This window comes from Leopardus geoffroyi, chromosome D4 (assembly GCF_018350155.1).
Source record: "Leopardus geoffroyi isolate Oge1 chromosome D4, O.geoffroyi_Oge1_pat1.0, whole genome shotgun sequence".
Lineage (NCBI taxonomy): Eukaryota > Metazoa > Chordata > Mammalia > Carnivora > Felidae > Leopardus > Leopardus geoffroyi.
Genome location: NC_059342.1, coordinates 5,672,241 through 5,809,007, shown reverse-complemented (window position 1 = coordinate 5,809,007; position 136,767 = coordinate 5,672,241). Strand labels below are relative to the sequence as shown.

Here is a 136,767-nt window from a genome sequence, read left to right as displayed (position 1 = left end):
TGCCATTTGCAATGACATGGTTGGACCTAGAATGTATTATCCTAAGTGAAATAAGTCAATCAGAGAAAGACAATTACCATATGATTTCACTTATATGTGCAATTTAAGGAACAAAACAAATGAACATATGGGAAGGGGAGGGAAGAGAGAGAAACAAACCACAAGAGGCTCTTAATGATAGAGAACAAACTGAGGGTTGATGGAGGGAAGTGTGTGGGGGATGGGCTAGATGGGGGATGGGGACTAAGGAGAGCACTTGTTGGGAGGAGCACTGGGTGTTCTATGCATGTGATGAATCGATGAATTCTACTCCTGAAACCAGTATTGCATTGTGTGTTAACTGACTTGAATTAAAAAAAAAATTATTACAGGCAAAAACAAAAAAACAAACAACTAACATAACACAAAAAAACTCTGGGTCGTTATCTAAATATTCAAACCAATTTCATGTTGAAGCACACACTTGACTGCTATTGAGATATTACACGCCTTCATACATTGAAGGACAAAGCTCTCAGAGAATGATGGACCAATGCCACCCTTCTCAATGACAGATCACTTGACATGAAATATTTTCTTATCAGTTGAATGAAGTCTTGCCCCCTTCCTCTGCCAAACTGCATTTCACATATGAATAAGAAATAACCTCTGTTCTTTATCCGCTAAGATTTTTGGAGTTTTGGTGCCATAGCATAAACTTACCTCTCCTCACTGGCATGATTATATATATATGTATGTATATATATATATATATATATATATATATATATATATATATGTTTTTCACAGATCCTGAGACACTTTATCGTCCCGCAGTGTTTGCATGTCTGACTTGCATCTCATACGGGGGGTGGTATAATTAACTGGTGTATACCCCTAAATTAAGTCAGCCACATGAGCAGAACCTTAATAAACCGTTGAATGAAATGAATTTGTTTGGGAATATTTTCCCCCTAACATGTTCAAAATTTCATGAGACTCTGATGTCAACTCAATTTTCACAAATCTCGAACATCAATTTCATCTTCATGAAACAGATGGTGCTTGTTGTCTCTTCACCTGGTTGACTACCACATTTTTCACGCATTTTATTTTTCCCGGCTCTGTATTTTATTTTTCTCTACACAGCTGGAAACTTTTGTGCAAGTCCTGGTTCTCAGTATGAACTTCTTCTCATCCTTATTTTGTTCACCGTAAGGGTCATCAGCCGCTTCCCTTGACCCTGCCTGGTCCATCTTTGTCCTACATGATCCTCGCCAATGGATTCCAACTCTTTTCGTTTTGAATCATTCAGGGAGGACGCGTTGCTGGGTTTCCTCCTGCAAGTGCATTCTCTTGGGAAGTACGGTCTCTCTCCTGCCCTGGATTTTGATCTTAACCTTTGTTAAGGACATTTAGGTTAAGACACACTGTTTTCTCTGTCCTCATCATAGAGCCCACCCTCCTCTTTTTTTTTTTTTAATTTATTTTTGAGGAAGAGAAAGAGACAGAGTATGAGTGGGGGAAGGGCAGGGAGAGAGGGAGACACAAAATCCGAAGCAGGCTTCAGGCTCCGGGCTGTCAGCACAGAGCCTGACACGGGGCTCGAACCCAAAACCGTGAGATCATGACCTGAGCCGAAGTTGGACGCTTAACCGACTGAGCCACCCAGGCGCCCCCTCTTTTTTTAAATTCCATTTATTTAAACTGAAAAATGAGAACAGTTTACCAATTTCTTCCACCTCTCGCCCCCTGATGAATAGTTATGTAGCTTTTAACATATATTTTTGACTTTTAATTACATGGAACTCATTTCATTGATGTTTTATATGAGATTATAGGATATAGGACTTCACATGACCATTTTAAATTAAATTGTGTGCAATTATACAATTTAATGTTTATTGGCTTTTTTCTATATACATCTCAGGAAGAGTTATAGTGAAATTATATTGACATTTTCAGTAACTACTATACAAGCTTAAGAATTATTCTTGAAAGGGAAGAAAGTGTGGCAGCGAATTAATTAGAATCTGTGTTTGACTGCAAGAAATACTATCCCCAAACAATTAAGGTGGTTTTTTTTTTATTATTACTATTAGATGCTTATTTTTTCTTTCACATAAAAGGACACATTGGGGCGGCACATATCACCTCCGTGATATGATTACAGGGCTCTTTCTAACAACGGCTCTACCAGCTGAAAATGAAAACATAACAAAACCCGCTCATATTTGCTGTAATTCTCATATATATCGTTGACCTACAACTACCATACAGCAGGATCCTACTAGCAGTTACATTAAACTGCTGTATCTTATTTTGTTTAGTGCTCCTCCAAATGCATGCCATTTCACATCTTCTCCCAACTTCCATCAAAACTGAACGCACACACATTTGGTTCATGCATGAAACACCATGGATACTGCTCTCACGGAAATAAGGTTTGCAGCAATCTTCGACTTCAGGGATTTCCACCAGTAGTAATGCATATTATCAAGGCTCACTTGGTGCTGACAAGATGGTCCCTGCCCTGTTTGGGATAAAAGAACAGAACTCCGAGTTTGGAAGCAGGTCAGAGCAGTATATGACGTTTCCGGCTGCATTTTGATATGTGTATGCACACGGCCAGGGAATCAAGGAAAGACAGAATATAGAGAACGTGGTCCCCAAAGTTGCTTCTATACCCTTGACCATAAAAAGTTTCTTAAAACTGACTTCGGGGGTTCTGGGGTGGCTCAGTTGGTTAAGTGTCTGACTTCGGCTCAGGTCACGATCTCGTGGTTCGTGAGTTTGAGACCCATGTCTGGCTCTGTGCTGACAGGACAGGGCCTGCTTGGGATTCTGTCTCTCCCTTTCTCTCTGCCCCTTCCCCACTCTCATGCTCACTCTCTCTCTCAAAATAAATAAATACACTTAAAACAAACAAACAAACCCGACTTTGTATTAGAAAACAACCAGCACCACCACATTAACATTAGCAACAGGTAGCACGATAAAATAAGATGGAACCAACAATATTGGAAACATTAAAAAAATTAGCTTCTTATGTCATGAAATGCTGAGAAATTAGTTATTAAAAAAAATTGTTTTAATGTTTATTTATTTTTGAGAGAGAGAGAGAGCATGAGCAGGGGAGGGGCAGAGAGAGAGGGAGACACAGAATCTGAAACACACTCCAGGCTCTGAGCTGTCAGCACAGAGCCCGATGTGGGGCTTGAACTCACTAACTGCGAGATCATGACCTGAGCTGAAGTTGGACTCTTAACTAACTGAGCCACCCAGGTGCCCTAAGAAGGGTCAGTTTAAATCATTGTGTGGATAACACGACTTTAAGTTGAGCCCAATCAGGCTAAATGAACTCGCTCAGAAATCCCAGCAGGAGGAAAAAACCCTAATACCATCTTATATGGGCAAGCTCTGGACAAGGTTTCTGTTTGTTTGTTTGTTGGTTGGTTGGTTTTTTACTAACAGTTTGCTTGAAGTACAATGAAATGTGTAGTCGGTCGAATAGTGTGCCCCAAATTCCTGTCCTCCCAGAGCCTCAGAATGTGACCTTATTGGCAATAAGGTCTTTGCAGATAGATTGAAGGTAAAGATCAAGACGAGATCCCATGAGATTAGCACAGGTGCTAAATTGGGCAAGATTGTCCTAATAAGAGGCAGAAAAAGACACAGAGGCCCAAAGGAGAATGACATGTGAGGACAGAGGCAGAGACTGGAGTGATGCATCTATAGTTAGAGAAGTGCCAATGACAGCTGGCTGCCTCCAGAAGCCAGGAGGGAGGGGTGGAGCAGGTGGCCTTCTCAGAGCCCCCAGAAGGAACGCCCTGCCCTTGCCCCACCAAAGCCTGGATTCTGGACCTCAGGCCGGGTGTTGTTTTAAGCCACCAAGTTTGCAACAATTCGTTATGGCAACACATGAGGAGAGTGGCTTCAAAACTGGGTAAAGACAAAGAGTTTTGAGGCCCATGACAGGAAAGGCCTGATTTTTTTTTTTAATATTTATTTATTTATTTATTTATTTATTTATTTATTTATTTATTTAGAGAGCACAAACAGGGGAGGGGCAGAGAGAGAGGGAGAGAATCCCAAGCAGAGGACTCGGGGCTCGACCCCCACGAACTGTGAGATGATGACCTGAGCTGAAATCAAGAGTTAGTTGGACGCTCCACCCACTGAGCCACCCAGGCGCCCCAAGGCCTGATGGTCTTCATGAGAAGGGAAAAGCATGGATGGTAAGGGCGATTCTGGTGACAACTCGGAAAGAAGCCAGAGGCCCCTGCCGAGAAAGTTTCTCATTGCGAACATTCAGTTGTTCCTGAACAGAATCTTGGCAGAAATACAAATGTTAAAGGTGCTTCGGGTGAGATCTTGGAAAGAAATGAGGAGCATGTTATCGGGAATTGGAGAAAAGGTCATCTTTGTTATAAAGTGGTAGAAAACTTGCCTGAACTGTGTTCTTTTGTTCGGCGCAGAACAGAATTTACAAGTGATAGACTTGGATGTGTAGCTGAGGAGATTTCCGAGCTAAACTCCTTCTGCCTTTAGCACAATGTGTGAGGGAAGAGATAATTTGAGGAGGGGAGTGCTCGATAAAAGGAACTAGCACTCGATTGTTTGGAATGTTCCAGGCCAATCCCGATGACAACGGATGGGAAGATGAGGCCACTTGCTATGGGGAATTGCGCTCCAGAGAGGAGGCCCAGGGGGAGGCTGGACAAGCTTTTGCTGAAGAGATTAGGTGGGGGTCTCCTGGACCCAGTCAACCATCTCAGCGGAGGCAGGAAGAGAGATGGGGTTTTGAAGGAGAGATCTAGTGTCATGGGTCCCCATGACATATACCACGGACCAGCAAGGTTCTTGAGAATGTTGCATCAGAAGAAACACTCTCGGCTTCACCTGAAGGAACAGAGACAGGAAGGCACGAAGGGAAGGCTGTCAGATTCTATAAGCAGGAAATGGCTTTGCAGAGCTACTTGGTGACAAACACGGGCTGTCCTTCAGGAACAAGGAAGAACGATGCCAAAAACACAGATGTGAACGTGAAGGCAGAGGCCAGAGAAGCAGGGTCAGGGCCAGGGACCAATAGGACAGCCCCTTAGAGCCCCAGGGACGGGGCATCAAGTCTAACAGGATGTTCCCAGCCTGGAAACCTAATGGGATTTGCTCTGCTGGGTTTGGACTTGCCTGGTGACCCCTCTCTTCCTTCCTGTTCCCTCTGTGGAAATGGGAATATCTATCCTATACCTGTCCCACCATTCTGTTCTGGAAGGAGATAGCTGTTTTCTAGCTTCACGTGTCCATGGATGGAAAGAAAGTCTTCCTGAGCATGGCCCCTACCCATTGTCACACCCATGCCTGATGTCGATCATTCAGAGGTTGAGATTTGGGACTTACAGGTGATGCTGGGACGAGTTAAGACCTTGGGGGATGTTGGGACGGGATGAAATTATTTGGCACATGGGAGGGAGGTCAATGTTGAGTACCTGGCAGGTAATGTCATTTGCTACTACTCCGTTATTCAGAGTTTTACTAAAGTTTTAAATTTTCCCATGTGAACTTCAGAATTGGCTTGACTAAAGGACCGTACCACTCACTAAAACAAAAAAGGAAAACCAAAAACTGTTGGTGTTTTAATCGGGGTCTCATTAAATGTATAAATGAACTTAGGAATAGCTAATATTTTAATTACACTAAGTCTATCTACTCAAAACTAATGTTCAAGACAGATTACTATCGATTCCTGTTCCCTCTGCCCATATTCCTTGAAATGCCTCTCTGTGTATATATCGAGTCTATTTCTTTGTCATCTCAGTTCTAGGTATTTTAAAAGATACAGTGTAGGATTAGTGATTCTGCTCACAAGCTGTCTATGGTTTCCTAATGAAGATAAGAAGAATGCATTTATAATTCAAATCTGAGAGATAAAGGAGTAAGAATCCAACAAAACCAGAAAACCTTCTTCAGGATCTCAAGAGCCTAGAAGCAAAGGCTTAAAGGTCTCCATTCCCCTTTGTTATTTACTGGCCTATTTATTAGATTAATGTATCAGTGGGCAGTGGAAAGTGGGAAGGATTTGGACTTTGCAACAGGCAGCCCTGGATTCATTGCCCGGGAGCAGGGCTCTGGTAAGGGAACTTGCCTCAAATTTTGGAACCAGCTTTCTTGCTTGCCTAGTGGAAATGTTCATATCTTCTCTTTAGAGTTCTTATGGAGATGAAAAGAAATATTCTTCATAAAACATCTATTAAATAAGGCATGCCCTTTAAGTTGTACTGCCTCTTCTGATACACTTTGGGTCTAAAGTTCAGTGAGTCTCTCACAATGGACACAGCCCACGAAGGGAATATATTTATTAAAATGTACTTTGAGAACTGTATGTCTTTTTTAAAAAAATGTTTATTTAGAGATAGAGAGGAAGAGAGAAAGAGGGCGTGCGAACAGGGGAGGGGCAGAGAGAGAGGGAGACAGAGAATCCCAAGCAGGCTCTGTACTGTCAGCACAGAGCTGGTTCTGGGGTTTCATCTCATGAACCCGTGAACTGTGAGATCGTGGCCTGAGCTGAAATCAAGAGTGGGTTTGAGCCATCCAGGCGCCCTGAGAGCTGTAGGTCTTAACTTCTGTCCTGTTTGTTACAGATGGAAATTGCATATCCTTCTTTAAAGTTAGTAAATATCACTTGAAATTTCAAAGCCATAGGTATCATTACTAAAAATAAATCAAATAAATAGAACAAAAAAGGCTTACCTTGTATCAAACAAGTTTTCCTCATGGAGGTTTTGTACATTACTTTAAAATATTCTTGGGATATCTTCCGATTTTTTGTTATTGATCTTGTTATGTAGATGAGGTGGTTTCTTTCTGTTTCCTCTCAATGGTCGTTGATTACAGATGTATCTTTTTATAGTGCAATTCAGTCTAGAATAGAATTCTGCAAAACATGCAAAAGTGACACAGTTATAAATGCAGATTTTCTTCTGCAACCCAGCCTAAGTTAATGTGTACTATTAATCCATACCTTCTTATCAGAAGTTCATTAAGGGTGCGGATGTCTAGAATATAATTATACTGCATCTCTGTTGATAATTGTAAAACTATTGATCTCCCTTCATTCATCTTTTTTTATCTCCTTAAATTTTTATGGATTTAACCATAAATCCATGGTTCTCCAAAAGATAAGTTATTGCTGATAGTGTCGGGGTGGTGTAGTAACCCTATAATAAAATTGTTCCTAAGAATCACAAAATTCTTGAGACTTGATTTGCTAAAGTGACAGATGGAAAGAGCATCTCCTTTAAATATTAGTTGCTGATGAGAAAAGCAAGACTAAAACTGTAATATCCATTGTGTGTGAAGGGTAGGGGCTTTTTAACAGCTTTATTGAGATGAGAGTCACATACCATAAAATTCACCCATTTAAAGTGCACAGTGTTCTTCAAGCAGAGTAACAGGGCACAAAACCATCATGACAATTAATTTTAGGACATTTTCATTACTCTCCTAAGGAAACTGACACTCACTAGCAGATACTCTGTATCTTCTATGCTCCACCCCACCCCGTGCTTACTATAACTAATTAGCAATGTTACTAAAACACTTTCTGCCTCTAGACATTTGCCTCTTCTGGAATCGTAAGGTAACGGGACCACGGAGCCTATGTGGTCTCTTGTGACTGGATTCTTCTACTTAGTGTAGTATTTTCAAGCGTTCATCCATGTGGAGCATATATCATTACTTCTTACACTGAGTATTTCATTGTTTGGGATACTGTATTTTCTGTATCCCTTCAACAGTTGATGGACATTTGATTGTTTCCACTTTTTGGCTCTTACGAACAATGCTGAACATTCACCCGCAAGTTTTTCGTGGGACCTCTGTTCTCACTTCTCTTGGGGTTATGTTGACGAGTGGAGTTGCTGACCTGAGCCCAAGTTGGGGTGCTTAACTGACTGAGTCACCCAGGAGCCCCTCCCAAACAGTTTTCTAAAGCAGATGCATCATTTTGTATTCCCATCTGCTATGTATGAGATTCTCCATTTCTTCACATCCTCACCAACACCTGCTGTTGGCTGCTTTTTTATTTTGGCTATCCTGGTGTGTATCTTATTATGATTTTGGTTTGCATTTCCCTAACGACCAATGATTTTAAGCATTGTGTGTGTGTGTGGGGGGGGGGGGCTAGTTACCACTTGTATATTTTCTTCGGAGAAATTTCTATATAAATCCTTTACCCATTTTCCCCATTGGGTTAGTTATCTTATTATTGAGTTGTATGAGACCTTTACATATTCTGGATATAAGTCTCTTATGAGATATATATGCTTTGAAAATATTTTCTCCCATTCTGAGCTTTGTCTTTATTTTTCATAGTACTAATTATTTGGTAGAGCACAAAGGTTTTTAATTTTGATGAAGTCCAAATGACCCATTTTTTTTTTCAATTTTTTTGTGTGCCTTCTCTAAGAAGTCATTGCCTTCCCCAATCATGATGATATATTTTTATGTTTTCCTCTAAGATAAAGACGCTGCACTGAATGTGTGCTACTGCATCTAAGACCCACCATGCTGTCCTTGGATGTAAGTTGACAGTGGAGACAGGAGATGCTGGAGAGGAAAGACCCTCAGGGGCAGGAGCAGTGGTGAGCGTGAGAACCAGGAGGGCAGGGGTGCCGTGGCCCCTCCCACGTCGGTGCTCACTGTGGACTCTGCCCACCGGCAGGCATCCTCGCTGTGCTCCGGGAGCCTGACCTTGACCCGGGCGCTCAGCAAGGCAGGGTGGGGGCAGGTGGTCCCCGTAGCCCCCTTAGTTCCTCCAGCTAACAGAGAGGCCCCCCTGAACAAAATCAAATCACCGTTCCCACTTTCCAAATGCTGTCACATTCAGACTTAGGGGGTGTTGATTATAAATTTGTCCAAGGTAGAAAGCTGTGGTAAAATGGTAAAGAAATGAACTTGAAGCCCTTTGGAAGTAAGCATACTAAAACATTAACTCCTCACTTACAGGATTTGGGGTTTTGAAGGATGTGTATATCTGCCTAAATCATTTTGTATTTCCCAAATATTTTCTAATAACCATGAATTCCTTTTATAATTAGAAAAAAAAAATTTTTAATAAGTAGACAAGGACGTTCTATATTATTTCAGATTTCTTGATTTTTTTTTAGCAAAAAGAGAGACTGCCAAGGAGTGCCTGGGTAGCTCTGTCGGTTGAGCCTCTAACTCTTGATTTCAGCTCAGGACATGATCCCAGGGTTGTGGGATCGAGCCCCACCTGCTTAAGATTCTCTCATCTCCTGTTGTCCCTCTCTCTGAAAAAGAGAGAGAGAGAGTGCCAAATTAGACTACTGGGATCAAGTTCCCACCCAGATGCTGAACTAGGTGCCTGTTCCAACGTTTGCAACGTTCCAGTTAGTGGTCCCAGACTCTACAGTGTCCAAGATGCTAGCATTAGTCTCCGGCAGAACTGAAACTTGAACCCCATCTTTCAACTTTGGCTCAGGTCATGATGTACAGTTGGTAAGTTCAAGCCCCACATCGGGCTGTCTGCTGTCAACACAGAGCCCGCTTTGGACACTCTGTACCCCCTCTGTCTGCTTCCTCCCTGCTCATACTCTCTCTCTCTCTCTCTCTCTCTCTCTCTCAAAAATAAACATTAAAAAAAAAAGTGCAGGTGGGGCTTTCCCGTCGCCCACCACACGCAAGCACTTGCGACCACAGGCATTTCTGGGCCAGGAGCAGGTGACAGTCAGGTGGTGCCGGTGTTACACGAAGACTGTAAGGGTGGAAGGGAATTACTCCGCATTGATTGCCCTGCGGGGACACACAGCCCACCAAGCAGTTTGAAATCTGCTTCATGTTTGCTGCGGCTGAAACACGACTCCTTCATTAGCGCCCTGCAGCTGCCTCGATTTCTTCCGACCCGGGGAACGTGCGAGCACCTCACCCGCAGGGCTCCCACCTGCTGCAGTGTTAAATAATGAACACACAAAAGATTTCATTTTCCCACTTGCTAAAGATTTTTTGGTGTTTCTTACAGTAAATATAAAGACATATTTTTTCTATACTTCATCGCATAAAAAATAGGTTAGTGTCGAGTAGACAACTAGATATTGGTATTATTGATCCCGTTTTATTTATGATATTTGCTTTTAACTAAGCAGTTGTCCATGAATCGATGTATAGGATACACAAAATAGATAAAGATATTTTGGCTTAATATTCTCTAGTGCTTTAATAGAGATCATTGGAGCTGTGAGCAGCTCATATCCTACTTCTAATATCCTATTTTTTTCTGACTCGGATAATCCAATTTATGATTCTTTAACTAATTTAGAGAATTTTTTAATGTTATTTTCAAAATGCATTAATAAAGGACTGCTAATCACTTTTTCCATCAACTGTAAACTCCATTAATTGGGGCTTCTGAATCGTATAGTGTCAGCTGAGATTCTGAAAAAAGGCATTCGATACATATTTGTGGTAAGAATAAATAAGCTGATTAATGATCCTGGGGCACTAATAGTGCTGAATAGTCAACTTTTCAAAAATTTTCTCACTGTTAATTTCTTAAAAAAATTTTCTTTACATTTCAGTGTGCATGTTGTGCAATCTGTTTTCCATGTATAGCTGTATATATGCCTATAACTTGCTAAAGTGAACATTTAATTTTTTCCACACTGTCCACTATGCATTGAATCTACTCACTTGAGTAAATACAAACAGAAAAGTCAATACATTTGGGAGCAATTTTCACATTTTAAAATTTCTATGTATTTCTTTTTTTTTTTAAGTTTATTTATTTATTTTGAGAGAGGGAGAGAGAGAGAAAGTGCAAGTGGAAGAGTGTCAGAGAGAGAGGGAGACAGAGACTCTCAAGCAGGCTCCATGCTGTCAGTATAGAGCCCGATGGGGGGCTGAAACCCACTAACTGTGAGACCATGACCTGAGCCAAAATCAAGAGTTGGACGCTCAACCGACTGAGCCACCCAGGCGCCCCAGTTTCTATGTATTTCTCGTAAAATGAAAGCAACTATGCTTTTGTTGTTCACAAGTCATAAGAAAGGTAGCAATAATATACTTATAAAACCGGAATCTGAGGATGAAAAGCTGGTGAGGAGTGTGGTTTGACAGTGGCTTTGAAACCATGTCCGGAAGGAGTTGCTTATGACACTCTCAAACCCCTCTTCTTTCCTGTGGCCAGGACAGAAGTTCTGCAATGGAAGAGAAACACGGGAGGCCGAGGAGGTAAAGCGTTAGGGACCCATTGCAATGAAGACCAATCAAAGTTAAGAATAACCTCAAAAATATTTGAGAACGAGGGAGAGTTTCCTTAGTGTGTTTCAAGGAGATTAGTCGCTACAGATCACTGGAAAAACGTGGAATATTAATATTGGAATCAAAAGACAGATTCTGTGTTTTGATATAAAATTTAGCCCTTCTTGACAATAATTAGGATAGAAATGTATGTCCCTGGGTGAGAGACTTATTCATGGCAGACTAGTGCCCTCACTAACAACAATGAAGAAAACTGGAATAAATTATACAATATTACGTGTTTGATGGCATCTGGTATATGGGGAAACAGCAGGATTGAATGAATGAAAATTTCCAAGAGGGCAAACCTTTCACAGTGAACTGATGATAAGCGGTTGTTATTCTTCCTATTGGCAGAGTTTGACCAAGCAGAGCACCAAGCTGCAAATGGGAAAAAAGAAAACTAACAAAAATGTTAGTAGTCACATGGAGCTAGAATCACAAAATTGGAGACTCTGATGAGACCCCAGAAAGCACTTTCTGATTTCTACGTGAGAGAGTAAAAGGCATATTCCAGAATCTTCTGAAAGGCAGTAAAATCTCCACTAACCTCACAATCTTTAGGAAGCAAGCATCCCCCCACCCCAACCCCCCCTAGTCTGGTGAAGGTGAAGAGGGCCAGACAATAAAACAGACATGAGAAGAAAGTTCTAGAGAGAGCAGTGAGTCGGCACTGAGGAACACAGCTACATTTTACTTGGATATAATTCGTGCGATTATCAGAGAGCATCTGCTGGGGGACAGAGAAATTGGGAGAGATTTTAACACTTAGAAAAATGCATTTAAGATTCAGCCATGCTATTTTGTGAATCAACAACCCACTGTCTCTTGTTTCTGCGTAGAATTCCATTGTACAGGTGTACAGGGTGTTTATCTTTCCATCTGCTCAAGGACATCTTGGCTATTTACAGTCTTTGCCAACTGTGAATGGCAATTATATTCATGTAAAACATTTATTGTTCTCATTTTAGCAATTCTAATTGTGGTATCTCATTGTGTTTTTAACTTGAATTTTCCTAAAGACCAATACTGTGGAGTTCTCTGCTATACTCCATTGATATATGTTTTTTTTTTCCATTGATATTTTTATTCCAAGCTAGTTAGTGTGGTGCTAGGGATGAAGTTTGGGTGATGGCAGAATTTTCTGATTTTCTAATTGAACCTCAGTTTTGGGCAATCACTCTAAACATTGGTCTTAAGACCAAGGTAGTGTTCCTACCCCTCCTCCAGAAATAGAACTTCATTTTCCCCTCCTTCATGTTGAGTGGGTTTCCATTACTGCCCAGCCTGCAGTTTTGTCACTGTTCCCACTGCGGACTGAGGCTTTTATTCACTTGAAAGATAGGGGAGAAGGATCTGGGTAGATTTCAGTGGTGGGCTCCATTCCCTTTCCCCAGGCCCCAGACTATGGTTTAACTGATCTTCCCTCTGTAGATTAAGACTTTTGGTTTTTAGGGAATATAAGGGGGAATGGGTCTGGGTGGAGTTTTGGCAATGGCTGCTGTTCCCTCTGCCAGCCATTACCTTTCTTGGGATTCTCCCCATCTTCCTTGTGGTTGTCTGGTGGGGTTCCTACACGAAAAACCTGCAAGAGGGTGAAATCCCTCCTTTATGTCAGTGGTTTCCAAGGGTTTCACGCTCTCAATAAAGTCCATGCTTAAAAATCCTGTTAAAAATTTCTTGTTTGACTTTTCTACCTGTTCATATGATTTTGACCACTTCTTTTTTTTTTATTAAAATTTTTTTAGTGTTCATTTATTTTTGAGAGAGAGAGAGAGAGACAGAACACGAGCAGGAGAGGGGCAAGGAGAGAGGGAGACACAGAATCTGAAGCAGTCCCCAGGCTCTGAGCTGTCAGCACAGAGCCCGACACGGGGCTTGAACTCACGAACAGCGAGATGGTGACCTGAGCTGAAGTCCCTCCACTGACTAAGCCACCCAGGTGCTCCCAACTTTTAGCCATTTCTGTCTCAGGTAAGCAAATGTTCTGGTGCCATTCTACACACAGGCACCTGTCTCTGTAGCTATGACTTCAGTTCTTTTGTGGTCTCATAAAAATGAGTCAACTTCCAGCTTCATAGCTTTTTCTCACTTTAAGGATGGGAGTCATGCTCTTTCTAACTCTCTATACAACCAATCTAAAAATCAGAATTCTAGTTGTCAAATTCTGAAGCTGTTGGCTGGAAGGCTAAAGAACTAAGCTTTAAAATCCCCAGAGGACAAAAGTGGATCTCTTAAACCCATCTTCTGTGTTTTAATTTTCGATACTGTACTTTTTAATTCCAGAATATCCACTTAAGTCTATGGTATTTGGAAGACCTACCAATTTTTCAGTTAATAGCTTTTGAGGGCCCCACCCTAGAGGAAGGATGAGGGAGAGCTAAACTAAATCTTCAGCAACCTGAAATTTAGTAATTAGATGACAGTTACCAACCACTCATTGTTTCTGCCTGAGAGAAGAGAGAGATAAGTGATGGAAGATACTACCCGGACCCTCAGAGTTTCTTTTGTCCAAAATATGCTACATGCAATTAAAAATTACAAGACATGCAAAGAGGTAATATGGTACGGCTAAAACCAACAAGAAAAAAGCGCAAAATAATAAAGCTCTAAAGAAAGTCTGATAGATGATCCAGAAAATAACCTCTGCAAACCATCATAGTCATTATGATTAATATGCTGAAGAAAATAGAGAAAGACCTAAAAATGAACATATGGATAACTTTTTCCAAAGAATTAGACATCATACTAAAATAGCTTATAACTGAAAAATATGTATGTGGAATTAAGAACAGAATGGATAGGCTTAAGAGCAGATGGGAGGGAATAAGATTACTGAACTGGCCAATAGAAAATGTCCAAAGTATGACACAAGAAAGTAAAGAATAGCAAAATGTAGAAGGGACTTGATGGACTTGTCCAAAGTTCCCAGTATGCATGCAGTTGGAGTCCAAATAGGAGGGAATTCAAATGGAAAAGAAAAAATGTTCCGAGAGATATTTTATCTATAAACATATCATAGCAATGATATCAGCAAAATGACAAGCTAGAAAGTTCCAAGGACTGATTTCTCCACATAACACACACACACACACACACACACACACACACACCAGAAGCTGTATATGAGTCAATTTCTAAGAGTTCTGAAAACAGTAAAAGGTTTATAGAAACCAAGCAAGAGTCATCCTAACCCCATCTCCTGCCTGACTTTACCTGGTGAGAGTCTTGGTCTTAAGCAAGTAGTGACCTGGTTGCCAGCTCTCCCCTCAAATTAGAGAAAGTGCAACACATTAAAAAAAATTTTTTTTTAAGTTATTGTGTACACCTGCTGTGATCTGAGGATACCTGAAAGTCTGATGGAAGGCATTCATTTCTGTCTTGCATAACTTGGAACACAGCAGGAAAAGGAGTGGAAAGTCTGTACACACAGATGCTTGATGCAAGAGATTACAGGTGGAAATATAGAATGGGCCATCTAAGGCCCAGAGAAGCTGGGGTTAGACTCTTGGAAATTAGGATATTCAGAAGCAGCTGCATATATGGGGAGAATTTAGAAAGCCATGTGCGTGCCCAGACAAGATGTATGCTTGGAAAATATCTGAGAGTACATTAAGCTTTCTCCCCGGCTGATGGCTGAACCAAGAGGGTTCACAGCAAACCTAGATAAGTGTTGAAGGAATGCCCCAGCACAGAGCCAACCCTGAATAGCAGGGGAAGGAGGTTGTTCACTTTTGGGGTTTATTTATTTATTTTGTATTTTCTTTGTTTCAAGCTTAAGGCGTTCAAGAAAGTCTGTGATTGTATAGCTAAACGTGAGATAAGGGAACAGACTTCAGCAATCACAATGGCAAGGAAAAGTTTTTGAAAATTAGTTGAGACAAATCTGAAACAAATGGAGTACTATAACCTTTAATAATTAAAATAAAGCAACCCCCAAATCATTCCTGAATCCAGATAGCAGACTTATTAGAGAAAGACTTAAAAAAACTGTTCTAAATATACTCGAACTAAGAGTAAACATGGACAAGTAACTAAGGAAACCAAGAAAAGGAATATAAGAGCAAAATGAGAATTTCAGCAAAGAGATAGAAACTGTAGAAAGGAACCAAACAAAAATTCTGAAGCTAAAAATGTACAATAACTCGAGTGAAAAATTCAGAGAGATTCAGCATCAGGTATGAGCATGCAGAAGAAAGAATCTGTGAACTTGAAGATAAGACAACTAAAATTATGGAGTCTGAGGAGAGAAAAAAATTAGAAAAAAAAAAAAAGAATTAATGATGTATAACACTCTCAAGCAGACCAGCATAAGAATTATGGGAGTCCCAGAAAAAGACAAGAGAGAGAAAGGGATGGAAAAGATATTTGAGGAGATGACATAAAAAAATTTCCAAATAGGATTAAAGACATAAATAATGCAAATCCAAGTTCAACAAATTCCAAGTAGAATTTGAAACACACTGTAATGAAATTATCGAAAAACAAAGACAAAGAGAGAATCTGGAAAGCAGGAAGAAAAAATGAATTACCACATACTGGGGACATTCCATAAGATTATCAGTCAATTTCATACCAGAAACCTTGGAGATTTGAAGGCAGGGGGTTGATATGTTCACATAGCTGAAAGAACAATGTTACCAACTGAGAATTTTATAATAAGCAAAACTGTCCTTCCTTTTTGAGGGAAAAATGAAAGAATTTAGACATTTCCAGATAAATAAAATCTGATAGAATTCTTTACCATAGACCACTTCCATTAGAAATGCTCAAAGAAATCCTTCAGATTGAAATGAAATGACTTCAGGGGCACCTGGGTGGCTCAGTTGGTTAAGTGTCTGATTCTTGATTTTGGCTCAGGTCATGATCTCATGGTTCATGGGTTCAGGTCCTGGGTCAGGCTCTGTGCTGACAGTGTGGAGCCTGCTTGGGATTTTCTCTCTTTCCCTTTCTCTCTGCCCTACTCTGTGCATTCTGTGTGTGTGTGTGTGTGTGTGTGTGTGTGTGTGTGTGTGTGTGTCAAAGTAAATAAACAAACTTAAAAAAATTAAAAGAAAAGAAATGAAATGACTTGATAGTAAATAGAACCCATATGAAGATATAAAGATCTCTGGTAAAGGTAAATACATGAGCAAATATAAAAGCCAATATGTGGAATATCAAGGAAACCTGAAAAGCAAACCTGAAAAGCAAAAGCATCTTGAAAAGAACAAAACTGGAGGGCTCAAACTTCCTGATTTTAAAATTTACTATAAATCCAATAATCAAAACAATATGGTATTGGAATAAAGATGGAAATATAAATTAATGGGATAGGATAGACAGCCCAGAAATAAACTCTTACACATGTGGTCAAATCATTTTCAACAAGGTGCCAAAACATTTTAATGGGGAAAAATAAACAGCTTTTTAAACAAGTGATCCTGGGAAAATTGGATATCCACAGAAGAAAGAATGAGTTTGGGCTCTTACCTTATATTGTATATAGAAATTAATTTAAAAAGTATCAAAGAGGGGTGCCTGGGTGGCTCAGTGGGTTAAGCGTCCTACTTCAGTTCAGGTCATGATCTTGGGATTCGTAGGTTCGAGCCCCAAGTCTGGCTCTGTGCTGACAGCTCAGAGAGTGGAGCCTGCTTCAGATTCTGTGTTTCCTTCTCTCTTTGCCCCTCCCCCACTCCCTCTCCCTCTCTCTCTCTCTCTCAAAAATAAATGAGCATTAAAAAAATGTATCAAAGACCTAAATGTAAAAGCTAAGACTATAAATCTTCATGACATTGGCTTTAGTAGTTACCATGTAAGTAATGACACCAAAAAGATGGGCAACAAGAGAAAAATTAGACTATCAAAATTAAAAACTTCATGTATTAAAAAACATTAGCAAGAGAGCAAAAAAAACCCCTAAATTGGGAGATAATATTTGCAAATTATGTATTTGATATGGGGTTAATATCCAGAATATACAAATACTACATTTCAAGAACAAAAAAAACAAAGAGCTCAAATAAAAAAATGGGCAAAGGACTTGAACAGACACTTCACCAATGAAGATCCCAAATAGCCAAAAGCACACGATAAAGGCTCAATATTACTCATCATTGGAGAAATGTAAGGCAAACTCCAGTGAGATAGCACTTCACACCCTGTAGGATGGCTATTATCAACAAAGCTGAAAACAGCAAGTGTTGGTAAGGGCATGGAGGAATGGAGATTCATGGACATTTGTAAACGGTGTGGCTGTTGTGGAAAATAGTTGGGTGGTTCCTCAAAAAGCTAGATGATATGATCTAGCAATTCCATGTCGAGGTATTTTCTACTCACCACCTCTGCATTTGAAAGCAGTGACTTAAACAGATGCTTGCACACCAACATCCACAGCAGCATTATTCACAACAGCCAAAAGGTGAAAACAACACAAATGTCCATCAACAGATGAATAGATCAACAAACGTGGTATATACATTCAATGGAATATTATTCAGCCTTAAAAAAAGAATAGGATTTGGCACATGCTCCATAGATATGAACCCTAAAAATATTATTACGCTAAGTGTAATGAACCAAACACAAAAGAACAAATATTATATGAATCTGCTTCCGTGATGTACACAGAACAGTCCGATGCATAGAGACAGAAAGTAGACTAGAGGTTGCCTGAGGCTGAGGGAAGGGGGACATGATGAGTTATTGTTTAGTGGGTATAGAGTGTCTTCAGTGATGAGAAAGTCCTGGAAGTGGGTTGTGGTGATTAGCACTGTAAATTTGAATGCTTCTAAAGTGTACAATTAAAAATGTTTAAAATGATAACCATTATGGTAAATGGTAAAATAGTATATGTTTGTTTTTAATAAATAAATACATACATACATAATTTAGAAAAAAATACATGGGATTTATATTTCTACTAAGTCAAGCAAAATTGATATCTGTTATTTTATCTTTTAAGTTTATTCATTTATTTTGAGAGAAAGAGAGAGAACCAGCAGGGAGGGGCAGAGAGAAAAGGGGGCAGAGGGTCCCAAGCAGGCTCTGTGCTGATAGCAGAGAACCCCATCTGGGGTTACTACTTACGAACTTATGAACCATGAACTTACGAACCCTGAGATCATGACCTGAGCCAAAGTCAGGCGCTTAACCGACTGAGCCACCCGGGCGCCCTAGGTATCTACTATTTTATTTTATTTAACTGAATGATTAATCTTGCACAATAGACCAACTAATGCTGGTGTTTGTAATGTTTCTTGAAATTAGCATTCCTATTTTGTGATTATTAAAGCTGTAACAATTTTTTTTTTCTTGAAATGAATCCAGGAGTATTTTTTCTTTTATTAAGCCAAATGATAATCATTTTTAAAAAGTTTGAGATGTCTATCATGAATACACGATGATAATTATATCTAAAATTTTATCCATTTCTTAGTAAATATTGTGATTGAAGTAATCAACAGAACCCCGAATTGGTAGTTATAAGTAAAAATATTATTGAAGAATCATATGCTTGGAAATATTGAAAACAGCAATAATAAAATATAAAAAAATACAGTTGGTGGAAATACTCGACACAAAAACATTGACAACAGGCAAAACTTTACTTGGTAAGATGTTTTATTTGGTAAAATATGGACAGATAATTAAAATATTTTTTACAAAGTTGAAATGTTCAAGATCTTGAATAATTGCATTTAGTTAACAACTGTGTACAAAACAAAATACACATTGACGTAAGATAGACTTAGTAAACTTTGATCAGTAAATCAACTTTTTTTCCCTACAGTATTAATTAAGGAATTGGAACCACTAAAAATACATTTAGTGAAAAAAAACCCTGTAGATATTGATATAGAATATACTATGTTGAACATAGGTTTTATCTATAGTGTCAAGGAAGTGAATTAAGTGAATTAATTGAATATTTTAATGAGACTTTCTTAATTTTGAGATGCTTTTGATTAAAATTTTGTATTCTTTTGATAAATGTGGAAGCAGTCAGGTCAACACACGAACTGCATCAAAATGTCAGTAACAAAACTATGGAATCAAGAAATCTTGTAACATCAATTTTTCTGGTCCTTTGCCTTAAATTTTGAAAGGCTTTCATTCTTCTCTGAGAAGCAAAGAGGCGGACAATACACTTACTTGCTTTTGAGCCCTATACCTGGCGCTGAGGACAGGAGAAACATTTTCTTTCAGAAAAAAGATACACTTTACCAATTTTCTTTCCCTTACCAATCTTTTCTGATTCTAAAAAGACCTATATTATCTTCTATCTTCAATACATTACTGTGGAATGGTTTCAACTTCTAAAGTTCTGTGTATTCCTCTAAGTTTGAAGAACTCTAGGAGTATAATTTTGTATTATAGAAATGACAAGATCAGATTTATTTTAAAAAGTAATTCTAGGGGCTCCTGAGTGACTTAGTTGGTTAAGTGCCTGACTTCAGCGGGTCATGATCTTGTGGTTTGTGAGTTCAAGCCCCGCATCGGGCTCTGTACTGACAGCTCAGAGACTGGAACCTGCTTAGGATTCTGTGTCTCCCTCTCTCTCTGCCCCTCACCCACTTGTTCTCTCTCTCTCTCTCTGTCGCTCTCTCTCTGTCCTTCTCTCTCTTTCAAAAGTAAATAACATTAAAAAAAGTAATTCTATATCTCACAAATGACATGATCTCAATAAATTATTACAACTTTTCTACCTTCTTTTTCGGAACAACTCTTACCTCATACATTTAACGTGAAGATTAAATAGAACGCTATTTGTAAGTCACTTGGCATATCAAATATTATTTGATAAATCATCACTTGTCTTCCTTCCAGTAAGAACTGTGAACCAAAGCCAGTTCATTAATTCCTTATTTAGGTCAGCCTCAATTCAGTTTTGCATCCAAGCATTTTCATATTCATACTCCAAATTCAATATTTAACTGATAGATCTCATTGCTAAGTCACTTAGTATCTTATACAACTGATCTCATTGTTAAGTTATGTAGTACCCTATACATCTAACTCTGATTCAGGCGGGCTGTTTGAAATGGAAGGACTCAAGTTGGCCTTACTACATCAGTGGGCGTTTGTGGTTGGGACCCTGTGCCAAGGAGGGAGGCAAGGTTCATGCCCCGGGATAGGTTGTCCTGCAGAGAGGATCTTTGTTAAACTGGGGAACTGCGGGAATCCAACACAACTTGAAAGGCTAAGGTATCTCACCGGCACCTTTAACTGACACATAGGCATAATAACGAACTTTTAGCATGATTGTTCAATCGAAGGCTATTTATTCAGCATACAACCCATGGTAGACAGTGTGATAGGCTGAAGCAGATTTTTATCTCAGGGTGGGTTTTTTTTTTTTTTTTTTTTTTGGTATATATGTGTTTTTTAAATTCCTAAGCATAAGATACAATGCATATAAGGCTATAGGTGGTGGGAAATAAAATTACCACACCTCTTAGGAAAAGCATTTTCCGGTGAAAGAGGAATCGTGTGGGTTGGGGGCTCTCTTTCTTGAGCGGCAAGGTTCTGGATGTTGTCTAAGAATAGCTTCAACAACATCAGGCCTCAACGAAAATGTGACATTAATGAGAGAACTGCCATGATAAATAATTCTTTTTCCGCTGTCCCAAAAAGTTTTCTGGGGCAGCACAGCACATTCCAAAGGAAGGTATTGTTAACAACACATTATAAATCTGAAATGACAAATTATGGTGATAAAATTTAGGGGAAAGAGCAAGGAAAATTAAATCTGTAGACTGGAGTTTTGTTTTCAGCTATATTATCTTAGGAAAGTCTCTTTAAACATACTGGCTGATTTTTCTCATTTGACTAATAAGGGAATTAGAGTACATTCAGTTTGCAAGCTCAAATAATTTTAAGTTTCAGGCAGGTTAAAATAAATAATTGATAGTTCTTTGACAGCCAAGGTAAATTTTCACAATAATAGAGAAAGCTTATTTCCACATCTAAGCCAGGAGTTGGAAATAGTTGACTGGGTCTTGCCTGGTGCTTGTAAAACCAAAATGAATTTAGAAGTGTGAGTGCGTGTGTGTGTGTGTGTGTGTGTGTGTGTGAGTGTGTGTGTAGCTGATAGGACATAGTATTTTATGATGAAATATTCTTTAGGGTAAATTCAAGGTTTAAAATTCCATGATTTTGTAACTTTTCTTTAACTGAAGCTTCTTTACCAGAGAAGGTTTTAAGCTGACTTCTCCTGTTTCTGGCTTCATAAAGCTTATCGTTTTTACAGTTTTACTTCTTTATTTTTAAAGTTTACTTATTTAGTTTGAGAAAGTATAGAGCATACGAGCAGGGGAGGGGTAGAGAGAGAGGAAGGGAGAGAGAGAATCTCAAGCAGGCTCCGCACTGGGAGTCAGGGCTGGATCCCACGAACCTGACCCAAAATCAAGAGTTGGACACTTAACTGACTGAGCCACCCAGGTGCCCCTAGACCATTTCACCTCTTAAATGAAAAAGATAACAAACAGAAATTAGAGAAATTTTGAAACAGCTGTACCAACCCCCCTCCTCCAATCAGGATCAATGTGAATATGGTTACACCTGGTTTTATTTCATTCTCTAAGAATTACTTTTTAGAAAAAAAATTTTAATGTGTATTTATTTTAGAGAGAGAGAGAGAGAGAGAGAGAGAGAGAGAGAGAGAATGAGTGGGGGAGGGGCAGAGAGCAGGAGACACAGAATCCCAAGCAGGCTCCAGGCTCTGAGCTGTCAGCACAGACCCTGATGTGGGGCTCAAACTCGTGAACTGTGAGATCATGACCTGAGCTGAAGGTGGACGCTTAATGGCCTGAGCCACCCAGGTGCCCCTCTCTAAGAATTATTTTTTAACCATTTTGCTGGGATATAATTCACATATTATAAAATTCTCCCATATAAAGTGCACATTTAATGTTTTTAGTGTATTAGCAGAGTTGTGCATTGATAACAATTATATAATTTTGGAATATTTTCATCACACCAAAAAGAAGCTCCATATAAAAGAGCCATCACTCCGTATCTCCCACCACTAGCATCACCCAGTGTTCAGCAAACACTAATCTACTTTCTGTTTCTGGAAATTTGCTTGTTCTGGAAATTTCAGTAAATGGAATCGTACAATACATGGTGTTTTGTTTTCCTTTGGTCTAGCATCTTTCATTGAGCACAATGTTTGCAAGGTTCATCCATATTGTAACCTATATCAGTACTTTATTCCTTTTTATTGTAGAATAATATTCCTCTGTATGGGCATACCACATTTTACTTATTCATTCATCAGTTTATGGCCATTTGGGTCATTTCCACTTCTTAGCTATGTGGATAATCCTGTTTTGAATTTGGGGAGATCAATGTATAGGGATTTCTTGAGTTTCTACTATGTATTAAGCATGACAAATAAAACAGTGAGCAACCTCATGTGTCTATAAGCTAGAGCTAACAAGTAAGTGAAAAAGGACTATACATATACACAAACAAAAAATTATGACCCTCAGAGTGCTTCAAAAGGAACAAACAAGGTTTGGAAGAGAATAATTAAAGGATCCCCCTTTATTTATTTATTTTTATTTGAGAGAGAGAGAGAGAGAGTGCATGAGTGGGGGAGAGGGGCAGAGGGATAGAGAGAGAATCTCAAGCAGGCTCCACACTCAGCACAGAGCCCAACATGGGGCTCAATCCCATCACCCTGGTATCATGACTTGACCCAAAATCAAGAGTTGGATACTCAACCAACTGAGCCACCCAGGTGCCATGAAGGATCCCACTTTAATGAGATCCAAGAGGGAGCCAAGTCAGGCAAAGGCTGAGGGAAGAACATTCTGGATAGTGTGCGTGAATGGTAATGGAAAGATGCATCATCGGGAAGAGTCTGATTTCTCTGCAAGATTAAAAAATGGCATCTGTGACGACAACAGAGGGAGAGGAAGATGTAAATAACACGGTAAATGGAAACCAAACGACAAGGGTGTTTTAGCCCAAGGAAGGCTCTGTATCACACTCTTCATTAAATGATAAATCTTTGAAGGGTTCTTGGCAAGGAATGAAACCACCTTGTTTACATTTTAAATAATCTATCTGTAGTCCTTGGAAAACCTATGAGGAGACTATGAAAGAAAAACTAGACAGACAAGTTAGGAGTCTACTGCGATTTCTTAGTGAGAGACAAGAGTGACTCGGGTCCTGGGGGAGCCAATGGGTGTGGAAAGTGCAGAAGGATTTCGATCTGTGTTGGATTTGGAGAAAGAGTGTCACCCCAACGGTCCCCAAGGATGCCTCACCTCTCATCTACACTCTTACGTGATCCCTCTCAATGACTCGACTTGGCTGGCTGACATGTTTTGACCAACAAGACACTAGCAAGTGTGGTACAAAGAAGAATTTGAAATGTGCCTTCACCATGGCGTTTGTCCTTTCTTGCTGCCCTTAGACCACCACGTGAAGAAGCCTTGGCCGGCTTCACAGCCAATTAGACCCTCTGTAGCAGATACAGGTGGTCACAGCTGAGGCCTCCAAGCCACCAGGCTCCGGCCAACCCACCAGCTAACGCTGCCACTTGAGTGCATTCAGTAAGACCAAGAGAAGAGCCGTACATTTGTATCTAGCCCAAATCGCTGACCAGCAGAACTGTGAGATAATAAAGTGTTTGTTTTTTTAAGCTACTAAGTTTTGGGTCATTTTTTACACAGCTAGGTAACTGATACTGAGACAGAATTAGCTGAAAGCGTGGAGACATCTGGGAAAATAATGAGCCAAATGTGTTACAGAAGTTTTTGCTTGAGTGGCTGAGTTGATGGTTTTAACATCTGGAAATGTGAGTCGGCACAGGACCAGAGGGATCAAAGGTGTGGATTTAGACGTGTTAATTCTTACAGAGTTCCAACTTACAGCTATAAATTAGGGAAGTTGCAGGATAAAGTTGGCAGAGTAAAGTCTGAAAAACAAGCTTATTTTGCAGACTTTATGTTTTCGTAAGCCAATATATTTAAAAATGCACTTTAGAAGACAAATTTTACTGTTCTTGTCTTTTTTATTTATGGGATACCTATTAGTTTCTTGGGAACAGCAATGTTTGGTTTGAAAAATGCTGAACAGTCCAATCGCTTTATTCTACCAAGGATTACCCATGCCGGAGGAGGGAAGCAACTCATCTGAGGTCACAGAGCGCATCACCGTAGGTCCTGATGCACAAGCCTGAGTCTCCTGACTTAATCATTGCCCACGGCCCCTTCTTCATGGTACACCCTCTTATTTAAGATAGGCTCTGCATCAGACACTCATATTACTCCCAGGTGGGAGACAGGTAACATCAGTGAGAGAATGCAGATGGTAAATATAACAAAGATGCCCGACCTCCGCATTGGCTGCACAGTGAGGGGGAGGGGAGGGATGTGGCAGGGTGGAGAATCTCATACTTCAGCCTACAGATGCAGCCATTTTCCACTCTTAGCCAGCTGCTTGCTGCTAAGCTTCGCAGATCTTAATTTTTTAATTTTGTATTAAAAAAAATTTTTTAAACATCCATTTATTTTGGATAAAGAGAGAGAGAGAAAGAGAGAGAGAGCATGCAAGTGGGGGAGGGGCAGAGAGAGAGAGGGAGACACAGCATCCCAAGCAGGCTCCAGGCTCTGAGCTGTCAGCACAGAGCCTGATGCGGGGCTCGAACTCACAAAGTGAAAGATCATGAACTGAGCCAAAGTCGGATGCTTAACAGGCTGAGCCACCCAAGCGCCCCCGTTTTTAACTTCTTTAAATAAGAAGTTGCCAATCTACATTTTAAAAAAGCTTTGATTTAAATTCCAATCAGTTAACATGCAGTGTGATATTAGTTTCAGGGGTGCAATATAGTGATTCAACACTTCTGTACAACACCCGGTGCTCATCACAACAAATGCACTCCTTAATCCCCATCACCTACTTCACCCATCCCCCCACCCACCTCCCCTCTGGTGTTGGGAGAACTGGACAGTTACATGCAAAAGAATGAAACTGGACCACTTTCTTACACAAAACACAAAAATAAATTCAAAATGGATTAGAGACCTCAAACCATAAAAATCCTAGAGGATAACATAGGCAGTAACTGCTTTAGCACTGATTGTAGCAACATCTTTCTAGATATGTCTCCCGAGGCAAGGGAAACAAAAACAAAAATGAACTATTGGGACCTCATCAAAATAAAAAGCTTCTGCACCGCGAAGGAAACAATCAACAAAACTAAAAGTCACCTTGCGGAATAGGGGAAGATATTTGCAAATGACGTATCTCATAAGGGGTTAGTATCTAAAAAATATAAAGAACTTATAAAACTCAATACCCCCGAATTGAATAATTCAATTAAAAATGGGCAAAAGACATGAATAGACATTTTTCCAAAGAAGACATCCAGATGGCAAACAGACACATGAAAAGACGCTCAACATCACTCATCATCAGGGAAATGCAGATCAGAACCACAATGAGATACCACCTCAGACCTGTCAGAATGGCTAAAATCAACAACATAAGCAAGAAGAGGTGTTGGCGAGGATGCGGAGAAAGGGGAACCCTCTTGCACCGTTGGTGGGAATGCAAACTGGTGCAGCCACTCTAGAGAACAGCATGGAGGTTCCTCAAGATATTAAAAAGAGAACTACCCCACAGTTCAGCAATTGCACTCTTACGGATTTACCCAAAGGATAAAAAAATACTAATTCAAAGGGATACAACACACTCCAATGTTTGTAACAGCATTATTTACAATAGCCAAATTATGGAAGTTAGCCATCTACATTTTTATTAAAAATTTCATTTTTATTATTTATTTATTTTTTAAGGTTTATTTGTTTTTGAGAGAGAGGGCGGGGGTGGGGCAGGGAGAGAAGGAGACACAGAATCTGAAGCAGGCTCCAGGCTCCCGGCCATCAGCACAGAGCCTGACGTGGGGCTTGAACTCACAGACTGCGAGATCCTGACCTGAGCTGAAGTCGGATGCTCAACCGACTGAGCTACCCAGGCGCCCCCAAAATTTTAGTTTTAAATGCAGACAGCAAGTTCATTGTGAAGAACGAGAACAAAACAAAACGTGGAATGGATTCGGTCTCTGGGCCACCAAACGTCAAGCGTGGGAGTGATGCAGGCCTAAGAGCGTTTGGTTCCAGCGGAGAATGGAGAGCACTGAACCATGGTGGGTCTGTCCATGTGAGGACCCCCCAGGGACCTGTGTCAGTCCCTGCAGGTTATGCTGGAGGCTCTGAGCTACTTCTGCGTCCTGAGGATACTCCACTTTCTAAAACGCAGAGGTCCTGACACTCACCCCTTTTAGGAGTCTGTATTCTTAGAATCCCTAAACTGGAGACTCCCAAGTTCTTGGACGTTAATGATTCCTCGAGAAGTAAATACCTTTCTTTTTCCAAAACCACCTATGTTATCTAACTGAAGTGTGTCCGTTAAGCGTCCTCTAAGGTTCAAAACAAATCCACTTAGGCTCCGAACTTCTAAAGCCTAATCACCTTATGCTCTTTTGTGCCGTGAGGTCTGCAAGATGTTGATGTTTGGGGTTCGCGAGAGCATTTTGATCACTTTGTGATGTCTCGTGGATAAAGTGTACCCGATCAGATGAGTTTTGAGGCTGTGATTTAGGGTATTATGTATGTAAACCGAAGCACTTTCCAACTCACCGAGTGCTAACTGTGCATGAGACATTGCAATATGTTGTCAGAACAGCTCAGTCCCACTTGTCACATCCAACGTGGTAGATTGAAAATGAATAGATTCCTTGCACTATACTGTATCGCCAAGTTGGTTAAAAGTCTGTCTCCATCATGTTAAGAAGTTCTTCATCACCACAGTGGTTCTTAGTGACAGCAAAGGGCCGAAGCATCCATTATTAGAAAACTTGAAATTTCAAAGGATCCGTGAATGCTCTAGAATGTCAGAAAGCTGTTAGAAGTAATGCAGCACCAGAAATAAGGTTAAAAACCACCACGTTGATGAGAAAGGATGAAAGAGAATGCAATCAGTGGCAAAACACAATGCTATTTTGCACACAAAGCACACGCACGATGTTAGGAATCATGGAAGGAAAGATATAAGTGGGCGGAAGGAGAAGTGTCTATGCTTTGCAGGGTAATTAGGATTGGAGTGATTACAATGGGGGGCTGGGAACGTTGAGGAAAAACAATGAAAACAGAACAAGGGACACTCCTGCACAGGCCACAGGGGTTCTTCAGGCCACGAAGTGGGGGTGCACTTGTCCCCCCTCGGGCACCGTCACTACTAACTTCCCGTGGTTGCATCTTATGTAGATGGTATTTGGGGGAGGTTGTGTCAGACCCTAACACAGTTCTATCCCTCCCTGAAAGTCCTGGGCCTCAGAGACTCCCAACGTCCCACTTCTGCCAGTCGGGGAGCTTAGTCTCAGGGCTTTGCCTCCTGGCCTCACCTCAGAACCTCCTTGCTGGCTTCTGATTTGCCTGGTTTGTCTTCCGTTGCCCCTTCTCTCATGCCAGCCTCCTGTGGGATGTCTCAGGAGGGCAGTCTGGCTGGACTTTCGTCTGCAGGACCCGGTTCTCGCCACTGACTCTGTTGTCTCCCATCTTCCGGAGCACAGACATCAATACGTGGGCCAACCCCACTCGCCTGGGACTGGAAAAAAATCAGCCTGCCGTGTCCCAGGGCCCCAGGCACCTGCACTACAAATCTGATGAGGAAGGCACTTGATGAGGGAACAGGCTTGAAGTCATATAAGGCATCGCATCACTGGCAGTGAAACGTGTTGCTGGAGACCGTTGTACCCACGTCAACTAATGGCACAGGAGAGCAGACAGGTGTGCATTCTAATGTAGTTAGTGCCAGCTCTGCTGAGAAGCGGAACCAGAGTGCAAGACTGCTCATCAATGGGGCAGACCTGTCAAATATGTCCATTGCCAAAGTGGGTTGGGTCTAGGAGCTCTGAGAGACGCAAGTAAGCGACAGTAGCAGTCTCAGCCATCGGGAACTTCTTACAGAGGGAGGAAAACCACCATTTAGAAGACAGGACTACAGTCAGGTTCTGGGACGTCCTCAGAACCCAAGGGGGTGGACAAGAGGCCAGGTCTGAAGAGGTGAACTGCAGGGTGTGATGAGCATTGCCGTATGACAAAAGACCTGATAAAGTAAGGCAAAGAGGCTTGCGGACTCGGAAGAAAAGCAGAGGGCAGGGTGGTCCAAGCAGGAAGTGAGGGTTGGTATCTGGGAGATGAAGTTACAAGGATCGAGGATCTAGAAAGAACATAGGAAATTGAAGGTCAAGGTCAGAATCAGGGACAGACCTGGCGTGACTGCCCAGAGGGCAGGCAGGGGGATAGGGAGTCTCCTCCAGCCTAGGGCTACTGCACAAGTTCACAGGCTGGTCATGGGGTGAACCACACTGGAGGGAAGAGGACAGGGTATTCCGAGGGACCAACTGGGGGCACGGGCATCCTTAGATTATTGAATTATGGCCACAGTCATGGCTACAAATATATAACCAGGCATAGAGTCTAATTCTTTTAGCCAGGAACTGGATTTGGGTTTGGGGAAAATCAGAGAAAACCTCTGCTTTCTCCCTGAACAGCTATATCTGTTGATTGGCAAGTCTCGGTGCTATTAACCCTCAGTGTCTTTGACCTTCTAGATCAAACCCCTGCTTCCAGCCCACATTGCCTCTTTTCCTTGGATTATTTTCCTTCGATGTTCATCACTTTTACAAAATTTTTTAAAGAATTACTAAATCCATAGTTTAAAAATAACTATGGAGTGTTTGTTCCGGGGGGTGGGGGGAAGATACTGCAAATGTCTCACATTTTTCTGTTGGACCCACTCAGAATCGTACTGGATAAAATAGAGAGCCTTTGAAAGCCATAAAACTTAGAGCAATTGTACTTTTCATTTACTTGTTTCTAAAGGTTGTTCACTGAACTGAGTCTGCAAGTGACATTTCAGTTCATCGGCCATCCACACGTATATTTTAGGATGTGCTCTTTCCCAGAATTTGAGAAGGTTAAAGCTAACGCAGGCCATCAATCTGTTATGTGTTTGCCAGAAAGCCAAGTGCAGTTGAAGTTCATGTGATCAAAGAAAAACAGCGGAGCGATAACTCGGGGACTTGCAGACACTTAAACACTGAACGAGAGTTTTTCAAATGGAAAAAAAAAGTATGCACTTTTTCAAATCTCATCCTGTTAAGATAAAAATAAACAGGATTTTGTGTGTGAAGGGGATTTTTTTTGACTCTACATCACAGGTAAGTATATTTTAATTTATTGTTCCGTAGGGTATAGAGTCTTGATTTGTCTCCCAGGTCTTTCGTTCAGAACCAATTCTGAGAGCTTAATAAATGCTTCCTCGTACCACGGGGTCTTTGCATGTGCTGTTCCCTTTCCCTGAAATGCCCTTCCCTCCTCTCCTTCATTAACAAGAGCAGTTCTCAAGCTGCTGTCATCCCCTTGTAAGTGCCTCTGTTGGGCATTTTTTGAGCTCTAAGCTTTCATTTCAATTGTCACAGAGTATAAAGAGAGATTTTATTTTGTAGTGACTTGTCATCGCCCTCTCTTGACCATAAGCTCCATCAGGGCAATGACCCCTTTTTGCTCATTATGGTATTCGTCACATCTGGTTCAGCAACTGTTTGCTGAAAGAACGAGCGTGTGTAATGTGCATGCCTGTGTATGTGTGTGCATTCTGCACACAGCTCTGTGGGCATGTGTGAGCAGTGCGCATGTCTGTGTGTGTGTGTGGGGGTGTCGGTATTCTTTCCAGAATGATCCACAGAAAGCCAGAACACTGAGGGAAGAATGGAAGGGCACGATCTCTGTAGGAAAGAACTCAAAGGGGACCCAAAGCAGAGTGCCAGGGCCTTCCTTGGACTTACCTGCTAGGCCTGGGCAGTTCAGCCCTCAGTTGCCCTGCAAAAGCACAGCTCTGGGACAACGTCATTGATTTATTTAATTTAGTTTTTAAATGTTTATTTATTTTGAGAGAGCGTGTGTGAGCTGGGGAGGGGCAGTGAGAGAGGGAGAAAGAGAATCCCAAGCAGGCTCTGCAGCGTAGAACCCCATGTGGGGCTCGATCTCACCAGTGGTGAGATCATGACCTGGGCAGAAATCAAGACTCGGATTCTTAACCAACTGAGCCTCGCTGGTGGCCCTGGGACAGTTTTAGAGTGAAAGTCTCAGACTGCAGGATGGCAAGGATGGAGAATTAATGTGTCAAGTGGATGGTCATTGTTGAAGCAAGATGTATATTCTTGGCTTAGAGCAATGCCCATGGGAAGAGGTTTGGGTTTTCATAAAGGTAAGTTTGACTCTCAGAGGCAGGAAATCGGTGAATCTCCAGGAAGAAGAGCCAGATTGGCTTTTGGAGACCATGGGAAGGTCATGTTTCTTCACTTGAGATCTCGACACAGGCAAGTTTATATCCGGTTTCAAGCTTTGTTGGGCCACATCACAAGTCCCCTTGGATATCTAGCCCCACACCATCAAGGACGTGAGTTACAATCACTCTTCCTTATGTCAGTAGTTCTTTGAGAAACTGAGGGCCTGTAAAGGCACTGGTCTGAGGAAGCAATGGTCCTGAATTTCGTGACTGCAGAATAAGGTGAAAAGACACCAAAGGGTGAGCTGTAAGTGAAGAAAACAAACAGCATCTACAAAGCAGGTGAAAAGAGAAGCTGATGGGAAAGAAGTCTCTATTTTTGCAAAGCTATAGGAAGACTGATCTCAGAAGAGCAAGGGGAGAGGGTAGACCCTTGGTAAGGGATGGAAAACTGGGGAACAGAGGGAAAGACGACAAGATTCGGGGATCTACAGGAAGACACGGGACCCCATTGATAAGCAGGCCTGGCCTTGGCAGGAAGAAGTGGGGCCTGGGGAGTCTCCAGAGATTTCCAAGTGCAGTGCAATCAGATCTGCGGTCCAGAACGACAATTCAGCTGTCCCTGTGCAACATGAAGGCGAGGAGGAAATTGTATGAGGATGAGACCAGCTGGAATGATCAGAACATCAGCCTATTAAAAAGAAAAAAAAAACTTTTCTGTGACCTATTAAAAACTGACTGTACATCTTATCGAAAAAAGGGGGGAAGGCTCCACTTAGATATGCCAGGAAGGGGAGGAGGTGACTCGACATCAATTACCACAGGACACTGACACCAGTCAGCTCAGGCTCGTGTGACTGCAGCATGTGGAAACCCTCCCATGACCACATCACGCGGGACGGGAAATGTGAAAATGATTTTGGTAGTGCGTTCAGTGAACGTGTCTTTGAACTGTTAGAGAAGGAACAAATAAATTAAGGAAAATATATACGCATCGATTGTAATCTATTTTCTGTACCGGACTCATCCTCATACTTGGCAGGTATGGAATCTGTAAACTGCAAAGCCAATTTTATGACTGGAGAGATCATCCTGATAATAGCTCTGGCAGAATTAAATGCTAGATCAGCAAGCTTCTAGGGCACTAAATGGAGTTGGGTCGTATGACAGATTATATGTACTTTGCATTACATAAGATCCATAAATTTAGGAAACAGGATAATTTTGTCCTGCAAGTGGATTAATTGCTTTAATATTTTCCAACTTTGCTGTGATCTTTAGTATGTGGCATAATTGATTTCATCTCATCTTTCCACTTAATGTTAAATATAAAGAAAACGGAGTAACCACGAACTGCTAATTTCTCTGATAGATTTTTAGACACACGGTGATGGAACTCCTGATACTTAGAGATTTTTAGTATTTTGATTTGGTCATTATTTTTAGATATACTTGTACCTGCAGATGTGATCTCTAATAGGTGAAGTTGAGTAAATACTATGTCATGTTGCTCTTAAGCCCCCAAAGCCTTCGTCTAGAGAAAATATAGAAAATCAATGCAAAGTGTCGAGGGTTTCGGGAGGTAAGGCTTGAAACTATGCTCCTTACAGAGATTAGGTACATTTAACGTCCTAATGAGCCCGCTAGAAACTGGCAGAACCAGACTTGAATTCAGGTCCATCTGACCTTCAACCCCCATATTTTTAACCACCTGCCACACTGCCTCTTTCCAAAAACACAGCAATGCAATATTTAGGCACTTTTTCCTTCATTTGTTCAGAGGGGATTTAGTTAAGCAATCTCTAGTATGACCTGTGTCGAATACAAGAAATACAAAGATAAGAAAAAACCGGAGGCGTTTGTCGAAATGGATTTTGTGTCTCTATACTGTGACATTAAATTAAAGATTAAACTGTACACAAATATGTCTTTAGGATGTCTTTTTTTTTCCCCCACCATTTATTCGCCAGCCAATGGCATTAGTGCAAAAGACATAGGACGCCATTAAATAAGATTTTTTTAAAAAGGGGATTGAAGAATATTAGAAAGCAGTTACTTTTTTACGCACACATCACTTACTATTTCCAAGTCTACATAAGAGGCTTAGGAAAGCTGGTTACTCAAAATGGCTCCAAGTCAGTGGCTCTAAATGTACAATCCCTTTGTCCGATTAAGAGCAACAGTCCGGGGTCGCCTGGGTGGCTCAGTCGGTGAGCGTCCGGCTTTGGCTCAGGTCGTGATCTCACAGTTCGTGGGTTCAAGCCCCATGTCTGGCTCTGTGCTGACAGCTCAGAGCCTGGAGCCTGCTTCAGATTCTGTGTCTCCCTCTCTCTCTGCTCCTCCCCCACTCGTGCTCTATCTCTGTCTCTCTCTCAAAAATAAACATTTTTTAAAAATTAAAAAAAAAAGCAATATTCTGAACATTGGGTGATATTTGGATTTAGCCATCAAAAGCCTATTCAATTCATAATGCGCAGAATGGCTAAAAAGTAATTACAAAGTCGTGCAAGTCTGCAGTGGTGGACTTTGCCAATTTCGGACACTGAGTCACGGCTCTGTCCCCGGCGCTCCCTCTGCTTGTTCCGACTTTGTCCTCATGGTCCCGCTTGGTCCCTCGTGGTCCCTTGTGGTCCCTCGTGGTCAAGAGCAGTGGAACAGCCCTAAGCTGCACAGCCATACACTAGACCAGACACGGAGAAAAGGAGCATCGTTTTACTCACACAGTAAATAAACTCCTAGTTGTTACTCTGACTGAACCTCTTTAGCCTGCACACCTGTTCACGATCAATTCACCGGGACAATGGTGATGACAGTCAAGCCTATGTGAAAGGGACTCCGAAGCTACCAATAGTGCCAATTCCACAAAATCCTCATAGGTTGTGACATGGGAGTGATGCCTCCTACAATACGCTATGACAACACAAACTACATTTATGGCTTTAGATAATTTCGAAACAACACCCAACAAATTATGGATTTCTCATAGTGTCTCCTATTTAATCCAGTGCTATTGATTTGGAAGACCTTTGAGTGTAATTTATTTATTTATTTATTTATTTATTTAATTTATTAAAAAAAATTTTTTTAATGTTTATTTTTAAGAGAGAGACAGAGAGACAGAGCTCAAGCAGGGGAGGGGCAGATGGAGAGGGAGATTCAGATTCCAAAGCAGGCTCACAGGCTCTCAACTGTCAGCACAGAGCCCGACGCGGGGCTCTCGTGAATCAGGTGATCATGACCTGAGCCGAAGTCCGATGCTCAACCGACTGAGCCACTCAGGTGCCTCTTTGGGTAAAATTCAAACGATCCTACCTGCTCGCAGTGAAATTACATCTACTTATTAAACAATTTTTATTTTTATTTTTAAAAATTTTTTTTTCAACGTTTATTTATTTTTGGGACAGAGAGAGACAGAGCATGAACGGGGGAGGGGCAGAGAGAAAGGGAGACACAGAATCGGAAACAGGCTCCAGGCTCTGAGCCATCAGCCCAGAGCCTGATGCGGGGCTCGAACTCCTGGACCACAAGATCGTGACCTGGCTGAAGTCGGACACTTAACCGACTGCGCCACCCAGGCGCCCCAAATTAAACAATTTTTAAATGTTTAGTTATTATAAAGCACTTCTGTGTTCTACTATTGAATTCTCCTAAGTTATCTCTTTGAAAGAAGCTTCCATTTCATAAAGTAAAACAAAGATAATTTGTGATTTATTTCAGTTAAACTTGTCTTTTTTTTTTTTTGGATGGAAAGGATCCTTAAGATTAAAAGAAAAGTGTGATCGCTGTAGTCCGAAGGTGTGTATCTTCTTAGTTGATTATTTTCTGGGGAAGCTGAAAGTGGCTCTTACTTGTTTTGTGAATTTGGGCGCAACTCTACATGTCCCGTCTTCAACTTGGTGCCGAGTCTTCCCAACAAAATGCACAATAAAAATAAAGCCACGAGGTCCATTCTTCCACCAAAAAATTCATTGATTTCTTATTAAAACTAATTGCACATGAACACCAGTGGAAGAGAAGATATCCAATTTGTTGAGTTACTTTATCAATCATCCTTTTAAAATATGAGATTTTAGACAAATATCACTAACATTATTATCGGAGACTGAGGTATTCAAAAGACAACTTAAAACAGGGAATCGGCCTTTTACCTCATTTGTAAAATAGGGTCATAAATGAAGATTTTTACTGAAAGACTGACATCTTAACAAAACAGATTTAATGGGAGTTTAGAAATACTGAATTGAAAACCACTCAACACTTTTATATAGCACAATTTGAAATTGTGTCTTTGGTAAATCGAACGAGTTTAATCATAGATTGACTAATAAATCTAGCAACAGAACCAAGGACTGCTAAGATACTTGCTGTCATCTTTTCTTAAAACTTTTACCAATTGTGGGGCGCCTGGGTGGCGCAGTCGGTTAAGCGTCCGACTTCAGCCAGGTCACGATCTCGCGATCCGTGAGTTCGAGCCCCGCGTCAGGCTCTGGGCTGATGGCTCAGAGCCTGGAGCCTGTTTCGGATTCTGTGTCTCCCTCTCTCTCTCTGCCCCTCCCCCGTTCATGCTCTGTCTCTCTCTGTCCCAAATAAACGTTGAAAAAAAAAATTAAAAAAAAAAAAAAACTTTTACCAATTGAAATACTTTAGTAGAGCTCTGATGACAGAGAAAGACCCATGTCCAAGAACCCGAATGATTCAATGAAGATTAGGAGAGTTTTGCTGAACAAAGGAAGGCAGTGATTCAATGATGCATCGGATTCATAGAACAAATAAGAGTTTAGAGATGTCAAAGCCATGCATAATGCTGAGTAAGGACCCTGAAAAACACAGGGACTCACTCACTTGTCCAAGGTCATACAGGTTGAAATGGACCAATGGTCCTCAATCCCACCTCTCTGCCATGACATCAAATGAAGGCTGAATTTCAAGCCCCTATCCATGTCCTCTCTCTTCCCAGAGTCCCTTCTTAGAAAATATTGTAAGCATTTTATCCACATTCTGATCTTGGTGCCCGCGTTAAACACAAAGCATTTCTCGTGGTGACGTACTTGATGACATAGGCTGGGTACAGTCCTTATTCCTTAATAATAGGTACTCCATAAATGCTTACTAGTTTTAATAGATTTCAACACATTTTAAAATACTTTAAGCTGTATTCTAAAATTATATAATTGGAGCCATCCCAGATATATATTTTCCGAGCACAAAACACGTCTACAAGAGAAAGACGCTAAAGTCAGAGAGCGTTGCTGTCTTCCGATAGAACAGATTTAGTGAGCCTTGTTACTCTAAGAAATATTTTCATAAAGACATGAGAGTGTTCTCTCTTTTTCTTTTTATTACTTTCATATTGTTGAATATATGGCATCAGAAATATGCATAATTGTATTTAGAGAAGTTCCCTTTAGGAATGCCATCTCTAGTCACATTCTAAATCTTGGAGTCATAACAACATCTCTTGCAATGCGGTATATGTACTCAGTAAATGCAAAGATTTCTCAACTTGGTATATTTGAGAGGACACACAGGCTTCATTGAGCATATTCATGGAATGTTTTTACTTAAAGGAAAAGGATAGAAGGTAGCAAGATAAAGATGGGGAAGCAGGAGGGGGTCCAAGCTCCGAAGCTCCCCAGGGCTCTTAGTCACACATACAGACTGCCTTCTGGATTGAACCACCACATCTGCATGAGGAATCTTGACTTTGAAAGCCCAAAGCAGACATTCTCGGCGGGCTTTTATGCCCCTTTGGTCCTGAAGTTAAGCTGGGCGTCTATCTAGCTATGCCAGACGACAACCATATTTATTCAGTATGCTGTAATTTAAAACACTAGAAATACTTAAACTTAAAGTGTCTCATTTCCTTGTAAAATACTTAGCAAGAGTATTTTGGACTGTGCCTGCCTTCTTTTCAGCACACAACTGACAAGATGGAGTGGCCATCTTTTCTGTGCCATGGAAGAATTATCCCACAACTTTCTTGGGATCAGTTTCCAACATCTTATCTTTTACGCTTTTCAGTGTTGGGAAACATTTTTGAGAATTGCTGTCATGTGAGTTTATTTTCTTATGCACAGCAAAAGAGAAAGGGTTTCGACAGCAGAACTCTTAGCAAGTCATATGCCCAGGAAACAGCGGGTCCATCACTTCTGAGAGAAGACACAAGTGTGGGGTGTCTGGGGGCCTCTTCTTTGTTTAAAATGTTTTTTAATGTTTACTTATTTTTGACACAGAGAGAGACAGAGCATGAGAAGGGGAGGTGCAGAGAGAGAGGGAGACACAGAATCCGAAGCAGGCTCCAGGCTTCGAGCTGTCAGCACAGGGCCCAACGTGGGGGCCCTACTCCGGACTCAATGCAGGGCTTGAGCTCACCAACTGTGAGATCATGACCTGAGCCGAAGTCGGACGCTCAACTGACTGAGCCACCCAGGCGCCCCTGGGACCCTCTTCTCATAGTAATCACCTCATATATTCAGGGAATGTCTGCCCTCTAGAGTGTCAAGCAGTTAATCTAAGTCCTATTCCTTTACGTTCAATTCATGTTTTTATGATTTCTTTCTGTAGTTATGAGAAGTCGTGTCTTATGGACTGGAGAACTGTTACTTTCTTAAATTAGATGCATGTACACAGTCCCACAGGTGTTTTTATTCTATTAGCAAAAATCTTAACCATTTCTTCCCGCTGTTTCTATTTTTCTCCTTTTATTGTTTCTATAAAAAGATGCTGGTGGCTGGTCCCCACTTATGTCAAATAAATACCAGTGGCTGCAGATTGATTTTAGAGAGAGAATAGAGGTCACAGCTGTGGCCATCCAGGGAGGGCACGGGAGCTCTCATTGGGTGACCAGCTATGTCCTGATGTTCAGCGACAGCAGGAGGAATTGGAAGCATTATCGGTGAGATGGAAGCATCTGGTATGTTTCTTTATTTAAAGGCCCACGTGTTATTTTAACCTACATTGAGTAGAGAAACCAAATCTACCAACTTATTTTGAAAATATTTCCTGAGAGACAGTAAGGTCCATATTGCACTTTAAATGCATTGCACTTGATGAATTCCTAGTAACTGATGAATGGATAAAGAAGATGTGATTTATACATACAATGGAATACTACTTGGCAATGAGAAAGAATGAAATCCTGCCATTTGCAACAATGTGCATGGAACTGGAGGGTATTCTGCTAAGTGAAATAAGTCAGTCAGAGAAAGACAGATAGCGTATGTTTTCACTCCTATGTGGAACTTGAGAAACTTAACAGAAGACCATGGGGGAGGGGAAGAGGAAGGGGGAAAAATAGTTTCAAATAGAGAGGGAGGTAAATCATAAGAGACTCTTAAATACAGAGAACAAACTGATGGTTGAGGGGGGGTGGGAGAGAGGGGACAATGGGTGATGGGCATTGAGGAGGGCACTTGTTGGGATGGGTGTTGTATATAAGCGATGAATCACAGGACTCTACCCCCAAAACTAAGAGCATACTGTATATACTGTATGTTAGCTAACTTGACGATAAATTAAATTAAAAAAATAAATGTATTGCACTTGTATAAGTTGGGTGGGGGGAAAGGTAAAGCATTTTCTGAATGGGAATGTGGTGTGGGTGTCTAAGAAACCAACAGTTTTTATAATCTATTTTTGTGTTGTTTAATTATGTAGCCTTTGGCCTGGCCTCTGCATTTTTTCACATTAGTAAAAGTTACTTATTTTTTTCACTTTCTGATTTAATCTGGAAATTCTAAAAGACAGTGGACATTTGAATGTGGAATAAATGAACAGGTGTGTTGAGGGACACAGCACTTCCCTGGCAGGAATTCATGGCACCGGGTGGCCCCCTGTTATTGGGTCGTGGAACCCACAGGCTGCAGGAGACTCTTGATATTATCCTATATTTGTAAATGGCTTTAGTATTTGTCCGTCTGGGTCTATCCACTAGCCACATTAATGTTCACTATTGATAAAGGTCCACATCCCTTATCAGCAATTCTGAATTACAAAACAATCCAAAAGAAACAAGGACTGTCATGAAGTCAAAACCTGGCTGAACCTGAACTCATAAGCAGTAAAGCCTAACCTGACTGATGACATTTATAAAGTCTTTATCTTCTTTAATATACATATAAGGGTTTTTTTGGTTGCAGAAATCATAATGCATACAATTTTGCAGAATGCATAATGCATTTTTTTTTTTTGCAAAATCATGATGCATATGATTATCAGTATATGGCACAGACACAGTGTGACCTTTCCAACACGTGAAAAAGCCTGAATTCTGAATCATCTTTGGATGAGTTCTCACCATCCACCATCTCACCAAGGACTTGAGATCAGGGACTGGGTAATAACCTACCAGTCCCCGAATGTCGGTTGTTCAAATGGTTTATATTTTAGCCTCCATCACTTATTAAAAAATGCTTTATATTAACGGCTATTAAAAGGGTTAATAAAGTCTCTAGTTATGAATGCTATTTTCAAAAGAGATACCCTTGTATTAAGCAAGTGTGTGTGTGTGTGTGTGTGTGTGTGTGTGTGTGTTTTCGTAATTACTTAAGAAGTTTCACTATCTGTTACACTTTAGGCAACAGCATTACCTTCAGGCAATACCTTATTTTTGCGACACATGCATAGTAAATAACCTGAGTTAAGCATCAGTCATGCCATTATTCGAACAGGATGGAATGACTGTGAATGCTAAGGAAAATGGCAGATGTGTGGGAGATGTGGGCAATTGTGTTTCTGCTTGCTGCTTGCTTGTCTAAGGAACCACTTGCCTAATAAGACCAAATGCTCAGAAGCCGTGTCAGGATAAAAGATTAGTCAGAAATCCAGCCTAACAGTGCCTTGTGAACATTCTGGAGGCAGGCTAAGGGATTATTATGTGATGACATTCTACTGACCAAAGCAGTAGACTGATGATAGCGGACAAGTCCGTCACTTTCCCTGATGTCTCGTTCCTGCTTCTTTCTGTGAGAATTAAGAACCAGAATCTCAAAAGAAATATACGACTTGCGATTCATTGTGAAAATTTCTCGAGGCTGCCCTGTAAACCAGCAGATCTGAAGCTAAGCTCATTACTTTCCATTTTGAAAGGAACTATTGTGAGCTCTGGTCTGAGCTCCCCCTGCAGAGCCTTAGAACTGTCATCAGATAGCATATCTGCCCTGCTAAGAAGTCTGGCAGCTGCCAAAACAGGTTGGCAGAAGGCTTTGGCTTTCAGCGGCTGTAGAGACACCTGTCGGGCCACGTATTGACAGCGTCCTGAGGACGGCAGACTCCTCCAGTCCCTGCGTGTCCTCCTTAGCACCTGTTTTTCTCATGGTGCTGGGAGCTGTTGCAGTGTTTACTGGTTAGGGTCTGCACCCTCTGAACTGCTTTCCCTTCCTCCCCAGAATCAGCGAGCTGACAACCAAAGACCCATCTGCAGGGAGGCCGTGTTGGTGGCTTCCGTTGTACTGAGGCTCCATCTACCCTGGGGACTGTCTTCTAATGACCCTTGGTCATCTTTTCTTGTCATTTATTTATTTGTTTGTGTATTCGTTTATTTATTGAGAGAACTAGTGAGGGAGGGGCAGAGAGAGAGAAAAAGAGGGAATGCCAAGCAGGTTCCACGCGGTCAGCACAGAGCCTGATGCAGGGCTCGAACTCACACACTGTGAGATCATGACCTGAGCTGAAATCAAGTCAGACGCTTAACTGACTGAGCCACCAAGATGCCCCTCTTCTCTTTTAACTTGCATTCACTCTCTTCTTTATATGGCTCTCTCCATCACTTGCTGTGCTAGATACATATTGCTGCATGACAATGTTGCCACAAACTTAGCAGCTTGGACCAAAACACATTTATTATCTCACTGTTCCTGTGAGTTGGGAGGACAGGCGTGGTTAGTTGGGTTCTGTACAAGGGCACACTCAAGGTATCTAGCAGGGCTGGATTCTCACGTGGATGCTGGACTGGGGAAGAGTCCACTTCCAGGCTCACTCATTTGGTTGGCAGAATTCTTTCCTCACCGTTGGAGAACCGAGGGCTTTGGCTTTGGGTTGTTCATCAGCCAGAGGCTATCTTTGGGTCCTAGAGGCTGCTTACAGTTCCTCACCAGGTAGCCACCCCCCCCCCCCACCCAAATAGCTGCATGCTTTATCACTGCCTGCAAGAGAGAGTCTCCAGCAAGACAGGTAGCCATGTTATGCAACTTAATTCTGCATACACAGTTACCTATGTCTATCACCTTTGATGGATTATATAGATTAGAAGCAAGTCACAGGTCCTGTCCATGCTCAAAAGGAAGGAGCTATGTAAGGGCACACCAGGGGACAGAAATCATGGGGACGTCCTTACCAGATGACCAGAGTCATGGCAGCTCCCAATGATTCATGCCCTTCCTAAATGTAAAATACATTCATCCATCCCAAGGTCTCCAAGAGCCTCACCCCATGATAGCATCTGCTCAAAGTCCAGAATCTCCTCATTTAAGTCAGTTCCTGGTGTGAATGAGACTCTTGTGTGAAGCTCGTCTTGACTGGTTGATCTGCATGTAAATCTCTAGGACCAGCGTCCAGCTTTAATTAAAGTTACCTGTATCCTCCTCCTGCCTCCCACGCGCAGTGGTGGGATAGACATCGATAACAGGTGTGGATATCCCCAGTCTAAAAAGGAGAAACAGAAAAGAACAAAAGGGGTGCTGGTCCATAATAGTTCTGAAGCCCAGCCAGCCAGCTGTTGGGAGTTTCTTGATTAGGTTTCCAAGAATGAGAATAACCTTCCATAGCTCTTGTTTCCAGCCTATGGATTCTTGCCTTAGCCATATGACTTGTCTTTCCTTCTTCATGGGGGTAGTATGTATTTGCAGTTGAGGGGTTTCATTACTCTGCCTTCTGACAACACAATTTTAGGATTTTGGTAACCCCCTTTCCTTCTGTACTCTATCTCCTTCAGTCCAAGCTGGTGAGGTTTTTACTGACATAATTTTATCAAGAACCTGTGGGTCTCCCATGCATTTCCTGGAGGGGGGCTCACGTTTCTAGACAAAAGCCCCCAACGTCTTTTCTGGATAAGGCCTTTCTACCTGGGGTTCCTGCTGTGAAGGCTGAGGGACAACACTGTTCAGCTTCTTCTTTTCATCTTCTTCTTTAAAAATTTTTATTTACTAGAGTGAGAGAGAGAGAGAAAGACAGAGCTGGGGACGGGCAGAGAGAGGGAAAGAGAGAATCCCAACCAAGCTCTGCACGGCCAGTGTGGTGCCTGGTGAGGAGCCTTCACGAACTATGAGATCATGACCTGAGCTGGAACCCAGAGTCAGACGCTTAACTGGTTGAGCCACCCAGGTGCCCCTCTTAAGAAGCCCCAGCTTCTCAAAGGCCCTCAAAGGTTCTGTGAGAACATCCTTGATCATTTGAAAGACCTTTTGAATACTCTGGTCATTTGATGTTTCTGAAGCTTAACAAAATTCACACGGTCACACTCTTGGCTTTTTCTGTCTGCCATGTGGATAGACTGTTGGAAAATTTCAAAACAATCAAAACCTGGATTCTGTTTTTCAAACAGTGCCCCCCACCCCCCAGTTTCTCTCTCTCTTCTTGCATTTTCTCTAAGTAGCAAGTTTACTATGTGCAGTACTTGACTATAAATACTATGAGCCAGAAGGCACCTGTATCTTTCCTTGGAAATCTTTTTAGTTACAAGACCAAGGTCGTCACTTACAAGTCCTGCTGCTTCTCAAGCAACCGCAGGAGTGGATTTCTGCAAACTCTTCTTATTACATCACAAAGATCTCCCTTCTTTCAGCTTCCGATAACGTGCTTCTCATTTCCTTTAGGGCTCTCACCGTCAGCAGCCTCAATACCCAAATTTCTACCAACAATCTGCAGTTCTAGCCACAAAGGCAGCACCATGACATCAAGTGCTCTTTCTCTCTCTTTCTCTTTTCCTGTCCCTGCCTCTCTTCTCTTCTGTGTTTTCCTCCCTCAAATCCATTATCTTTCTTTTCCTCCCTCTTCTCTCTTCTACAACAGAACACATATAGACTACCAAAAACATTTAAATCTCATTCTGCACCGATAAGTCTCCCTGTTTCTGCCTGGAATCCTAAGAATGATGCTGTCTGCTTTCGGAAGTCCATCTGTCAGCCCAAGCACAGGACTCTCACTGCAGTTGACCTGAAGAACCTTCCCACAGCAGTGCTCTTATGAGGGGTGGCAGCCGGGGCACGTGTCTGCCTGGTAGGCATTGGTCTGGAACACAGGGCTGGGAGAAATCAATAAATAACAACCAGATGTTGGAGAGTTTAGAGGGCCATCATTTAATCCTTAATCTGTACGCTCTGCAATAATTAGGGCTTTGTCATTTTCATTAAAAACTCATCAGAACTCTAATTTAAAAGGTTATTATAGCTCTTACGAATTCAAGATGAGACTTATTATTCTGAATACATTGACAGCTTAAAATTTAAGTGGGTTTTCTTATCATGTAGTCTCTATATGTAAGAAAAAGTTTCCTTTTCTAAGAACAGGTTGGAGAAATATTCTTGAAAATAAAGAAATTATTTTAAATACGTTTAAGTTTTAATACAAAAAGTGTTTCATTTAAAGATTTTCCTTAATTTAAAGGAGTTCATTACCACTAAACCTGCCTCACAAGAAATGTTAAAGGGAATTCTTTGAGTGGAAAGAAAAGGCCACGACTAGGAGAAAGAAATTATGAAAGGAAAAAAATTAACAAGTAAAAGCAAACATGTAATAAAAATAGTAGACTAATAAAGCCAGTTTACTGGCTACTAATAAGTAGACTATAAAACGAGTATGGAGGTAAAAACACAAACATACTAAAATTAATTATATCTACAAAAATCAGCCGAGGAATATACAAAATAAAAAGGTATAAAATATGACATCATATACATAAAACTTGGAAAGGGGAGTAAAAAACGTAGTTTATTTAGAATGCATTCCAACTTAAGTGGCTATCAACTTACTACGGAATGTTATCTGCATAAGATGTTATATATGTACCTAATGGTAACTACAAATCAAAAATGTAAATAGATACACGAAAAGTAAAGAGAAAGGGATCCAAGCATAACGTTAAAGAAAGTCATTAAACCATAAGGGAAAAGAACAAGAAGAGAAGAAAGGAATAGAGAGAAACTACAAAAACAACCAAAAAACAATTAACAAAATAGCAATAAGCACATACCGATGAACAATTACTTCAAATGTAAATGGACTAAATGCTCCAATCAACAGACAGAGGGTGACAGAAGGAATAAGAAAACAAGATCCATCTATATGTTGCCTAAAAGAGATTCATTTCAAATCTAAAGACACATACAGATTGAAAGTGAAAAGATAGAAAAATGTGTATCATGCAAATGGAAGCGGAAAAAGAAAAAAGCCAGGGTGACAACACCCATATCAGATAAAATCGACTTTAAAACAAAGACTGTAGCAAGACACAAAGAAAGGCATTAATTACAATAAAGGGAGCAATTTGACAAGAGGATATAGCAATTATAAATATATAATGTACCCAACATAGAAGCAACTAAATATATGAAGCAACTGTTAACAGGCATAATGGGAAAAATCGACACCAATACAAACATAATACGTGACTTTAACAACCCACTTACGTAATGGATAGATCACCCAGACAGAAACTCCACAATGCAACAGTGGCTTTGAATGACACATTAGACCATATAGACTCAATATATATATATATATATATATATATATATATATATATATATAACATTCTATTCAAAAACAACAGAACGCACATTGTTTTCAGGTGCACGTGGAACATTCTCCAGGACAGATCACACGTTAGGTCACAAAATGAGTCTCAATAAATTTAAGAAGACTAAACTCATATCAAGCATCTTTCCTGAGTACAACGGTATGAAACTAGAAACCAATTACAAGAAAAAGTCTGGAAAGAACACAAAAACCAGGAGGCTAAACAACATGCTCTGAAACAATGAATGGGTCAACCAAGAAATCAGAGGAAATAAATACATGGAAACAAATGAAGATGAAAACACAAGAATCCAAAATCTTTGGGATGCAGCAAAGGCTGTATAGCAATACAGGCCTACATCAAGAAACAAGCAAAATCTCAAATAAACAACCTAACCTTACATCTAAAAGAGCTAGGGAAAAAAAAAAGCCCAAAACTAGTACAAGGGAAGAAATAATAAAGATTAGAGCAGAAATAAATGACATCGATGCTAAAAAAATAGAAAAGATTGATGAAGGGGCACCTGGGTGTCTCAGCCGGTTGAGCTTCCGACTTTGGCTTAGGTGATGATCTCGCGGTCCCCATGTCGGGCTCTGTGCTGACGGCTCCGAGCCTGGAGCTTGCTTCAGATTCTGTGTTTCCGTCTCCCTCTCTCTGCCCCTCCCCCACTCATGCGCTCCTCACCACCCCCCCCCCCCACCCCCGGCCCGCCGCTAATAAATAAACATTAAAAAACATTTTTAAAAAGAACTTTTTAAAAAAAGATCGATGAAACCATGAGCTGGATTTTTGTAAAGATAAACCAAATTGATAAACCTTTAGTCAGAGTCATTAAGAAGAAAAGAGAGAGGACTCAAGTAAATAAAAATAGAAATGAAGGGGAAGAAATAACAACCAACACCATGGAAATACAAAGGATTATAAGAAAATATTATGAAAAACTCTATGACAGCAAGTTAAGAAACCTAAAAGAAATGAATAAATTCCTATAAACATAAATTCCTATAAACAAATCTTCCAAAACTGGATTAGGAAGAATTAAGAAATCTGAACAGACTGATTACTAGTAATGAAATTTAATTGATAATCAAAAAAACCTTTCAACAAACAAAAGTCCACAACCAGATGAATTCACTGGTGAATTCTACCAAACACTTAAAGAAGAGTTAATACCTATGCTTCTCAAACTATTCCAAAACACAAAACAGAAAGGAAAACTTCCAAATTCATTCTATGAGACCAGCATTACCCTGATACCAAAACCACACAAAGACACTACAAAAAAAAAAACCACAGACCAATGTCTCTGATGAACATAGTTGCAAAAACTCTCAACAGAATATTAACAAAACAAATGCAATAATACATTAAAAAATCATTCACTATGATCAAGTACAATTTATTCCAGGAAGGTAAGTGTGGTTCAATATTCACAAGTCAATCAGTGTAATATACCACATTAACACGAGAAAGGATAAAAACCATATGATCATCTCAATAGACACAGAAAAACCACTTGACATAATACAACACCCATTCATGATAAAAACTCTCAACAAAGTAGGTGTAGAAGGAACTTACTTCAACATAAAAAAGGCCCTATAGATATATTTAAAAAAAAAAACAACCCACAGTTAGCATTTTCAATAATGAAAAACTGAGAGCTTCTCCCCTAAGATCAGGAACAAAACAAGGATGTCCCCTCTCACCACTGTTATTCAACATAGTACTGAAAGTCCTGGGTACAGCAATCAGACAAGGAAAAGAAATGACAGATGTCCAAATTGGTAAGGAAGAAGTAAACTTGCCACTGTTTGCAGATGGCATGATACTATAAATAAAAAACCCTAAAGCCTCCGCTAAAAAAACCAAAAAACTTATTAGAACTGATTAATGAATTCAGTAAAGTTGCAGGACACAAAATTAATATACAGAAATCTGTTGTATTTCTATACACTAATGATAAGGTAGCAGAAAGAGAAATTAAGAAAAGAATCCCATTTACCATCACATCAAAAATAATAAAATACCTAGGAAGAAACTTAACCAAGGAGGTGACAGACCTGTACTCTGAAAATTGTAAAACATTGATGAAAGATGACACAAACAAATGGAAAGATATTCCATGCTCATGAATTGGAAGAACCAATATTGTTAAAATGTCCAAAGCAACCCACAGATTCAGTGCAATCCCCATCAAAATATCAACAGCATTTTTCACAGAGCTAGAACAAAATAATCATACAGCTGGTCTGGAACCACAAAAGACCCTGAAGAGCCGAAGCGATCTTGAGAAAGACAAACAAAGCTGAGGTATCATAATCCCAGATTTCAAGACCTTATTACAAAGCTGTAGTAATCAAAGCAGTATGGTGCTGACACAAAAACAGACACATAGATCAAGAGAAGAGAATAGAGACCTCAGAAATAAACCCACATGTATATGGTCAACACACAAGAGAATAAAACTGGGCCACTTTCTTATACCATACACAAAAATAGACTCAAGATGGATTAAAGACCTAAATGTGGGACCTAAAACCATAAAATTCCTAGGAGAAAACATAAGTAGTAATTTCGTGATATCAGCCTTCACAACAGTTTTCTAGGTATGTTTCCTGAGACAAGGGAAATGAAAACAAAAATAAACTATCGGAACTACACCAAACTAAAAAGCTTTGGCACAGTGAAGGAATCCATCACCAAAATGAAAATGGAACCCACTGCATGGGAGAAGACATTTGCAAATGCTATGTCTGATAGGAGTTAATACCCAGAATATAGAAATAACTTATAGAACTCAACACCAAAGAACCAATCTGATTGAAAAATGGGCAGAATACTCAGAATACCCAGAATAGACATTTTTCTAAAGAAGACCTACAGATGCCAAGAGACACATGAGAAGATGCCCAACATCGCTCATCACCAGGGAAAAGCAAATCAAAACCACAGTGAACCATCCAGAATGGCTAGAATCAAAAAGACAAGAAATAACAAGTGTTGGGGAGGATGTGGAGAAGAAGGAACCCTTGTGCACTGTCGGTGGGAATGTAAATTGGTGCAGCCGCTGTGGAAAACAGTATGGAGGTTCCTCAAAAAATTAAAAAGAGAATTACCATATGATCCGGCAATTCCGCTGCAGGGTATTTATCCAAAGAAAACAAGAACACTACTTTGAAAAGATACATGGGCTCCTATGTTTATTGCAGCATTATGTACAATAGTTAAGATATAAAAGCAAGTGTCCACTGATAGATGGATAAAGAAGATGTGATACACACACACACACACACACACACACACACACACAATGGAATATCAGCCATAAAAAGGAGTGAAAATTCCATTTGTGACAACATGGGTGGACCTAGAGGGCATTATGTGAACTGAAAAAAGTCAGACAGAGAAAGACAAATGCCATACGATTTTACTTATATGTGGAATCTAAACAAAACAGAACAAAACAAACAGACTCTTCAATACAGAGAACAAACTGGTCATTACCAGAGGGAAGGGAGCTGGGGGATGGGCTAGACGGGTAAAGAGGATTAAGTTACTTTCCGTTATAAACTTCCAGTTATAAAATAAATAAGTCACAGAGATTCAAAACACGGCAGAGGGAACTTCGTCAGTAACATAATAAGTTTGTGTGGTGACCGATGGTGACTACATTTGTCGTGGGGAGCATTTCATAATGTATATAAATCTCAAATCACTATGTTGTACACCTGACATTAATATAACGTTTTATGTTAACTACGCTTCAATTAAAAAGAAAAGGATATTGGTTACGTGAAAGCATGTGACTCACTATTACTGGTCTAAGCAGCCACAGGAGCCCCGTGGATTTGCATGTGACTTCTAGTTAAGTCCCACTGTGAGTTGCAGTAATAAAGGGACTCTCGTCTGGACTATCGTCTGACAACCTCTCTCCCACCTCTCTCCCTGTCACCGGCTGAAAAAAAGCACCCCCAGTGGAAAGAGATGTTTTCTCCAGTGGAAAGAGATCCTTCTGAACACATCTCCTCCGGGTACCTGGGCCTCTCAGTTTGTTCTTTCAGACTCACGCCTGACTGGTGTTTCCCAGGCCCCAGAAGTGGCACAGTCACTGTCATGCATCACGACAATCCCATCCTGATGCATCAGGGCTCCATCCACGGCAGGCTTTTCAGGAAGAACGCGGCCTTAGGAAGAGGCAGAGCCCGGAAGCTGGCCGTGTGCACCTGCCTTCGGGCAACGAGCTCTAGGATTCTGATGTCAGCTTGCATCTAAAACATTTCTGAGTGAACATCCTACATGAAAGGTACGAGATGCTTGAGTTTCTTAGAGAAGGCTCCCTGAAGGATCGTTTTCTCTTTCAGATAGAAATGCTCTGTGTACATCCACGGAGAATGCCCCCGTGGGCACGCCATACATTTCCTTTGATTAGATTATGCCACTTTTTAATCTTTACTGAGTGTTTTATTTAAGTTAATCTTTTAACAGCTTGCATTTATTGATGGGTTTTTAAAAAAAATAATTTGATTTGGGACCAATATTTGTGATTTCCTAAGTATCATTGAGAAGTAAATGAACAGTGTTTTTGGACTAAATTAGTGCCTGGGCTGGGATTTTAGAGTCGTACAGAACTGGCTTTGAAAATAACAAGTCATAAAGTGTGGATTTGGGCAATTAAGCTTTTGCAAACTTAATTTTTGTGGGGATTAGATGAGAAAATCCATTTAGATCACCGTGCTCAGCGCTCGGCACACAGGAAGTTTTCAGTGCTTTTGTTGTGCCTCTTTTAATCATATTATTATGATTGATTAATTTATGAATTTTATTAATATTTAATCAGATTAATAAAAAATATCTCCTTCACTGTTGACACTGGTATGCTACTGAAACACGGGCACGTTTTCCTATCAAGCAGTTGGTCTATATTATCTCTATCCAGTTTTGTTTGTATGTATACAATTCCATAACGTAAACGGACACATCATGCAATGAAACTAACGTAAATGGTTGACTTGCCTCATTTTCGCCAAATCTATAAGTCTTGAAAAAGCAAATTAATGGGGCGCCTGGGTGGCGCAGTCGGTTAAGCGTCCGACTTCAGCCAGGTCACGATCTCGCGGTCCGGGAGTTCGAGCCCCGCGTCAGGCTCTGGGCTGATGGCTCAGAGCCTGGAGCCTGTTTCCGATTCTGTGTCTCCCTCTCTCTCTGCCCCTCCCCCGTTCATGCTCTGTCTCTCTCTGTCCCAAAAAATAAATAAACGTTGAAAAAAAAAAAAAAAGAAAGAAAAAGCAAATTAAAAAGGAGCGGACAGAGGGAAAAGTCAAAGTAAACATGAAATTATGTTTGACACCTTCCAATGAATATATACACAGCAAGCGATCCGATGCTGTTCATCATTCAGAGATGATAAAATGTCTTAAAACTTCTGTCACATAATAATAGCAATGTAATGCTTCATAGGCTTTATGCTTCATTCCTTCATGCGTCTCTAAGGTCCTAGACATCTTTTTCTGACTTTTCTCACAACTATGCTCCCAGAGAGCATAAATTTGGGAGTTTCGTTTATTTTGGCGGCAATAACTTCCTTTTTAAACCCTTATTTCAATATTTCAAACCTCCCTCCTAGGTCTCTAGTCTTACCTTCCTCAGTTGTCAGGCACAATCAGCAAAAAAGGGAGTAAAACCAAGAAGCGTAAGCATTAGAGATAAAATAAAATTGTCATTATTTGCTTCTTGGAAACAAGGCAGCATCCTGAAAGACAATAATAAACTGTAAGAAAATTCAGAAGCTCTCTCTGTATGAAAGTAATTTCAAAAATCAAGGACTTTTCTCACACATATAAAATAAGGAAAAATCGACCCCAATTTTAATGGAATCTGAAATAAAAAATTAACAAGAAATGTTCCAACATCTCTATGAATAAGTATTCAGAACACCACTGAAGGGCATAATAGAAGATGGAAATAAACCCCTGTGCTTGGATACCAGGACTTGAGGCTATGAAGACATTAGTCCTTGCTAAATTAATTGCTAAGGAAAATAGATCGTTCCATTTTTTTACTTTGAAATATCACATGCAAGAACAGTGAAGGCAATTAGTAAAAAGAGTAGGAATAGGAATTAGTTCTCCAAGTATAGGGTAACAACATTACAAAGCTTGACTCTAGCTCTTAGATACTAGCATATTAATACACGTATTAATGAAGAAACGTAATAGGGTCTGATAATAGATATACAGATTTAATCATTAACACAGCAAATTTAGCGAACTTGAATTTAGCAAAGGAGTGTGGCAATTCAGTTCAGTGAGGAAAACTGAATTATTCAATAAATGTTACTGGTGCAAACAGCCATCTAGACATACATAAATCAAGTCAGGTGCATCCTTCACACCTTACATTTTTAAAAAAAAATTTTTTTAATGTTTATTCATCTTTCAGAGACAGAGAGAGACAGAGCATGAGCGGGGAAGGGGCAGAGAGAGGGAGACACAAAATCCGAAGCAGGCTTCAGGCTCCGAGCTGTCAGCACAGAGCCCAATGAGGGGCTCGAACCCACGAACTGCAAGATCATGACCTGAGCCGAAGTCGGACACTCAACCGACTGAGCCACCCAGGCACCCCTTCACACCTTACATTTAAACAGATCTGTGATGGAATGAAGGTTCAGAGTAAAACAGACCCAGAGAAAGGATGAGACAAAGTCAGGGGAGAATGTGCATGTAGTGTGGGAGGGGGCATATAGTTCTAAGCAAGCCCCAAATTCAGGTGCCACAGAAGAAAAAACTGATCAATTAGATCAACTGAAGGAAGCTGGATGAAAAAAAAAAAAAAAAACCACTCTCAGAATACTTTTCAAACAGGAACAGGAAGAAATTGGTAGTACATGTGACAAAGAACTAATCTCTTACATTCATAAAACCCTCTTACAAACTGATGGATAAAGACCAAAACTTCATATAGAATCAGGCAAAAAATAAATAAATAAATAAATAAATAGCCAGTTTACAAAAAGAAAATAAAATGATAGATGACCATAGGAGAAACGCTCAACATCACTTATATTTGAAGAAATGAATATCATAACATCTACGTGATACTACTTTAACCTATTTGATTTGAACCGCTCGAGGCATTTCTAATAATGCTCTTTCTCAGGACAGTAACTTTCCCAATTGTGGCAGAATATTACCCTTATTTCTTCGATTTTATAGTTACGTATATACTATCTTGTAGCCTAAAATGTAGATAGCGCACCAGATCTATATCATTGCACATCACTTAGCATAAAACTAAGTTTAAAAATAGAACAGATTTAGGGACGCCTGGGTGGCTCAGTCGGTCAAGCGTCCAACTTCAGTCAGGTCATGATCTCGCGGTTTGTGGGTTCGAGCCCCACGTCGGGCTCTGTGCTGACAACTCGGAGCCTGGAGCCTGTTTCAGATTCAGTGTCTCTCTCTCTGCCCTCCCCCTGGTCACATGCTCGCTCTCTCTCTCTCTCAAAACTAAATAAACATTAAAAAAAACCAGAACAGATTTAAAGACAAATATTAAACCAATAAAAAGAGCTCATCTGAGCTGAGTGCTCAGTTAAGTGCAAACATGACCTCACTTCTTCATACATGTTTATTCAACACATCCTCCCATCCACAGATAAGGAAACTGAGGCATGAGGAGCTTAAGTTCGCCACCCCCACATGACAGGGCTAGTTATGATGTTGCAGGACTGGAACCCAGGTGGGCTGGCTGCAGGACCCACACAAACCAGCTCGCCACAGTCTAGGGGACTCAGGTCTGAGAGGAAGTGTTACAGATAAAACCCAAAAGAAGGAGAAGACTGCTTCCCGCGGGGGTGGGAAGCAGGAACACAAACCCTCAGAGGGCAATTTCCATAAAATTAAATAAAATTGTCTAAAAGACCTGCTATTCAGAGCTCTGAAGATGACAACCTAAAAAAATGCAGCCCCTGAAGTCCCCTCAATGTACCGTCTACACCAAGTAGAAACTCCACTTCTGGGAATGAATCCCACAGGGACATTCGGAAGTGCGCAGTTCTCTGCCAGTAGGTGAGCACGTGGGTAAATTATGATGCCTCCGTGTTATGGAATAATCTCGTACTGCCTAGAACGCATTTAAGAGGCAGTCTTTTGCTAAGGCAAAGTAATAACAATATGCACATCCTGCTCCCCTTTGAGATCCCTGAAATGAATACACACGTCTGTGAATGGAATATTTCTGGAAGGATATACAGGAAACCATTAATAGCATTTTTGCCCTCTGGGTAAGGGGCGAGGGCCTAAAATTATTAAATGAAAGCGATTTTTAAACCACATGTATGAATTACTTTTCAATTAAGTTTTGGTTTTGCGAGAATTGAACAAACAACCAACAACAGCTAAGTAGTGCTTTATTTGGTTCCCCACTCTCTGAAATACCCTCCAGATTTGTAAGGAGAACCAATCTGCCATGGACCCTGTGCGAGCCTGCATCTTCTTGCGAGGTGGGCCAAGAATGCAAGGCTTGGCTGGACTTTATCTACGCCAGATATGTTTGCAGCAGCCATTCTGAGAGATGAGGTACTTCCTCCCCCCCGAAAAAGAGCAGACTTGTTTCCGCTCACTGTGCAAGCCATGAATCCCCATATCCCGCCCTTGCTCTTCTCCAGGAATGTAGCCCACCGCATGCACCAGGATGCATTCTGGACCCTTAGCCTGGCCCCATGGGAATGATGGGACTCGTGGTGAGCCTGCACAAACCAGCATCAAGCTCTGCAACTCTTCGCTGTGAGTAAGAAAGTTACTGGTCTCTGATCCAGGAGTCTCGTGTCTTCTAGCAGCATCCAGAAACAGTCGCAAGGTAGCTTGCTAATTTGTAAGTAGGACAAAATCTTGGGTCCTTCACACATTCTGCATCGTTCCTGACAGGATGGTGGCCAGTTGGCAAACTTGGCACTAAAGAACATGGGCCACTGTCCTAGACAAGGAGTGAGTGGTCTCCAAGAGGGAGGGAGAGAGTAGGGGCTAGTGGGCGAGACATCACTGAATTTCAGTTGAAGGAGGTTTTCAGTGGAAAACCTTATGGCTTCCATAAGGTTTCAAGGTGGGGCAAAAGAGGGATGGGAGGAGGGGGTAAGAGGATAGGGTGAGGCTGGCAGAGCAGATGGATGGGGCACGCTCCAGTCCTTCAGTTTTTATAAAAATAGATCGACAGGCATCTTGCGGAGGTCACGTGTCATTCTCACTTTTGCAGTACTTTGAGGTATAAGCCCAGGGTGATATGTATCAGTAGGAGACATCAAATCGTATTTTCAATATTCAGTGTCTTGGTAATTTAAGAATGAATAACCATCTTCTTCTATTTGTTTAATCATTTCTCACACTCGTCCTTGTCCTGGGTCTACGGTCACCTTATGGTGTGGTGGGAAGAGTCACTGGCTAAGGCACAAGTGGACCTTGTTCTCAAGTTGCCTCCCGATAAGTCATGTGACCGTGCGTAAGGTGGTTCATACCTGTGAGCTTCCTTTTTCCCCCTTGATTTTTTTTTTTTTAATTTTTTTTCAACGTTTATTTTTGGGACAGAGAGAGACAGAGCATGAACAGGGGAGGGGCAGAGAGAGAGGGAGACACAGAATCCGAAGCAGGTTCCAGGCTCTAAGCCATCAACCCAGAGCCTGACGCGGGGCTCGAACTCACGGACCGCGAGATCGTGACCTGGCTGAAGTCGGACGCTTAACCGACTGCGCCACCCAGGCACCCCGATCCCCCTTGATTTTAAAAGGAAAGGGTGGAAGTGGGATCCAAGGTTGTCTGTAGGTTGAACCCTATGAGATCACCACCATCCAACCAACTTGACTTATACAATGGTCATTTGCTAAGGTTCCCTGTAATAGGTGATCCCTAATTCTTTAATGTATAGTAAGATTCATTATCGGTCACTTTGTTATTTTAAAAAAAAGTTTTTTTTTAATGTTTATTCATTTTTGAGACACAGAGAGAGAGAGATGGAGTGTGAGTGGGGGAGAAGCAGACAGAGGGGGAGACACAGAATCTGAGGCAGGCTCCAGGCTCTGAGCTGTCAGCACAGAGCCCGACGTGGGGCTCGAACCCACCAACTGAGAGATCATGACCTGAGTCGAAGTCGGATCCTTAACCGACTGAGCCACCCAGGCACCCCACTTTGTTATTTTTTTTTTAATTCACGTATTAAGATCTTTGCCTTGTGCTGATATTGCATGAGAATAAGAATAACATAGTGAAAGCCAAAGACTATTGCTAAATATCTTGAAGGAAGAATATAAAAAGAAGCTTGCACAGAGGGTGAAGGCCTCCGTAGGGGGCCTTTTTTAGTTGATAACACACAGATAGGATGCTTGTGCAGGGATCCCTTGGCGAGTATGGAAGAGCTAAATTTTGGAAGAAAGGTTCAAGGGTCAGGAAAGTTGCCCGGAAAAAGCCGAGAGCATAAAAGAAGAACAAGAGGGTGAAAATACGAGGACAAAACCTCAGTGTCTATAAAACAGAAAGAGAAGTTCAGAAGCGCCTGAATTGATCTGCATCGTGCCAAGGAAAGTTTCATTTGGGTTTGAACTCCTGTCTTCCCTTTTCTGGTCTTTAATATCCTTATTAATCATTCAAACTGCCCAGCTTATCTTCCGCCTGGCACTTCAAACTCAATATCATTTTTTTCAAAGAGGGGGAAAAAAAATTCCTGAGCAGCGGGAAGAGATCCTCAGAGAGTTTTCATGCTACTCTGCAGCAATATTTTTCTTACTGAAGTTCCTACGGAGGGAAAATTTAGATACAGGAAAAGACTCATACATGCAAGTCCGAGGAGAGCTGAAAAAAAAAAAAAAAAATCCTCCGATAATAATGAGCAAAATGATAAGCCCCACTTCCAAAGGAAGGAGGGACAGCTCACCTCTCCGCTCTCAGGCTGGGGAGGGTGGGGACTCAGGATAACGGACTCTCTCAAGGCACTAGCCCTCCTCCCGGGGAGCCCTGGACGAGCAGTGTATGCACAAGGAGGTGGGGGCCCTGCTTCCTACGCCCCCCACTGGCCAGCGTGACCATTCCTGGCACTCTGCCCTGACCCTGATTTCCCTGCAGCGGGGTTAGAAAAGAAGGGCAAACCCACCAAATCAAAAGCAAGCCTGACTGTGCACCAGGAGATAGACAGGCTTGGCTCGAGCCCTGGTCTGATTCCCAAAGAGATGGTCTCCGTTTTAACTCACTCCCGATGATGACCGAATATCTCCACTGCAGACACAGTCTGTTAAAAATAGAGTCCTCGTCTAGGTTCTGACACAGCCACCCCCTCCCCGGCTCCGGGCCCTGCAGGGTGGTCATCACCCGAGCAGGCGGGCGTCTGTGCCCCAAAGCCTCCCTGGGTGCCCCTCGCCCGGGGCCCACGGTCGCCCTTCCTGGCCTGGACACTCAGCGCGCCTCACAGGTGAGGCACATACTATTTATGTATTATTTATGTACTATTCTATTTTTATGTTTCTATTTTTCCAAGATTGAGTTATCATATAGAAAGTACCACCAGGCTGTATAGAACAATGTCCTCTCCCATAATTCTCTGCCTCTGGGACTATAGAAATGTTTCTGTCCGTACACCACATCTCCAAAGTAACATTCTCAGGTTACTACTATAAATAAATAAATAAATAAATAAATACACACAACTATAAATACACACGCATATACATACACACATATATTCTTATATATTATAAATATATACATATTTATTTTGCTTAAATGTGTTGTTCAGGTCTCCTTTCTTTTTAAAAATTTATTTTCTAAAAATGTTTATTTATTTTTGAGAGGCAGAGAGAGAGTGCAAACAGGGAAGGGACAGAGAGAGAAGAAGAAGAAGAAAGAATCCCAAGCAGGCTCTGCACTGTCAGCCCAGAGTCCGACCTGGGGCTCACACCCATGAACTGTGAGATCATGACCTGAGCAGAAATCAAGAGTGGGATGCTTAAGCGACGGCCCCCCCCCCCGGACACCCCCCCAAGGTCTCCCTTCTCATGCATCTTCCACAATATAATTTTGAAGTATATAGTCTTTTAGTTCACGGAAAGTTAAAGGGAGAAAAATGGCATGTTCTGTCCCTGGTATTGGTGAACGGTGACTGAGCATTTTCAGAGTGTGGCATTTTGCTGAGATTTCCACGGTGTGTATAGACATATGGGAGGTCTGTCCACAATACACCCAGTACTTTTCACCTTTAAAACTCCTGGACACATCTATTAGAATGCAAAAAATAATAATGCAAGATTTTTTTTCCTTCCTCATCTTTCTTCTTTCTTTCTACCTTGCCTCCTTGTGAGTCAATTGGAGGAGAAAATCATTTGTGGTCTCAGGGAGCATTGTGTTACAGAAATATGTGTATTCTCTTAGATAAAGGACTTGGAACCGTCCTCGCTATCTCCATTATCAATGAAATAGAAGTCCAAAGACATTAAGTGGATTTTTCCTGGAGTTGGAAGTGACAGGGCAGAAATTCTGAGCTAGAAGTTTCAACTAAAAAACAATTAATTCCCCCCCTCCCCCCGCCGCCACCCTAGGATCTCCTGCTGCTTCCTAAGCGAATGCGTAAATCAAAATTGGGCAGAAGTGTCCTAAAACCTCACCATCTGAGAGTCACTTGGGCCAAACCACTCTGCGGTTCCCAGGGCACTGTCATGGAAAAGAAGCATGGGGCAGTGAACCGTACAGCGGATAAAAGAGTCTGGGAATTCTCTTCACCTCGGCTGCCTCTACGACTAAGCATGCAGGGGTCATAAGACTCCTGGGAACGGCTCAGGGGCTATCAGCGCTCCTGGAATAGGTCCAGCTCAGAAACCAGGAATCACAAAGGTTCACCCATGGTCTGTAAACTTTCTGTGAATGTCCAAGCCCTGCAACAGAGGGCCTGAATGGAATTTCTGTTCTTAATGGAATTTTGAGGTACAGTGTGGAGCTGAAAATGTCCTCCCAGTTTCAGAACTTTCTAGATCAGTTCGGGTTGCGAAGAAGAAACAGTTTCTTAAACATAATTAAGACGTTTCAGATAAATCCGGAACTCAAAATTTGCAAGAGAAAAAGCTCTTTAGGTAGCAGGGGAACAGCACAGGAATTCTCCTCCGATACTTCAGCTCTGCGTGGAGTATTTAATGTTGAAAAACAGCAAAAGCTATTTCAGTGTTTTCATTTGGAGTTACTGCTTACACAGCTGTACAATTTTTAAGAAAAATAGTCTTATGCAGAAACAACTAGAAGAGAGATGATACACCCCCTTGAATCAATCTGACGCCTAACGGGCTCACCATGAACAGTGTGAGATGGCTCAAACCTCAGGAGTGTAATTGTAGATCTTACAGATCTATAGAATGATAAGATCTTATAGATCAAAATGCCCTTCTGATCACACTGCCTGCTCCAGATTTGTCTCTGAAATGTGCTGGAAGCAGACAGTTATACAATAAAGTTGACAGAGTGAGCCATAACACTATCTTAGAAATGCTCACTCTATGAGCCATTTACTTTGGCACGGTCTTTACACATATTTTATGTTCTACAGGACCAATTTGAGACAAAAATAGTGAAGTGGGCAAAATTAGTCTTTTGCAATTTCTCTCTTCCTTTTTCCCTTTTCCCCTCCCCCCTGCATTTTTTAAAAACTCAGTGTGGTACGTATTGCTCTCAATTAGGAGCCAGTGAGGCTAAAATTGTAGGCTCCCCAAGGACAGAAACTGTGTCTCATCTTTTGCATAATCTGCTTTGCAGAGCTGAACATGGTGCTTGAGAAGATTCACTGTGAAAGACATCTGTGATTTTATTTTATTAATTAATTTATTTAATTTATTAATTAATTTTTTTGAAAGAGAGAGAGTGCAAGTGAGGAGGGGGTAGAGACAGAGGGAGCGAGAGGGAATCAGGGCTCACCTGAAGAGGGGCTCGTGCTCACGGATGCGGGACTCGAACTCACCCAAAGTGAGACTCGAGCTCTCCCGATGTGGGGCTCGAGCTCGCGAACCGCGAGAGCGTGACCTGAGCTGAAGTTATGCTTAACCGACCGAGCCACCCAGGCGCCCCAAGGCGTCTGCATTTTTAGTAAGAAACTCTATGAACCTGGAAAACGTTTGAGCCCCCAGATCATAAGTGCTTAGATCATCTTGGTGGGCAGGCTGGAGGTGACGATGGCCTCTTTTTTTTCCCTCCGTGACGGGGTCTGTGTGCCATGATACCCGCACCCCATACACGCGTATCACCCAGAATTCCAGCCAGAGGTTTGTTTCACATGATAAGTAGAACATATTGGAGAAACTAATTTGGAAAATCGTAGTTAACATGAATAAGCCAAATTGTCAGTTACAACCGAATGCGGCTTAACTTAATTAAGTACTTCCTGAGTGCTCACCGCATAACGGTCACTGTGCTAGGTTAGGCATTCAGTGGGCAGCAGGCAGGCCACACCGGCAGGAGGTGGTCAGTAAACAGGAGGACAAATACAGCGTATGGTCACACTGCACAGGGAATGGCCCAATCCCAGCGACCAGGAGTGACGGCGTGGCTGTTGGGGTGGTGACAGAGTGTTAGACGGGGATCAGGGAGGATCACACAGGCGGAGGTGCCATGTGATATAGACCTGAGCAGTGAAAGAAGCCAGTCAGGGAACATCTGGGGACGAACTTTATGAGCAAGAACGAAGGCTTAAGTCTAAATGCCAGGACACAGGGACAAGCACAACGTCGTTAAGGCAGAAAAAGGAAGGTCATCCCCGGCAGGGATAAGCAACTGAGCCAGAAGGTCACGGGAGTGGAATGGCTGGGGAGAGACAGGGCCAGGCAGAGTCTCGGGGGTCACATTGACGGAGGGGATGCCCGAGGGCTGGGGAGTCACAAAGGTGCAAGCGGAGGAGAATTGCCAAGAGCCCGTAACTGTTCGTGAGACACCTGCTTGGTGCTCACGCGTCTCAGAAAACCCGAACGTAATGGATCGGATGTTGACAGCCTCTGCATATGTGGAGGACGCCTATTTTTGTTTGTTTGTTTGTTTGTTTTAAATCGGTGCTTTATTCTACGTGGCGATGGAACGCAAAGCGGATCACAAGTTCTGAGGCTCACTAGGAATGGACTGGCGAAGGTTCTGGTATCAGTGAAAGCAGTACCAATTGTAAGTAACATATTCCGGAAAGAATCGGAAACGCTGGCATTCGCTGGAGAACTTTGTAAGACTGCCGCTGAGTTCACAGCTTAGGAGAAAGTGCATTGAAGCCGAACTTAGCCTCCATGAAAGCCATGCTTGTAGTAGAAATGAGGACACGTGAACTGAAAGAAACGCTCCTGGGTTTCTGATGTTTAACAGGTGTCTGGTTAGTTGCAAAGCAGTTAATATTATCTTTGGATTTAAATAATTCAAATGTTATAATATGTGTTCCCTAAGGGCTTCTTGATGATAGATGAACGACACGTTCTTTTAAAATTGTCTTCACTAAATCAAACTGGAAAACTGCAGTTTTGGGGGAAAAAAAAGTCAACAGTACAAAGGGGTGTTTTTTAATGGGAAAATTGGTTCTTCTGTATCTCCAAATGTTGCCGTCTATAACTGTCTTTTTTTAAAAAACAACAGCGACAACAAAACCAAAATATTTTTTACTTAGCAAAACGCCCACATTTCGGGTGTCCCCTGGCCACATATGGCTGGTGGCTGCCGTGTTGGATGTTGGGAGAGAGCACTTCTCAATCTCCAAGTGCTGTTCTGCAGGGCAGCAATTTTCTGGCACTTTCCAGGCATGTGTGTATTTATGAGACCCTTTTTTCTTTGGTCTTGTGTTGATTATTAATCACCATGAACACATAACTTCAAAATAAATGATCACAGACGATGTAGTTCTTTGTGGAACCGCTCCCGATATAGGCCAGAAAATTCTTTCCTTAGACCAAAGTTGCGTTGTCTCTTCCGGAAATCATTCACAATGATGCTTGATATGGCTTAGTACTTATATCCTACTGTGAGACCCTTTATTTTTAAACAGTGATACTTCTTGTGGATCAACCCCTATCACAGGCTGTTATAATTCTCTCCCTGAAGACGGACCCAAATGAGATCATTTATCTTTCGAAGTGCCAGGTCTGAGGATGGGTTTCGGGGTAAGACCGGTACAAGCAAAGCTCTGGACCATGAACTAACAGCTTATATTTTGGGCAAATGATTCAACACAATGGATTTTTTAAAGGTTACAGAGTTGAATGGCAGAAAGATAGCTGTGGCTGAGAATCTCCGTTATCTGTGATCAGATAAAAGAAGTCCTTGGGGCGCCTGGGTGGCTCAGTCGGTTAAGCGGCCGACTTCGGCTCAGGTCATGATCTCGCGGTCCGTGAGTTCGAGCCCCGCATCGGGCTCTGTGCTGACAGCTCAGAGCCTGGAGCCTGTTTCAGATTCTGTGTCTCCCTCTCTCTGACCCTCCCCCGTTCATGCTCTGTCTCTCTCTGTCTGTCTCAAAAATAAATAAACGTTAAAAAAAATTAAAAAAAAAAAAAAAGTCCTGCCCCAGGGGATACACAAAAGCGGCTGGGGGTCCAGTATCCTGTGGCTGCCTCGCCCTGGGATGTGGTTCAGAGTCACCATCAGCTTTGATTCTACTGCTTTACATGAAATATTAGAGGGAAAGGTCTCTACTAATGAGGGTTGAGAACACACTTAGAATTGCAGGCTCCAGTTTTGCATTCTGGAAGTGAATTGTCATACACCTGACCAGGAGGTGACAAAGGTAAGAACGGAAGGGAGCTACAGGCATCCCCGGGAGGCTTGCTCACCAGGCCCTGCTAGGGGGCTGACCACTTACCACAACGGAGGGACTGGCCATTAAGTATCCCAGCCCACACAGAGAAAGAGGGACTCGGCCAAGTCCTCTCCCGATGGCTCGTGGGACGGACAAGGTGGCAGTTACACCACAGCTGTCAGCCCGACTGTCTGCCCCCCACCCCGGTTTCCTGGAGCGCCCCCTGTGTTCGCCCCTCAGCACCACGCTGCCCCGCCGTCCCCACACTCTGGCTCAGACGGAAGGTGGGAGGATGGCCACGGCTGGCCCTGCGCAGAGCCACGTGAGCACTTCTGGGTGAGAAGGGCTGAGATGACCCCGCCGAGGCTGAGGGGCTCCATGGGGCCTGATGCGTGTACTCCACACACGGCCGACACGCGGTCCTGTACCCACTAAGCTCTGTCCACACGCATTCTGGGGAATCCTGGGCCAGAGGGGACATGCGTGGAGGGCACCAGATGTTGAAAATCTCACTGTTCTCCACCACAACGGGGAGACGTAAAAGGAGGAAGGATGGAACCGTCCGGGGAAGACATCTATAACATTTATACGTTTATACATTGACAGCAGAGGCACTTCCTGCAGGAACTCAGTGGCAGAAAAAGGCCACCGAGTTTGGATAGCTCGGCACCTGCGCTGAAACTTAAAAAAGGAAAGAAGACGCAGACAAGTCCTACGTTTCTCTGGCCAACAGGAGCGGTTCAGCCAAATGTAAGACAAAGGGTGAGAAAAGGTCTTCTCAAGGGAGCCAGAGTCCTTGAAAAGGCACCCAGGACCCCAGGGGTGAGGTCGGCTGCCACACACAGCCCCACAGGGGCTGTGTCCTCAACCTGAAGGAAAACATGGCTGCAGGGAGAAGGGATAAGTGGGCACAATGAGAACATTCGAGAAGAATGTGCAACTGAAGAAGAAAAGAATTGCTCGCCAATGTTTTAGGTCATCGTAAACTTAGGGAAAATATAGATTTAATGAGTAACGGGCACAAAGGTGAGCTGATAAAATCAATGAGATGAAGACAGGCAGTTGCGGAATTTTCAGGTAAGACCAGACAGCTGAAAACCACCAGAAAACCAATAAATTATATAATAAAGAACGAACACATAGATGCAGTGGAAAAAAAATATTACCGGCAAAGACAGAAGTGTTGAGATGGAGGCAGCAAATGCAGAGGAAAAAGACAATCACATTAAACATTTAGGAACAGTGAAAATGGGAGTGGGGAAAGGGACAGGTTCCACGTCTTGAGGACTATTCCATGCTATTTAAATTTTTCTCCCCCAGCATGCCAACGTACTAATGTATTGTTTGTACGTTTTTATGTATCAACAGTTTTCTAACTAGGGAGACACCGGCCGACGCTTTGCTGTTTTCCTTTTTTCTTTTCTATTCGGGAACAGATGAACAACGTAACATAACATTTTAATTTTTTAAAGGTTTTTTTTTTTTTTTAATTTATTTTTGAGAGGGAGAACACACATGCTAGCAGGGGAGGGGCAGAGACAGAGACAGAATCCCGAGCAGGCTCCGCGATGTCAGCACAGAGCCTGACGCAGGGCTCGAACTCATCAACAGTGAGATCACGGCCTGAGCCGAAGTCAAGAGTCAGACTGAGCCACCCAGGCGCCCCTACGTAACACTTTTGTAAAGGAAGCAGAGTGAGTCTTGAAAAACCTCACTAATAATCATGCACTAATGAAAGCAAACAAAAGAGCAGATCGCATACCTATGTTGTCAAGTCACGTGGCAGCTGCTGGGGGCTTGCCATCAGCTTTATACTTTGGTGGAAGATGTTTCCTCCCGCTCCGTGCAGTTCTCATTTCCAGATTTGATAGAACCAGACAGGGGTGGGCCTTTGTGTTATTGTTTCACTGTTGCGGTAGACAAGGTCTACACGCTCACGTCTGCTCCAGAAACACTCAGAGCAGCATCGAATAAACTGAATAATAGATCACACCATTATTTTTAAAGGGAAACATCATTCTGGTGAAAACCACAAGGCCATTCGAGCAGCAACTCCTAAATACCACGTCAGTGAAATCCTCCTTGCCAGAACTGATTCCATTTAACTTCTGTACCTTTGAGGAACGAAGGCACAGGTTGTTTAGACAGAGGTACGCTGATATTCAAATATGTAAATGTATTTGAGATCACATGGAATGAATGTTTTATTTTATTTTTTTGTTGTTATTTTAGAGAGAGAGAGAGCATGAGTGGGGGAGAGGGGCAGAGTGGGGGGGGCGAGAGAGAGAGAGAGAGAGAGAGAGAGAGAGAGAGAGAGAGAGAATCTTAAGCAGGCTCCATGGCCAGTGCAGAGCCAGACGCAAGTGCGATCTCACGACCCTGGGATCATGACCTGAGCCGAAATCAGGAGTCGGATGTTCAGCTTTCTGAGCCACCCAGATGCCCTTGAATGTTTTATTTTCTACACAGATCGCAGAAGGTTTCTACATGTTGAGTAACTATTGTTTCGTATTTATCGAAAAATGACCACGTTCAGCTAAACTAGTTATAGCTTAAAAATCATATACAGATATATATGTATAAATGTTGGGGCGCCCGGGTGGCTCAGTCGGTTGAGCGTCCGACTTCGGCTCAGGTCATGACCTCCGAGACTTCGGCTCAGGTCATGACCTCCGAGTCCGTGGGTTCGAGCCCCGTGTCAGGCTCTGTGCTGACAGCTCAGGGTCTGGAGCCTGCTTGGGATTCTGTGTCTCCCTCTCTCTCTGTTCCTCCCCTGTCTACACTCTGTCTCTCTCTCAAAAATAAACATTAAAAAATTTTTTTTTAAATGTGATTTTCTCCAAGAAAATCCTTTGCTTATGTGAACTGTATTTCTTTAGCATAAATAATTTTCTCATATGAGTGTATCCTGTGGATTCGTATTACGAGATATCGATGGAAAGATGAGGGGTGCGTAAAGTCACAATTCACCTCCTAACCTTCAACCTTGGCTTCTGGGCACACACCTTTGCTGCATTCATTTGTCACCCCCACACCGAATCCAGAAGCCCAGGACTTTCCTTCGAGATGGGAAAGGCATCAGGAAGGCTGTCTGCAGGCTCACAGGGCAGGGCCGCAGAACTCAGCTGTCCTTGGACTAAGGGGAGATTTTGGTCTATTTGCACCAGGAGTGACTCGAGCTGTCGTCTCAGCTGCTGATTTTACCTGCTTGGACATCACTTTGATTTTGGACTTCATTTCTTGTCAGTTCACTCACAAAATATGATTTCTTCACAATATTTTTGCCATCAGATTATAGCATAAAGCTGTATGTAAAAAAAAAATTTTTTTTGACATTTATTCATTTTTGAGAGTGAGAGAGACAGAGCTTGAGCGGAGGAGGGGAAGAGAGAGAGAGGGAGACACAGAATCCGAAGCAGGCTCCAGGCTCTGAAGTGTCAGCACAGGGCCTGACGTGGGGCTCGAACTCACAGACTGTGAGATCATGACCTGAGCCAAAGGCGGAGGCTCAACCGACTGATCCACCCAGGTGCCCCAAAGCTGTATTTTTAATATAACAAATCTGTATTGACTACTTTGTTCATGGAGCTCTTATTAAAGTGATAGAAAAAGGATTACCATTAAAAAAAATAGAAATATATATTTCAGTACCAAGCCTAAAATGGATTTTCAGAGATATTTACCAGTTGAGGGACAGACCTGGATATTAAGTGATTTATTTATTTACTTTTTGAACAAAAGTGTCAGCTAATGAAAAATAGCCACAGGCCTTTGGATGGCAGACAGACTTGAAAAAAAGTGGCTCGCTTATTTATTTATTTATTTATTTAAGCTTATTTATTTATTTGGAGAGAGACAGAGACAACACGAGTGGAGGAGGGGCAGAGAGAGAGCGGGAGACACAGAATCCAAAGCAGGCTCCGGGCCCTGAGCGGCCAGCACAGAGCCCGACCCGGGGCTCGAACCCACAAACCATGAGATCCTGAATGGAGCTGGAATCAAGAGTCAGAGGCTTAACAGACTGAGCCACCCAGGTGCCCCCAGGCTCTAGGGTTTTATTTGCTTTTTGTTTTTTGTTTTTGTTTTTGTTTCTTTTTCTGGATCATAAGGTAGTTCTACTTTTAATTTTTTTTTAATATGAAATTTATTGTCAAGTTGGTTTCCATACAACACCCAGTGCTCATCCCAAAAGGTGCCCTCCTCAATGCCCCTCCCCCACCCTCCGCTCCCTCCCACCCCCCATCAACCCAGGCTCTAGGTTTTAAACCTCACATGACCAAGCTCTCCAGGGGCTCTCAGGGTTCACAGGGAGGCAGTGCGCATCTGCCCCGGCAGGAAGGCGCTTGCCCCACGTGTGGGTCGGGTGGGGACGCTGATGCCCAATGTCCACCACCTCACTCCCTCACCTGCACTGACTCCCTTGTCCCCAACAACATCTGGTACTATATTTAAAGGTCTTAAAAAAATAAGTTCACAGTGTACCTAAGTGACGATAATCATAAACGCTCCACAAATTCTTAAAAACACCTTCCTAAGACATTTTAGGTAAAAATAAACCGTCCCCTTGTTATCATGTAAGGATTGCTCAACATATTTGAAAAAATACACGGACTCGAGTATGATCTGAAAGATTTTAACGGTGTAACAAGAAGAACAGTCTCTTTTGTGAAAAAAAAATGATAAGGGGCTGGGCCCTCCTGCAGACCAGGTGGCCCCCCTTCTCGGTCTTCCCCCCCTTCCCTCTCGCTGACGGTCCCTGCCCCCGTGAGCCCGCAGCCCACACACCTTACCACACCTTGGTCCTTTGGATATTTGAACAGTTGTGATCTTGGGTACCTGCTACCTTCCTACTTCTTGACTTCAATACCTGTCACAACCCCTGCTGCTGTGCCCTCACTCAATGCCTTTAATCGAAGCCTTCCTCGAATGCACAAGTGTCTCTCTCAAGGTGCGCGTGGGGCCACAGCTCCTTGATGAGGACTCTGTGCTTTTCTGAATGTGGACCCAGCCCACATCACCCTGTGTGTGGATCCAAGACTTCTGGTTGAGGTTCCTGTAGGGCCTGATGATGGTGGGGTGTTAGGGTCTGGGCAGGCCAGGGAAGGTTCTGGATCCTTGTCTCTTCCCCAAGGAAGTCCCAGATGGGTGAAGGTAGGCCCTTGGAGCCTCCTGTCGGCCCTCATTTTGCCAGCTCCCTTCCTGGGCCTTGGCCTCCACTCATGCTCAGTATGATCAGATTAAGGAAATCATTCTAACTGCGTGGTTCCAGATTTTCTGGAGTGGAGAGAGAGGACACTACGGATAAAGTTATTGGTTTAAGGGGTCTCATCTCACACTTCCCCTCGCTGTCCCCTTCGGTCGGCAGAGGTGAGGGTGATGCCCAGGCATATATACCCTTGTATGGTGTTTATGCAGACCCTGGTCACAAGGAGGGTCCTGCTGTAAGTATAACACATCCCAGTTCTTCCTACTCTGATTGCCTCTTTGTTCTGGTTTTATTGCCTGTGCGTGGATATGAGTCTGTGTATTTGCGGTCGCGTGGATGAGCAAAAGTATAGTTGCTTCTTGTTATCCAAGTATAGTTGATATCTCATTATATCCACTGTGTAACATCACTTCAAGGAGCAAATTAGTGTATGCAGAACCACAGCTCCTCAGGAATGTAGGTACATATGTCACATAGACTATCCTCTAGAACTTTAAAAAAATCGTTCATCTTGGTTCATTTTTTTTTTTTTTTAATTTTACAACAGAGAAAACTGTTCACGAAACTCATCTGAGGCCGCTCCACGAAGCAGGTGCCAGAGTGGGATTCGAACTCCCTCCACCTGGCCCCAACCGGAGCTTCCTGCTCTCACCGTACTGTCCCCTTCTGCCTCCATCCCGTCACCTCTGCGTGAGAGGCCGCACAAGACAGAACACTGTGTCATTCGGCTGAGGCACTTGAATTTTTTGCCGCTCTGCGCACATCCACAAGTGACACTAGAATGTTGCGAGTGTTGATTTGCATGTTACAAACAGGCTTTAGAATGAGTGGCTTCAGGCATATGAAATCCCCCAGCACGACGATCAGCTGTATTTTCGCAGCCAAGTAATTTTCAGTGTATTTGTCATCCCCTTGTTTCTTAGGAGTGGTCCAACAGCTTCCAAGGTTGAATACGTAGTGTCGAATAGAATTCAATGAGAAGATAGGAGGCAAAGCTTCCCCAGAGATGCCAATGCAGCCCTAAGCACAGCCCAGTCCTGTGCTTGCAGCATCACCTAGAGCATAGCTGTGCTGAGGAGTATTCTGGTCTTCGAAGGCCTTTGACACTTTACCGACCTGTAATCTACTATTAGAAGCATGTGGCCGGTGCACCTGCCTGGCTCGGTTGGTACATTACACGACTCTTGATCTCAGGGTTGTAAGTTCAGGACCCATGTCGGGTGTAAAGAGAAGTTAAAACCAAAAAAAAAAAAAAAAAAAGCACATGCAGAAGGCCTGCAATCCCTATGGTTTTCTATTTGTTTTTGTTTGTTTGTTTACATTTTGTCTCTTTTTTTTTTTTCCATATTGGCGCTTCTGAGCAGGCACAACCCTGCCTCCCAGCTCTCTCCCAGGACCCTGGGTCTTTAGGGAAAGGAGTTCTTTCAAAGTCGTCACCACCTCACACCTGTATGCCATGGGGAGAAGGCAGGGTGCAGATTGCTGCACCCCGCTTTGTGCTCGCGTGGGCTGGGCCTGGGGGCCTGCGGGGGGTTGGCAGAGGAGGCCGTGAAGCCCAAGGACCAGGCAGAGGAGAGAGTCAGGGGGCCCCACCCAATCCACCAGGGAGACGACGCGCACCTGCCCCTCTCCTGTCCACACTCGGCAGGATTTTGCGTGCCACAGGGGCTGCCTTTGCGGAAACTCCTTCTAGGAGCCTGGTAGCCTCGAAGGCCGGGGGCTGACGACACGCCCGGGTCTTGGAGCAGGTGCAGGGACGGAAGCTCTCCCGCCTCTCCCTCCGCCACCGCCCCTCAGAGCGTCAGACATCCTCGCTGGTGGGTTATGCACGCTACAGCGTGATCAGAAGCTGCTATTAAAATGACAAGTCTGAAAACATTTAGAAAAGTAAAAAGACTATTTCCACTATGCCTCGCAATTGGATCCAAAAGAGGTAAAGTAAATAGATGTGAAATTTTGCCAAACGACAGTAACCGACGGGGAGGCAGGTGAGCCTGGCAGATCTGGGGACAGTAGGACCCATATAGCTTTAGACATTTGTGCAAATGATGTATTGTCCATTGTTATGTAAAAACGCGAACAATCCGTGAAAGCAAAGCCCCATCCTCAGTCCTTGTTCCAGTCGAATCCCAGACCCATCCGCTGTGATCCTTATCCAGACATTTTCATTATTTCTTTTTTTTTTAACTTATTACTTTTGAGAGAGAGAGAGAGATTGAGCAGGAGTGGGAGAGGGGCAGAGAGAGAGGGAGAGAGAGAATCCCAGGCAGGCTCTGCAATGAAAGTACCCCAACGTGGGGCTCGATCCCACCAATTGTGAGATCAGGACTTGAGCTGAAATTGACAGTCGGATGCTTAGCCGACTGAGAAACCCAAGAACCCCAATAGCCAGACATTTTCTTTTTTTTTTAGATAATTTTTTTAATGTTTATTTATTTTTGAGAGAGAGAGAGAGTGTGAGTGAGTGGGGGAGGGGCAGGGAGAGAGGGAGACAGAATCTGAAGCAGGCTCCAGGCTCTGAGCCGTCAGCCCTGAGCCCAACACGGGGCTTGAACCTGTGGACCGCGAGATCATGACCTGAGCCAAAGTCAGACACTCAACCAACCGAGCCACCCAGGCGCCCCTAAACTACTATAATAAAGTGAGTGTAAACTCATCCTTAGGTAATATTAGACATACATCTCTCCCTCCCTCCCAATATGTGGCCCCTGATTCTGAACGAGCTCATCCTCCCCGCTCGCTGTTTCTCTAGCTGTTATTCACTTCAGCCCTATTGGTGTGGACGAGAGGAAAGAGAGACCAGGAAATGTCTGGTCATTTGGGCTGTTCCATATAGACACGTGCTTCCTCTGTTTTTGAATTTCAATTACATTGAATTGAATTCTCATTTGTAGAACATCTATGGAAGACAGTTTTTAAACCAACTTTAAATTTTTTCACAAGGAAGAGACACTGGTTTGCAAAATAATGTTCCTCGTTTAAAAAAATTATTTGCGACGTCGCTTTAAGCAAGCTAGAAGGATAATTAGTGCATCGTTTAAAAATCGATCATAGCACAAATGTTTAGGTAGTAACAGACCGTTTAGGGAGATTGAACTAATGTCCTTCAGACAGTCTGTCACCGTGATGCAATAGAGTCAGAATTTCTTATTTAATTTTGGGGTTTGGGTGTGAGTTCCAGACACCATGGCTTTGAAAAGCGTCTCACAATTGTCTTGCAGGTAAGATTCAGATCTATTGGTTTTTCAGTGGTATCTCTTGAGATTTACTCCACCCTTTAGAGTTCTCTTCTCCCGCCCTAATTTGGAAGAAAGAATGAGTAGTTATGGAGAAAGTATAAGGACTTTGCAAAATGACATCCACTAGCAAAATTATTTATAGTATGCTTGTCGCACACCTTCATTCATATTTAAACACTGAATATTGTTTCCTCCTTCCTCATACTGTAAACATACAGCAAATTTTAATTTTGAATGGGCAATGTCATACCACTGTGGTAATAAAATAAATTTTCCTTAGTAAAAAAACAAAACACACACACACACACACACACACACACAAAAACCCTCTTTTTTCCCCTCTCATCCAGATCAAATCTAATTTCAGGCATGTTAATGAAAAAAATTATGATTGATACGTGTCACAGAGTAGCAATTCAACGGAATCTTTTCAGGTCCTAATTAATAAAAATATTAAAGGGTTCATTCTATTCCATTCTGTTTACGATGAGCTGGGTTCATTGGCAGCTCTGGGTGAGCGTCAGAGAGGCCCAAAGTACAGCTGAAACCCTTTGAGCTTTCCTCTAAGTGGCCCCCTGGGTCGTTTCCTGGGTATTGCAACATTACAGGGATTGTAACGGCATTCATATTTCTATATACCCTTTTCATGCACGACATCATAATAAACCAGGCAGAAGAGTCACCCATTTGCACCCTTGTTAGATGTGCCTTTTGATAGTTGTATAATTCTTGAGTAGAGGTGTCACACACGATCTTCAAAACATAGTCCAATGGTAATAATCCAAAATTAAGTTATTATTTGCTATGCATGTGTTAGCTTTGGGCAGCATCTCATACAATCCTTTCCTTAATAATCTGAAAGAAAACGTTTCACTGCATTTCCTTGATCAGATCAGATCATAACTGTGGAAGTCTTAGGATAATGATATTATCACCTAAAACAAAGAAACGATGCTTCTTTAGTGGAACTGTTTCTGTGTTTACTGGCAGTTTAAAAATAGCAGTTTTCTCCTACAGTGGCAGTGGTCAGATAGCATATTAATTTTTTAAAAAGTTGGCACACCCGAGGGGCTCATTTAAGCATCTGACTCCTGATGTCAGTGCGTGTCATGACCTCACGGTTCGTGGGTTCAAGCCCCACACTGGGCTCCACACTGACAGTGCAGAGCCTGCTTGGGATTCTGTCGGTCTCTCTCTCTCTCCCTCTCTCTCTCTGTTTTTCTCCCACTGGTGTGCTCTCTCTCTCTCTCTCAAAATAAATAAATAAACTTAAACATGAAAAATAAGTAAAAATTTCAAAAAATGTTTTACTTCGCCAACCCCTGAGGACAAGTTCAGAAGAAATTGTAGGCATCCTGCCAGATCTCTTTGGGGGCCCAGATAGGAAGGTGGTTTCCCCCTCAAAAGAAACTTCCATGGCGAGTTACGATTGGAGTTAGTGAGTACTTTAGAAATCGTCAGGGAGATTATTTCCTTATAATCTCTTCCTTACGCCGTGTACGGCTAAGCACGTCTGAGGGAGTCAATGAGAGTCTGTCGGAAGTGATCCAGTGAAAGTGATAGGTGACGCCCTAGATCTCAGGGTGTCGCCATCGTCAGTAGGGATCCCTGGCTGGGACTTTGACAAGCATTTTGTCATTAACACTGAGAAAAACTTTACAGTGTGATGACGTCAACTCTCTTTTAGATTGAGGATCAGAAAGAAAGCTGAGGATTGAAACCATAGGTTTCCTATAGAAAATCTTCAGTTTCGATGGAAGATCTCTCATCTTTAATCTATTCACAAAGCTCCATGGTGCTCACCCGTTCTGCTGTCTTGCACCTGTAGCTGGGTTGGAGACAACGGCTTGACCGAGGACTCAGAAAATGGCCCTAGGCATTTCGGTGACGTGTTTTTCTTTTTATGACTTGGATTCCTAATTATCCCCACAGTTTAGGGCATTCTGTGGTGTTTTCGAGTGTCCACTTGGGTTAGTCTCGGGTTGGAGGGATTCCTTCCAGTCTGACACCACACACGATGCAGTCACGATACAGGATGTCACGTATTAAAAAAATCCTTAGTCAACAGAAAATTGGACACTGACATCGATTGTTCATTGGGCAAGCGTTTGGAGTCTTCAGCTCTTTTATGTACGATTTCTGATCAGGTATTGACACTGACAACGGAGAACTTTCCAGAGCCTGAGATCTTGGGAAACAGCAGGCGTGAAGTTCCTGTGCTTTGAGTTGTGAAAAGAGCTCATGGCAAAGACCCCTCCTTCCCCTTAGGGCTTAGACGGAACTCACTTGCAGATGTCCCCTTGTTTACCTGTGACAGGGTCACACAGGGACCCTCCAAGTTCCCATTCTTTGTTTCATAAATAATTGGCTGAACTGCTTGTCCCCACTGACCAGTCAGAACAAAAGGCTAACTCATCAAACTTGGTGACACTATTCTTCCCCCAGGCTCTGAACGACCTCTCCTGCGCGTTCGCTGGCCTCGGCATGAAATGCATACCATCTGGGCTGCTGTCTGATCACAGCACTCTTGACCCCACTGCCCATACCTGTCTCTCCCTGGCCTGTTCTTTCCCCGCTATGTAAGAAAACTCTTTTTTTTGGGAGGAGGATCCTACCCCCAGAGGAGATGTTTTCAGATCTTCTGGCCGGAGGTTCCACCTGCTTGGATAGTCTATTGTCATTATCGCAGTAGCTTCTTTCCTCGAAAGCAATGATCCTTTTGAATGAAAGTTCTCTGTGTTAAGTTCTGATTTTTTTTTTTTATTTGATAATAGCAAGGTCAAGTTTACAAAGACATTTCCTCCAAAAACAAAGAGTAGCCGCAAGCTGACTGTTTGCAGGAATGGCCCCAATTTTTTTTAAGTGTTTGGTGAAGCGTGGTATGTGAACACGTGGTCTAGGCTTGACCATGGCCGTCGGGCCGTGCTTATTCGATAGAGAACCCTTGGAACGTACAGCTACCTCAGAGACCCTTTATTTTGCACTTCCTTATGTAGAAATATAATACTTTGTTAGATTAACCAATGTGTGCTTTATCCCCTGTTCTCTGGTTGCCTACTAAATTCTCTCCCATTCAGGCTATACCTTGGCATGTAGTCACTCCTTCAAAGTGGGAGTTGTTAGGGACACCTGGGGGACTCGGTCAGTTGAGGGTCTGGCTTCGGCCCAGGTCATGATCTCGCAGTTGATGAGTTTGAGCCCCGCATCAGGCTCTGAGCTGACAGCGTGGAGCCTGCTTGGGATGCTCTCTCTCCCTCTCTTTCTGTCCCTCCCCCGTGCTCTCTCTGTCTCTGTCTGTCTCTTTCCCTCTCTAAATAAACTTTAAAAAAGTGGGGGTTGTCTTAGCAGAAATGCAAACAGAAAGAGGAGTAGATGGTCGTGTTCTGAGCTTTAAAAAGTCGGGAAAATGCCCAATGACATAAGAATGAGTTTTTCCCATCGCAGAGCACAGGAGGAGTTTCAGAGTAGCATTGTTGACGTCATGTACACGTGCGTTCTGTGGCCTTGAATGGGGCGGCTGAGGGTGCTGCGGGTACCTTCCCGGACGGACAAGAAGAAACTTCCACGTTCCAGTCACAGACGACCTTCCCACAGCAACTGACGTCATTCAGCAAAAACTTACACAACGCTTACAGGATAGGCAGGCCCTTTTCTAGGCACCAGGCGTGGGGCCATCAACAAAGGCATAAGAAAGAAAATCCTGTCCTCATGAAGCTTGCTGTTCAGTGTGGAAACCACAAAGGTCACCAATAAGTAAAACTGGAGAAGAGCAGAAGTCATTGAAGATTATGGAGCAAAATAAAGACAAGGGGCCAGGGAATGTGGAGATGGGCTGCTGGGCTCCGATCTTAATGAGGAGGTGAAAAGGGAGTCATGTATTGAGACCGTCGCATTCGATCAGACACGGAGGAGTGGAGACCTCACGAGGATCATTTGCTCAGCGTAGACACATAGGCAACCCAGTGCCTCTGAGACCTTGGGCAGAGACCGGAAAGGCTTTGGTAAGATGCTGAGACTATGATCATTAAAGACAAAAAAGCCTGCCCAGGGAAATGCTCAGGTGGCATTTACACCAGCTCTTATGTGTGTATTTTAGCTCGGTTCCCATTGGAATTTTTAATTTGAAATAGGGGAGAGGAATTGGACATCTTGCCTAACTCAGTTGATACGCTTCAAACAATCGTATGACAAGATTGTTCAATAATCTTTGGGGATCTTCACCCACCCACGTGACAAAGTTAGCGAATTCTGTAAATTCGGCTGAGCTCCTTTTCCCAGGACTCAGTTTACTCATCTGTATGCAAGAGGGTTTGTCTAGATAAAACATAGGCTCTAATCAATGCGCATGTCTCTTTCAGGATCGTAAACGTGGGGAGACAATCTGATATGGGGCTAAATTCTCAGAGTCCTGGCTTCATGCATCCAAGAATGGATGTCTGTGTTTTCATGAGTCTGTCTTATTCCTCATCAGGCATACACTAGATATCAAGACATAAAATGCGACAGTATAAATCATCTCTGTGTATTTCCTCCTCCATTCCCTCATGAGTTATATCTCCTTTTCCCATCAGAATCAATTTTCTACATTTCTTAAAGGAGAGTCTTTTGACAAAAATGTGAATTATTTATAGGCAGCTGAGAGAAAGGGGATTCTGCCCTCACTTTGCTGGAGACACATTTACAAATCATGAACGACAGACCCCATAGTGGCAACAGTTTTCTTGACATGGTCTTTATTTTTGTTTTTCCTCTTGGGCACATGAGAACCAGCACAGCAGATGTGTTTCTGATTTTTTTTTTTTTTTTTACCTTATGTGAAAAATCAAGGTCTGTTTTCTTTCCCATGAAAACTTTTTTTTTTTTTCCCTCTCACATGAGAGATGGGTTGTCAAAGAGTCGCTGTGGACTCAAGAAATACTTTTGTAAAGTATAAATAAATGTTGCAGAATTGAAAAATGGATATAATTTCACAAAAAAAAACTAGAGGGATTTTTAGACTATTGTGAGTCAGTTTTATTATTTGCATCCTGCTAACCCAATCAGATCGGGAAGTTAAATTAGTTTAATTTCCCGAACTGTGCGGACTGAGCTTTCGAAGGCACGCGAGGGTCAACTAAGAATTACCCTCCTCGTGGGCTAATGACACAGGCTCCAGTGAGTCAGAGTAAACAAATTCTGAGAGTCTAACTCAGTTGCACCATAGAAACCTTGCCCACACTTAGCCATTGTTATCATTAATCTCCCCACACGTGGTCCATGACTCAAAGGACGGTGAACATCAAACACGCTCTTTTCCACTGTGCAGGTCGCTTAAAGTTCTTTAGGGACCTATGTTTTCACCAACAAAACATAAAGGATGGGGGTGACATTCGTGGTCCACTCCAGCTTGTCAATTTCCTCCCCGACTGTGGAAAGCACCTGTTATGTGCCTAGGAGGACATAACGTGGTTCCACCCTGGCTTGGCTCTTTCAGATAATATGATAAAAGGAATGATTTCAATGGAAAGAAAAAAATCTCATACTCTACTTTCTAGTCTAACGCTTCAGAAAAGCAGCCGTATGGACACGATGTCACTCAGCCCTTCCCTTCTCTTTCCTTGAGGAAGATTTCCGGGATCCCTTTTCCACTATGAGTGACCCCGAATTTAATGCAGTGATGACCCCCCCCCCCCACCACCAATGGTAAGAAATGTACGGAGGCACCAGCTTTCTGTCACTGTCCTGCAACCCAGGGACAGAACGACACCAAACGACACCTGCCTGATGAACTTCAAGGCCTAATTTAGTATTCTAGAAAGTCTCTTTACACTTGATTCATATGATAGGCAACACCCTTAGCAAGAAAGTAAGAGTAATGTGCAAAAAAATGACCGGTCCGTTGTTAGAAATTTCCCACGAAAATTTTAAAGTGTAAAATGCCCGAAGAGAACATGATTAAAAGGGCAGGAAATATGAATAGGAATTCAAAGTACTGGAGGAAAACTCACAGACCCTCTTTGTGAGCACAGTGAGCTAATGCCCTAACAAGACTACTTTGTTCTTCCCCGAATTTCAAATTGCACTCAGTACTTTGATCTTATTATATTATAATCTTCACAGGCAGCATGAGTCAGAATTATTTCAATAGCTTCAATCGCATTGGTTCCTTTCTTACCTTCTCCCCACCCCCCCCCCCACCCACGCCCCCCAGTCTCTGCTTTTGTGGTTGTTGTTATTTGTTTTTGCTTTTTTTTGGTTTTGTCAGGTTAGGAGTATTGGGAAGTTAGTAAGGTTGTCAAATTTGTCTTATGAACATTTAGCAGAGAAGCCATTAAAAAACTCCCAGGCTATGGGCACCTACCTGGCTGGCTGGGCACTAGAAGCTGATACAGCATTAGATAATTTTAATTAAAAAGAGTTCATTCCTATTTTATTACATCATGAGTCTATGGGCACATAATCTCAAAAGGTATCTTTTATAATGTATTTGACTGTGAGGGAAATCAACACACGCACGGACGAAAAGTACAGCTGAAACGAAAACATATAGGTGATAAATGTTGGATATCATTCGTATGGTAACATGAAAAGAATTTAAGAGGAAGTCATCGCTTACATTATATAATTTTTTTCAATTTTTAAAATTGTGGTAACATGCACATAACACTAAATTATCATCTTAACCATTTTTTGTGGCAGAGTGCATTGGCATTAAGTTCCTTCATATTGTTGTGCAATCATCCCCACCATTCATCTCCAGGACTCTTTTCATCTTGCAAAACAGAAAATTTACATTCATTAAACACTAGCCTTCTGCTCCTCTCTCCTCCCAACCCCTGACAACCGCCATTACACTTTTCTGTCTCTGGGAATTTGGCTGCCCCAATATTCTCTTTCCTTCCTTCCTTCCCTTCCTTTCCTTCCTTCCTTCCTCCCTCCCTCCCTCTTTCCTTCCTTCCTTCCTTCCTTCTTTCCTTCCTTCCCTCCCTCTTTCCTTTCTTCCTCCCTTCCTTCCTTCCCTCCCTCCCTCCTTCCCCCCTCCCTCTCTCACTCCCCCCTCCCTCTCTCCTTCCTTCCTTCCTTCCTTCCTTCCTTCCTTCCTTCCTTCTTTCCTTCCTTCCCTCCCTCTTTCCTTTCTTCCTCCCTTCCTTCCTTCCCTCCCTCCCTCCTTCCCCCCTCCCTCTCTCACTCCCCCCCTCCCTCTCTCCTTCCTTCCTTCCTTTCTTCCTTCCTTCCTTCCTTCTTTCCTTCCTTCCCTCCCTCTTTCCTTTCTTCCTCCCTTCCTTCCTTCCCTCCCTCCCTCCTTCCCCCCTCCCTCTCTCACTCCCCCCTCCCTCTCTCCCTCCTTCCTTCCTTCCTTCCTTCCTTCCTTCCTTCCGTCCTTCCCTCCTCCCTTCTCTCTCTCCCTCTCTCCTTTTCCTTCCCACCAGGAATACGTTGGTCCCCTTAATGTTGTCTCCCAGGTCCCACAGTTTGCTGGCTTTGTTTTGCGGTTTGTTTTTAGAGCCCCACAGGCTGCCTCTGTGTTGAGGATGGGGCTGAGGTGTAAACTTACGGTCTCCGCGAATCTCTTCTGAGCCTGCACTTCCTTGGCCATGTGCGGGGACTTCCTGACTCTCCCTGTATATGCACTTGCCTTTGAATGCCCCACTCTTCAACATCGGTCTCTCAAAGGAGGAAAAAGAGGAAAGACAAAGAAGGGGCGTGGAGGCCACCATCCCTTTTAATCCCACAAGAGTCACCTCACCCAGCGGGGAGAGGGCTCGCGGTACTTTGGGGAGGCGCTGCAATAGTGACAGTCTATCTCTTTGTCTGCCCTCTGTGATGGGAAGCCGTGATCGGCCGTAACAGCACAGAGCCTCAGTATTTGGAAAACAAGGTCCTTTATGCCTCCGTGGCTCCTGCGAGCTGTGTGCAAACGGCTCTAGGAACGCGCCCACAGCTGCCTGCCCCGGTGCTGAGGGGTAGAATATCGGTACCTCCTGAACTAAATGTCATCGTAATTCACAGCACGTTCTCCCAGCAGATTTTCTCATAGACTGGGGCCCAAGGACCCTGAGATACCACTTTAAAGCAGAACATGATTGCAAAGACATTAATGCAAACCTCCATCGGAAAAAAAAGTCAGTTTATTATGACTAGAACATTCTGAGGATTTGGTATTGATCTCACACCTCAAAGGGGTTAGATGGGTAGAAAAAAGCAAAGATGCTCCCACTTTGTGCCGTTGTGCCGACCTCTGCAGCCTTGCAGGCGTGTCTGTTCCCAAGATGCTGTGTGGCCCAGCGTCCGGCACGGCAGACCTCACATGGTCACAGAGTCTCCTCGCTGGGGTCACCCTCACTCAGCATCCATCGCCAACGGGGCCAGCCTGGGGACAGTTGGCACAGACGTCTCAGAGCTGTGAGCAGCGGCTGGCCAGAGGGCCAAGCTTTCCGACCTTCAAGGGAAGGGTCACGGGCCTCCCCCCGCACAGTCCCTGCCATTTCTTCTGTCCCGCAACCTGGCATTCAAGGTCAAGAGATGCATTTCCGGGGAGAAAAGGCCAAGTTCATTTACGCCAAGTTTAGTTCAAAGCTCTGCCCACCTTCTCTGTGTCTTCCCAGACTTCATTGGAGAACAGAGCGATAAAGACCCCTTTCCTGATTGTTCATAAATGATTTCGCTAATAACATTCTGCTTTTGTTTTCTAAAAGCGACCCTGGGTGGGGTTCTTTTCGTGGACTGTTCACAATCAGGAGAGAGCAAGCACTCAGCGTGGGTTGGGTCTAACCCAATTCTTCCTGGAGATGAGAGTGGGAGCCAGGAATGCCTACTTACTCTTTTCAAAATCAACAAAGTAGGGGCCCCTGGGTGGCCCAGTCGGTTAAGCGTCCGACTTCAGCTCAGCTCAGGATCTCATGGCTCGTGAGTTCGAGCCCCACATTGGGCTGTGAGCTGACAGCTCAGAGCCTGGAGCCTGCTTCGGATTCTGTGTCTCCCTCTTTCTCTCCACCCCTCCCCCACTCACACTTTGTCTCTCTCTCAAAAATAAAAATAAACATAAAAAAAAAATTTTTAGGGCCACCTGGGTGGCTCAGTCGGTTGAGCGTCTGACTTCGGCTCAGGTCATGATCTCATGGTTTGTGGGTTCGAGCCCCGTGTTGGGCTCTGTGCTGACAGCTCAGAGCCTGGAGCCTGCTTTGGATTCTGTGTCTCCCTCTCTCTCTGCCCCTCCCCTGCTCCCTCTCTGTCTCTCTCAAAAATAAATAAACATTAAATAATTAAAAAAAAAATCAAAATCAACAAAGCATTTCAGTTTCCTGAATGTGTTGTTTATTCCCAACCCCACCTTTGCTCCACTTTGGCTTAGACCTTAAATATTTATTGAAATTACTATGAAAGCTTTCAGACGTTTTACAGATTGATAATGATCCAAAATCTCAACCTTCAAAGGTAGAGATAATCCCTATGAAACAGCTTCTATGAAACCCTGTCCTGGTTCAGAAGCTCTAATGCCTTGGGGTGTTTCTTGGGTCAAGGGCAGAACTGTCTGCTTGAGTTCCAGGACCTCCCAGGGTCTGTGTCCCCTGCAGAGCCCAGAGCCACAGGGGGACTCTCTGGGGACTTGAGGCTCAAGAAATGACACAGAAGCCTAGTTAAGAGCAACTAAAAGAAGTTCTTAAATCAGAAATGAGATGACAACAGAATTAAAGCTGTAGTATCAGGAGTGAAAAAGAAAAATCAAAAGAATAAAAATGCAACCAAGTACAGTATAAATACCCTTTGTCTCAAAATTTTCTAAGTTGTGTTTGACGATCGAAGCCAAAAATGACTGCCTCGTGTAATGCAGTCTTCAGCGTATGTAGATGAAACATTTAAAACAAATTATCAAGTGGAGAGAGTAATTTTCTTCCACTTTACAAAGCAAAATGTGGACACTGAAAGTCTGTAATGAGTTGTATAGGTAAAATGTAATACCCAAAGTAACAACTAAAAGATCTATACAAAGTGATACATTAAAAAACAGGATAGGTGAGCCAAAATAGATTTTAAAAAAATGTTACCTTCTCTTACCTAAGGTGGAGCCTGTGTTCTTGAAAACAGAATCAGCCAGACCAAAACCTATGGCATCCATTGGCTCAGGTGGCCATGCCCAGAAATCCCAGTGATCAACTGCACCCAAACAAGCTTGTGTCTGTGGGGATCCACTGGGGTTGTATACGTCCCCAGTGGAATGAGAAACCCTACTCTTACAACACAAGCTTTAGTCCACATGAATGTTTTACTAGTGTGCGTATTTTCTAAATCAGTAAGAGTAGATATAAATTAATGTCTATGTTAGTCGTCTTCAACTGATAATGGAAGGTTCTTTGTTTCGGGTTATTTTGGGTTATTTTTATGTATATATTTGCCTTATCATAGGTTTGGCATTTGAGTTTTTCAATACAATCCTTTGAATAAATACTTTTCTGTGGAGTAGCTGATAGCTCTCAACCCACTGAAACACGGAATCACCTAATTCTGTGAAGTGTAACTATTGGGGAAACAGGGTCAAGGTTGCAGGGGCTTCTCTGTACTATCTTTGCAACTTTCGGAACAGCTACATTTTTTTTTAAGATGCTTAAAACAAGGAACTAAGAAATAATTATGCAAGATGTTACCATTGGGGGCAACTGGGCAGATGCACACATGGGACATCTGTGGTGTTTTTCAAGAAGCTGCATATGAATCTATAATTATTTCAAAAGAAAATGTTTAAATAAAAAATTAGTTGCGCACCTAGGTGGCTCAGTCGGTTAAGCGTCCGACTCTCGGTTTCAGCTCAGGTCATGACCTCACAGTTCGAGCCCCACATCCCAGCTCTGTGCCAACAGCACAGACCTTGTGTGAGATTCTCTCTCTCTCCCTCTCGCTCTGCCCCTCCCCCCTTTTTCTCTCAATAAATAGAAATAAATTAAATTAAAAAAAATAGGGGGCACCTGGATGGCTCAGTCGGGTAAGCGTCCGACTTCAGCTCAGGTCACTATCTCACGGTTCGTGAGTTCGAGCCCCGCGTCGGGCTCTGTGCCGACAGCTCAGAGCCTGGAGCCTGCTTCCAGTTCTGTGTCTCCCTCTCTCTCTGTCCCTCCCCCGTTCATGCTCTGTCTCTTTCTCTCAAAAATAAATAAATGTTAAAAAATTTTTTTAAAAATTTGAATTTCCCGGAAAGAGTTCTAAAATGCTGATGCCTAGACCCCTGCCTATAGATTCTGTTTTACTGGACAATGTGCAGCCAGACTTGAGAACCTGCAGAGTCAATGGCATCAGTATGTTAGAACATTTACAACTGCAGATTTCAATCATTCTGTGCTCCTTATACATGACCATGGTAAATATTCCTTCAATATTTTGGCAATAGGTATTGATAATCTTCATGTTGCATAATTATATTTTCAAAGGCTGTCATAAGTTTTTTTTAAAGAAATGTATTAAAATGGATACACTTTTATTTCCATATTAATAGCATTTAAGCACTCTACGATGGTGCTAAATAATGCTTTTCAAATAATTTAAGCCTGCCTTCTTATTAACTTGAAATATGTGCACAGTCTTAGAGATAAGGGTATGTTGCATTTCATTCTGAAGATACGAGTAGAATTCCGACCATAATGTTCTTTTATCGTCTTCAATTTATGATATAAGCAATTAAAATTGTTTTTGCTTCTTTTTGCACATGTATTTGTATCGGCATAGATTTGGAACTCATCTTTTCTTTTACTTTTAATATAACCCCTTGAACAGAAGGATCCTCTAGGGAAAGTTACATGAAACTGCTGTAATTGGAGACTGAAGGAACCCAGAAGTGAATGGTTTCATAACACCACTTGCCTTCCAAATTCCTGACATTTTCTTGGTTCCAATTTATGATATAGTAGATGCTTGGTTTATATAGAAAATAATTTTTACCTGGCTTATTAAGCAATGATGTCTGCACAGTTTCTATTTGGGTCAAGATGTATCATTTATATTCTTTGGCTTTTTCCTTTCTCTTTGTTTACTGCTGTGATGGCAGTTACAATATTTATCTTGCTCTATGTAACTGTCAGAGCGATAAGCATTTACCAATACATCAATTTATACAAAGAATTGTTAAAAAATGAAGATAGTGCCAAGACCCGTATGAAAAGTAAGCTTGGGGCGCCTGGGTGGCTCAGTCGGGTAAGCGTCCGACTTCGGCTCAGGTCGTGATCTCACGGTTTGTGAGTTCGAGCCCCGTGTCGGGCTCTGTGCGGAGACCTCCGAGCCCGGGACCTGCTTCAGATTCTGTGTCTCCCTCTCTCGCCGCCCCTCTGCAGCTTGTGCTCTGTCTCTCTCTGTCTCTCAAAAATAAATAAATGTAAAAAAAAAATTAGAGAAGTAAGCTCAATATGTAAAACACAGTCAGTAAACATCAAGGAGTGTATTTCTTCCGATCGTCAGCTTTGGTTTGCTTATTACTGTGACAGTGTGAATTTCTTGCTAAGCCAGGGGTTCTAGCAGATGAGATCCGTGCTCTTGTCCTCCTCATAAGGCCATGGGGTCTGCAGGGCTGCAGCTTGCCCACTCCCAGCCTCAGGGAAGGAGCTGCTGGAAACTCCACTCAGTGCCTCACGTTTGCTCCATGTGACTTAGGGTGCGCTCATTAATCAGTTTGTCAGTTACTGTATTCCAACCTGATCTCCTAAAACTGAATATAATTTTCATGACTGTAGGCTTTAAATAAGACCAAGGCTTCGACGAGAGATCCTTGTCTCTTAAAAATGTGACACAGGTTTTGTTGCAGAGGACTTGAGGGCTTTGCTTTATGAGGAAGCCCATGTCGTGGTCTCTACACTGATGCTTTGGTGGCATTTGCAAAAATAAGTCCAGGATATATCTGTAAAAGGGACAGCTATGGGGAAAGGAGACGTGTAGGAATAAAAAGGGAATATAGGTAGTAACTTGTAGGAGGGACATAAAGCAAAATTGTTGTTGAAAGATTTTTTTGTTTGTTCTTAAAAAGCCAGAAACCACATAAGCTTGTTCTTGACCTAGCTGTGGTTCGGTGTCGAATTGACAGGAAAGCACGTGATGTCAATATTCGTTGAGAACGATGGTATGGACGTGAAATGTATCCGAGAGCAGAAGTCGAACAACGGACATCTCAATGAACTTACCCAAGTTGACTGGGTTTGGTTTTTGTTAGTGACTCGAACAGGTTCTAAAGACCTGTGATTGAGAGATGTTTGTGGGATTTTATCCGCCGTGGTCTCACTCGTCAGTCCCATTCTCTTCCCGTGTTTCCAGTTACATGTCGTTCAAAGTAAACTCAGGGATCGTGCAGCAGCCGGCTTTCACCTCCACTTTAAACAAAATTCACCTGACATTTGTTTTTGTTGTTTTTTTTTTTTTTAATTTTTTTTTTTCAACGTTTATTTATTTTTGGGACAGAGAGAGACAGAGCATGAACGGGGGAGGGGCAGAGAGAGAGGGAGACACAGAATCGGAAACAGGCTCCAGGCTCTGAGCCATCAGCCCAGAGCCCGACGCGGGGCTCGAACTCACGGACCGCGAGATCGTGACCTGGCTGAAGTCGGACGCTTAACCGACTGCGCCACCCAGGCGCCCCTAAAATTCACCTGACATTTGTGCACGTGCTTTTTGTTCACTGCGAAATGAAACATTCAGTACAAGTTGAATGTATTAGAAGAGAGCATACGTGTCGGGTTCCTCTAATTTCCAGGAAACTAAACACAGGAAAGACGAATATAAATCTAAAAAAAACCTATGCTACAGTAGAACATCATTTTCCTTTAAGCAAAAGGCTAAAGGCCAAGTTCCAAGGTATTTTCCAATTCTCAATATTTCGAATTAGAATCGATATTGCTTCTAATTTACCTCTCAGTAGATTATCCAGAGCCAATCTACACTATGATCTCTAAGTGGTGGATGCTATTAAATTTTAGAATTGAAGGGAAATAAAACATGAGTACACATGCATAGAATTAAAAATACACTTACAAAATGTAAATGATGCTTATTATGAGATGAAATGATTGATTTTTTGACAGGGTGCCAAAACAATTCAGTGGAAAAGGGTAGTTTTTCAATAAATCATGCTGGGAAAATTGTATATGATGATGCGAAAAAAAAATGAACTTTAACCCTTACTGTATAACACACTTAAAAATTAACCACAAATGGATGGTAGACTTAAATTTGTTTAAAAAATTTTTTCATGTTTGATTTATTTTTGACAGAGAGAGAGAGACAGACAGACAGAGCATGAGCGGGGGAGGGGCAGAGAGAGAGGTAGACGCAGAATCCAAAGCAGGCTCCAGGCTCCGAGCTGTCAGCACAGAGCCCGACGCGGGGCTTGAACTCACAGACTACGAGATCACGACCTGAGCCGAAGTTGGATGCTCAACTGACTGCGCCACCCAGGCGCCCCTTAAATTTGTAGGAACTAAAACCGTACAGCTTTTGTAAGAAAACTTGGGAGAAAATCATCTTGAGCTTGGGCTGGGCAGTGAGCAAAGAGACACATAGGCAAAAGCATAATTCATAAAAGAAAAAAAATTGACAAGTAGGAATTCATCAAATTTAAAGTGTCTGTGTGTCCAACATAAATGAAGTTGTATACGTGTGCAAAGGCTTGCTCCCAAATGTGCACAGCAGCATTCCTGGCAATAGCCAAGCACTAGAAACGATGCAGTGGCCATCAGCAGGTGGACAGAGAAACAAACTATGGTGGAAATAAAATATGGAATCCTGCTCAGCCATGCCAAAACCTGAAATACTTACACCGGCGTTTCTCGACCTCCGCACCATCGACGTGTTGAGTTAGCCAGTTCCTTGTTGTGGGGGCCGTCCCGTGCACTGGAAGCTGTTTATTAGCATTCCTGGCTTTTACCCACCAGGTTCCGGTACCACCTTCCTGTCCCTGACCGACAATTGTGGCAATTAAAAAATGTCCCTAAGGAGCCCATGGGTGGCTCAGTCGGTGAAGCGTCCAACTCTTGATGTCAGCTCAGGTCATGATCTCGTGGTTCATGAGTTTGAGCTCCACGTCGGGCTCTCTCCTGACGGTGCCGACCCTGCTTAGAACTCTCTGTCTCCCCCTCTGTCTCTGTCCTCCTCTCTCTCTCTCTCTTTCAAAATAAATAAATACATACATAAACTTAAAAACTTAAAAAAGGGTCTCTTAGACATTGCCAAATGTCCCCTGTGGGGCCAAATCGCGCCTGTTTGATAATTACACGTGTATGCCTTGTCCCAGTAGACTTTCCTGACTACATGGTTTGTCCCTCAGAAAATAAATAAATAAGTAACTAAACACATACATGCAAGGCTTTATGATCAAGTGGAATAAAAATGCAAGTATACATATTGAGAATCGAAGAACAACCCTTGCAAGTTAATCTTTAAAAAGATTTTTTTTTAATATGCCTTCTTTAATAAAGTTTTGGAATATCCTTGGTAGGCCCCCAAAAGATTCGATTTTATCACTTTGCTTAAGGGAAGGCATTGGTCCTGTTTTTTCAGAACCTATATACTTATTTGCGGTAGGTCTGTAAGTATTTGTTGTACAGTTGGAAGCAATTTAATCTTTTTAGATTTTGGCATATCTCTAAACATGTCCATACAGGGTTTTATTTTTGTGCATTCATTAGTTACGCGATGGTGCTTAGGTTTGCAAGTCCTTGTGATGTTATGTACCTGAAGTTATTACCAGCTGCCCATAGAAATCAATATTGTTGTTTCCTATGAATGTGATTAAATTAGAACAAGACCTGGGGGCAGAATGTGATATAGGATTTTTCTACACACTTGATTTCAAAACTCCATGGAGGAGACACGGCTGTTTTAATCGATCCTGTTGTCCTCCGTGAAGGGCACTATGTAAACGTTTTCTAGGAGGCATTCAGAATAGGGCTCACAACCTGAGAACACCAGCGTGAGGGTCTTCTGGGCTTTGTGGTCCCTGAATAGGGAGAAAGATATCTTTTTAAAATAAGGAAACAAGTTATGAAACATGGCAAGAGATAGGTAACTGCTCCAGAACTAGCCACTGTCCCTTATAAAAGATAAACTAGATTTACTATTGAAATAATTATCATGTGGCCTTTTAATTTCTCATCTGAAGACTTCTTGATTTAAGTACTGATATATATATATATATATATATATATATATATATATACACACACACACAAACACACATATATCTTTATCTATATCTTGCATAGCTTAAATTGTGGACTTCTGTCATAGTAGTAAAACCAACACACAAACAAACAGAAAAAAAAAAAAAACCCAAATACCAGTATAACGTTTGCAGAAAGCCTTCTGGGAGCCGGGCAGGAAGAGGTGTTGATTATGTTCAGAGCACAAAAGAAATTAACACGGAAGGAAAGGTGGTTTTTCCTTCTGAAATATCAGAGAAGAAAATGTGATCAGTCCTTCAGAGTGAAGCCCAAAGTGAGGTTGGTCATCGTCTCTTAGGAAATTAAAAAATATCACCAGACGACAACAAAATCACAGCTGGTATTTGAATGAGTAGTTTAAAAATTCTTAAATCTACTCTTCAACCCCATTTCATCCTTAAATCTGAACTAACGCCTGTGTAAATTCCGCCTCAGCAGGCCTGCCTTTTAGGTTCTTGGAGCTACACAAAATAACACGGTGGTGATCAAAATTCTCCCAGAATTTCACAGACGATGGAGAGAAGGATTTCAGGAACCAATTTCTACCTCTGTTATAAAACCTGCCAAAATGTTTTCTATCTGTGCCACATATAACACCAACTTCTCGTTAAGAGTGGTTTTCCTCGATTACAATGCCACTGTTATTCTTTGGTGAAGAAAGAAGGTTTGAAACATACGAGGGGTGCCTGGGTGGCTCAGACGGTTGAGCATCTACTTCAGCTCAGGTCATGATCTCGCGGTCTGTGAGTTCGAGCCCCACGTCGGGCTCTGTGCTGACAGTTCAGAGCCCGGAGCCTGCTTCGGATCCTGTGTCTCCCTCTCTCTCTGTCCCTCCCCCACTCACATTCTGTCTCTCTCTCTCTCTCTCTCTCTCTCTCAAAAGTACAATAAACATAAAAAATTTAAAAAAAAAGATATATATGAGAAGGCTCTCCCTATTCAAGAAAAATATGTCTTCAAGATCCACCTGCATTGAAAAATATGTGAGTGGGATACAGGATACAGTGACCTGTTGGTAGGTTAAAAAAAAAACCCTACACATAACTTACGCTTTGAAAATTGGGAAATGATTGTACAGAGTAACTTATGCACAGAATGGTCCATATGTATAATTTGTATTGACTGTGGGAGGACCCAGAGTCAAATTCCCGACTGCCATTATTAATCTGTTCAAGGTTTTATGCCACGCGATTCTCTATACCGACTACTTCTGGCCTCATCTTCCTGTGAGATTGGCAGGAGAGGAGCCCGTGGAAGTGATGCTGATATGAGTGGAGGTGTGAGGTAGGGGTCTGTTCTCCTTTGATGGCTTCCATTTTCTCCATGAAGTAGGGGCAGGGTCATCGATGTGGGAGGAGGTGCTGGGTTGAGGAAGGAGGAGACGGTGTGGGGTATTCATGTAGGAAAAGTGGGGGGCTCAGCGGACCCGAGGAGCACGGGGCGATTGCAACTCCAAGCGGTCCTGACTGGCAGGGGACCCATCACAGGGATTGTGTGGGTGTTCTCCAGCCATGTCTGGTTTCCCGCATGCAATAAAGGCCCAATAAAGGGAGAGCGTTAGGCCTAACGAAGTCTGCGGTCAGCCTTTTGTTGACGCTGACGTTGGTGACCTGGGAACCCCACTTTCAGTGGGGATAAGGTCTGGCTGTGGGAACAGGAGGCTGGGCTGTGGAGACAGGGCCACTGGAGAACCCAAGAGAATCCGACAGGGCTTGGAAGACCGCATGTATGTGTATCGAAACTCCCCAGATTAAGCTGTGAGCAGCCCCAGGACACAGCGTGTCAGTGGACTCCGAGCTGAAGTTCAGAAATGTGGGGCGGTGGCCCACGTGGAGGCCACGGCAGTGAGGGACAGCAGGTGACTGAGTCTGGCGATACGAGATTCGAGGCTGAGTTTTAGGCGAGTGGGTGGGGGCATGGTCGAAAAGCAGCCACAGAGGGGCGCCTGGGTGGCTCAGTCTGTTAAGCTTCTGACTCTGGGTTTGGGCTCAGGTCATGATCTTGTGGTCATGAGATTGGGTTTGGGCTCAGGTCATGATCTCGTGGTCATAGATGGAGCCCCACATTGGGATCTGCGCTAATAACTCCAAGCCTGCTGGGGATCCTTTCTCTCCCTCTCTCTGTTCTTCCCTCTCACACACACTCTCTCAAAATAAATAAATAAACTTAAAAAAAATAAAATTAAAATAAAAACAGTCACAGAGGCCCAGCAGACGTAACCATGCCCCCAAGCTCGGGGTGCCAGGGCTCCGGCAGAAAGAATCATTCTTGAGGGTCCCGGGAGAGTGACTACGACAAGGGGGTGAAGGGGGGGAAGAATGAGGTTTTTGCCGATCGATTCCAGGGCATTTAGGGTTTCATGAGGGAAAAGACAAGGGGACAGAGTCACTGAGAAAAGTACAGAATGTTGAGGTGGTGGCCAGGGGTCTGGAGCTCCTTGGGGTGGGTGACTGACAAGGGGAAGGCTGGGCTGAGTTCTGGGTTCGAGGAGACAGAGGTGGTGGTCTGTGAGTGTGGGAGATCAGGACGAGGGGCAAAGGAGGTAAGGTTGAGCCTGTCAGTGGGGCTGGGAAGGGCCGGGAGAAGGGACCCCCGAGCCGTCAGCACAGAGCCCGACACGGGGCGCGAACCCACGAACCGTGAGATTGTGACCTGAGCCGAAGTCGGACACGTAACTGAGCCACCCAGGCGCCCCAAGACATTTTTAAAATGCTTTGGTGAAATGCACGTATGGTGCGAAATTTGAGACTATATTTGTCCCATGGTCACTACATCACTTCAAAATGAGGCCGTGCCCCTTTGCCAGGATGCCGCAGATAGTGGTCTTTAGTCTTTACCGCCGCCTGACTGAAGGGCTGGGTCCCAGGAAGGCAACGTCGTCTGACAGGGCAAGACTCCAGAAGCGGCTGGGGCAGGTCGGCCCCTTCCAGAACCCTCAGGCTCCTCGCTGGGCTTGAGCCGAGCTCAGCTCAGCGCGGAAGCCGTCAGTCGTCGGGGCCCGCACGGAGGATTCTGAGGTGGACTGCGGAAAAACAGCGCACGGCTCACAGGCCCGGCCCTGGCACGCTTTCACGGAATTGCGCATTTCAGCCTTTCTCCACTCTGGCGGTGAGTGCGTCCTGGGCTCCGGGGACCACCAGGGACAAACACTCCTATAGGTGAGCAAGTGGGGATGACCACTCACCGGGGGATCGGGAGCTGCGGGGCCTCTCGGCAGGAGGGTGGCTGCTATAGGACTTGGGCAGGAGTTCGCTCCGGAGCAAGTGCTGTCAGAAAGGGGGGCAAACGGTTGGGTTTCTCAGCAGATCCCACCTGCAGAGACAGCAGACTGGAGTCGGGGGTCGGGAAGTCATCGCAGAGAAGCCAGCAGACGGGTCGCTTTTGCTCTTGTGTGGCTGGTCCGGGGGCTTGGTTTCGCCCTGTGTTTGTGTCCTTGTTTTGCGTCACTTGGCGACAGTCTCGGGGTGACCTCTGATGTCCGCGTTTGTGAGATGGTGTCCAGCAGGGGACCCCAAGGTGCCTGGGATGGACAGACCCCCTGCTAAGTTCCCAGATGTCAGAGGCTGTCATTGTCAGACGGCGGTGGTGGCCCCGAAGGACAGATGCTCTGTGCAGGCTGGGCTGCCTCCACACCGCCCGTTGGGAGAGAAGCCTGGATTCTGAGAATTCTCAGTCTGCACCCGGCCGTCCAGGTGCTGGGGCGGTGTGTTTGTGTAAGGGGGAGATTCAATTACACTGGTTCCGATTGTGACGTTCCAGTGTTTTTGGACCTTTAGCACGTGAGTCTCCATCCGTCCTCTTGTGTCCGGCCACACGGGTGTTGGGGATGAGGCACAGGGTGGCACATCCTACCTGAAGATACTGAGCTTCACAGAGGCCAGGGTCCTGGTGAGCCTGGGCACACAGCCCACTTGAACCACCAGCTTCAACACCGCCTCAGAGGCAGCTCTGGGGGAGGAGTTGAGGCCATGAGAATCGATTTAGCAGTGGAAACACCCAGGGAGGCTCCTCAGGTTGGCAGGGGGTATTCCCTGGGGCACGTCACCCAGGAAGCCAGCTAGGAGGACGGACTAGGGGTCAAATCCCCCGGGGTGGGGGTGTGCCTGCTGGCAAACTGAGGCTGGGAGATGCGGAGCCAGGAGAGGACACAGAAGCCAAGGTCTTGTCTCTGGATTCTGGAAAATGGGCTCAACATTAGAGGGTCTTCTAGTATTTCAAGCATTGCTGAAAATATATTCTGCTTATTTCTAAATGCTGGTAGTTAAGTGACTTTTCAAATATTAATGTATGTGTGGTTCTAACCAAGTAAGACGTGTCCGTGGCCTGGGTCTGGTCAACGGCCCCGGTTGGCAACTTGGAGAAGGAAGACCCAGTTTAGCGGGTTCAGGCAGCAGAGCGAGGTCACAGCCACACCCTCGTGGAGGGGCCAGAAGACAGCCAGCATCTGAGCAGGGCTGTGGACACACGGACAGCCGCGTCGCCACCCTTGACCCCCAGATGAAGCTCTTTCCCAGCCCGGGGGGGGTTGAACTGGAGGGGGGCTGAGCCCAGAGATGGGGCAGGAGACTGGGAACGCTGGGGGCTGGGTGGGGGTGGGTGGGGGGTGGGCAGCGCTCTGGTGTTTGCAGGCTCCATGGGAAGCCAAGGTCACCTAAAGACCTGGCCGTCCCAGCAACTCCCAGGACTGGCCTCTTCGGTTTGAGTTCATCCAGCCTCGCGTGCCCGTGTCTGACCACATCAGCATCGCTGTTTAAATCGTATCAGAGTAGGGGGCGCCTGGTGGCTCCTGAGGTTAAGCTTCTGACTTCTGCTCAGGTCACGATGTCACAGTTTGTGAGTTTGATCCCTTAGGCAGATTCTGTGCTGACATTGCGGAGCCTGCTTGGGATTCTGTGTGTGTGTGTGTGTGTGTGTGTGTGTGTGTGTGTTCCTCCTCCAGTCATGCTCTTTCTCTCAAAAATCAACACACATTTAAATCATATCAGAGGAAAGTGACTGAAATTATTTTAATGACCCCCTTAGGGAAAATGTCCGATTTACTTGTAGGCAGGAGGACGAGCTGTAAGTGTTACAGGGGTCTTTGCAACAAGGTTTGGAAACGCCTTCCTTTGTAAGTTTGGGCGGAAGACCGAGCCCACCCCGGGCTCTGACCCCACAAGGCCCGACTCTCCCTGGGCAGCCCTTTCCTGCCTGCCCAGGGGCATGGGCCCCAGGCTCCTTCACTCCCGGAGCAGGTGACACGCACGGCAGGACACAGGTTGTGGGCAGCTGCCTGGGTGGCGGCGCTGTCCTCGTGGGCAAGCTGTTTGCCCACCACCTGGGGACACTGGTCCCCACGGCCTCCGGGAACAGTTCATCTGGTTAATTCAACTTCTGTTTCTTAATCACCCTTGACAAAAACAATTCTCTTAAATCCAACTCCATTGTTTATTAAGTTTATTTTTATCTTGAAGCTCAGACTCCAAATTTACCTGAAATGGTGAGGTTAATTAACTTGGACTCTGTAGTTGGATTCGTAACGTATTTGTTCTTATCTCTGCGTTGTCATTGGATTCCTTCGGCCCCTCCAGGGTTCTGGTTTAGCGTCTCCCACGGGGAGGTCTATGCAGTCAACAAGGTAGGTGTTCAGAGTTTGGTACTATCTTCCTTATCTATAGCACTTGGCTCCTCTCCCGAGAAAAAAACTTAAAACAAAATGTTTATTTGTTTATTTTGAGAGAGAGAGAGAGCGAGCTGGGGAGGGGCAGAGAGAGAAAGAGAGAGAATTTCAAGCAGGCTCTGCACCGTCATTATAGAGCCCAACGCGGGGCTCAAACCCACGAACTGTGAGATCATGACCTGAGCGGAAACCAAGAGTCAGAGGCTTCGCCGGCTGACCCCCCGGGCGCCCCCTGAGAAAAAGACTTCCTGCTCCACCACTCTCTTGCCTTCTTCCTCGGGCTGCACCCCTGTGTCCCCTGGGAGCCCCAGCCCTCTCTCCTTCCAGCTGTCAATACCTGTCCAGGCTTGGCGCTCAGCCCCATTTCCTCAATAAATTCCTCGTGCTTTAGTGCCGGCACCATTGATCACCGCCTTCTCTGTAACGTTTATTGTATTTGTAGCTTACACAGTGTCAAAGGAATATCGAACGTCTGGATTACCGTTTCTGGGGGGGACGTTTGATAGCGTTGTCTGTAGAACTGTAGGTTCCATTTCAGCACTAGGAAATTCAGCATTGCATCCAAGAAAGCGCTTCTCCCTTTGCAGAGCGTAGAGGGTTTGAGTGGCGGTCAAGAGGAAGCAGCACCGTAAAGACGAGGCGGCAGGAACCGCCTCCCGGCCATGAACAGGGCTGGTCGGCGGGTCAAGAGCACACAGAGAAACTGACAGATGATTATCGCAACTGAGACAGACCTGATACCTGAAGTCCGTATTTTGAACAAAAGTGTAGCAACACAAGTGCTCTCTGTGGTTATAATATTGGCCATAAAGTAGAGACACCTGCCTGGCAGAGGGTGGCAGGTCAGGTCTTTGACGATCGTGGTGGGAAGGAAGCCCCATAACATGCCTTCCTGGGTTAACAGCTAAGGCTTCCAGAGAGAAGCAGGGAACGGACAAAGAGCACCTGATCCATCCAGATGATGGCATCGTACACGGTTCTCGAATGAATATCACAGATCTGTATTTATCAGCATTGGTAGATCTTGAATAGATAATGTTGGGGGGAGGGATAAAGTATGTTGCATAATATTGCACCCAGTGTGATTTCATTTAAAACCAAAAACAGGGCGCCTGGGTGGCTCAGTCGGTTAAGCGTCTGACTTTGGCTCAGGTCACGAACTCACCGTTCATGAGTTCGAGCCCCACGTTGGGCTCTGTGCTGACAGCTCAGAGCCCGGAGCCGGCCTCAGATTCTGTGCCTCCCTCTCTTTCTGCCCCTTCCCCACTCACACTCTGTCTCTCTCTCAGAAATAAACATTAAAAAAAAAATTAAAACCAAAACCAGAATTACAAACCAGTACTGTAGATGGGTATGTGTACATACGGAACTGTTGAGGACCATGAACTAGGGGATTACCTACTACACTCACATCTCCAAAATAAGGGGTGCCTGGGTGGCTCAGTCAATTAAGCATCTGACTCTTGGTTTTGGCTCAGGTCACGATCTCATGGTTTGTGAGTTCTAGCACCGTGTCAGGCTCTGTGCTGGCAGTGTGGAGCCTGCTTGGGATCCTCTCTTTCCCTCTCTCTCTCTCTCTCTGTCCCTCCCCTGCTAGCACACTCTCTCTCTCTCTCTCTCTCTCTCTCCCTCTCTCTCAAAATACATAAATAAAATAAAAAACTAAAGGCGTATAAAGAGGATTTCAACTTCATCAGTGATACTTTATGTCTATAATTTAAAAAATGGAAGCAAATATTACAAAATAACATTCTTTTCCTTCTGGGTAAAAAGCACATTTTATTAATCTCTGCACTTTTATGAATACTAATTTTTTTCATGGAATGATTCTTAGAATCCCATTTCATTTCTCAGAGTGATTTTTTTTTTTTTTTAAGTAATTAGACCAGAGCCTCTTGAGCATTCGGCACGGAGCTCTAGCCCACAGAGCTGTGATCTTGAGACAAATGGAAATCAAGACTTCATAGTGAAGTGGGGTAGAAAGGCAGACCCCATCTGGATGAGGACCCCCGAGGACAGGGATTAATGAGCACATTTACCTTGTGTCACTGCAAGTTTCTGAGGACATTAGCAGTCCACCTATAACCACTGCTAGGAGTTACTTCAAGGAAGTTTCTTGGAGGTCAGAGATCTCATTCTCTGGTGAGGGGATAGATTTGAATAAGTGAAAAAACACTAAATATGCTTTACGTAGATAATTGAAAAGTTTAAAAATTAGGGTGTTTTAAAAAATAGTAAATGATGAGATTTCCCTTGTAAATGAAGTACCACATTCCTCCCTTCTCCCATAGGCAGTGTTGCAGAACATGAAAAATAGAGTAAAATAGGGGCGGCTGGGTGGCTCCGTGGGTTTAGTGTCTGACTTCGGCTCAGCGTGTGATCTCGTGGTTCATGAGTTCGAGCCCTGTGTCGGGCTCTGTGCTGACAGCTCGGAGCCTGGAGACTGTTCCGGATTCTGTGTCTCCCTCTTTCTCTGCCCCTCCCCCATTTGCACTCTCTCTCTCAAAAATAAATAAAAACATTTTTAAAAATAGAATAAAATAAGCCTTTCACATCTAACTATTGATTAGATTGGTTCCCTGTGCTCCTACTAACAGTTTGGGATGGGCTTTGCCTCTCCCAGGGTGCTGGGACCTGAAATAGAAGACATAAGGTGAAGGTTGTTCCCAGGGGTCGGGACGAGGAAAGGGAAGCAGGAAGGAGAAGTAAACAAAGAGTGCCCCACGCTGCTTTCTGGTGTCAGATTTCATGGTGGCCTCGGTGGGAAAGGCCAGACACCGTGCTAAAGATGGCTGACTTCATGCCACGGGAGCTCCAACTGGGTGTTGGATCTATCTATCTCCAGTTCTTCCCTCCCATCCGCACCTTGGATGACTTCCATCTGTTTTCTGTTCCCTTTTCACAGAAACTACTCTGCCCGAGAGGACTGACGGCCTCCCTGAAGCTTAATCCAATAGATAGTTTTGTTTTATGACCTTCAGGTTGCATTTAATAGCACTGACCGTTACCTTCTAGAATCCTCTCTGCTTTAAGCTTCCATGGACTACACATCCCATTGGTGTTACTGTGACCTCTACGGTCCCATATACTCTGTTATTTCCTAAGCGTCTGTCCTCAGCCTGGACCCTCCCCCTGAGCTGTAAAGCCCTGCAGACCATGTGCTGGGCAGGCCCACAGGGTTCACCAGGGGAGAGAGCTGTGTCCCCACCTTCTCCCGAGGCACAGGATGACCTTTGGACTGGGAGCCAAGGAGGAAGCTGGTGGCCACTGATCTCAGATACTCTGAATGCATGGAAGTGATCAGACGGGAGAAGCCCCCTGCCATCTCTCTGCACAAGGTGGCTGGGAGGGCCACCAGATCCTGAACTTCCTTATTGAAAGGGAAACAGTCCAATAAGGTTTAGAAACAAAAAGCACAACGTGGTAAGATGCTCTTTATAGGAATCACACGTAGAACAGACAGAGTAACATTGGAATTAAATGGAAAGATAAAGACTTACTATCTAACAGGAAATGAAAAAGTACAGCATACAGTGTTAACGTTTGCTGAAGGAAGATTGGTCTGATGAACTGAGACGTATAATAGGAAGAGTCACAATCAACAAAGACGATGTATCAAAATATGATGAACTAAACAATGGAGAAGATAGAGTGCGAGTATTTCCTGCGCGCAAGATTGAGAAAAATAAGAATAATTAAAACACGCAAAGTTAACACGGTTTTTCAGAAATGCGCTAATAGGAGGAAAAATAAGCGTCCATGTTGAGGATTCAACTCATTTAATCAACAAGTCATATTTAATGAAGATATAATGGGTATACTACCCTTTAACAGAGAATACACATTCTTTGAATGTCCACAGAGAATTTATAAAAATTCATCATTTATCTTGATACAAAGGAAAATCTTCTTTTGAGAGAGAGAGAGAGAGCGAGCAAGAGCGAGAGAGTAAGCAGGAAAGAGGGGCAGAGGAAGAGAGAGAGAGAGAGAGAGAGAGTCTTAAGCAGGCTCTGCCACCAGCTCAGAGCCGGACACAGGCTTGATCTCACAACTGTGGGATCATGACCTGAGCTGAAATTAAGAGTCAGGTGCTCAACTGACTGAGCCACCCAGGCGCCCCACGGAAAAATCTTATTAAAAGGAGATAAGAGGAGGATATAAATACATGCAAAAGCTGAAACTGGAATAAAAATGGAATAATTATAACCAAAATATGGATTTCTGAAAATATCTAGCAAGTAAATAAAACTGATTTTGTTAGTGAATAAAACATGATGAGAGGAAAATATTTTTAAAAATTAATAAGAATAAGAAATGGGACAGAAATGAAACAATTAAGACTATTTTGTGGCAATAAAATATAATTTTTAGAGACATGTAATGGCCTCGTAATATATGAACACACGTAATAAACATTACCCAGAGGAGGAAATTTGAATAGGTCAATACTGTTAGAATACATTATAAAGATAAGTAGATACCTGCAAGGCTTAATTGCCTGTTTAACAGAGTAAGAAAACTGTGGTGACTCACAGAAGTCCACACTCACAATTCTGTCCGACTTCGCCAGGTTCTTGGGATGACCCCTCCCAAGTTGGATCTTCCTTCGCTAGCATAGCTAACAGTTGTTTGGTGTTTTTCCTTTCTCTGCTTTATAATTTTTCATTAAAGCAAACAAAATGGTCCCAAAGGGTGGAATCAGACAGGGATTCAGAATCTATTTGTATGAAATGAGACAGGATATGATTCCTTTGCGTTCCTGATCTAAAGTTTTAGGAAACCCTCAAAATACCAAAAAAATCACCAATGCAGTCTGGAAGGCACGCTCCAGATCATGCTGATATTATTCTTTCGGGCTTCCTAATCTCCTCAGGAAACCACAAAGGCACCGGGAATCCTGGTAAATTATACCAAAGGCAAGTATGATGACTTCCTACGTAGCATAGAACGCTGTTTGGCAGAGAAGGGCTAACTATACCATCTGAAGTGTCGAGTGAAGGCACGAGTGAAATCTTCCCTACACTTATCTCTATCAGCAATGCCAGTTTCGGTAACCCTTTCTGATTACATATAAATTTGAGATGGATTTTTCCATTTACTTTGGCACATCTATCCATCTAGCTAAAGGCCCCGCAGGACAGAGTTTTTGTGCTACTCTTCGTAATTTAGGTCCCTAGGCATACATTTTTCTGCCAAGGAAAGAGGAAAGTTAACTGTGACCTTGAGAGCATGCTCCCTCAATCTCATTTATGAAACAGGGATAACAATACGCAGTTTTCAGAATTGGAGATAAAGAAAGTAAAGCATCCAACACATAGACGCAATTCAATAAATGACCAATTCATTTATGAATGAATGAATGATCCTAACTTAGTAAATCTTTGTAACTGGAATCTCTTAGATAACAGCTTGTCTATCAGTCATTCTGATGTGTGCCTTCTACATGTTATTTTAAATGGTAGAGCATTTCCTCATTACTTTTAGCCAAAAATAAATCTGTGTTTTCGCCAATATTTAAAAATCATACCTTCTCGTAAAATGTTGAATATATTTAAAACACTGGGATTAAATGTGTTCCCTTTATTGATTTATTTTTTTAAAGTTTATTTATTTATTTTTGAGAGAAGGCGAGCAGGGGAGGGGCAGAGAGGGAGAGAGAGAGAGAGAATCCCAAGCAGGCTCTGCACTGTCAGCATGGAGCCCGATGCAGGGCTCAAATTCATGAACCGTGAGATCACGACTTGAGCTGAAAACAAGAGTTGGACTCTTAACCGACTGAGCCACCCAGGCACCCCAAATGTGTTCCCTTTAAGTAGGGAGCAAAATGTGTTATCCAAAAGTTTGAGTCACTTTTTCGTTTATTTTATACCACCCAAATATGAAAGATATTTTACTTCATTTTTTTTAAATGTTTTTTTTTTTAACATTTATTTATTTTTGAGACAGAGAGAGACAGAGCATGAATGGGGGAGGGTCGGAGAAAGGGAGACACAGAATTGAAACAGGCTCCAGGCTCTGAGCCGTCAGCACAGAGCCTGACGCGGGGCTCGAACTCACAGACCACGAGATCATGACCTGAGCCGAGGTTGGCTGCTTAACCGACTGAGCCACCCAGGTGCCCCGACTTCATTTTTATCAACATATGTGCATTTGGTGCTGCTGGGGTTTTGAGTTCCTATTTTAGCTTTCCTGGGGTGTAACTGGCAAATAAAGTTATAATATATTTAAGGTATAAAATGTGATGATTTGGTATACATATACATTGTGAAAAGATTGCCACCATCAAGTGAATTAACACATTCATCATCTATCTATCTATCATCTAGCTTGCATTTATTTATTTATTATTTATTTATTTAGGTGAGAACACTTAAGTTCTACTCTCTTTTCAAGTTTCAATTGTGTAATAAAGTATTATCAACGACAGTCACCATGTTATAATTAGATCTTCAGACCCTGTTCATTTTCTACAGATCTCCCTCAACTTAGCATGGGCTTACGCCCCAATGAACTCATCAGAAGTTGAAAACACTGGGGCGCCTGGGTGGCTCAGTTGGTTAAGCGTCTGGCTCTTGCTTTCGGCTCAGGTCACGATCTCACAGCTCATGAGATTGAACCCCTCATCGGGCTTTGTGCAGACAGCACAGAACCTGCTTCCGATTCTCCCTCTCCCTCTGCCCCTCCTCCCTGCTTGTGCTCTGTCTCCCCTCTGTCTCTCAAAAATAAATGAATAAACATTAAAAAAAGAAGTTGAAAATATCATAGGTCAAACATCCATTTTATACACCTAATTTGCCAAACATCACAGCTTAGTCTAGCCTACCTCAAAGGTGCCCAGAACCCTTACATTAGTGATACAGTTGGGCAAAGTCATCTCACATAGAGCCTGTCTTATAAAGGAGTGCTGACTGGTTCATGTAATGTATTGCGTACTATACTGAAAGCGAAAAGCAGAATGGCTGTGTGGGTACAGACGGGTGTCAGGGTATCGGCTGTTCACCCTTGACCTGTGGCTGACTGGCGGCTGCTGCCCTCTGACATTGTCCAGCGATCTGTCTTCACTAGGGAGGATCATCAGGCACGTCACGAGACCGGGAAAAGAATCCAATTCAGAATCTGAAGTATAGTTTCCACTGAACGCGTATCACTGTCACACCATCATAAAGTCAACAAGATCAGAAGTCACAAATTGGGGACCATCTATAACGGAAAGTTTGTACCCTTTTACCAACCTGTCTCTATTTCCCCCACCCCCTGGCAATCACCGTTTTACTCCCTGTTTCTATGAGTTTGACCTTCTTTTGTTTTTTTTTTTAATTCCACAGATAAGTGATACCATGAAGAAAATGGATGTTTTCACTTAGCATGTTATAATTTATTTAGGTTTTATTGAGGTTGTTGCAAATGACAGCATTTCCTTCCTTTTTTAAGGCTGAATATATTCCATTGTATGTGTGCATACATATTTTATATATTCCATTGTGTGTGTGTATGTATATTTATATATATATTTATACACACACACACACATACACACACATTTTATCTATCTGTTCATCCATCAGTGGTCACTTAGGTTGTTTCCATGTCTTGGCTGTGTATCTGTGAATAATGCTGCAGTCAACACAACTGTACAGATATCTCTTCAAAATAGTAAGGTTTTTTTTTTTGGATACATAGCGAGAAGTTAGATTGCTGGATCATATGGCAGTTCTATTATTAACTTCTTGAGGAACCACCCTATTATTTTCCAAAGTGACTATACAATTTACAGTTCCACCAAATGTGCCAAAGGTTTCCTTTTCTCCACATCCCTACTAACACTGGCTATCTCTTTCTACACTATCTCTTTAACACTGGCTATTGTCTTTCTAACAGGTATGAAGTGGTAGGTTATTGTGGTTTGATTTGCATTTCTCTGATTCATATTGAGCTTATTTTCATGTACCTGTTGGTCATTTGTACGTATTCTTTGAAAAAAAAAATCTATTCAGATCCTTTGCCCATTTTTTTTAAAGTAGGCTACATGTCCAGCATGCAGCCCCAACATGGGACTCGAACTCATGACCCTAAGGTTGAGTTGGACACTCAACCAACTGAGCCACCCAGGAGACACCTGTTTCCTTTGTTCACTTTAATTCTGTTGTGTTTTGATATGGAGTTGTATGAGTTCTGTATATATATTTTTACATTAACCTCTTATCATATATGTGATTTGCAAATATTTTCTTCCACTTCTTAGGATGCCTTTTCATTTCGTTGATGATGTGTAGATGCTTTTTGTTTGATGTAGTCCCACTTTATTATTATTTTTTTTGCTCTTGTTGTCTTTGCTTTAGATTTTTTTAATGTTTATTTACTTTTGAGGGAGAGAGAGAAAGAGAGAGAATGAGGGGGGTGGGGCAGAGAGAGAAGGAGACACAGAACTGGAAGCGGGCTCCAGGCTCCGAGCTGTCAGCACAGAGCCCCATGCGGAGCTCGAACTCACGAACCGTGAGATCATGACCTGAGCCAAAGTTGGATGCTTAACCAGCTGAGCCACCCAGGTGCCCTGCCTCTTGCCTTTTTAAATCCAAAACATAATTGCCAAGACGGATGTCAAGGAGCTTACCTCTTATGTTTTCTTCTAGGAGTTATACGATTTTCATTAAGTTCCAGTCTTTAATCAATTCTGAGTTGCTTTTTGTGAGTTGGTGGGAGATAGGACTCCAGTTCCATCCTTTTGCATGTGGCTGTCCACTTTTCCCAACACCATTTATGGAAGAGACTGTCCTTCTAGGTTTTCATTTCTTATACTTCAGTGGATGTGATTTCGAACACACGAACACATTTGATGTCAAAACTTCGTGTGGATTTAACCTCAACAACAGCGTAAAAAGGTGTGGGTCAAGAGAAGGACCCGGCATCACCCTTCTACTTTCCCTCTTTCATGGATGGCAGCTAACACTACTTTGCACCCAGTAGCTGTGGGTCAGCTGTGGGCTTTGCATGACAGCTCACCTCAGGAGTAGGGCCCCTGGAGGGACAGCCTGGGCTCTGGCTGCCAGCGAGTTTTCCATTCTTGTGCACTTGCTGTTGAAAATGCACCGTGGGCTATGGTCTTGTGTTACCCCAACCTAATGCATTTTAATCAGACATTCCTTCCGTCTCCAGAAATCCTTTCTGTTGCCTTATTACATGGTGCAATCTTTTCTTCTAACACCTTCAGAGAAAATGTTATCTTCTATGGAATTAAAACAAAACAAGAATCTCAGCCATCTTAACTCTTCCAAAATATTTGTCTTTTGTTTCGCAATCATAATCTAAGTGGATTTGAATTAAGCCTTTTAAGGACTTCAAAAGCCTGAAGCAGTTTGCGAGGAAAGTGCCAGTTAAACAACTTGAAATCTGAGATCCTATTTCCGATAAAGCTTATGAATCATGATCTAAATGTGCCTTTAGTAGTTCCTAGAAAGAACCACCATAATTTTTGAGGTTCTCACTATAGGTATATGGTTTCATCGCATGCGTCTGATAAAACAACAATAACAATAATTGGGAAAGAAAAGGAAAAGAAACATGCTAAGACCAATATAATAATAAAATTTTTATCAGTTGGCTTGATCCTGCCCACCTTTCTAATTTTCACTTTTCAACTATGGAGCCCTGTCAGTGGCTTATTGAAACTGAATCACAACAGGAACAGATTTCTACACTGTTCTATTGTGTGCCAATTATATCCCCTTTAAACCGCTTTTTCTTGGAGTACCTGGTTAAGAAAGCCTCCGCGAGCAAAACAGATAAACTGACAAATGTCATATAACTTATTTCTAACCCCTAATATAAATATATATATCCTTCTCTATTTGTTACATCAAGAAACATGGGTGTGTTTTCTTCTCGGTGACTGCATTGACATTTTGTAATTGAAATCATTCAATGAAGGATTTCGCAGCAACCCGTTGTATTTCCAGCGTCCTTTGCTGTTCAGTAAAAAGGAAAGAAACAAAATGAATGTGCTAGTGAAACTTTAATTCCTAACCACTAGAAAGAAATCTTAAGACTTTTTTTTTTCCTTTGAAAAGTAAGTAGAACTGGTGAAGACACAAAATTTGGTAGTTGTTTAAAAGAGCATACTGATTCGTTTTTGCTTCTGTTTTGTCTTACAATGAAACGGGCACAGACTGAAATGTAATATGCCAAGACTGTTTTATTCACTTTTTCAAGATTGTCTCATTAAGTCAACCCAACTATTTTATTTTAGGAAAGTCTGCTTGCTCTGGAAATGCCATTTTCTTACCCACTTCATATTTCCCTTTGTCAGCATATCTGGGAAAACTTTTTAGGAACTCGGGCTAATTTCGTTCTCCGGTTCAATTAAACTGGTATGGTCACAGAGCTAACAAGGGCCACCTGCAGCGTCAATAAAAAACAGTTTTAAAAGTAGCTGGTGTTGCTGTCACTAATAGTGGGATGTGACCTGAGAGCAGATGTGGATAGTATTTTATGGAGATTAGTTAAGCCTTACAGTTGCCATCAATATGCCTCGTGGCAAGAATTATTGTGCCTTAATTGCAGACTGGAAAAATAAGATGATCGAGCACTCCGTCTCATGGCATCTTCTCATAATCAGCTGATAAGATCATGTAATGTGCATGGATTGATTGTGACCTGAAGATAATTAAATTGCATTTGATTGGATCATTATTTTAGCTAGAAAATGAACTACTGGATCTGGAGGCCATCGTTTGCCTAGTGAGTGAAAATTCCTGAAATCTCAGGTCTATACGCATCCGTTTTTTGGAGAATGAAGTTTCGCACCTACCTAGATAGATCTGGGCTGCCTGAATATTTAAGAGTACCACATTGTCCGCCTTACCAATGTCCAAGGTAAGCCCCTGATTAAATTATAAAAGGGTTGTTACTGTTTACTCAAGGAAAATCACATGATTGTTAAGATACAATTATTGAAATTAGAGTTTTGACTTCTAGTGTTTGACTTTACAGTTTGTTCTAGATCAACTGTGGCGTCAACCTCATATGGGAAATATATTTCCGTGACTATTTATTATGAATGCTTTATCAAGGAGCCCGCACTTTACGCAACAGACTTTTAAAACTTGTGTCTTTTCTGAGAATGGTTGCTACCTTTTGAAATATATACATGTGGCTCTTTTGAAAACCTTTATAGAGTTTAACATTAAAAGTTTCATTATTAGGGGGCGCCTGGGTGGCGCAGTCGGTTAAGCGTCCGACTTCAGCCAGGTCACGATCTCGCAGTCCGTGAGTTCTAGCCCCGCGTCGGGCTCTGGGCTGATGGCTCAGAGCCTGGAGCCTGTTTCCAATTCTGTGTCTCCTTCTCTCTCTGCCCCTCCCCCGTTCATGCTCTGTCTCTCTCTGTCCCAAAAATAAATAAACGTTGAAAAAAAAAAAAATTTAAAAAAAAAAAAAAGTTTCATTATTGTTTGGGGTGCCTGGGTGGCTCAGTTGGTTAGGCGACTGACTTCGGCTTAGGTCATGATCTCACAGATCGTGAGTTCGAGCCCTGCGTGTGGCTCTGTGCTGACAGCTCAGAGCCTGGAGCCTACTTCAGATCCTGTGTCTCCCCCTCTCTCTACCCCTCCTCTGCTCACACTCTGTGTCTCTCTGTCTCTCAATAATAAATGTTTAAAAAAATTTTTTTAAGTTTCATTATTGCTGAAAATACTTTAAATATCTTGGAAAGGTAAATGGAGTATTAATGCATAAATAATTCAAAATCTGTTTTAATTAGAGACAGTTTTAAAAGCTGAAAAAAACCCACATCATATTAGTACTTTACTGATTGGGGAAAAGAAAAAAGAATCTCTTGCTCAATGTCAAATTGTAGACAATTACATACCAATAGCAATTACATTGAACTGCTTCCAATACAATGTAGATCTCTAAAGGTGGAGAGAGGCAGTATTCAGGACATGTACTTTGAAATATAATTCCACATGATCTACCTATTGAAAATATAAGCCATGATACAGGTTAGTTATAGGTTTAGATGCTTTGTGTTGCAGAGAAGTCATGACCTAGGGGATATACCATGGAGCAGAGGACATTGGCTCTTACATGTATGTTTGCAAGAAGGCAACTTAACGAGAGATAGAGATTCAAAAAAATAATGCAGCTTTGTTTGTATCTATCACTTTATGATCTATTAAAACATAGAGATATACACAGAGACACGTGCATAAACGTTTATCTCCTGACTCATAAATTTAAATATAATATATACAATAAGAAATTATGGTTACACCAAAATATTATTAGCAATTGGAAAAACAGCACAGATGCAGTAAAACCTTGGATTGCGAGTAACTTGTTCTGAGAGTGTTCCTCAAATTGAGCAAACATTTATAACAAATTCTAACTTGATAAACGAGCGATGTCTTGCGATACGAGTCGTACGTGACACCGAAGGTCACATGATCACAATTAAGCCAATGGTTCTTGAGATTCGCTTTGATATACGAGTGCTTTGGATCGCAGGCATGTTTCTGGAATGAATCATGCTCACAAACCAAGGTTTTACTGTATTTAATTTACACTCCTACTCCCCAGCCAGCGTTTTGGTGGAAGACGTGAATAATCTGGGCCTAACGTATTGTTTTCTCATGTCAAATTGTAATTTTATCTATTATGTTTAATCAACTACAATAGGATTCATTTGAAGAAATAGGATTCATCTGAAGACTCTTATGTTATTTACCATAAGCAAGAAAACATGCTGCCAATTAACTTCTAGCATGCCATCGATTTAAGGGCAATCTGATTTCACTGACGATAAAATGTGATAAAAATGTGCTTCTGTGACGTGAAGAAATACAATGCCTGTTACACGTTTGGTTCCATGAGAAGCGGACCCCGGGTTGCTAATCCCTGCCTCGGGGTCCGCTTCTCATGGAACCAAATCCATGTGTGCAATCTGTGTGCGCTCATGGGATCTACACCTGTGTGGGACTGAGGGAGGCAGGACTGATTGGGAGGAGGGAGACCCTGAATGGTGCAGGGAGCTCTGGGGTTGGGGAAGAAGGGGGCCCTCAGAGTTTTCCTCAGTGGGAAGAGAGCATGGCCTCCAGCATGGCTGCTCTCTCCAGCCTCAGACTACGGGTAATGGAGCAGACATTTGGTAAAGTCTAGAGACATTTTTGGTTCTCCCAGTTGGGGTGGGCACGCTGCTGGCCTCTAAGGGGCAAAGGCCAACGATGCTCCTAGACACCGTGCCCTTCACAGGACAGCCCCCCGCACAACCATTCAGCCCAAGATGGCAATAGTGCTAAGGGTAGAAATCATGCTTGGGCAGTGGAGGGGCTGGGAAGGGGGGCGGGCAGATCTCTGCACCACAACACAGCGTGCATTACGCTGTCCGCTCTTCCAAATCAGATATAGGCTGCAAATCAGGAAACTAAAAGGGGGGTGTTTCTAAATTTCGAAAGCAGTACTAATATAGAAATACTGTCATTTTTATTGCAGGGGAAGGCTGCTAGGGATAATGTAAAAAGAACGTCTTTCTGTATGGATTACTTGTTGCTTCAGTGTCAGTTGGAGGCAGGTTTTCCACCTTGAGCCGAAACTAACAGCGATTCTGCGGCACTTGGTTGACAAGTAGCGTGCAATATATCTTGCCAGGAGCCCTTTGATGATAGTTTTTGATTAATCAAGATCTTAGGAAGGGGGTTCCGTTGCCTTGTTAGAGATTCCATCTTGCATGACAACTACCAGCCTTTTCCTTCCATCTGTGACCTTCATCAGAACGCATTTCCAAATGTTATATACTCGTATTCCACACGGCCTTGTGTGTGCCGAATTTCAGATTGTCACCAATCAGCTGTCATGAATGTCTTGTTGGGCTTCCCGGGCAAGGAGTTCATTTGGCAGACTCAACATTACTGAATTGTCGTTTCCAATAATTGCACAGATAATCCTATAGAGTGAAAGATCATGGTTTATTGGTTTATTAAAAATACGTGGGATCGGGGCGCATGGGTGGCTCAGTTGGTTGGGCGGCTGACTTCGGTTCAGGTCATGATCTCGCTGTCCCTGAGTCCGAGCCCCGCGTCGGGCTCTGTGCTGACAGCTCGGAGCCTGGAGCCTGCTTCGGATTCTGTGTCTCCCTCTCTCTCTCTGCCCCTCCCCCGCTCACACTCTGTGTCTCTCTCTATGTCAAAAATAAACATTAAAAAAAATTTAAGTATGTGGGCTACGCACATTGAGAGCATTTATGCTGGCGATCAAGACAGAGTCTTCACAGACTGAAAATAATGAAGATGAAGAATTAGTTAAGTTACAGAGGACAAATCCTTGGCCTTATTCAGAAACTGATCCTAAGCCAGTCACCCATGGATTTAATGATAAAGAAAAGAAAACCAGAACAAGAAATGTAAATAGTTATCATAGTAGGAAAATGGTTTTTAAAATTTGACGTTTGTTATCAAAGAATGCTTGACATACAATGTAATATTACCTTCAGGTGTATAACATGTTGATTCAGTAAGCCTAGACGTTATACCCTGCCCACCATACAACACTATCACAGTAAAATTGACTGCATTTTATCGCATGACTTACTCATCTCATAACTGGAAGTCTGTGTCTCCCACTCCCCCTCACCCATTGAGCCCTTCCCCTTATCCCCTGCCCCTCTGGCAACCATCATCTTGTTCTCTGTATTCATGGGTTTGTTTCTAGTTTAGGTTTGTTATCTATTTGTTTGGGTTTTTTTTTTTTTTTTGCATTCCACATGTAAGTGAAATCACAGGGTATTTTTGTCTGACTTCTCTCACGTGGCATAATCCCCTCTAGGTCCATCCATGTTGTTGCCAATGGCAAGATTGTACCCTTTTCTATGGCTGAGTTATAGATGTGTACATTCTCTAACTTCTTTATCCATTCACCTATCCACGGGTGCTAGGTTGCTTCCAGACCTTGGCTCTTGCGAATAATGCTGCAATAAACATAGGAGTACATTTATCTTTTCAAACCAGTGTTTTTGTGTTCTTTGGATAAATACCTAGTAGTGCAATCGCTGAGTCGTAGGGTAGTTGTCTTTTTAATTTTTTGAGGAACCTCCATACTGTTTCCCACAGCGGCTGCACCAGTTTGCGTTCCCACCGACAGTGCACGAGGCTTTCTTTTCTCCACATCCTCACCGACACTTGTTACTTCTTGTCCTTTTGATTGTAGCCCTTCTGACAGGTGTGAAGTGATACTTCATTGTGGTTTTGATTCGCGTTTTCCTGACGATCGGTGATGCTGAACATCTTTTAACGCGTCTGTTGGCCACCTGTAGGTCTTCTTTTAAAAAATATCCATTCAAGGGGCGCCTGGGTGGCTCAGTCGGTTAGGCGGCCGACCTTGGCTCAGGTCATGATCTCATGGTTCATGGGTTCGGGCCCCGCGTCGGGCTCTGTGCTGACAGCTCGGAGCCTGGAGCCTGCTTCGGAATCTGTGATTACCCCTCTCTCTCTGTCCACTTCCCAGCTCATGCTCTGTCTCTGTCTCTCAAAAAATAAGTAAACGTTGGGGCGCCTGGGTGGCTCAGTCGGTAGGGTAGCCGACTTCGGCTCAGGTCATGATCTCGCGGTCTGTGAGTTCGAGCCCCGCGTCGGGCTCTGTGCTGACGGCTCAGAGCCTGGAGCCTGTTTCCGATTCTGTGTCTCCCTCTCTCTCTGCCCCTCCCCCGTTCATGCTCTGTCTCTCTCTGTCTCAAAAATAAATAAACGTTGAAAAAAAAAATAAGTAAACGTTAAAAAAAATTTTTTTTGAAATATCCATTCAGGTCCTCTGCCCATTTTTAATCGGATTATTTACTTTTTTGGTGTGGAGTTGTGTCAGTTCTTTATATATTTTAGATAATAATCCCTTATTAAATATCATTTGTGAATACCTTTTCACATTTAGTAGGTTGTCTTTTCTTTTGTCGATGGTTTCCTTCAGTGTGCAAAAGCCTTTTATTTTAATGTAGTCCCATTAGTTTATGTTTTCTTTTGTTTCCTTTGCCTGAGCGTACAGGTCCGGAAAACTGTTACTAAGGTAGATGTCGAAGAGATCGCTGTTTATGTTCCCCTTCCCCCTCCCCGAGAGGCTTATGGTTTCAGGTCTCACATTTAGCTCTTTCGTCCATTTCGAGGAAAATACTTTGGTGCGAATTCCTAAACGTTTCAGGTTTATTTTCAAACTCCATAATGTATTTTTTTGCTAAGACTAAATAAAGTCTCCCGAAAACATAAGCAGCGAGCACGGCTGGCCGCCTGGATAAGCAGCCTGACTTGGAGCAGGGATTACCAGCGAGAGGGACTCTTGCACAGGCCGTGGCAGCGGTCAGTGCAGGGGAGGCATGCCAGCATCTAGCGGCATCCTTTGTAGGACTGGGGAAAGGAACTACGACCCTGAGGGCGGAGCACTTTTCAGCAGAGCACCAGCCCCTGCCGGGGTCATGGCAGGCGTACCAGCCCTGGAGTCCAGCGGGATGAACTATAGCAGGTCCTGACCAGGGCGCACCTGCCTATTCAGCTCTCCGTGAGGACTGATTGCCTGTAAGCCCTGGCCCGTTTTCAAGAAACAGATCCGTCTCCAAAAGGCTGTGTCCTGAAGGAGGACAGCTTCTCTCCAGGCCGTACTGCCATGGGTCAACCTCCCCTCACCTCCCGCGAGGCTCTCTTTTTCCACCCTTGACTTTGTTTATCAAAGTACAGTCTGCCCTTGCGGATTCTGTTAGTGACCCTGAAAACGTCTCGTCTTCAAAATACCTTAACCCTTTTATTTACCCAAGGACACTTAGACCGTGGGGAATCACACATGTGTTGGTTACAAAAGGCATTTTATAGTGTCTTCCAAGGTTTTTGATTTATGAAGTGTTTTCGTGTGTTGGTGGTGGTGTGGTTTCCACTTGATCAGTATTAGCTTGATTTTTCAGCTCTTTTTTAAAAAATTGCAATATTTGTGGGTGCACACTGAGCCCAGCGAATGAATTTAAATGTTCTGGACTTTTATACCATATCTGGAGTGTTGGTAACCGTGGTCTCATGCATTCTCCTCGGCGGGATTATAAAACACATGAGACATTTCGGAATCGCAAGCCGGCTTCCATTGTGCTCTAATGTATTCTACGTTCTTCTTTACTCACGTGACTTCTTCTGGGCATATGCGTATTCAGGGCACGATAAAGCCATGTCCATACTGTTTTCCAAACGACTTAATGTCTATTTGTTATTTATTATAATTCCATCTTACTTATTTCTATTCCTTTCTGGACATTAAAACCAATCATTTAAGGGAACCAGGTGGCTCATTCAGTTAAGTGACTGACTCCAGATTTCAGCTCAGATCATGATCCCATGGCTCGTGAGTTCCAGTCCTGAGTCCGGCTCTGTGCTGACAGTGTGGAGCCTGTTTGGGATTCTCTCTGTCCCTTTCCCTGCCGCTTCCTAATTCAAGTACATGTATACACTCTCTCTCTCTCTCTCTCAACATAAATAAATAAACATTAAAAAACGCAATCATTTATGTCAATTCATTCCATTGGTATTTTTTATTTTATTTAATTAAAAAATGTTTTTTTACCTTTATTTATTTTTGAGAGACGAGTGGAGGAGAGGCAGAGAGAGAGTGAGAGAGACACAGAATCTGAAGCAGGCTCCAGGCTCAGAGATGTCAGCACAGAGCCCAATGTGGCTGTGAGATCATGACCTGACCGAAGTTGGACGCTCAACCCACTGAGCCACCCGGGTGCCCCTCAACTGGTCCTTTTCAAAAGACACATACTATAAAAGTATTTCTACATCAGCAAAACTATTTCTACATTCTTATACAACGGCATAACTCATGAAATGTTGGCCAGACTCTTCTGTGAACATTTTCTCAAAAACCTTCATTCTTGTGCGTGCAATTATAAGGAGATACTTGTTTTGTTTAAACAAAGAAACATCGCCGTTTGGTGCGAAGAGATTATTCCTCGTTGGCAGGATTGTTTCCAAGTCTCCGTGGGACCAGCACGTCTCTGAGATGCTGTGAAGACTGCAGCCATCTCTAAAAGGAGCAGGATTTTCTGTGATGAGACAGAGGAGGAGGCCCGCCATCCTGGGGGGAGCAGCTCGGGCTGCAAAGGTGAACTGTCAATGTGGTCAGAGGAGGCTTCAACCTCCAGCATCACGCGCACACGCGCTGACCTTCCAGCCCTCCGGACAGATGCTTTCACCCTAAGAAACCTGTGCGTTCAGTTCCCCAGAGCAGATGTAGCTGTCCACCCCCCTGGGCCCCAGAGTCATGATGTGAACTGGGATGCCACCTGAATTCCAATGTGCCGATTCCCGTTGATGGGAAAAAAATGGGCATATAATCCCTTTTGATAAATTTCTAATGCTTTAGGAACTAAGCAAAACTAAGTCTTCCCCCAAAGGGTTGATGCGATTCCCTCTGAAAGTCAATTAGAACCAGGCTTTAAACTCTCCAGTCGTCCCAAGAGTTTAACATATTGCTTTACTTTGTTTAAACCTTGTTTTTACTTCTTCATAATTGATTTTTATTTATTTACTTTTAAACGTTTGTTTTCAGCGAGAGAGCACGTGCGTGCACACAAGGTGGGGAGGGGCCGAGAGAGGGGGGAGAGAGAGAGAGAGAGAGAGAGAGAGTCCTAAGGAGGCTCCGCACTCAGTGCAGAGCACAATGCAGGGCTCGATCTCACGACCGCAAGATCATGACCTGAGCCGATGGCAAGAGTTGGATGCTTAACCAACCAAGCCACCCAGGCGCCGCCTAATTAATTTTCAGATAGCCACATTATTTTAAATAGTTTCTATGTATTTGTCTTTTGTGTCTAGTGTCTTAGACTCTATTTTTTTTTTTTTTTTTTTTTTTGCAAGAGATGAAGGGTAAGTAAAGCCTTGAAGCAGTGTTCTCTGTACCCCAGTGGCTACCGTGCGCTGGCCGTGGGGAGCGGCTCTCCTGTGGCCGTGCCAGCTTCTGTGCCAGAAGACAGCACATAGACATGAGATCCCAGGAGCAACCAGATGGCACAACCCAGGAGCACACACGCTTGTATTTCCCAAAGACACATCTGTTCACAGCTGCCTCCACCCTGACCCCGGGGACCGCAGCTACCTGTCCTTTCCCAGGATCTTGGGAAGACAGTTGGTGTCCGGGACCGAAGGGCTGTTATTGTCCTAACTGCACGTGTTTGTTTGGGTTTTTTTTACAATTTTTACAGCTTGAGAATTTAGGACTTCCCCCGGTTTATATGGCCCTCGTGTCTTTTCTTCGGCTGATGTGGAGATGTGAGGCAGGGAAGGGAAAAAGTCAAGACACTGGTTCTGACTCCCTCTTGTCTCCATTCTTGTCCGCGGTCATGGGGGTGGGTGGGTCAGGGAGTTGAGAGGGGGTCACGGAGCTGGCCAGGGTTCATTTTCCAGACCTGAGGACCTGGCTGGTGTCTCCGCAGTCTCTGTCCTCTTTTCCAGAGAATGGGGCCTTGGAAAATACAGAACACCTGAGACTAACCTCAGGGCTTGATCCAAGGCAGAATGTTGAACTCTGTTGCAAAAACTCTATGATGACAAGTAAATTTTTAATAAGATGGAACCTGTGGTTTTTTGTAAGCAACACTTGACAGTAAACAAAAACAACAATTTTTAATAAACATTGCTCTAGTTTGGCTGCATAATTCCTAACTATGTGAAACTTCAAAGGGAATGAATGGTTTCAAAATGTGCGTCCATATCACATATATTTTTTTTCCATACCATCATCCCATAATATATATTTACATTCTAATAAAATAGAGCAGATTATACTAAAACCGTAATGTAGAAGAATAGAGCAACTTATAATATCACCCTATTGCGTTTTTTAGGTTAAAAAAATGTGTGCCAATGGTAAAAAGTTGTAGAGTATGAATGGATAAGCAGTATTTTGCTTAAAGCAGTCACTTTCTGTGGGACATTGTTTTCTGGGTTATACGCTTTTTTATTTTTATTTATATATTTATTATTTGTTTATTTTTTTAATGTTTATTTATTTATGAGAGAGAGACAGAGCAAGTGGAGGGGAAGGGCCAAGAGAAGGAGACACAGAATCTGAAGCAGGCTCCGGGCTCTGAGCTGTCAGCACAGAGTCCGACTTGGGGCTCGAACTCTTGAACCGTGAGATCAGGACCTGAGCCAAAGTCAGAGACTCAACGGACTGAGCCACCCAGGTGCCCCTTTTCTAGAGTTATATTCTTTTTAAACATGTTTATTTATTTATTTTGTGTGTGTGTGTGTGTGAGAGAGAGAGAGAGAGAGAGAGAGAGACTGCGTGAGTAGAGGAGGGACAGAGAGAGAAAGAGAGAGAGAGAGAATCCCTAACAGGCTCCATGCTGTCAGTGCAGAGCCTGATGTGGGGCTTGATCTCCCAAACCATGAACTAATGAGACAAAATCCAGAGTCCCACGTGTAAATTAAATTAAATCTACTGTAGTGGGCATTCTTATGCATATATATGAACGTTCTTTTGCAGGATAAAATCCTCGCCATGAAATGCCTGCCTCATCGGGTACATTCTTTTTGGCAACGTCCTTCCAAATTCCCTTCTCCAGAGATCACGTCAGCGGACGCACTCACTATACGTGTGATAGAAGTGGCTGTATACCCACCTTTAAATTTTCACTCAGACTGTCTCAAGGGGCCCTTTTTGCCCACGCTTCAAGGTCAAAGCAGCATCTTTTTCCCCTTCGTTGCCTGTGTTCATCGAGAGTCTTCATCGCCTATCTCGACTCTTTGCTTAAAATACATTAATGCGGACAATTTATCCTCTAGGAAATTATATAGCACAAACCGTATCAGAGCAATTCAAGCCATATTTCTCAGTGTTGTGGTTTCGTTAAATTACTTTGTTAATTTAAGTAGAGCCCTGAGTGGGGTGTTGGACCATAGTTCAACAAAACCACAGGGGAGATGTTGACTGGTCACAGGTCCCGGAGGAGTTCTGCGGCACGTTTGGAAGGGCCGCCTGGGGAAGTCACGGCAGGGCTGCAGGCAGAGAGCCCAGCAGATGTGGGGCCCAAGTCTGAGGGTGCAGCGCTTTGGGGCTGCCAGGGCTAAGGCCAGACTGGTCAATTCAAATCCAAAAGAGGAGGGTTTGGGTAAGTTCTGCAAGAGTGGGCATTTTGTCAAGGGGGCTCACCGGGAAGGAGCTGGAAGTCTGCGCCAGTCAGTTATCACCCAGGGTGTTGGGGAAGTCCTATCAGGAAATCAGGAACTTCACACTTATTTGTGACTCTGTGAGCTGTTACCTAACCCATGTGTGAGGCTCCAGAGAGGGCTAGTGTCGGCTCAGGGCCCCTGCCTGCCGCTTAGCCACACAAAATAGACGCCGAGGCAGGAATACAGTGCAAGAATTTACCTAAAATCTCAGCACTCAACTTATACCTTTGCAATGAGTCACAAGGCAAGAGCCCCAAACCTTCTTGGATGGACGGGCTTATCGTTTCCTCATGATCCTCACAGGAGGAACGTGTTAAAAGCCACTAATGCTTTTCTTTTGGGGAAGAGTGAGGACCACAAAAATTTTTTCACCAAGAAACAGAGCCAGCGGCAGCTGCTAAGTGAGACGAATCTGAATGGCTTTACCCACTGAATTCTTTAGGTAAATGATGAGAATATTTTTGGACTTTTGCCTGGCACCACTTAAAACTCTAACTCTAGAAAAATGATGCAAAGCTGAGATATTATAATGTTGGCAAGCAATCCCTACAATCCGCATAACATGCAGAGTTCTCTGCAGGATGTCTGGGGAGCTTTACAGTAAATAGAATATCAGCATAAAACATTTAAAAAGACAGAGGTGAGGTGAAAGGGATTCAGAGGCACAATCTTCCAGTTAGAAAATAAGTAAGTCACAGGGATGAAACGTTCAGCACAGGGGATGCCATCAATAATATTGTGACAACGTGGGGTGACACAACAGTAGTAAGACTTATTGTGGGGGCCATTTCATAATGTGCTTACGCATCTAACCGCTATGTTGTACATCTGACACTAATACGATATTGCACACAAATAAAAATTTAAAGATAAAAAAATGAAAAGACGGAAGGGGAGCAAAGAACAGGATTATGTGAAGGTCGGTAAGTCAGTACAGAATTGATGACCAACTTTGTCATACTCAAAGGTCATGAGAGTTGATGCAAGAATAGAAGTCAGGACATTCGGTTCAGGCAAGCTACGCGTAGCGACCCATTTGGAAGCATTATTTTAAAACGAAGGCCAATAGGAGTTGATGGTGTTCTGGAAAAGTGTTCTAGGAATGTGGGGGGGGGGTGCAGATGAAGGCACACCATGGGGGGTGGGGGGCAGCCTGGGTCCTGCCCGTTGTGAGGGTAGGTGGTGCCGAGGGTCTACGGATAGCTGGGTTTGCAGCCTAGATGAACAGAACAGAAGAATTATTTTCTAACTGGAGGAAGAATCAGAGAAGGATTGTGGCACATTATACCCCGAGTTTTAAGAATCTGTATACAATACGGTACGGGAGCAGGGTACAAGCATCCTGAGAAATGCAAACTTCAGAATTTGCTTCTTACCAAAGCAGAAATGGAAATAATACTTCCGTGTTCCCTAGGAAACGTCTCCGGGATCACTCAAGCATTAGGGAGGCTACAGCCACCGGTTCTTTCGGTGAAACTTTCTCTTTTGGGATGCTCTAAATCTCTCCTTCCTCTTTCCAATTCTCCTATAATTGCTTGACTGCCCTTAAGCCCAGGATTAGATGCTCTGCTTTGATTTGAGAGGCCCTTGGGACACATAATGGAACTGAGAATCACAGTTTATGACATTGACATCACACCTATGGGATAATATTCTAAGAACTTTTTTTTTAATAAATCGGAGAAGATAGGAAAGTGGATGGGACTTTGGGGCATTTACCAGTATCATTCATGTTACTGCTCAATGGTGCATGGACACGTGGGTGGGGACGAAAGGAAGGGTACAGCTGAGAACAGACCTTGCTGGGAGAAATAGCAGGATTTGAGCCCTCTTGGATGCCAAGAGAGCTGAGATGGTGTCATGTATTTCAAAGGCACAAGAGAACTATCTTCCCTGGGGTGGAAAATGAATGATTAAGAATCCCTTGGCAGTGGACTTGGTGATGACCTTGATTGGAAAACCATCCTTAGTTAGCCCATCATTTCCACTGGATGGAAAATAACTGTGCCTGCTGTTGCAAGGTCCCAAAGGAACAAAAGTGCTCACCGGGAGTCCTTCTGTAAGCGTGTTGTCTGTCCCCAGGGAAATTCTATGCATCTTGCTGTTTACCGCCCAGAGGGCTGGAAGAAGCAGCATCTGTGGTCTTAAGGTATATCCCCTCTTGCTGTGGGTAGAAATAGTCTAACCTAAGTTCCGTTGCTCATGAAATGTCCTCATGGTTTACTAACACATCATAGGAATTCACAAGCGTTCCTAAGATTGGTACAGAAAACAGCTGCATTTGCAACATCTGTGAGGAGACTTGTATTTTCTTCTCCAGATTCACTATTCTCAGATTATATATATATACATATATATATATATATATATATATATATATATATATTTTACAGTTATGAGAAGAAAATACACTTCGGCAGCGATAAGAGACAACAAATCAGACCATGACTATGGGTCTTAATCAGACCATCAGCCCTGTGCTGGGATCCTGTAGGTTCTCGTGGGTGTTCTCATGGTGTCTGATTGGCTAAAAGGAAAAAGAAATCCTCCCTGAGAAGTGTCCGCTTTGTGCTAACAAGAGGTGGGTGAGAAATGTGTATGACAATCTCTCTGTTTAATTAGATGCTTGGCCCATCTGATTAAAGAGAGACAGAGCACAAGATGAGGAGGGGCAGAGAGAGAGGGAGACACAGAATCCAAACCAGGCTCCAGGCTCCGAGCTGTCAGCACAGAGCCTGACCCGGGGCTCAAACCCACAGAGCACGAGATCAAAACCTGAGCCGAAGTCGGACGCTCAACGAACTGAGCCACCCAGGCGTCCCTATCTTCTTCTTTATTGGAGTTCCAGAAGAACTATTTTAGTGACGTTATATCTTTTAAGGCATTTCTGGTATTTGGGGGCCAGACTCGGATACCACAACAGACAGATTGAGTTAGAGAATTGAGGGCAGAAGAAAGAAAAGGGGAAAATCGACAGGTCCAAGTCAGGGACACCCAGAGCCCTCTCCTCCCTGGGACATCACGCCTTGTTCACTTCTTGCCCTCGCTCTGTATGGCCGCAGCCCTGGAGCTTGGCTGGACGGCTGTGTCCTTCTCTGCTTCTCCAGATGTGAGCTCCCGGAGGGTAGGGAGGATGCCTTTCTGCAACCCTGACCCAGACGTGGGGCGTAGACCCAACACTTAATGTGCACTCAGCGAAGGAGTGCGGGAACCTTCGAATGTGTAAGCGGAGAGGTAGCCTGCATTTCTAGCACAGAGCAGGCGGATGTCAATGGGAGTGAGATTAAGACCTGCGGCTACTGCCAGAAGGAAACATGCGAAGAAACTCTGTGTGTGAGTTTTAGTCCAGGTTCCCTGGAGAAACGGAGCTGGCGGGCCCACATAGTTATGGAGGCTGAGAGCCCTGCCATCTGTGGTCAGCAAGCTGGAGAGACCCAGGAGAATGAGGTCAGGTGAGGACCAGTGTCCCAGATCAGAGACAGGCAGAGAGAGATCTTTCTTATTCAGCTTTTTTTTTTTTAAGTTAATTAATTTATTTTGAGAGACAGAGAGAGCATAAGCAAGCAGGTGAGGCACAGGGAGAGAGCGAGAGCGAGAGCGAGAATCCCAAGCAGGTTCTGTGCAGTCAGCACAGAGCCCGATATGAGGCTTGAACTCACGAACCGTGAGGTCATGACTTGAGCTGAAACCGAGAGCCAGATGCTTAACCGACAGAGCCACCCAGGCACCCCCTTACGCAGCCTTTAGCTTTAATCAGGCCTTCAAGGGATTGGATGAGCCCACTCACGCTGGGGAGGGCAATCTGCTTTACTCAGTTTACTGAGGCAATTGTTACCCTCGCCCAGAAACACCTTCACAGGCCTACTGAGAATAACGGTCAACCAAATATCTGGGTGCCTGTGGCTTAGTCAAACCGATATGTAAAATCAACCATCACAGTGTGCTTTACTATTAGAATCCAGAACAGAACAAGATCATGAGCATATAGCTTTATTTCCCTCAAGTGAATGTATAAGAAAAACAACATTTTGGCTTAAGCTTAGTAATTATATTCTCTGATTAAAAAAAAAAAAGACAGGGAACTTGACTGGGGAGATTAGTTTATTTACTGAAATTCAGTAAATAGCTTTCTACAGACAGCTGATTGACATGTTTGTGTTGTGTGTGTGTGTGTGTGTGTGTGTGTACAACTTATAAGTGATTTTTTTTTTTATAGAGCTAAACCAGCTGGGTCTTTAGAGGATTTCTTTAGGTGAAATTTAAGGGAGTGCCATGATTTAAAAAGAAAATTTTTTTTTTTCTTCTTGTTGGGAAAGTAGCTTGAAACAAGTTCCATTCATTTCCAAAGGTCAGTATTGACCCTCAAGCTTTTTCAGCTGGGTGTGGGGGTGAAATGAGTCACAGTTGCCTGCCTTTTTTCGTAATATTACAAATAATGCCTTTTCCCACTTTGGTATTTCGAAAGCAATTGTGCTCATGTTGTTGGCAGACACATTCAGTGCTGTGTCTTGTACGACTTTTGAGAATAATTTTGACTAGGCTAACAAAGTTCTCCATCGTTAGAGTTTGGCTTGGAAAACAGCACTTTTGAAAGTTATATATGATATTGTCAATGAAAATTTCATCTTAGGGAAGATGCACAGATTCAGCAAGCATTTAACCATTGTTTCCACTTGGTCCTGTAGGTATGTATATCCCAATCTGTACAACATATTTTCTTATTCGCTGCCTTTCTTTAAAAACAGTTATTTTCTCCTTTATGAGGAAGCAAATAGCACAATGTCTCATCATGGGGTTGCATTCTTCTGCGGACTCCCATCTCAAATCAGGAGAGGGGACATGGCCAGCGTCCCAGAAGCTCTTCGCATGCCCTCTACAGATAACCACGCTCCTGTTCTCCCCCAAGATAACCAGCATTCTAAATCCTGACACAGTGGAGCAAGTTTGTCACCTTTTGTACTCGATACAAATAAAATCATACAGAATGTACTGGGATTCTGCCTTCTTTTGCTTCTACTGTATTTGAAAGAGTCATCAGTGTTGTTGCAGACAATTATAATTTGTTCCAGTTTATTGCTACATAACATATGTTCTATGAACATGTAACAAATGTATCCATTCTTCTGTTCGTGTCCGTTTGCATTGTTCTCAGGTTTCGGCTATTACGAATAATTCCATTTTGGACACGCTCCTTGGCGCACATTTGGACCCATTTTGTTGGGTCTATGCACAGGAGAGAAATTTTTGGCTCCTGGGATGTAGTTATTTCCAAGTTTAGACACAATATCAATTGCTTTTCAAAGTCTCTGTAATAATTTACATACTCTCCCACAGTACGTGAACATTCATAGGACTCCACCGTCTTACCAAATGGTATTTTCCTGCCTTTGTCCTTTGTTTGTTTGTCTGTTTGTTATTATTTGTTTTGGGGGAACGTAACCCTTTCTGTGATTGAGTAATGATATCTCCTTGAGGCTTTATTTGCATTTCCCTGCTGGTTAAGGAGTTTAAATACCATTTCATTAGTTTAAAGGCCATTTGAGAGGGAATGCGTGTAGGACATGGGGCAGGAAAGTGGGGAGGAGGGAGAGTGCGGAGAGGTCCACGGGTCAATGTGTTCAGTCTGTTTGCAGCAGTCTTATCAAGAGGGATCTGGGGCCATAGATCACCCAGCCTTTGTCACCTCCCTCCTGACTTTTGCAGGGTTCACAATAGGTTCCACTTCCTCCTACACTCAAAGCATCCTGATCCACTTAATGAGTCTCAAGAATTCAGTCGTCAGAAATGGCCAACAATAACTATTTGGAAGTATAAAACAAGACTTTCAGTTACTAATTTATGTGGGGAAACCTGTACTTTATAGAGCAGATCTGGACAGTCCACGGTTAAGAATACCCTTGTGACGTTTCCAAATGAACCGCTGGACATGTTTTTATTGGAACAGGCATTTGTGGGAGGGTTCATCAGGCTGATGTTGAAATGCTGCGGAGCATTCATGACATACGTCAGAATGTGTCTTCTCAAGATATGCTTGTACCTCATCCTTGCTGTCTGTCTTCTAATAGTCCTGGACAAACAAAGCTATAGTTTGACTTTCGAGACTGGCCACCACCCTGCCTCTATTATATGATGACTTCACATATGTCACCAGGTAATTAATTTCAGGTTTCAGCTTTTTCGTGCAAAATTTCATTTTTCTGGAACCATGTCTGAGTGAAGCTGATTGGATTTAGGCCTCAACACGTACCATTGCAATGGTACATTCGGAGATCGTGAAAGCCCATGAATATTTCTCCAAAGTTCTCATTTTAAAAACGGGGATAATAATATCAACTATGCCAGATTCTCATGAGTTTCAACTAACTAACGTGTGGCACTTTCTGGGAACACTATCTGGGATGTAGCTCACACTTAGTAATAATCAATTAATAAGTAATTAATAATTAACAATCAATCAATTAATAAGTAATTAATAATGGATAATAATGTCAGTTATTATCATTAATCTCATTCCTTCCCAGGGTACTTTCCTTTTCCTCAGTTGGCTGTCTGCATAACTTGCCTTTGAATTTCTAGGAGAGTCAAACTCACTTTGTCCTTTGTCCCTAGGGGGTTATTAGAGAAAGCAGCAGGTGATATGAGTGAAGAAGGATGGAGGTAAGAAAGGAGTCAACCAGCAGGAACAAGTTAGACCACAAGGCACAGTGAGAGATGGGATTTGGGGTCAGGGAGAGGAACAGCTGATGAGAACTGGTTTGAGAAGTCGAAGAGCGACAGAGAAAGGAGTTAGACTCAGTTAAGACTCATTTATTTAGGCAACTTTGGCCTGAACAGAGATGTCTGGGAGTGTTTCTACGACAAATGCGGAAGTTGATGTGGACTGAATCCATCGGCATGGCTATGTGCCGGACGGAGTTCATGCTCATGCCTGTGTAATTTTGCTCTGTCACCGTTTACGGAATTTATTTAATCTTCACAATAACAGAATTGAAGTAGGAATGAACATTTTCTGTGAGATGGAAGGAAAAATATCATCTCAACTAACACCTCGTTTCTTTGGGTGCCGGTTGCTGGGGTAGAATTTCATAATGCTCATTTGATCAATCCTCTTAACAGCCTTGCCAGGGGAGACATTGATCTCAGGAATGGTCCCACTCTGCCCCAGACACATAGCTGTGAGGAGTGCCCCCAGCGCGCACGAGCTCCCTTGGGAAAGGCCATTGGGCATCTCTCCAAGGGTCGCAGGAGCCAACGTCAGACGAGCATGACTGATCCACGGGCACATCGTTCAAACGCTCTGGGCTTTCCCTTGTTCATATATGAAATGTGAGATTTAGGTCTAAGGGACTTCCAGATTCTGAGGTTTCCTGACCCTGTGAGGACATTGGCACCAGTGTGCATTTTCTAGAAAAGTGACTGGAGAAGGGAAAGACACAGAAACATGAGGGGCTCCTGGGTGGCTCAGTTGGTTAAACATCCGACTCTTGGTCTCCGCTCAGGTCATGATCTCGTGGTTTGTGAGTTTGAGCCCTGATTGGGCTCTGTACTGACAGCTCAGAGCCTGCTTGGGATTCTCTCTCCCTCTCTCTCTCTGCCCCTCCTCTGTTTGTGCCTGCCAACACACACACTTTCTCTCTCAAAATAAATAAACTTAAAAAAAAAAAGAGAGAGAAATGAGGAAGACTCAATATTTGTCATGACTCTTAAGTTCATTTGTTCAGAAAGAGACCTGCCCGATCTCCATTTCTAGGAACACTAATATGCTACCAGTAATGATACATTAGGAAATTCTTTACCAATGTGTATGGGGGGGGGGGGGGGATTTGAATGTGTCAGTGACAAATTCTGATTTTTTGCCCATGAGAAAAAAGAACAATGATTAAAGAAAAACTGATAGTGTGAGAGATGCTTTCCTTAAGTCAAAGCTTGATCTAATTTTGTTAGAATAAGGAAAACAGGAAAAATAGATTTTATTACAATTAATGGTAATTTGTTATTAACATAAATTATTAAATGTGTTACAGTTAACAATAGAATATAAACTTTCTTATTGATTTAGCAGAACTGAGTTTTCCAAGATAGGAAAAACTTAACATCTTTCAAATAATTCTCTTGATTAGAATATTAATTTTCATTACACACACCAACTGATAGCCTTCAACATTTTAAATTGCCTATTAAATATGTTCCCCAAATCAAATGAACATAAATAACTCTGCAATTTAAATTAATTGATAATCCACAATTTCTATTTTTATTTCATGTAAGACTTTGGGTTTGATTGAGAAGACTTTAAAAGTAGCATTTCTTTTAGATATTAATGTTATCATTTTAATCTTGTAGATTCAGAACCAATTTACTTTCATGTAAAGCTAATTTAAACTTAATTAAAACAGACTGTGCTTTATTCTGTAGTTATTACAGACCCCATTCACTGGTATACATCCTTAAGCATGAATTTTTTTCTTTTCTATTTTTATGCTTTAAATTTATAATTGGTTTCTGAACTTTACAATTGTCCTGTTTGCAAATAACCTGTAGAAGCCTAAAATAGGGGTCTTTTGCCTGTTCTTTGCACCCCAAATATTTTAGTATGACAACGGAAATTCTTATTACTTGAGGGTCTCGTTAATTACATGGTTTTTGTTGGTTTGTTTTTGTCCTGTTTTGTTTTGCTTTCTCCTCTAATGTGAGTTTCATGGACAGAAGTGTTAGTTCCAGCCCTGAGGATAATATTTGTCAAATGGTAAATTTATATTAATAGATTTCAAATAAGTTGGCCTTTTTTTCCTTAGAGTCTATAAAGACGTTTCTTTCCTTTCTTTTTCCTTTTTTTCTTTCTTTATTTTTTGATTAAAAAACTTTTTAATGTTTATTTGTGTGTGTGTGTGTGAGAGAGAGAGAGAGAGAGAGGGACAGAGAGAGAGAAAGACAGAGTATGAGTGGTGGAGGGGCAGAGAGAGACAGAGACAGAATCCGAAGCAGGTTCCAGGCTCTGAGCTGTCAGCACAGAGCCGGATGTGGGGCTCCAACTCACGAGCTGTGAGATCAACACCTGAGTCGAAGTCAGAGGCTTAACCGGCTGAGCCCCCCAGGCGCCCCTAAATCTTTGTGTTAAGGTCTAATTGTCTGATGTAAGTATAGCTACTTCAATTTTCTTCTGGTTTCCATTTGCCTGGAATAGAATTTTATATCCCTTTGCTTTCAGTTTATGTGCGTCTTATATCTAAAGTGAGTCTCTTGTAGGCAGCACATAGATGGGTCTTCTTTTTTTTTTTCCTTAAAAACATTGTGTTGAGTGAAATAATCCAGACACAAAAGAATATGCACTGTATAATTTCATTTATTTGGAGTTTTGGAATAGTCAGGACCCAACTCTCTCTCTCTCTCTCTCTCTCTCTATATATATATATATATATGTATATATATATCAATGATATCCTCTACTCTGAGGGTGTTTTTCTACTTCTCTATGTCAAAGTGGATGACCATTCTGTCTCCACTCTGACCCCCTGCCACTGACCGCAGGGCTGGGTAGGGGTGTTTCTAGATCACGAATATGGTACAATGAGCTCTGTTAACGTGGCCTAAAGCGCCCTCATTTATAATTGTCTCTCCCTCTCCCTGTTTTTCCCTCTCACACCTTTCATTCGCTACGGACCCAGATGACCAGGAACAGGTCACAAACCTGAGCACAGTCTCGGGAATTTTAACAGATGGGGCGGGGCTTATCCTGGCGATTTCTCGAATGGGGAAAATCACTTATATCTCATGGCCTTGAACTTCACTTTACCTTCAGTAGATATATTTGTTGTATTTTTTTTTTCAAAGTGGTGACAATGTGAAGGATGCACATTTGTCTTTTCTTTTTTGTTTAAATAAAAGTAATCTCCTTTATTAAAGATGCATTTGCCAAAAAATCTTGGATCTATATAGAGTTAAAATCTGTTGATTCTATTCTAGGTGAATTATGTGCCGATGAAGTTAATAAAAATATGTGTCATGTAGAAAATAAAAAAGGGAAAGAACACCCTACCATTGTGAGGTTATTTTAAATAACCAATGTTGATGTGTTTTTCCGCATAAATCTAAGTGATGAATATTTATTACTTTCTCACTGTAAAAAATTGTTAAAAATGGCGGATGGTTTTCAGATAAATTTCTGGGTGTTCTAGATGATGGAATTAAGTTTTCAGCACCTTACTTCCTCTTTCCCCACACAGACATGTAGACCTTCTTGGGGAAAAGTAGATTAAGTGGCCAGAAGAAGGGGAAAGTTTTTTTCTTTTTTATCCCTCTGCACTCCTTTCTAAAGCCAAAGAACAACAACAAAAGGAGAAACCCACTCAACCCCGAACATATTTATATCAACTTTCTGATATACATATAAGAAATATACATGCCTATTGTTGCCATAACTTAATCTTTCTTTTTTCAAAAAAATTTTATTTATTTTATTTTTTTAAAAATGTTCATTTATTTACTTTTTAGAGAGAAAGAGAGAGAGGGAGAGAGAGAGAGAGAGAGCACAAGCAGGGGAGGGACACAGAGAGAAAGGGAGACATAGAATCCAAAGCAGACTCCAGGCTCCGAGCTGTCAGCGTAGAGCCCGACACAGGGCTTGAACTCACAAACATGACCTCAAGACCTGAGCCCAAGTGGGATGCTTAACCCAGGTGCCCCCTGAAAATTTTTATTTATTTGAGAGACAGAGAGAGAGAGAGAGAGTGAGCAAGCATGTGAGTGGGGGAGGAGGCAAAGGGCAAGAGAGAGAGAATCCCAAGCCGGTTCCCCCCTCATGTGGAACCTGATGCTGGGCTCAATCCCATGACCAGGGGATCAGGAGTCAGACACTCAACTGACTGAACCACCCAGGTGCCCCATAGCTGCAATCTTTCTATTACAAGTTATTTCCAAAGATACTGCTTTGCACTGTTTTTTATACATCAGCATTTTAATGTTCACAAAAACAAAACCAAAAAATCTTGCTGTTCTTTCCAGGTGTCTAGCTTCACTCATCTTAGGAGGAGGAACGCCCCCCGGGTGTGGGGGGAGATGACTATTTTTACAAATATTAAAGATGTTCTCTTTACACTTAGGAGGAATACATTTCAGATACGTTCCTGCTTTGCTGACTGGAGACCCACAGGGATTGCTCCTTTATCAACTCTACTGAGATGACAACATCATCAGCAAAAAACTTAGGGTTCTGATCTTTTATATATAAAAGGTTATATAGAGCAATGAAAATTAACACATGAAATAATGGAGGCACCAAATGACAGCCCATCAAAACGGAAGGAAGTGAGAGCTGTGAATAAAAGTCAACTCCGTGTTGACATTTATGATGAATATAATGTCAGGTCTTACACGGCTTACGGAAGTGTTGGAAACCTCAGGCTAAGCCACCGAATTTAATTTTTATTCAAGAGTTGTCCATAGAAAGCCTCTGTGTTTTGAAGGTTTCAGACTACACAAATAGACTTCTTTTGTGCTTAACTCTAGATAAGTATCTTTAGTGTTCGGGAATACGCGTTTGTTACAAGGCTGTTTATTTCTGCTCTGTGTTGGGTATTTCTGACCTGATGGTTTTGCCTAGGGGAATTGCATTAGCATGAACGTGGCTGGTGATGTAAAAAGAAAGGATTTAGACTTGCTTGAAAGATGGGCTCTGCATGATGGATTTTCTAGCTTGATAAGCCAAGCAGCAGGCGTATATCACTATAATACAGACTTAGTGCTTTGAAATAAGACAAACGCGATGCCTAATTTACCAGTGCTATGATAAAAAATGCATTTTACTTAATCAGATTTTGCAACATTATGTGTTCAACGGATACACACGTTCAGCATCAGGAACATACAGTACCTACAATTTCTTTCTGCTTCTCTTTTTTTCTTTTCTTTGTTTCATTGAGCGAAGCATTCTCTTTTGGAAGATACATTTCCTTCTTCATAATTTCTGATCAATAGACGTACTGCTAGATTCGTTTATGCATATCCATACATTCTCTTAACTCAGCGAATTAGCCCTTCCTTCCCAGTAAAACTGTAGGAGATTACACTGTGAGTCCATTTTCCAAGTGTGTTCCACTTTTTGTGTCTCCTTTGACCCGCTGGTTGGCGTTCCGGTCTTGTAGGTCTTTCTCTTGGTTTTTTGGTCAAATCTTTTACGCACTTTCAACTTTTCTGTCTTAGCGCATGGAGCAGTGCAATAACGGGAGAGGAACTATTTCAAAGTCCTCCAACCTTGAGAAGCAATTATGTCAACCAGAATTTTCAACGCCATGTCACTTCAATTATAATATTCATGACAATTGTAATGCCTACTTAAATGCCTTTGTGTTGCTTACTTATTGTTTTTCTGAATCCAAGTCATAATATTATTCAACATAATTAAATTATGAAATGAGATATAGCTCATAACCAATGAGTTTCATAATAGTCACCAAAAATTAGGACCCGTGAATTAATAAGGGGTACGTCACAGTTTTTCAGAAATGCCACAAAATGTGTCATAATCTAATAAAAGCATATAAAGCAATTGTTCGCAGGGCCATGGGGGGAGGGGACAGAGAAAAAGGGGCGCAAATTTTGGGTATTACAAGAAAATTTTAAGATTATCAGTATGGTAAGTCAAATAATGGTTCCTGAAGGTATCCACATCTTCTGTGGTTATCCCAAAATCTGTGACTAGATTAGGTGACATAGCAAAGGGGAATTAAGGTAGCTAATCGACTGACCTTACGATGGAGAGGTGATCCTGGGTTTTCTGGGTGCACCAGTATCATCATGAAGGTCTTTAATGTGAATGAAAGAGACAGAAAAAGGCTGGAGAAATGGAATTTGAAGGCTTGTCTTTCTGCTGCTGGCTTTGAAGATAGAAGAAGGGGACCGGGTGGGGCGCCTGGGTGGCTCAGTCGGTTGAGCATCCGACTTCAGCTCGGGTCACGATCTCACACTCCGTGAGTTCAAGCCCCACGTCGGGCTCTGGGCTGACAGCTCGGAGCCTGGAGCCTGCTTCGGATTCTGTGTCTCCCTCGCTCTCTGCCCCTCCCCTGCTCGTGCTCTGTCTCTGTCTCAAAAATAAATAAAAACATTAAAAAAAAGAATTTAAAAAAAAAAAGAAGAAGGGGACCAGGAGACAAGGGATGACGGAGACCTCTACCAGCTGAGAAAGGTAAAGAAATGGATCATCCTCTTCAATCTCCAAAACAACAACAACAACAACAACAACAAACCAAAAAAAAAAAAAAAAAAACCACACACACAAAAAACCAAAAAACACAAAAACACAAAAAAACAAACCACCACCACCACCACCAACAACAACAAAAAACCCTGCTGACACGTTGATTTTAGCCCAGAGAGACCCATGGCAGATTTCTGATTTCAAGAACTGTAAGATAATAACCCTGTGTTGATTTAAGCCACAAAATTTGTGGTGATTTGTTACAGTAGCAACAGGAAACCAGTGCAATCGGAATGAAGAAAAAAAGAAACAACTTTAAGTGGGCTAGTATGAAATAAAATTTATGCCATAGCCAAGTTTGCTGTTAGGAAAATTTTCATAAAATTTGTGAGTGGTCTACAAATACTTACTCTGAACACAAAAGAGAATTTAAGACCTAAATTTGATTTTACTCTTCATAAGGAAATAGGCTTAAGGTTTAAAGACAGTCAATAGACAAAAGCTAGCTTGTTTTAAAATAATGTATTTAAACATTTGTTTAATGTTTATTTATTTTGGGGGGGGAGGGGCAGAGAGAGAGGGAGACACAGAATTGGAAGCAGGCTCCAGGCTCCGAGCTGTCAGCACAGAGCCCAGTACGGGGCTTGAACTCATGAACCACAAGATCATGACCTGAGCCGAAGTTGGACACTTAACCAACTGAGCCACCCAGACACCCCTAAAATAATTTATTTTCAAGATAGCTTTCTCTTTCAGCATCCAGTTGCCAAAACATTTCAATTGCATTCTTTCTGAGGTATTGCAAATCCGAGCCTAAAATTCTAAAGACGACCGCATTACAAAAAAGTGTGACAAACGCTGGACAAGAGCCACCTAGTCAAGCTGTAGCCGTGTGAAAAATTAATGGAATTATTCATACTAAATTCCACTTAGGTAATCATGTGATGAGGAAAAGCAAGGAAGATTAAATTTTAGATGTGGTTTTAACATTCCAGTCCAGATGGTTTCAGGGGATCTACCTAATCAGGTAATTTTGTTTCATCACATTCTAGCTGCTCCTTGAAAATCATCTTTGTGCAGGAAAAAAAAAGTTTTAGACCATATCATTGAACTATCATTTTATTCTAATGGGCTCTTAGTAGGGGACGGTGTTGACGTTCTGCACAGCATCAAGGACCTGTGCGGTGACTGCCCTACAGCCCAGCAGCAGCTCTCTGCCACCCTCACTGTTGGGGACAGGACCCCTCTCGAATCTCAATCAGCAAAATGACCTTTGGTCGCTTTTCAAAGCAATTTAATGGACGCATCCAGGCTTGCCTGTAGCAAGCTTTTATCTACGCCTATCCCTTCTCCTAACCCTGCACATCAAAGCCGACCCTATAGACTCTGCACTTGGAGGTGGGAGAGCAGCTCAGGGAGACACTGGGGATGAGCTTTTGAAGTTGGAAAGCTTCTCCTTTTTTCTCAGCTGTCTCCATATGCCCATGTGTACTGAGCCTGCCTTAGGTCATAAAACGGAAAAGGGAAAACAAAAATACTTTAAAGACTTAATGCTGCAATTTCTTTGGCCAGGGGGAGAAGGTCCCGTCTAGGAATACAAACTGAAAAGCAGAAAGCAGAGTGGAGTCAGTCTTCTGTCTGTTGGTTCTGGAGGAAAAGAAACGTGATCTGGTTTTGTCGTTTGCTTGTTGTTGGGGGAGAGAGGTGTCCTTGGCTTGTTCGTTGGTTTGTGACAAAGGCCAGTTTGAAAACATCAGAACTTGGCCAGTCTTGGGTTTGTCCAAAAGGAAAAGCCTTCTTATCTTGTGACCACCAGGAGAAGTTCTATGATTGGGGCATCTTTGGTAAAGCTGCCTGCTCTGGAAATGGCATCTCGGGCTTATGGATTGTGGTGGAAGAATGGACCCACCTCTGTCAGTTACGTTGCATGTTTCAGAGTTGCACGTGTTTCCTGTAACATTCCCCACCCCCACCCGACTCCCCCGCCCCGGGAACATTGCGAAGAAAGTTTCCGAAGAATTGCCAGCCAAGCCATCTCTGTGGAGTCAGGCCTATGACCATGATTGGAGTCGTGTTCACTAAACGAGATTTTCTCACTTTGGGGCCAGTTTTGGTAATTGTAGAGGTTTGATAGCCTTCAAAATGGGCAAAAGTTGGTTTACCAAGAATAAATGGTGCTCTGATTACGTGTGAGTAAACTGAGACACTTAATAAGTAAATAAACAAAAACATTGGCAATGTTTTTCCTGCTCTGGTGAATGGGATTATGTCTCCTATCATGGGTGACCATTATCCGTCATCTCTGTGTCAGTGTCACCCTGAGGTGACAGCGGACTGAAAAGTGATGTGTTCCACCACAGTGAGCGGGGTCCATTCCCTGGAATCGCTGCTCTACCTGGGTTTTCTTTTTTTTTTTTTAAAGACACGGGGGTCAGTTTTGAATTCTTTCCTGCTTCATAGGAAGCCAGTTCGAATGCCAGATATAAAAAATCGAGAGGCTTGACTGAATTCTGGCTAAAAAACAAACAGATAAAACACTTTCAAGAGGTGAGGGTGGCCTTCAGAACATTTTAGGGGAGTAACTGTCACACTAAACTTACTGGTGGGCGACGTTAGGCCTGTGAATTAGAGAAGCATTTTAATCACCTGTGGACACTATTGAGGACGACTTAGGTGGTCAGAGTGTCCTTGAGAAGGGGACAGAGGCGCCCGGTGGCACATTGAGGTGTTTTACGTGGGCCGCTTCAGACGTAAAAAGTTATGATTCATTTAAAAATATTTCTTACGTACCTACATCATCCATTCATTCTTCCTGGTAAAGGAGATACAGCGATGAAGAAAACATACAAAATCTCTGTCTTCATGGTCTTACCTTCTACAGGCTGGAAAACAAAATGAACAAAACTTATTCATAGGATCCGATAGTGTTGGGCAATACAGGAGAAAATATAGTCAGTTATCACAGAGCAAGGAATGGTGTGGGTGCCATTTTTGGATAGGGAGGTAAAAAAAAAAACCCACTGAGGGGAGTCCTCACCTGAGGGTCCCAAAACAGAGGAAGAGTGGAGAGCTTTATGTAGAGGGCCATTCTGCAATCCCATACTCCATGTCAACCAAATAGCAACTAACTTCAGAGTGAAATTTGCCTGTGTGCTATCACTTGAATTGTATAATACTTCTTTTCTTCAAATAATCATTTTGTAATGATTCTTATTTTAAATATAAAACTAAGTAAGAAAATGACACATCATTCATCTTCAGGCCCCAGGGACTGAACCACTGTTAACAGTTTAACATGTTTTCGGGTGTTTTCTAAGCAGACATATACTTTCAAAGTCATATAAGTAGCATATTAAAGATTCACATTGTAAAAAGTAAATACATTAGAAATAAACCCATAGTCCATTTGATTATCCTAAATCTAACTCTCTTCCCTCCCGGATACAAATCCTCATTATGAATTTGGTATCTGTGCCTTCAGTCCTTTTCCACATTTACATGCACGTACACATGTACTTGGGCCCTTCTTTGAGCCTGAAGACTTTCCCAACATACACACACACACACACACACACACATATGCACACACACAGAGTAGTATCATTTTATTCATATTTAAACTTTGTGTAGGTGGGAGGGTACTGCTTACCTCATTCTACAGTTTTCTTCTTACTCGAAATAATTTATCCACAAGGACATACCTATTCTTTTTAACTGCTGTGTAGTATTCCATTTCCCCATGGTTATGTGAGTGTGCACATGTGAGTGTTGGTACCTGTGTTTGTGTGTGAGCGTACCGCTTTATGCAGTGGTTCTGACTCAATCAATGGGGTATATCATGAAATGCTTCTATTTTTCCTACATCGTCTTCACATAGGTTAGTTGAATTTCTTTTTCTCATCATGTAATATTTCCTGCACATCCCATAATTTCTGACCAATTTTGCGTGTTGAGATTCAGTTTGAAGCCTCAGTATAATATGAAATTGAATTCTCGCTCCTTTCTCATGACCAAGTAGAATTTTTTCCCGAAGTGCAAGGCTCATTCAACATTAAAAATATATATAAATGCACGTCACCATTTTAATAGACGAAATAAGAAGGCATACAATCATATCGATAGATGCAAAAAAGCTACTAGACAAAATCTCATTTCCCTTCACGATAAAAAAAAAAACTCTCTGTAAATTAAGTATAGACACAACCTAATAAAGGTAATAATAAGACATCTACAAAAACTTACAACTAAAATCCTCTGTGATGATGAGGGACCCAATTCTTTCTCCCAATGATGGAAGATAAGCAATACTGTTGTTTTTCACTGTTTGCATGAAACATAATGCTAAAATTTCTAGCTAGTGCAATAAAGAAAAAGAAATAAAAGACACACAAGTTGGAAAGAATGAGATAAAATGTAGTGTTCTCATCTGAAATCTAAAACAAGCTACAAACATATTTCTAGCACTAACAAGTAATTTTAACAAGATTTCAGGATATAAGAGCAACATCTTAATTTTTTTTTAATTTATTTTGAGCGAGAAAGTGTGTGTGTGTGTGTGTGTGGACGGCGGGAGCAGAGAGAAGGGGCAGAGAGGATCCCAAGCAGGCTCTGTGCTGTCAGGGCAGAGCCCAATGCAGGGCTCCAACTTGTGAACCGTGAGATCATGACCTGAGCCAAAATCCAGAGTAGGACACTTAACCGACTGAGCCACTCAGGTATCTCAAGATCAACATTTTAAAAATCTGGTTATGTTTCTGCGTACTTGTAATTTACCATCGGAATTTTAAATTAAAAAGAATACCACTTAAAAGAGAATACTAAAAACGAAATATCTGACATTTGAATCTAACAAAATATGTACAGAAATCAGAAATCAAATAAGACCTAAAATCTGTCAAGATAGTTTGGGGTCACGTTTGGGAGACTAAATGCTATTAGGATATTGATCTTCTCTACCCTGATTTATTGATTCAATGAAATTCCATTCAAAATCCTGGCAAGACTGTTTGTAGATATTCAGAAGCTGACTCTAAAATAATGGAAAGGCACAAGGTGGTAATATTATCAAAACAGTTATGAAAAAAAGAAAAAGAAGGTGGAGAACTTGTCCCACTAGATTTCCAGACTTACTTTAAAGCTATGACGATTAAGACATTCATGGGGCTGGCAAAAAGATCCACACATAGATCAAGGGGCAGAACAGAATGTCTGCAAATAAACCTGCATGTATCTGCTCAACTCATTTTGACAAAGGTTCAAAGATTATTCGTTGGAGGAAGATATTCCTTTCAACAGATGTTCTTGGAACAATGAGATGTGCATATGCAAGAAAACAAACACTGACACATACCTAACATTCTATATCAAATTTAGCTGTAAGTGGATTATATGCTTTAATGTACAATGTGAATCTATAAAACCTTTAGAAGAAAATATAGGAGAAAATCTGCTCACTTTGGCTTTTGTACGAGTTTTCAGGTACTACGAAGAAACAATGTATAAAAGAAAATGTTGATAAATTGAAATTTGTACAAATTTGGAAATTATTACTTGCAACCGATAATGGTAAGAGAATTAAAAGAAAAGCCACAGAGGGGGAGAAAATATTTTCAAATCACACAGCATCTGAAGGACTTTTAGTCACTATATATGTATAATGGCAGTAATTCTGTATGTATAATGTATGTATATACCTTATATGTATGTATGTATGTATAATGTAAAAATATCTTCCTGTAATCCTATGTTTACAACGAACTATCTGGCAGGGGTAAACTAGAGGTGGGAGAAATGAAAAAGAATTATGAGAAGGGAGCTCCTTTTCTGAAAACCCCATAGATAGAGAAAATTTGAACTGGTTTAATTATGCACAAATTCTGTTATATTGGAAATTCCTGTGATTTTCAGACTCTTCATATATGGTTTCACCTGCCTGTGGTTTGCCATATGCTTACCAACGTGTTGGTTGGTTGCTTCATTATTCAACTCCAAAAGGGATTAGGAACTGAGAGTGCATGGCTTTGACTGTTAGGCGAAGATACTTAATTTTAATCCTTGAGCACAATGGGGTGTCTTTGAGAGTTCTGAGCGGCGCAGAAAAGTGACAGATGACAGAGGAAGCGTCACCTAGCTAGGAAGCAGGACAGATAGAAGAAGGTCAAGATTGAGGGGTGGGCATCAGGGCTTTCAGACAGACTTAGGACCGCTTGACTACTTTCAGACCTAGGACTACTGGATCTTTTTAGATCCAGATTCGTACCCTGACTTTTTGTATTTGATATTAATGCAGTTTATCCCTTGTAGATTTTGTAGTTCCTCATTAGCCAAAGCAAACTTCCTGGTTCATAAGATGAAGCTCAGTATTGTGGAGACAGCTCACTGGCTGGGGATTTTGATAGATTTTTTTGCAAGTTTCTGTCAAACTCAGAAAAGTAGAAATTAGCAACAAGCCAGAGGAGAAGTGTGATAAGTAGAGTTTTCTAGACTGTTTCGTGAAGGGTCTTTTGAGGATGTTTCTCTGCAAAGGTAACAGTTATAAACGTGGTCATGTACGTTTACTTTCTGTTTGAAATATTAATTTCTTTTTTTTAACATTTATTTATTTATTTATTTATTTATTTTTTTGGAGAGAGAGACAAAGCATGAACGGGCAGAGGGGCAGAGGGAGAGGGAGACCCAGAATCCGAAGCAGGCTCCAGGCTCTGAGCTGTCAGCACAGTGCCCCCCATAGGGCTCGAACCCAAGAACCACAAGATCATGACCTGAGCTGAAGTCGGATGCTTAACCGACTGGGCCACCCAGGCGCCCCTGAAATATTAATTTCTTAACAATGTAAAACTCAAAGACCTCAACAGTAACGGAGATGCTTTGTTTTCTAATAATTTTGGAGAACAAACAATGTATTTTTTTTCTTTTGGTCATGGTAGCATGTTTTGAAAGATGTAACTAGGAGGAGAAAACACAAAAGCCAGGAAAAAAAAGAATACAGATAAGAAATGGATCTAATTTAGGAGGCTGGGGATTGGGCTCACACAAGTTCACACACATATGAAAAGCCTGTTCTCCAGCTGATAATGGGGTGGTCCTTCTGGAGCTGGAAGAGAAGCAAACAGCATCGAGGGGAAAAATAGAATTGCCGTTGACATTGGCATGATGTATAGTAAATGCCTGAGGCAGGGCAGTTTCACCTTCCTAAGAGAGAGTTTGTGTGGGTAAGAGACTATCCTATATAATAATGAACAGAAGTTAGCCTTAGATATGACAACTTGAAATACAGTACTCAGCACTTTACCAGAGGGGGGGATGGGAATATAATGGAAAGAGGCACTCATGCAATAAATGAATGCTAAGAAAACCTTGCAGCGTGTGAAGTTTTTATTCACCTGACTGGTTTCTTCCTCCCAGATCAATGGGTTGACCTTTGGACCCCTGAAGAGCTATTTTAAATGTTATAGACAAAATCCTCAAAAATTCTGAAATTCTGCTTGGTTTCGAATTCACCGGCCAGGCTTACAGTTTTGTTACCATGTATCATAGTTTTATATCAGTAACTATTGTCATACTAGTGTCGATACATTGATACTATTACTTTGCGAGGATGTCCAGGTATTAATTTGCAGAGCAGACCAACGTGTTTCTCAATTTTCACTGATATACTACTTCCCACTATTTCAAAAGGAAACATATTTCTGAAGAATAAAATTGGCAAACTCTGAACCATCTATCTTTGTAAGTAAAGTTTTCCAGGGGGAAGCAGGTGAGGCAGGGTGGTGACTCACTTGCAGGGCGGAATCCTGACTTGACTTGAAATTGTGGTGTTTTGTTGACTGTGGATTTTTCCACTAATTTTAGTTTTAAAGATATTGTATTAAATATTCTTGATCTTGATCGCTCGGCTGTTGGACCCCCTCCTCTGCTTCAAGTTGGCATCTGAGATACCTTAGTACGTGGCATGTGGGTGCCCGTGTACGTACACGTGAGTGTCCACGTGTGTCTATGCGGTGGATGGAGACAGAAAATGGGGGATGCGTAGGGAATCATACCGCTTGGCGCTATGCTCTTCTGTTGCGTGGCTGGGAGACTGTGCTATGGAACAATTCGAATTACATGTTTAACAGTGTTTAGGACTATGGTCGTATACACCATACTATTGTATACGTAAATGATGCATATACAAGCTGGATGATCTCTCTTGGCTTGGGCCACCGGTTTTTGTAAGTATATGGAGTGGCTCTGGATCACCTGAGCAAACTTTCAAACTCACAGCTGTGTGAGCTTATGCTCAGCTTACACCAGGGCAGAGAGCTGCAGACTGTCCTTCTCTTCGTTGAGAACCTTCTAGTTTCTACCTTACAGAACCCACAAGAAGGAATACTCAGGGCTTCAAGAATGGTGATTAACTACCTCATACAAAAATGCTTCGTCTTGAAGATTACTGTGACTGGATCCTACTTCCATAGATTTTATTCACCAAACTCACAACACGGTTGCAAAGGCGGCTGGCTAATTTACCCAACAGACAGGAGATGTTTATTTCACGGACTGTTATTTCATCAGTAATGTGTGTACTCGTACAGAAATTTTGAATGGAGTCGGGACTAATGAATAACAGAGGACTGACACTTTCCTTTTTTTGTCGTCCACAAGGTGTTCCATCATGTGGAAACAAAGGCACCTAACCAAATGGAAACAAGGAAACGTTATCTATTTAGAACTTGCCGTCACAAGGGAATCAGCTACCATAACTTGTGTTTTGGCAGAGAAGTATAGGCAGGCAAAGGGGTGGGAGAGATTCAGAGTGGAAAAAAGGGAAGACTTCAGTTCTGCTCTGCTTGGAGGCCGTGGGCGTGGGGAAAGCTATCGGCAGGCTAACTAGAAGGGGCCATCCCATGTCACTGGGATAAGCAGACAAGCACGCATATTTGTCTTTCTCTGGTTGGTCCTGAATTCGCAGTGGGGGCAAAAATGAGGGAAGCTGTCAGTTAGTAATCAGACAAGCAGGAAGACATGATACGGGGTGAATGAATGAACTTGGGGAGAAATGGTAGGCTGAGAAAGGGGAGGCAGCACTCCAACGTAGTCAGCACTAGCTCAGCGTGCAGCAGTAAACCAGAGCCTCCAAAACAGGGCTCCTTACCCTGTCTTGTACCCTTCCTGGTTCCACCCGGGAACCAGGAGCTGGTTCCACCCAGCTCTGCCATCTTGTCATGTTGGACCAGACACTGCCACACTTGTGTGTGTGTGGGGGGGGGGGGGGGCGGGGTGAGGGGTGGGAGGTGGTTGGTGGCTGCAAACAGTGGTCTGCAATTTACTAGAGGACTTGAGAATCTACCACAGACGATCACGGCAAGGGTAGGCGTGGTCCCAGAGGGAAGAAAACCACACAGATTTTCTCCATTTCTCCCACAGGCTGGTTTGAACTAGTGTGAAGGGTTTTTACTTGCATTCACAACAACCCAGGGCTCTGGGCATCGCTTTTCCTTTGGGCTGGTTCCGCTTTTAAAGAAACGTACTGAATTTTTATGTTTTTCTTAATTGACTTAGAACAAAAGAAATTAGAGTTGCAGATTCATAACAGGGATGAAAAACTGGGTCAGGCAAGTCCAGTTGTCAGGACAACCCTTTCCGTGGCCTGGTCTGTGGTTCACATGAGCTGATCTGACCCAGCCACCATGGCAGTCTCAGGTCAGAAAATTTAAAGTAAGGATTTTCTCCTGCCTTCCTGGAGCTCACAAATCCATGCACAAAGGCAGGCAAGATGGTTATGTTAGGAAGCTTTCAGCAATATTTCTTCTGCCTTGCAGGTACTTAAAGAAAAGAAACTTGACATTGGAAAGCACTACGCACTAACTTGTTGAAAAAAGACTGTGTTTTCTTGATGATATACTAGATGTATTTTATGATTTAATGTTTGAACAGGTAGGGATAATCTTTGAATCAATGTCTTCATCTTAATGTTTTATTTATTTATTTTAAGAGAGAAAGAGAGAGAGCACATAGGCAGAGCACATATGTCGGGGAGAGGCAGAGAGAGAGAGAGAGAGGGAGACAGAGAATTCCAAGCAGGTTCTGCCTCGTCAGCGTAGAGCCCAACACGGGGCTCGAACCCACAAACTGTGAGATCATGACCTGAGCTGAAATCAAGAGCCACCCACTCAACTGACTGAGTCACCCAGGCATTCCCACGTGTCTTCATTTTAATGTGATGTTGTCTCCTGTTATCTTTTTTTTTTTTGGTCTCCTGTTATCTTTTTAACTTCGAAGCTTTTCTGTGTGTTACATTTAACGCTATCTTCACAGCTAGTCAGTACAGAAATCTAACGTCTTTTTCCTGACCTCAAAAAGCTAAACGTTCATTGTTGGGAATAGGAGCAGAAAATACCTACGAAATATCTATGAATTCAAGATTTGGTCCCAGAAAGCGTAAGTGTTGAGCAGGGCTTCTGGAATGAAAGCGTGAGGGGCTCAAGCAAGCCTCTCCTCCGGACAGACACTCGTTAAACTGATGAAAATCAGCAAAGACGATCATTCAGAGTCTCTCTACACGGATCAGAGGGGCTACATCAAATGGAGAAACACTTACTCTATATTGTCTACGGACGCTCAGGCCCCGGGCAGGCGGTGGCGTTTACACCCACAGTTCTGCCTTGCAGAAGACCCTTCCAGCAGGCTGAGTGGTTTCCATCTCGCCTACTCCCCAGCGGGGGCGCGGCAGTCAAGAACTATTTCTCTTGGGTTCAGTGCCCGGGAAAGTTGGAAAACGCACTCTTCGCACAGCGCCACGCGGTGCACAGCTGATGCAAAGCAGGTGGTGGCCGCTGGGGTGGGGGTGGGGGGGCAGTGCCCATTCTCTCGCCCCGTCTCCTTCCCTGATCTTCCTTTTGAAGATCTATACTCAGCAACGGTGGCAACCGGGTCATGGCACCGCTCACTACCACCCACCCAACTCTTCCGGCACACAGCTCTGCCCCCGCAGGAAGGATCTAGGTGTGTCTGCTGGTGAGGAGGGGGTTTCCCATCCCTGCTCCCAGCTT

At 42.7% G+C, this 136,767-nt stretch overlaps 1 long non-coding RNA gene across 3 annotated transcripts; it reads left to right on the top strand.

Moving 5' to 3' along the window:
• Positions 1-48,213: 48,213 nt before the first annotated feature.
• LOC123593020 lies at positions 48,214-82,686 on the top strand. Of its 3 annotated transcripts, none has more exons than XR_006710057.1 (5): positions 48,214-48,623; positions 52,760-52,893; positions 52,983-53,100; positions 63,095-63,237; positions 82,515-82,686. It is a non-coding gene; the product is annotated as an uncharacterized LOC123593020 (long non-coding RNA). The 3 variants fall into 3 exon arrangements; XR_006710056.1 differs by lacking the exon at positions 82,515-82,686 and adding an exon at positions 63,967-64,457; XR_006710055.1 differs by lacking the exons at positions 52,760-52,893; positions 82,515-82,686 and adding an exon at positions 63,967-64,457.
• Positions 82,687-136,767: the final 54,081 nt, after the last annotated feature.